Source organism: Rhinopithecus roxellana, chromosome 5, assembly GCF_007565055.1.
Source record: "Rhinopithecus roxellana isolate Shanxi Qingling chromosome 5, ASM756505v1, whole genome shotgun sequence".
NCBI lineage: Eukaryota > Metazoa > Chordata > Mammalia > Primates > Cercopithecidae > Rhinopithecus > Rhinopithecus roxellana.
The window spans coordinates 11,503,145-11,641,467 of NC_044553.1; the positions used below are offsets into that span (position 1 = coordinate 11,503,145).

At 41.0% G+C, this 138,323-nt stretch overlaps 2 protein-coding genes and 2 pseudogenes across 7 annotated transcripts; 2 read left to right on the top strand and 2 right to left on the bottom strand.

Moving 5' to 3' along the window:
- The first annotated feature begins 589 nt into the window (after positions 1-589).
- LGALS3 (galectin 3) lies at positions 590-17,685 on the top strand. Of its 3 annotated transcripts, none has more exons than XM_030929778.1 (6): positions 590-804; positions 9,427-9,448; positions 10,103-10,420; positions 12,635-12,723; positions 14,946-15,111; positions 17,387-17,678. In XM_030929778.1, the coding sequence occupies exons 2-6, from the start codon at positions 9,431-9,433 to the stop codon at positions 17,540-17,542; spliced, it is 747 nt and encodes a 248-aa protein (XP_030785638.1). In that variant the 5' UTR covers positions 590-804; positions 9,427-9,430; the 3' UTR covers positions 17,543-17,678. The 3 variants fall into 3 exon arrangements, with proteins under 3 accessions (XP_030785638.1, XP_030785639.1, XP_030785640.1); XM_030929779.1 differs by having other exon boundaries at positions 614-849; positions 17,387-17,685; XM_030929780.1 differs by lacking the exon at positions 590-804 and adding an exon at positions 889-1,021 and having other exon boundaries at positions 17,387-17,685.
- A 2,898-nt stretch (positions 17,686-20,583) lies between these two features.
- DLGAP5 (DLG associated protein 5) lies at positions 20,584-62,114 on the bottom strand. 3 transcript variants are annotated; one of them, XM_010372036.2, is made up of 20 exons: positions 61,899-62,050; positions 59,058-59,296; positions 53,749-53,942; positions 52,566-52,628; positions 51,418-51,502; positions 50,866-50,988; positions 49,846-49,919; positions 47,268-47,542; positions 46,121-46,248; positions 45,556-45,682; positions 42,053-42,138; positions 41,647-41,807; positions 35,273-35,377; positions 30,873-31,092; positions 27,381-27,570; positions 25,022-25,082; positions 24,133-24,379; positions 23,206-23,255; positions 21,045-21,135; positions 20,813-20,924 (listed from the first exon to the last, which is right to left on the bottom strand). In XM_010372036.2, the coding sequence occupies exons 2-20, from the start codon at positions 59,293-59,295 to the stop codon at positions 20,905-20,907; spliced, it is 2,538 nt and encodes an 845-aa protein (XP_010370338.1). In that variant the 5' UTR covers position 59,296; positions 61,899-62,050; the 3' UTR covers positions 20,813-20,904. The 3 variants fall into 3 exon arrangements, with proteins under 3 accessions (XP_010370336.1, XP_010370337.1, XP_010370338.1); XM_010372034.1 differs by lacking the exon at positions 21,045-21,135 and having other exon boundaries at positions 20,584-20,924; positions 61,899-62,114; XM_010372035.2 differs by lacking the exons at positions 21,045-21,135; positions 61,899-62,050 and having other exon boundaries at positions 20,584-20,924; positions 59,058-59,298.
- A 26,851-nt stretch (positions 62,115-88,965) lies between these two features.
- LOC104669142 lies at positions 88,966-89,609 on the top strand (annotated as a pseudogene). Its single transcript, XR_748945.2, has one exon. The product of XR_748945.2 is annotated as a 60S ribosomal protein L13a pseudogene (transcript).
- A 22,791-nt stretch (positions 89,610-112,400) lies between these two features.
- Positions 112,401-112,842, bottom strand: LOC104669179 (annotated as a pseudogene).
- Between the last annotated feature and the right edge of the window lie 25,481 nt (positions 112,843-138,323).

Consider the following 138,323-nt stretch of genomic DNA (forward strand, 5'->3'; position numbering starts at 1 on the left):
AAGTGGCGAGGGGTCTCTCTCCCGCCTCTTTTATTAGGGCACCGATCTCATTCATAAGGACCCTGCCCCTAGGACCTAATCACTTCCCAAGGCCTCCACCTCCTAATACATCACCATGAGCGTTAGGATTTCAACACAGGAACTTTGGCGGGATATAAACATTCAGACTATAGCTCCTTGAGAGTAAAAATGAGATAATAATACTTATCTGTTTCTTCCAACAAAAAGATAAGGTGAAGTTAAAAGGAGGGTATATATATAATGTGAATTTCCTGTGCAAAATGTGTTAAAGAGTTGTCTGATTAATGGCTTCATAAGGGAATTGCTTTGAGACTAGGCCTATTGATCTAGAATAAGTAGTCAATGTGTAGTCAGTTCCCTAGGGAATAGACATTGAAAAGGTTTGTGGTTTTGTATTCTATAAATAAAGCAACCTATTAATTGAATTCCCTTCAGTGAATTCTTCACTCAGGTGATTCTGGAGAGGGCGGGGGAGAGACGCGGCCGCAGCCCAGGCCCCCGGAGCGCCACGGAACCGAACGGTGGTGGCGGAGGGCGCGCTCCTCAGCCCGCTCTCTGCCCGTCGGGACCTTCCTGGTCGCCCCTGCGGCGGCGGCTCGGGGTGTCAGGCGGGCGCGGGGCTCGCCCAGCATGGTCCGGGGAGAGGCCGGGCTGGGCAGGGGCACCGCCCCGCCTCGGGAGAGGCGGGCCGGGCGGGGCTGGGAGTATTTGAGGCTCGGAGCCACCGCCCCGCCGGCGCCCGTACCTCCTCGCTAGCAGCCGTCCGGAGCCAGCCAACCAGCGGTGAGCGGCGCGGGGTGCTGGGGACGCGGCTCCGGCCGGGCAGGGGTGAGGGCGCCCGGGCCCTGGTTGGGGCGCGGCTCGGAGGGAGTTCGGCTCCCCGGGACCAGGCCGGGGCGCGCGCGGAGAGCCCCACAGCCTGTGCTCTGCCCTCCGGGTGCGGGGCGGCGGGCCCGGGGCGGTCGCCTTTGATTCTCGAGGGCGCTGGCGCTCGGGAAAGGTTGGTAGCGCCTTCCGAGACCCGTACACGTCCCCGGGGCGGCACGGGCCACCTTCTGCGGAGCCTCGGGGGCTTCACCGCCGTCGCACCTCCGCCGGCTGCGCTCTGCGGCCCCGGAGTAAGCCCCATGCGGTGAAGAGCCGTGGTCTGGTCACCCAGGTCCTGCCAGGTCCCGCTGCGAGGGGAGGCGGAAGGACTCGCTCAGCAAACCAGACGGCCGCTCCAGTTTCTCTAACTGGGGTTGGGGCCAGGTTACCCTTCCCCAGAGCTCGGCCGTGGGGGAGCGAAGGGACTTCTGAGGACTGCATAGGGCGCCTCTCGGGACCCACAACTTGGCTCGCCCGGCCCCTTTTGAGCATCAGCTGAGGCTGGACTTGGAGGAGATATCTCTGTGGGGCGCGAATGAGTTCTTCCACCAGGACCAGCTGCGGCCGGGCTGTAGCCGCTCTCTGGTTGTTGATCCCACAGAAACGGTGCTTGCCCCATGGCCTGAGTGGGCATGACCCGGCTTAGCAAAGACTGCAAACTCTAAGCTTTTCCGAATCAAATGCCCCTCCCTGCCCAGACTGTCTGTGCCGAGGAAGTGTTGGGTGTGGCAGAACGTTGGTCCTAGTGTGCAGAGCCGTAGCGGGGGACTCCCAAAACGTGTTTGAGGGTTTATTCTGAATTATTGGGTGCTCAAATAGAAACACTAAAACGATTGCCCTCTGAGAAGTAGGCGCTAAGGGCCAGGGAATCGGGGACGCATAGTGGAGGCTGGGACTTAGGCTTACAGTCTTACCCTTCGAGTTAGCCATGCCGATTCCAGAGACTGCGGAATGTTTGTAAAGTGACTCTGGGAGTTGGGTTGCTGCACAATGAGGACACCTGGACCTCAGTGACCCAGGCTGTTTCTAGGATTCTGGGAAAGGAATGGGAGAAGGCTCAGTTAATTCTGAAGAAAATGAGGCTGATACAATGAACCACTTGGGCACAGAGCTTGAGAAGAAAAAGCTTTCGTCAGCTTCCAAAGTTCTAATTTGTTTATCTCAAGGTTTTTCTTTTTTGTTTTTTTTTTGTTTTGTTTTGTTTTTTTTGTTTTTTTGAGATGCAGTTTCGCTCTTGTTGCCCAGGCTGGAGTACAATGGCACGATCTCGGCTCACCGCAACCTCCGCCTACCGGGTTCAAGCAATTCTCCTGCCTCAGCCTCCCGAGTAGCTGGGATTACAGGCATGCACCACCACACCCGGCTAATTTTGTATTTTTAGTGATGGTGGTGGTGGTGGTGGTGGGGTTGTCTCTCCATGTTGGTCAGGCTGGTCTCGAACTCCTGACCTCAGGTGACCCACCCGCCTCAGCCTCCTAAAGTGCTGGGATTACAGGTGTGGTGAGCCACTGCGCCTGGCCTACCTCAAGTTTATAAACATTTCGTGCTAGGAAATTGTGTGTTTCCGTGAAAGGTAAAGTTGAATAATGATCATTTACTTTTCTACAACAATAGTCTCCCTTTTAGACATTGACTCTCAATCCTTAGGGTAGGGTCTCTCATTCTAAGGATGATCATACCCCATCCTTGATCTTTGGGGGATTTAAGCAGCTTCCTAAATTCATATTTAGAGGTGACATTTAAAATCAGCACTTCGGGCCGGGCGCGGTGGCTCAAGCCTGTAATCCCAGCACTTTGGGAGGCCGAGACGGGCGGATCACGAGGTCAGGAGATCGAGACCATCCTGGCTAACACAGTGAAACCTGGTCTCTACTAAAAATACAAAAAACTAGCCAGGCGAGGTGGAGGGCGCCTGTAGTCCCAGCTACTCGGGAGCCTGAGGCAGGAGAATGGCGTGAACCCGGGAGGCAGAGCTTGCAGTGAGCTGAGATCCGGCCACTGTACTCCAGCCCGGGCGACAGAGCCAGACTCCGTCTCAAAAAAAAAAAAAATAAATAAAAAATAAAAAAATAAAAAAAAAAATCAGCACTTAGTCCAGATTCTGGGGAGAAGTTTGATGATGGTCCTTGAATATTTAGCACTTAGAAGTGCTAGGAGGATGCCTCACTAAGTTACGGAAGAAGCAGAAGAGGACGAGTACCGCCTGATGGATTGACCCTGAAAACTAGTTGTGTCCAAGTAGAATAGGTGTCTTGCTCTGTTAAGGGGTCTTTAATCTATGATAGTTCGCTGTGCTGCAAATATGCATAGGTGCTTTATAAAGACTTTCCACTTAGGTCAAGAGGCTAATGCTGGTCTCATGTATAATTTAGGTACCTTTTTACATAGAACCTTCATTAGCCAGACTCTAAACCTTAACTGCAGCCGAGACCTATGTTCATGTAGTATGCCTTCAGAATCTCGTGTTGACCTTAAATGCCAAGTGACTTATAAACTTATGTACTTGATACTTGCGGTAACTGATCTCAAACATAGCCCTTCTTTCCTGTGATCGTTTGGGACACAGGCTCCCACTCAAGGGTAGCTCCTTGTGTCTGGTGCCTGAACTGACCTTCTCATTAAATTCTGAGTGGGTAACTTGAGAGCCAGGCTAGGCAGTGCTTGCTGTATACTTCCAGTTCGCTATTGACTAAGTGTCATGTGTTCTCTTTTGACCCCTGTTCAGCTTTTCCATAGCGGGAAAAAATCAGTCACTAAGAAGCAGAAAGTAACTCTACCTTCCTTGATGCCAGGGAGCTATGATGATAAAGAAATCCTAGGAAAACACCAGTTCCCTTTATTCCAACTTTGCATCGCTGAATTTGTCTTTGGAAAATGGGCTTTCCTCAAGTCCTGCTCTGTGTTTCAGCAAGGACAGAAAGCAGACTGCCTCTTGTGTTACTTGAGGAGCAGTGTGGGCCAGTGCCTAGGGGCTCAGGAAATAGTCTTCTTCCGTTACGGCTTGCGTACAGGTCAGGGACCTTTATGAGCAGAAATTTCAGAAGTGTTCCTGGGAACCCAGACACCCGGACTGATTGCTGGGTGGGCCTAGAATAGCCTAGTGCGACGGATAGCTATTCTTTGTTAAAGGGAAAAGCTACCAGTTAACAACCCATTAAAATGGTCTGTATTCTAACTCATGTTTAAATTCCTTATTCCAAAGCTACACTGAACTGCTTACTTGTAGGTGTTTACAAATGTGGAGACCAGCTACTTTTCTCTACTTTTAGTTTATTTTTTAAGTGGTTTTTTTTTTTTTTTCCCCCTCTGACTCTTCAAAATTCTCTGATCCTGGAAACACCAGGATGGGGTTCACATATCTATAGTGTCTGTAGAGTGGGAGGATTTCTGACATTTGATTGTATGTCTCTCTCTCTGTAAACTACTCATCTGAAAAGAAAAAAGAAAAAAATTTTCAGGCAAGTAAGGATAATATTTATCTGAATAGATATATTTTTTGTTTTCCTGGAAGTTTTGAGGTTAATAATCTTGATTTCAAGTAATCTTGATTTCAAAAGAGCATCCGTTATAATGCTTTTCTTTTCTTTTTTTTTCTTGAGATGGAGCCTCGCACTGTCTTCCAGGCTGGAGTGCAGTGGTGTGATCTTGGCTCACTGCAAACTCTGCCTCCCGGGTTCAAGCAATTCTCCTGCCTCAGCCTCCCTAGTAGCTGGGATTACAGGTGCCTGCCACCATAGCCGGCTAATTCTTTGTATTTTTAGTAGAGCTGGGGTTTCACTATGTTGGCTAGGCTGGTCTCGAACTCCTGACCTCATGATCCTCCCGCCTTGGCCTCCCAAAGTGCTGGGATTACAGGCTTGAGCCACTGCATCCGGCCTATAATGCTTTTCGAAAAAGAAATCTCATGGTTGGAAGTTGACATAATCAAAACGGTGCATACCCAATTTTTGGAAAAGTACACTTTATTGGTTAAAATGTGGTTATAATTAGCAAAGTGACTACACAAAATGGCATTCTTGTATTAAATATTCAATATTATTTTGTGCTTGAATGAATCACCCAGTTAGTTTTCTGACCAAAACACAATCCTTTTTAAATTTTGTTTACAATTTCAGTGTGTTATGTAGTTACAGATGAGTTAGTCAGAGAATTAATTTCCCAATGAAGTAATTAACACTTTCAAAGGACTGTACTTTAAAATTTCAAAGTGTGATATTTCCTATTGGTGTAGAATGAGCCTAAATAAGGAGTAAAAAGACACGAGCCCTACTCCTTGATCTGCCAATGACAGATGACTTTGGGCCACCATATTCTCTCTCTGAGCCTCAGTTTCCTTATGGTGAGAACACAGGAGTCTCCCCCTTATTTTCAGGGGATGCATTCCAAGACCCGCTGTGGATGCCTCAAACCATGGATAGTACCAAACCCTATATATACTGTTTTTTTGATCTGATAACCAAGCCTGCTACTAAGTGACTTGTGGGTGGGTAGCATCTGCAGTGTGGATAGGCTGGACAAAGGGATGATTCATGTCCCAGGCTGGACAGCAAGATGGCAGGACAGTACAAGATTTCACCACAAAGATTGTCATTATAACTAAAATAGATAAGATATGTGAACATGCTTTATAAGCTGAAAAGCACCACACAAATGCCAGGTTTTGTTCTAGTGGCCTTGTCTAATATGTCGAGACAGAATCTATACTGCCCTCCGAGGTGGTGTTGAAACAGTGGAAATGCAGTGAGAGCTGCTTTGTTTCCCAAACTGGATTTGGTTAGATTGGAAAATAAACTAAACATGCTTGAGCGGAGGCTTTGAAAAGAATAAATATTAAATTGTGGAAATGCCTTCTTTATTTGACTTTCTGGTTGGAATCAGCCTTTAAACACATCTTAATTTGAATAGAGTTATGTTAGGACCCTTTATAAAGCAAATTCAGGCTAGTTTGAACAATTGAAACTACCTTTTTGGTTTTTGTGGAACCACGTGTGTACATTCATGTAGGGATACACTGCTAACTAGCTAGATTGGCGGTCCTCAACTAGCCATGATTTTGCTCCCAGGGGATATTGGCAATGTCTGAAGACATTTTTTTTTTCCTTTTTTTGGTAGAGACTGGGGTTTCGCTGTATTGCCCAGGCTGGTCTTGAACTCCTGGGCTCAAGCAGTATTCCCGCCTCAGCCTCCCAAATGACTGGGATTACAGGTGTAAGCCACCACACCCGGCCTGAAGACACTTGGTTGTCACAAGTTGGAGTGTGGTATGCTGGAGTTCTGGCAGCATATGTAATGAAGCCAGCAATGATGCTGAACATCCTACAGCGCACAGGACAGCACCCCACAGCAAAGCATCTGACCTGAAGTGTCGTGGTCCTGAGGTTTACAATAAGCTTCTGTGCAATGAGGACATTTAAAAGAAATCAAAATGTTGGTAACATTATTGCTGGGTCTTTGATATGTTGCCTTAGGCTGGAAGAAGTATGTGTAATTAAAGGAACTAAGCTTTCTGCCCACCTTGAAGTTCAAGATTGTTTCCTACTGGCATCCAAAATGAGGGAGACTTTCTTTTCCTGAATTAAAAATTTTCATTTATTTTCCTTTTCTGTAACAACTCTTCTCTCAAGTTCCCCCTCCTGTAGCAACAGTTTCTTATACAATAGTGTGGCAGCCTTTTGGGGAAGGAGGCACATGCAGAGGAGCTCACAACTTTTGCTTTAAAAAGCCAAGCACTACAGGATGTAAAAAGTAAATGAAAGATGCAGTAACCTCTGAGTCACCGTGACTTCCCTGTCAAGATGCCAGCAGTTCCCTAGGTTGGAAAATGGGCATGGTCATAACCTAACCGCTTCTGAATAGGTTTCAGAATGACCATGTTCAAAAAGAGATGTGTGCCTGGATGTGGTGGCTCATGCCTGTAATCCCAGCACGTTGGGAGGCTGAGGTGGGAAGATCACTTGAACCCAGGAGTTTGAGACCAGCCTAGGCAACATAGTGAGACCCCATGTCTACAAAAAAAAAAAATAACTTAGTTGGGTGTGGTGTTGTGTGCCTGTAGTCCTAGTTACTTGGGAGGCTGAGGTGGGAGGATCACATGAGCCTGGGAGGTGGAGGCTGCAGTGAGCCCTGATATCATGTCACTGCACTGCAGCCTGTGCAACAGAACAAGACCCTGTCTCAAAAAAAAAAAAAAAAAAAGCAAAAATATTTTAGTCAAAGGTAATGTCTGACTATAATAATAGCAGTATAGTACAGGATGAGCATCCGCAGAGCAGAAATCTGAAATGTTCCAAAATCCCAAACTTTTTGCATGCCTGCATGATGCTCAGAGGTAATGCTCTAAAGAAATGCTCACTGGAGGTGTTGGATTTTGGCTCGTCAGATTAGGGATGCCTAACTGGGTATATGGATATACTCCAAAATCTAAAAAAAAATGGAAATCAGAAACACTTCTGGTCCTATTTCAAATGAGGGATACTCAACCTGTATAAAATATCCAGTGTGTGTAAATGAAGCATGTTAAGCTCTAGGAGGAGCTCTGCCTGAGTTTTACCAAAAAAATGTAATATTTTGTGCTTTTTTTTTTTTTTTGAGACGAGGTCTCGCTTTGTCACCCAGGCTGGAGTGCAGTGGTGCAATCACATCTCAGTGCAGCCTTGACCTCCTAGGCTGAAATGATCCTCCCACCTCAGCCCCTCAAGTAGCTGGGACCACGGGCTGCACCACCACACCTGGCTAATTTTTGTATTTTTCATAGAGACAGGGTTTTGCCATATTGTCCAGGCTAGTCTTGAACTACTTGGGCTCAAGCAATCCGCCCACCTTAGCCTCCCAACGTGCTGGGATTACAGGTATGAGCCACGTCCAGCCAATATCTTGCATTTGAATCAAGTAGTGGACATTTATTGGATCCCTTGGGGCGATGTCATTTCTAAAAGTGATTGAGTAAATATCACAGGTGGGCAATCAAGAAGGATATTCTGGTTGTTTCAGGGTCTACGTAATTCAGGCCATGGCACAGGTGATCCTGAGCTTAGGAGGAACTCACCCATGCCTCAGGGGCCCAGCTGCCCTCCTCCCCTCACAGCTGGAGCACCTGCAACAGCTGTGAAGCATCTTGTGCTTTAGGAGCCTTGACGTGGGAAGGAACAGAAGAAAGCAGGATTGATGTCTCCTGACCACCCCCCTGTGGCAGCTTTGGGCAAGGCAAACCCTCTTTGGTAGCATCTTACACCCAAATATTTTTTTCCTTCATGTTGCCTGAATTTTTTTTACCTTAGTTTGTTGTACTGCCAAAGTTTTATTTGGAATAACAAGTACCTTTAAAAAAAGAAAGCACATACAAACTTCAGCTGCCCTTTGAGGCTTAGCTCCAACAGCACCTTTCCTTTCCTTCTTAGAAGTAAGCTTTCTGCGTCTGAATTCCTGCAGCACACATTCTGACCCACAGCATTCGTGACTTGTTATTTCACATTTCCATGGATGCATCTCATCTGCCTTGCTGGACTGTGGGCCCTTTGGCTTTCTTTTTTTAAATTCTTCATCTTTATGGGTACATAGCAGGTATATATATTTATGGGGTACATAAAGATGTTTTGACACAAGTATGCAGTGCATTATAATCACATCATGGACAATGGGGTATTCATATTCTCATTTATTTGTTACAAACAATCCAAGTATACTTTTATTTTCAAATGTACAATGAAATTATTGACTATAGTCACCCTGTTGTGCTGTCAAGTATCAGGCCTTATTCATTCATTATAACTATTTTTGTCACCCATTAACTATCCTCACCTCCCTCCCACCCACCCGCCCCCACTACCTTTCCCAGCCTCTGGTAACCATCCTTCTACTCTATATCTCTGTGGGCTCAATTGTTTTGAGTTTTAGATCCCATGGCCCCTTTGACCATGCAGATCATGGCCTATTCATCTTGGCACCTAGACAGGAGCCTGCACAGTGCCTGGCCAAGAGCAGGCATAAGTGTGTGCAAGTAGAGGAATAAATAACAGGGCAGCAACTATGTTTGGAGGTCATTGTCTTTCCTGTCTCAGTAGGAATCAATCACTGCTGATCTTCAAAAACCCAGAGGAGGGGATGGGGCAGTTAGTGGGGACAGAGGGCAGATGGGCAAGATGAACACATCAAACCCTTTATAAGGAGTAAGGAAGGAAGGTGAAGAACCAAAGAGAAACCATGACCGTTTACATTTTTCACTGGAAAAGGGACAGGACCTTTTCTTCCTCCCTGCCTCCTCCTCCCTCATGCATTGTAAGGCCTCTTGGTCTCAGGATTCAGAGCACAGGCTAGTGTGATGGAAGTTTAAACTTGTGAGTTATATTTAACTCACAATCTAGCTGGAAAGCATCCCTGCCCCTTGAAGAGATGTTTTGTGGTCCCACACTACTGACTTAGGCATAATGCTTAGAGATTGACCAGAACTGCACAATGAACTAGTGGTGAGGCTCAATTTAATGGAAATCGGTGAAAGCTTTCAGGATCAAATGATAACCTTTGTCTCTTTCTTTCTCTCAGGAAAATGGCAGACAATTTTTCGGTAAGTGTTTTATGCCTGTTTCTTACCCTCGATCAACTCCACATGGTTGAGGGTTGGGGGTTTTGTTTTTACCATGACTATCCCTTTTCACTCTCCCACTGAGTGGCTTCCCCTGGACTCATTTGTCCAATGAGGGCTTGTGAGCTAGAGCCTTGTTTTTCCAGCAGCAGATTTGGGAAGAAAGCCAGGCAGAGCGAGGCCTGGGACTCACTCACAGTAATCCTTTCACCAAAAGGCCCAGGGCGGAAGGGAGTGGACTCTGCTGGCAGGAGCTGAGAAATCCTCTGAGTAGCGGGAAGCGCAGTACAGTCTGGGCATTCTGATGTTTGTGATTGTTTTTCTCACAGTGATTAAAAAATATGTGCTGTAAATAGAAGAGCGCTAGCTCCTGACTTGGGCTAATTATGAAAATGCAGCCCTCCCTGATCTGAGATGCTGGGAGGCAAGAACAAAGTGAAAAAGCATATGTAACCCCAACGTCTAATTTTAGTCTTAGAAACTCAAAACTATTAACAAGTAGAAAAAGTATAATAACATGCATGTAATGCCTTTGCCATATTCCTCTCCTTCTTAGATCACATATTCCTATTTCCCTGAAAATTCTGCTTTTGAGAATGCTTTCTGTCCTGTAATTGTTTATGTCTTTCTTTACAGCTCCATGATGCCTTATCTGGGTCTGGAAACCCAAACCCTCAAGGATGGCCTGGCCCATGGGGGAACCAGCCTGCTGGGGCAGGGGGCTACCCAGGGGCCTCCTATTCTGGGGCCTACCCCAGGCAGGCACCCCCAGGGGTTTATCCTGGACAGGCACCTCCAGGCGCCTACCCTGGAGCACCTGGAGCTTATTCTGGAGCATCTGGAGTCTACCCAGGGCCACCCAGTGGCCCTGGGGCCTACCCATCTCCTGGACAGCCAAGTGCTCCCGGAGCCTACCCTGCCACTGGCCCCTATGGCGCCCCTGCTGGGCCACTGGTGAGATGGCATTTCTCCTTTCATGTACTTGGCATGCAAAGGGCTTCAGGGAGACCCTGAGCTTTAAACCTGCTGCTGACAGCCACTTCTCAAGGGCCAGCCGTGGGCGTATATTGGTAGAGTCGAAAAATTAAGTGTTCATATTGAGCTTACTGTGTGTGGTTAGTATAAACAGAAGGTAATGAATATTTTGAAGGCACCGATAAAGCTGTTTATGAATATAAACCAAAATTGTAGTAATGGAGAACATTTTGGTTATTAACACTTACTGAGTACATATCAATAATATGCATCTACATGGATGATCTAATTTAACCCCATTACCACCCTATAAGATACTGTTAATAACCCCATTTCACGCATGGGGAGATGGGGCAATACAGAAGTGATATAATTTGTCCAGGGTCATTGAGCAAACAGGTAGAGGAACCAGGGTAATCTGGTTTTGAAAAACCTTCTAATTTTGTGATCTAAGGGTTGAATTTTCTTTTTTTTTTTTTTTTGAGATGGAGGCTCGCTCTGTCGCCCAGGCTGGAGTGCAGTGGCCGGATCTCAGCTCACTGCAAGCTCCGCCTCCCGGGTTGATGCCATTCTCCTGCCTCAGCCTCCCGAGTAGCTGGGACTACAGGTGCCCGCCACCTCGCCCGGCTAGTTTTTTGTATTTTTTTTTTTAGTAGAGACGGGGTTTCACCATGTTAGCCAGGATGGTCTCGATCTCCTGACCTTGTGATCCGCCCGTCTCGGCCTCCCAAAGTGCTGGGATTACAGGCTTGAGCCACCGCGCCTGGCCTAAGGGTTGAATTTTCATGCAAATTAAAATATGTCTTAGCAAGTGAATTCTAAATGTAAAACATAACTCCGTGGGGGATCCAGATACATCTCAGCCACAGGATCCTTCCTTTCCAGATTTATAATCTAGTTAGATGATAAAACATATAATAAATATGAGGAAAGAGCTAAGTACCAGTGTGGGATTAGACAATTTCAGAACTGTGCAGAAGATGGCACAAGATAGCATTGTCTCCTTTTAGGTCGGTTTAGAGTAGAAAGACTTGGGGGAGTGGGTGGCATTGAGATGGGCCTGTACCAGAGATGGTTAGTCAGTTGCAGAGAGAGGGGGACATGAAGGCGGTGGAAAGTAACAGGCAGATGTAAGAGAGATGACAGAGGAAGAACCCCCAGAATCTACTGATTATGTCTTAGAAGTCATAGAGGACTTGGACTTTTCAAGGCTGAGCAATTAGAGCCATCAGCAAAGCTTTAGCCCAAACTGGGAACTCATGAAGGGGAACTGATGGGGGAGGGGGAGGGAAGACCATTCTAGTTCACACTTGTTGAATTTGAGGCACTAGCAGCAAATCCAGGTGGGAAGAAGTACAGGACTAATACACATCAGGACTAGAAAGAAAAGATTTGGATAGGCTGGCTGTGGTGGCTCATGCCTATAATCCCACCACTGTGGGAGGCTGAGGCAGGAGGATCACTTGAGTCCAAGAGGTCGGGGCTGCAGTGAGCTATGATCACACCACTGCACTCCATCCTCAACAACAGAGACCTGGATTTTTGAAACCTTGTCTCAAAAAATGAAAAGGTTGGGGTGATAGTTAAACCCAGAGGGAAGCCTTAAAAAGGGAAAGAAAAGAGGCCATAAATAAATAGAGCTTTGGGGATATTCACAGTACCTTGAATGTAGATGGTCAATAAACATTTGTGGAATGAACCTCAGTTTTAACAGTGTTCATTCTATAAATATTGAGTATCTGCCACGTGCAAAGCACTCTGCTGGAGCCATGTGAGTACAGACCATATGAGAACCCACAAGCCCAGTATGTGATATGCTGCTTGCCCCCCGGAAGCAGAATAACCACAGCGAAGCAACTTACATGACAGGGCCTTAAGAGTGATACAAAAATGTTAATGTTGATCACAAGATCTAGCTTAAGCCTTTCCAAAAAATAGCCAACATGAATGAGTAGACTGGGATGGCCATAGTAATGAGACTTACTGTGGCTTTCTTTTCAACTATTTGTACATGTAAGGAGCCTTATCTCTTTGGCCCCTGGGCAAAGTGGCCTGAGAGTCTGGACAGATGGCATATACTAGAGTTATGTGTTTTTCACACATATTAATAGTAGTGGAACTTCAGCAACATCGTTTTCTTTCCCTAAAGAAACATGACTCTTTATTGACACATATGTACTTGTTCATTCCCAGTCGGTGCCTTATAACCTGCCTTTGCCTGGAGGAGTGGTGCCTCGCATGCTGATAACAATTCTGGGCACGGTGAAGCCTAATGCAAACAGGTAAGGAGAGCAAAATTAACAAGCCTACCCTATTTGTAGATTGGTTTTTGAATAAAGAATGGCCTATTTTGATTTTTTTTTTCTTGCCCTTCTTAGGGTGCTATTTTGAATTTTAGTAAAATTTTAAAAAACTACATATTTAGAATCTTGGCTATACCATCATATAGGATTATCCCATAAATCCATACATATTCCCATATAATTTTGCTAAGCATCGGGGCACTCATAGTAAATGGTAACACACCTTATTCTATACTTTGATATGTATTATGTCAGCTAATCTCCATGGTTGAAGGCAGGATAAGGAATATTGCTCTCCCCTTTTTATAGACAAAACTGAGGCTCAGGTTCTACAGATGATCAGTGGCAGGCCTGGGAACCCGTCTTTTGAGTGGATACTATTTGCTTATGGGTTTGAAGAGATTCTGCAAGTTAAAAACTTCATCATAATAAATCAACCTTTGCTATTGGAAGTGGTTTGATTGATGAGGTGGGCTAGGATGGGGTGAAGCTTTATTTAGGAAAACACATGCTAATTATGGCTGTCCTGGGCCACTTGGCCCTCGTTGTCACTACTGGTTATGTAGTATTTACATATTATACAAAGAAGCTGGCCATGTCCTGAAACCATCCGGGATGCTTGTGCCTGAGGTTAGTGGAAGTGTCTCTAGGTCTTATGAACAGTACCTAACTGGTACAAATTCAAGCCATGTATACAGGTTTATGCAAGAATCCATAAACAGTCTCAGTGTCTGTCACCTTGCTCCACAGCCTGCCATCAAGAGATGGACTTCACTTCTGATCTGATAATTTCACATTGAAATGCTCATTCGCTCCACCTCAGCCAGCCTCCCGTTTCTGCAATGGTAGTCACTATCCTAAGCCAACCCATGTTTCCACACAGCCTAGACAATTTCTGTAAGCACAGAACTTCCCCATACAATAATGCCCGTCTCATAGCAAATTACAAAATATATATATCGTCTATGTCCTTATCTGTATTTCCTCCCAACATCACACAGAACCCAGAACACCTTATCCTGTGCACACAGCACTCATGATTTATTAAATATCTGCTCTCCTCCTCCCACAACCCCTAACGCACACTGTATACCCAGTGTGGTATCCTTGTCTTGTTAGAGTCATTTCACTGGAAAGTTTAGTTCTAATAATGCTAGAGATGTAGATTGAGACTGGCAGATCAAAACTAATTCTGGTTGAAATGGTTAATGGTAGCAAACTAAAAAAACTGTTGCTTAGTCCTGCAAATTCTATATGACGAACTGCATAGAAAAAAAAGTGCTTAAGGTGACAGAGATGACAACATTGTATATTTAGTCAAATACAAATTCTATTGCTGTTTTTTCCTTACAAATTTAATCACTGGAAGATCATTTGTGGTTGAATGTGACTGTTACTGGGTGAATCAAAATACAGAGAATCTTTCTTAGTTGGTCTCGAGTGCAGACCTGGCTTTAAAATAAGAATACCTACTGATGATTCTGGTGTTACTGCTCTATAGAGCACACTTTGAGAAACTCAGGGATGGGGTTAGTCAAAGAGGACTTGTGTTTGCATTAACATCCAGGGAGAAGGAACAGGGTCAAAAAGCTAAACTAGCAATTTCATTGGTTCCAGCTCACATCATAGAATGTTTACCACATTTACTATCATGACTTTACAACTTACTTAGCAACAAGATACTGAATATTAACTACCTTATCTCATTCTTGCTGTTTTAGAGGAACTAAGGCTTCTGGTTAATTACGAGGAAGCCAGGTATTTGATGGCTGTTAACTATATAGCTGGCTTGCCTTTACCAGGTATTGAAAGCAAACTGGAAGAGCAGGAAAGAGATAACCATTATCTATAGTAAGGGATAAAGTATCCTCAGAGTGGCTCTAAACCTCTAAGAAAACCTCGAAGGGTTTTCATGAGTCTGTAAAGGAGGCATTACAGATGAATGGAAATATGATCGAAGACAATGAGGCAAAAAAATTCAACATATATTGTCTTGCTTACCTTTAGATTTTATGATAGTACATAGAATATCAGGCGTAGGATACTTTCCAGTTTGAACCCATTCTGATTTGCTTTCTGTTCAGAAAAATTTCCTAGGTACTGTATTATGAAATTATTTGCTTTTTAGAAAATTATATTCTTTTCTTGGTGTAGATATACAGTTTTAATCATTTTAATAACTGGTCTTTGGTTTAAAACAGAATTGCTTTAGATTTCAAGAGAGGGAATGATGTTGCCTTCCACTTTAACCCACGCTTCAATGAGAACAACAGGAGAGTCATTGTTTGCAATACGAAGCTGGATAATAACTGGGGAAGGGAAGAAAGACAGTCAGTTTTCCCATTTGAAAGTGGGAAACCATTCAAAGTAAGTTATTGCTACTATTATATATTGATAATGTGCATTTCTCATGAGGAATCACTCTAAAACCACAAAGCACTTGAAGTGAGTTTTTATCACCTGTCCTAAGGTGCCTAACCAGCCTATCTTCTCGCTGCCCAGGGGACCAGGCTCAGCAGGCTGAGAACATGGCCAGGAGTGACACACTCTGCAGTTCTTTCAGGCACCTCACCAGCATCACTGCTGCCACCCCTCTGAGTTTAAGCCTTTCTAGAGATGAAAAGAATATAATCTTTAACAAAAAAGGCAAAAGTCTTTATGGTACAGTTGTACTGCAACTTTGTTGCTTAAAACAACACAGTTGGGCCGGGCGCTGTGGCTCACGCCTGTAATCCCAGCACTTTGGGAGGCTGAGGTGGGCGGATCACAAGGTCAGGAGATTGAGACCATCCCGGCTAACACGGTGACATCCCGTCTCTACTGAAAATACAAAAAATTAGCCGGGCGTGGTGGTGGGTACCTCTGGTCCCAGTTACTCGGGAGGCTGAGTCAGGAGAATGGCGCAAACCCGGGAGGCGGAGCTTGCAGTGAGCCGAGATCAGATCGCGCCATTGCACTCCAGCCTGGGTGACAGAGCGTCCGTTTCAAAAACAAAACAAAAAAAAAAGTTGGCATAGCGATCAAAACTAAATGTTTTTTATTCTAAAATTAAAGTTTTATGAAAAGTTTATAAATTTTAAAATTAACAAGGTTTCCTTTCCTTTACTCCTTCTCCCCTCCTCACAAAGGTTGCAATTTGATGAGTATCTTCAGTGTTTTCTGACATACAGCATGCTTTTTATTTGTAAGCACTGCTTCAACAAATATTAGGTCCACAGCATTGAGTTAGGGTTGACTATAGAGTGGTAAATAAAACAGCTGGACTGTAAACTCTTCAACAACAGGGACAAATAAGGACCACAGTCTACATTTGGTGGACATCTTTTCATATCAGAATATTGTTAACTGTTTTTTTCTTTTTTTGAGATGGAGTCTCGCTCTGTCGCCAGGCTAGAGTATAGTGGCACAATCTTAGCTCACGGCAACCTCCACCTCTCGGGTTCAAGTGATTCTCCTGACTCAGCCTCCCGAGTAGTTGTGACTATAGGCGTGTGCTACCATGCCCAGCTGACTTTTGTATTTTTAGTAGTGATGGAGTTTCACCATGTTGGCCAGGATGGTCTCGACTTCTTGACCTCGTGATCCACCCACCTCGGCTTCCCAAAGTGCTGGGATTACGGGCATGAGCCACCACGCCCGGCCAATAGTATTTCATTTTTAGATGTGATAATTTAACCAGTACCCTACTGATATAAATTTACAGAATGGAAACACTCCAACCTGAAAATGTTTTACTAAAATACTGTAATAACTATCCTTACAAATATTTTCTTCCTAGAAGCAAATCTTCTAGAAATCTTTGCTTTAAATATACATGTTTACAATTTAGATATTATCAAATTGCTGCCTCCAAAAAGATGTAGGAATGAACATCCACTAACTATTGGAAGAGTAGATTTCTCCTACCCTTGCCAAAACTGATTGTCATCAATCTTTATAACATTTGCCAAAAGAATCTTACTTTTATGTTTTTCTTTTAGGTGTTTTAGGCCATACCACAACTTTTGGTTGTTTTGAGACAGAGTCTCACACTGCCATTCAGTCTGGAGTACAGTGGCACGATCACAGCTCATTGCAGCCTGTCAACCTCCCAGGCTCAAACGATCCTCCCACTTGAGCCTCCTTAGTAGCCGAGACCACAGATGTATGCCACCCACGCCTGGCTAGTTTTTGTATTTTTTTTGTAGAGATGGGATTTTACCATGTTGCCTGGGCTGGTCTCAAACTCCTGGGCTCAAGAGATCTGCCCGTGCCTTTGCCTCCCCAAAGTGTTGGGATTACAGGCGTGAGCCACCACACCCAGGCTCTTTTAAGTTTTTATGCAGGCAAATCCTTAGCCTTCACCTTTATGGCTTATCGATCCTTGTAATTTGTTGCTTTTAAAAAAAATCTGAATAACTTGGAATTTTTGCTATAAAGTTACTTTCTCTGGATCCTAACTGGTCCCACGAATGATAAGGATAAAATGTTAGACATCCTGAGTTCAGGCCAGACTGGTTTGAAATTAATGGACTTTTTTTCCTTTCAGTTGACAAAAAATTGTTTCTATCATGCACATGAAACATGTATATATTGTGCAATGGCTAGATCCAGCTGACATATGCATTACCTCATGTAATAGTTTACGTATATGCCATTTCAGATACAAGTACTGGTTGAATCTGACCACTTCAAGGTTGCGGTAAATGATGCTCACTTGTTGCAGTACAATCATCGGGTTAAACAGCTCAATGAAATCAGCAAACTGGGAATTTCTGGTGACATAGACCTCACCAATGCTTCATACACCATGATATAATCTGAAAGGGGCAGATTAAAGAAAAAAAAATCTAAACCTTACATGTGTAAAGGCTTTGTGTTCACTGTGAGTGAAAATTTTTACATTCATCAATATCCTTGTAAGTCATCTACTTAATAAATATTATAGTGAATTACCTGTCTTAATACGTCATTTAATTGGAGTGGTTTATTCTCGATAATGCGCAATGGAAAAAATATGCAGCAATATTAATACTGCATTGAGGCCTCAAGGTTTCCTATACTTGTTAAAATCTTTTTCTTAAGGAGAGAAAGTAAATACTACCTCAAGATTCTCTCTTCCAGAATGTCATAAAAATCAGGAGATGTTTCAAGGAAATTATTCTCTCATTTTCTTAAGGAAATATGTTCAGGAAATAAGAATAGCATTAAGAAAAGGTTTACCTATAGATGACCTATGACCTATAGACAATTATTATTAGGATTCTGGTATATTTCTTGACTGCTTTTTAATCCTATTTCTCCTTCTAAACTATAGTTTGCTGCTTTCAAATCAGTAATTTGATACCAATAAAGGAACATCTCTCTGGTTTTTATGAAATCTCTTACAGAGAAAAAAGGTATCTTATATAGTCAGCTTTCAAAATTGTTCCCATCGTCAACATTCTTACCCATGCCTTTCTACCCTTATTAGCAGCAAGCCCAAAGATTAATAAAATTCCAAAACTAGGATGTGGCAAAACCACTTCATCTTACAGAAGACCAAATTTTTTCTTTTTGAGATAGTCTCGCTCTGTCACCCAGGCTGGAGTGCAGTGGCGTGATCTCGGCTCACTGCAGCCTCCTCCACCTCCTGGGTTCAAGCAATTCTCTGCCTCAGCCTCCTGAGTAGCTGGGATTACAGGTGCCCGCCACCATGCCCCACTAATTTTTTATTTTTAGTAGAGACGGGGTTTCACCATCTTGGCCAGGCTGATCTTGAACTCCTGACATCATGAGCCACCTGCCTTGGCCTCCCAAAGTGCTGGAATTACAGGTGCCTGCCACCATGCCCCGCTAATTTTTGTATTTTTAGTAGAGATGGGGTTTCACCATCTTGGCCAGGCTGATCTTGAACTCCTGACATCATGATCCACCTGCCTTGGCCTTCCAAAGTGCTGGGATTAGAGGCATGAGCCACCACACCAGGCCCAAAATATTTTATACAATACTACCTTTTCACATCTGTTAAATTAGTAATTGTCACAGGTTGGGTTTCCCAGGAAGCAGAGAGATTAGATCTCAAGAGGCTTGTGAGGGAGTGTACTTGCAATCAGTACATGTGGGGATGGGAAAGACATGATTGGGTTGAGGGAGAAGTTGAGCAGCAATAACTTAGACTACCCTAGGGGAGTTCTGAAGCTGGGATTCTTCTTCAGAGCTGCAAGGGGGCCAGGCCTTTTTATACCCCCACTTTGATCAGTCACTGACTATAGGACAGCTGGGAAAGAGAATGTGACCTGAGATAACATGGCTCTCTTCAGCTGACGCAGCACAGTCCTCACAAGGGATGTCAGCTGAGGGCTGCCTGCCAGCAGCACTTCCTGCAACTCAAGGAATAAGTCCTCTATTGCTAAAGAGGGATATGGGCAGCATATCATAGCATATTTCAAAAAATTCCTTACCCTAACATTTGGGTCTTGACTTCTACTCTTATTAAATAAATGGAAGAACATAGCTTTGGAGAAAAGAGAGAACTTGGTTTACACAAAATTACTTAAATCCTCTGAGCCTTGGTTCCTTTGTCTATCAAATGCACAGGTCTTATAGTTACTGTAACATTAAGTAAAATACTGTTTGCAAAGGAACTGTCAAATAGTAGGTCCTCAATAAATAGCAATTCCCATTCTATTTTGGTAGAAAAGAACTCTTTTTTTTTTTCCTCTGACAATACACTGCATTAAGAACTCTTGCTCTGTCCAAAACAGTTTTCTTTCATTTTATCTCTAAAAATTTTCCTAATACCTCATAATTCTAAACTCCAATAGCCAAGCACATTATCTAGTAGGGGACACTGATGGTTGCCTACCCAATATCCATTCCTTGTTTCCTAAGAGCCAAGGTTTTATTCAGGTGTGATCCCAGATTCAACAGGGAATTCTGATTCATTTAAGTCAATCCCCTGCTGGCTTACTGATCTGCAGATGGGGATGTGGCATTATTTGGTCTAATCGGGCCAAAGGGAAGGACATAACTCTAATTGCCAATAGCAGCCATCTTATGACCCCAAAAAGACCCAGCCGTAGAGGAGAAGCCGACATCAAGAATAACAGAATGAACTAGGAATAGAAAGTTGGACCTTGATGTGATCACTGAGCTATTGATTATAAAGTACCTGGAATCACTTTGATAACTTGTGAAATAATAAATTTCCTTACTGTTAAGCCAGTTTGAGTTCATTCCTTGTTTGGGTAATTCAAACAAGCCATGTAGGAAAAAGAAATATACATAAACTAGGGTTTTCTAATGGCCCAGGGCTATGAACAGTTGAAAGCTTTCTAAACAACTCAGTGATACACCTTATTAAAGATCACATTTACTGACATTGTCTTATTCTGATCTGCTTTATTTTTGAGAGCAAAATATTGTTGTGTCACATATTGCTTTGTATTAACTGTAAATCTTGGGTTTCTTTGTACCAGTCTTTTAAATGTTCATGTGACTGATATGTTATATGATTAATACGATTTTTTTCAAAAGTAAAAAGCATCTCCTCAATGTCTCTTGGGCATGCCAATGGGAAAATGAAAACAAAAAGGCAAGGACTTAATGGGTACCTCTAATGATTGAACTGTTTGAAACCGCAGCATGTCAAACTGACTTCGGAATCCAGAAAGCTCATCTAAAGAAACTCAGAATACTATGGAAAAATGTAATACCCAAAGCTGTTCAACGTAAACAAATTTAGGATTTCAAACTAAGAATAAAGTGTAAAAAGATGCAAATATTTCTGTCACAGGTTAATATTTCAATTAAACTAAAGAATGTTTATAAGCGCTAAGTATACTTAGCCTTAAGCTTATTCCCTTTAAACAAGAGAGGCAAGGCACAGTATATTTTTTATTCTGTGTTGAAAATGTACAAAATATCCCCACTTCCCTTGAGAAAGAGTATATCTAAAATACACTTTGATGAACAGAGTATTAAAACTTTATATGATACTATAGAAGTGAACACAAATACATTTTCTCCAAAATTTCAATAGTCTAAAGAATATATAAGCATTGATAATGTGAAGGAAAATGGATTTATTTTTAAATTCAAAATTCTCCTGGTTGTAGAGGTGAAAAAGTAATCAGGTTACCACCAAAAGAAATGTGTCTGGCATGCTCTTGATGTCTCCTCTCCAGCTGAGTAAATGGATTACTGCACTTTAGACCTGGCTGGAGAACAAATCCAGAAAGTCAGTAAAGTATCCATCATGAGTTTCACCAAGTAATTCTTCAACATTGCTATAGTAAATTAATTAATAACATAAATAAACCGGGTGCGGTGGTGCACACCTGTAGTCCCAGCTACTCGGGAGGCTGAGGTGGTAGGATCACTTGAACCCAGGACTTCAAGACCAGCCCGAGCAACATAGCAAGATCCCATCTCAAAAACAAACAAAAAGAAACATGTAAATATTTTCCCTATATAACAATAAAATTATAAACAACAATGATTATGCTACTTTCCAGCAGATCTTATTTCAAATGTATATTAGTTTTTTTAAATTGGAAAGGTATATTTAGAATATATGTATAAAAATGTGAATAATATGTAAATGGACTCAACCAGTGTATGCAGAATGAATAAAACTGAGGCCATATCTTAAACCACTTACATAGATTCCATAAATCCTAAACCATATAATAGCACTTAAGAGGCCTTTTACTACTGTGTGATCCTGCTGGGATCTTTTTACTCCCTCAAGCTCTGCTTCAAGTTCAAATTATGCTACTTGGGCAAGCAATAATTTGGGTCTAAAATAGACATCTAAATACTAATATTTACAGAAGTGAAAAAAATCAGACTAAATGATAAGGTATTAAGATCTATCAATGAGAAAACATAATTGTTATGTACTTTTAATCACATTACTAATATATTGAAATACTATGATTTGGTCATCTCTGGATTTATTTATAACAACATATATTCTCAGAATCAATCATTCAGAGTTTGATCTGGGAACAGGGTTAAATCAGGTTTACATAAGTTGGCCTTATGCTAAAAGCCCTGATCCTCTAGGTCTCAGCTTATGATTAAAGAAGGCTAAAATCAAGAAAGAATGGTATGTGGGTCACAGTAACACATTTCATTCTGCTCCTGAGACACAGGACAGCCCAGGGCCTGACCACAAAAAAGGCAGCTTTGAAAAATAATGAAAGCCAAGATATACAAGGGTCTTTAAGGAATTCATGGCTTATGGAAGCTAAGTATTTGCCAGGTTTCATGAAGTTAACAAAAACTGTGGTTGTTTGATCCTATATTTGCTTTATGAATGAATTTCTTATATTCTGAGATTAAAGAAGAATAAAACCAAGGCCATTTTCTGATCTACTGTAGTAGTTAGTCCTGGAAAATTCCAGGGTAAGGCTGTAAACCAGAGGTGTAAACCATAAGAATCACTGATGAAGAAAAAAAATGACAAATCCCTACTCCAGATCTTTGAAATAAAAATATCGGCCAGGCATGGTGGCTCACCTGAGGTCAGGAGTTCAAGACAAGCCTGGCCAACGTGGTGAAACCCCGCATCTCTACTAAAAAATACAAAAATTAGCCAGGCGTGGTAGCAGGCGCCTGTAATCCCAGCTACTCGGGAGGCTGAGGCAGAAGAATTGCTTGAATCCGGGAGGCAGAGGTTGTAGTGAGCCAAGATCACGCCATTGCACTCCAGCCTGGGTGCAAGAGTGAAACTCTGTCTCCAAACAACAAAACAAAACAAAACAAAAAAATGTCTGGGATGGGGCTGAAACCAATGCTATATACAAACAGCAGGAAAGAGAGCACTTTTAATTGGTGCCATAGTGCCAGTATCAAAGGTATGAATCGGACAGCTCTACTTAATGTGGAATTTACAGTTAATAAGGAATTAGATTCCTTAAGTTATATTTTTGGAATGCATTCATATTATACCCTGAATAAGAGATGAAATGTAAACATTGTATGCCTATGTGCATCTGTACCTATATATAAATTAACATGGGAGAGATAAGAGCTTTTACAGAATGCTTCACAAAGGGCTATTTGAACTAGATTTAGAGGCAAGAGGTCACCAGAAGTAAAAGCAGGGAAGTAGTCACTTAAAATAGCAGGACATAAACAACCGATGACGACTGAAGGTGGGATAGACATGATTTCCCCAGAAGGGCAGAAACTGCCTTATATTTTTCTTGAATCACCTAGAAATATATTCAGACATTGAAGTATCCAGTTTGTCAGAGCAAATTTGATAGAAAAACCACATAGAGAAACATATCTTCAGGGTTTAATATTAAAACATACTATATGTTAAAGTATATAAACACCAAATTTTTTCTTCATTCTGTGAAAAATAGTAAGCAAAACAATGACAAGATACACATTTTAAGCCTTGTACACAAATAGAAAAGCAATATTCATTTTATAAAACAAATCTAGAGTATAAAGGGACTTGTCAAATTAAGTAGGAAAACTTACCGAATCAAGAAGGTGGCATTCAGTAGTGAGACTTTTATTATCAAATAGTACTGAAAAACAAAAAAAAAAAATTAACTTTTTAAAGAATATTCTCACATTCGAGGGTCTTAGAAATGGATAAAACCTTGAAAAATATGAAAAGTTCCACATATCAAATGCTAAGACAAAAATATAGACCATTTTATGCTATACTTTTTGAAAGTAGTTAAATTTCTTGGTTAAATTCTTATCCTTAACTTTGGTATAAAAGGAGTCTTCTGTAAACAAATCTTATGCTTGTAATATTAAAAGTACCCAGAAGATGCTGATGAAGAACAGCTGGAAGACATTAAATGTCTGGCCAAGGTTATAACCTTTTGTTTTACCATAGGCCCCAGTTAGATCAGCTACAGAGTAACTGATGAAAATAGCAGGTGGAACTGGCACACATTATAACAAAACTATAGAAGCCATTTCCTATTGCAGAACCATCACAACAATATAGGTAGAACTAGGCAGTAGGGAAGAAAAATAGGATATTTTGAAGAAAGACTTGGGGATATGTGTTGAAAAGGAGAACTGAAAAAAAGCCCACCCTGACCAATGTGGTGAAACTCTGTCTCTACTAAAAATACAAAAATTAGCCAAGTGCAGTGTCACGTGGGGAGACTGAGGCAGGAGAACCGCTTCAACCTAGGAGGCAGAGGAGGCGGAGGTTACAGTGAGCTGAGATCACACGACTGCACTCCAGTCTGGGCGACAGACTGAGACTTTGTCTCAAAAAAAAAAAAGCTTGAGGGAATTTTTCTAATTCATGGTCTTCACTAACAGTGAAGGCTCCTAAATAGTTAGATCTAATGTAAAATAGACCTTATAGGATAATTTATACCTTAATCCAAGTTCATTTCTTTAATAAAGGCTCATTTAAATATATTTCAAATATCTCACCTGACTGAGAAATTTTAGTTTCCCCTTCTTCTAAGATGCTATTTTGTGAAGCTGTATCTTTTTCAGAGCTACTCATCAAAACATCCTGTGATGTAATCGAAGAATTCAGTTCCATTCCTTCCACAACATCTGAAATTCCTTCTTTTTTGTTAGTATTAATATCATCTGCTACTCCACCAGCAAGAAGAGGCAAACTCATTCTCTCCCTGGGTAAACAATCCACCTTCAAGTTTGTCTTATTTACATCCTAGAAGTAAAAATGGCATTAAATTTAATTATCAATTACTTGGAACAAATTTTAAAAGTCTTGTTGCTATTAAATGTAAGAAAAACAGAAGGATGACATCCTGGACACAGGCTTAAGAACATTATAAATCCTACTATCCTGCTTCTTCAACAATTAGTTCAGATAATACAGAAACAGTATGATTGAAGGCAAGTTTCTCAGCAAGTACCTATACTCTAGCTCAGGGACTGGCAAACATTTTCTGTAAAGGACCAAATAGTAAATATTTTAGGTTTGTGAGCCACAGGGTCTCTGTCATAAGTACTCAACTCTACCACTGTATTGCGAAAGCAGCCAGATAGAATACATAAACAAATATGTGGTTACTGCAATAAAATATGATTTGTAAAAATAGGGGCCAAAGTTTGCTGATTCCTGCTCCAGTTCACTGGTTCCATATTCATCCTGATATGAGTTGAAGAATACAAAATGACACTATGGTTTTAAACGACCCAAATGTCACTGAAACAAGAACCACCATTCTATATGACTGATTTAGATTTCCAATGGAAATTCTGGGGATGGTTTATGAAGTTACTTTCTATAATGATATAAACATATGACATACTGGGGGCTATCGAACCACACTGGAATTGTACTTACATGGTTTTCTTCAATTAAATCTGGTAATCCAGGACACTGAGCATCTTCCACTATGCTGTTCCTAAAGAAGAAAAAAAACAGCATTACACTCATAATTAAACATATTGTTATTGTTTCACTTGTGTTTTGAGTCCATCCTTTATGATGGCAATTAATTTAAGGAATGGATCAAACATGGAGCCTGGCGCAAGATCAGGCCTGATCCAGATAGATTAGTTTTGGACTACAGCTACTGTGGGATGGCCTTACAAACTAAATGTATTCTTCCGCAGAAAGCTCACAAGTCTGTTACCATGGTGGTCAGTCAGGCTCAGGTGGCTCTACCAGCAATACTCTGAATCTCAGCCAAATCTAGAGCTATATACTAAAGAAAAGTCAAAAGGAAGGTGACTTCTGGAGACAGAAGCAACAACTCAATTATTGTCTAGCTGGAGTTAGCTACATTTACTTGTTACTTGTTAATCCATGAGCTGGAGTAAAGGTACCTGCTAAGAAACTTGCCTTCAATCATACTATTTCTATAATTTTATCTGAACTAATTGTTCAAAAAGCAGAACAGGAGTTACAATGTTCTTAAGTCTGTTGCTTGTTAACAAGTAAATGTAGCTAACTCCAGCTAGACAATAATTGAGTTAGAATACAAGGTATTCTAATCCTGAAGTTACTAGCTTGTATCTTATTAGAAAGACCTGTCTTAGCCAGGCACCTTGGCTCATGCCTGTAATCCCAGCACTCTGGGAGGCCGTGGCAGGTGGATCATGAGGTCAGGAGATTGAGACCATCCTGGCTAACATGGTGAAACCCCGTCTCTACTAAAAATACAAAAAATTAGCTGAGCGTGGTGACACGTGCCTGTAGTCTCAGCTACTTGGGAGGCTGAGGCAGGAGAATCACTTGAACCTGGGAGGTGGAGGTTGCAGCGAGCCGAGATTGTGCCACTGCACTCCAACCTCGGCAACAGAGTGACACTCTGTCTCAAAAAAAAAAAAAAAAAAAATCGGGTCGGGCGCGGTGGCTCAAGCCTGTAATCCCAGCACTTTAGGAGGCCGAGACGGGCAGATCACAAGGTCAGGAGATCAAGACCATCCTGGCTAACACGGTGAAACCCCGTCTCTACTAAAAAATACAAAAAAAAAAAAAAAAAAACTAGCCGGGCGAGGTGGCGGGCACCTGTAGTCCCAGCTACTTGGGAGGCTGAGGCAGGAGAATGGTGTAAACCCGGGAGGCGGAGCTTGCAGTGAGCTGAGAACCGGCCACTGCACTCCAGCCTGGGCGACAGAGCGAGACTCCATCTCAAAAAAAAAAAAAAAAAAAAAAAAAAATCTATCTCCGTTTCTTCCAAGTTATTTTTTAAAAAAGATATGCTCTATTTTTCTAGTGTCCAGTTTTACTTTGCCTTTATTGCACAAAGTGGCTTATTTGTATGATGCCCTTTGAGGGCGTTTTGGGGAATCCAAAACCTTTTAAAAGAGCACTTATGACTCAAATGCAATTATGAAGCTTATTAGCAAACAATAGTAAACTACAAGATACACAAAGTAGGCTGGGCGTGGTGGCTCATGCCTGTAATTCCAGCACTTTGGGAGGCCAAGGCTGGCAGATCATGAGGTCAAGAGATCGACATCATCCTGGTCAACATGGTGAAACCCTGTCTCTACTAAAAATACAAAAATTAGCTGGGCATGGTGGCGCGTGCCTGTAGTCTTAGCTACTTGGGAGGCTGAGGCAGAAGAATCGCTTGAACCTGGGAGGCAGAGGTTGCAGTGAGCCGAGATTGTACCACTGCACTCCAGCCTAGGCAACAGAGTGACACGCAGCCTCCAAAAAACAAATAAAACCTAGAATCATATCTAGCCAATAATAATTGTTCAGTACACATTAACTCCCCTTTCTACATGCTCTGCCATCTGTCAAGACAACAATCTCAAGGTACTTTCTACAAAGGCTGGTAAAAAGTGTCTATTTCTCAACCACCTTGGGGAAGCATTAGCATTGCTGCTTTGTAGATGATGAAAGTGAAGCTAAAGAGAATTAATTATTTGCCCCAAAGTTGCATAGCTAGTAAGTCACAGAGCTCTTCCCAGCTCAGAACTGTTGAGCAGTACCTTTAGCACCAAAGGATACCATATTGCTTTTCTCCTTAGTGCCGCAGAATTTACCCATCTAAATTTGACCATTTAGTATCCTGAAATCTTAAGCTTTAGTTTTCTTATTTATAAAAAGGGAGTACTGCCTATATGTTGCAGAGTCATTATGAAATTTATTAACAATATATGTCTGGCACCTTTTACCATCTTAATCTGAAATGGTATTTAATATCAGCAACTGTTAAACTCTTATTAACATGTTAAAGAAATACCTGCTTTCAGGAATATTCAAAAACAAAGTCTTCTTCACATGTTCACTTTTAGTATTCTGAGGACCGGCACTTTCTGGTGACGTAGTTTGTCGTAGAAGGCCCATCTCATTTCTACTCTGAGATACAGCTTTGCTGACTGACTTAGGTGTTCTAAGTCTTTGAGAAAGGCCTTCAGAAGAGACAGAAATTCCTAGAAGATGAGAGAAATCACCTCAATACCAAATAGTTCTTTTACTTTTCATAACTAGGAATACACTGAAAATCCTATCAGCCTCTTTTTCCTGTCAAATAATGTCTGTTAAAGACAAATGCCTGGGACTTTCTGTTAAAGACAGTATTGAAATGCATATCAGATGCTGCTTCCTTTTGACATCCCACTACTTTTACATGAACAGAGATAATTTTGTTGTTGCTGTTGTTGAGACAGTCTCACTGTCACCCTGGATGGACAGGCTAGAGTGCAGTGGTGTGATCTCTCAGCTCACTACAACCTCTGCCTCCCAGCTTCAAGTGATTCTCCTGTCTCAGTCTCCCCAGTAGCTGGGACTACAGATGCATGCCACCATGACTGGCTAATTTTTGTATTTTTAGTAGAGATGAGGTTTCGCCATCTTGGCCAGGCTGGTTTCGAACTCCTGACCTCAGGTGATCCACCTGCCTCGGACTCCCAAAGTGCTGGGATTATAGGTGTGAGCCACTGTGCCGGGCCTGAACAGAGATAATTTTTTTTTGTTTTTGTTTTTTAGAGATAGAGTTTCATTCTTGTCACCCAGGCTGGAGTGCCATGGCACGATCTTGGCTCACTGCAACCTCCACCTCCTGGGTTCAAGCGATTCTCCTGTCTCTGCCTCCCAAGTAGCTGGGATTACAGGCACCCGCCACCATGCCTGGCTAATTTTTTGTATTTTTAGTAGAGATGAGGTTTCACCATGTTGGTCAGGCTCATCTCGAACTCCTGACCTCAGGTGATCCACCCGCCTCAGCCTCCCAAAGTACTGGGATTACAGGCGTGAGCCACCGTGCCTGGCCAGAGATAACCTTAAAAAGCATAACTCTACAAGGACAAAGGAAACTAAAGAAGAGCCAGCAACAGTAACAACATTTTGGAAGCTATAATGTAGATTGTTGAGTGGGACTTAGACTCAAGAAAACGAATTCTAAGCCACCAATCAAGAAAAATGAGAATCAATCCAATTTCTAGCACATAACTTCTCAAAAGAACTGGTGGCTCTAAGTACCTCTGCAAATGGAGATGAAAATGGAGCTAAACATAGAAGGTAATCGCTCAGATTCCTTTCCTCATTCTGCACAGCAGAGCAACTGTCATTACCCACCCCCATCACCAAAAACAGAAGGGTCTCTAGTTTAGAGGATACCAGATACAGTCGAGAGACAGGGTACTGCATGGAAAATAAGGGAAAGAAGTGAATATGTACATATAAAATGTTGAGACACTTAGCTTTCTTCCCCCACATGGCTCCTGAAAGACTGGCAGCCAGAATGACACCTTCCAGGAAGCAGACGGAAAGCATCTTCTCTGGGGAATCTGAGTAGACTATGAGAAAAGTCTTAAATGCAGTGATGTGTAAGTTCCCAGCATAATGGCCCCGCTAACAGTAGGGCCCCCACAGTAAAGGTCCTACCCATGTGCAGAGAGTTTCCAGTCAGCTTCTTAGTGCCCTATTCTTAACCATGTGCAGGCAGTGAGAGATCACCAGATTCCTGAGGAAAGCCTCTAATACAAGAGACAGAAACCAAAAACAACTAGACGAAAGTACCCTGAAACAAACACTGTCTATAGTGGATGAAGAAAACATAAAAGCTATCATTAATATCCTTGGAAAGATAAAACAATGCACTTATGAAACAAGTGCAGAATGCTATAAAATGAACATTTGGAGAGTAAGAAAGGGCTCTTGGGAATTAAAAACATAATAGCCAGCATGAAAACTGAGGAAATCTCCAGGAAGTAGAAGAAACAGTAAGTACATGAAAGAAAGATTAAAAAGTCTACCAGAAGAAAAATGTGTTTTCAAAAAAGATCAAAGCTTGTCAAGAGAGATGGTGGTAAACAACAAAAGACTCCAGTAAGAATTGAAAGTAGTTGCTTCTAGGGACTGGCAAATGGAATGAAAAGGGCTTCCTCAGGGACTACTGTTTTGTAATTAGCCTCATATAAACTATGTGTTCTGTAACAATTTTAAAAGACCAATTTTTGCATAAACTTTAATCTCCCTATCTATAAGGACTGAGTTGAGTATGCGAAAGAACAGAATGATGAGCTCATGGCTGTAAAAACCACAAAGATCCTTGACAAGTAGTAGAATGGGGCCACGTTATTAGCAGCAGTGAGAGATTCCTGGGTATCTAGGGAGTATAGCTGCTTAAGGAAACAAACAAAAGTGCAACAGATTTGATACCTAAACCAACAAGAAAGTTATAATATACTTGAGGATCACTGTAAATATCAGATAGCAGGTATTAGAGAACAATTTAGGTTTATTTTGAAAAAACTTCCTGGTGGACATCTATGGCTTGTAAATAATTTCAATTGAGATAAATTCAATTCAAGAAAAACAGTCTGTATTTCCTGAAGTATTAAAAACTGCTTTTACTGGAACGTTTTTAAATTAGAAAATTAGTACATTTACTGCCTTTCAAAAAGATTTGAGCAAAAGTTTTAACACAAATGCAAATAAAACCAAACCCACTTTGCATAAACTTCCTTTTATTTTTTAGAGATAGAGTCTTGCTCTGTCACTGAGGCTAGAGTGCAGGGGCACAATCATAGCTCGCTGTAACCTTGAACTCCTGGGCTCAAGTGATCCTCCTGCCCCCGCCTCCCGAGTATGTGGGACTACAGGCATGTACCGCCAGGCTTGGTTAATTTTTTATTTTTTTGTAGAGAGGGGCTCTCACTAAATTGCCCAGGCTGGTCTCAAACTCTTAGCTTCAAATGATCCCCCTGCCTTGGTCTCTCAAAGTACTGGGATTATAGGCATGAACCAACACACACAGCACATAAGCTTCATTTTAAAGCACAGCTAGAGAAGTGTGATAGCTGGATGCTCAAGTTTCTTTTGCATTTTAAACTCTAACCAAACTTCTAACTGACCTGAAGAAAATCACTTTACTTCTTCATGCTTCTGTCACTTCTCTTACCTCTTGGGATCCTGTGACCTTTCCCATAGACTGTAGGGTTACATGGTAATTACATTACAGATGTGAAATTACTTAGAAAGTAGAAAAGCAATCTTAGAAGACATATCGCACTTAAACTAATCTGATCATACCCATCAAAATGTGATTTACATGTATTTGTGAGTGAGCATAGTCTATTTTCTAAAAATCACAGAAAAACTTACGTCTCTTAATGTAAAAACTATTTCTCACCTTACACAAGCCCCCATCTATCCCAAATATTTCTCTTAAGTAGTCTCAGGAAAACAACAACAACAACAACAACAACAACAACAAACAAAAACAACTAACCTGAGAATGATTTAATAGGACTTTCAACTCTGAAAAATCCAGCATCAAATACTATTTTATCAACTTCCTTTGGTATCACAGAGGCTGCTATTTCAGCTTGTTCTTCCTGCTTAATTCTCTCTCTCATTGCATTTTTTATGGCAGCTAGGCGATTTCTCGCTGCAATTCTTCCAGCATCATCCTGTTTTGGTTTACTCGCTATACCTGAGACAACTTTTTTCTGCAAAGAGAAACTGACATATATTAAAGCTGCCCATTACCATCTTATAAGAAAAACACACAACAAACACAAACACAAATTATCACTTAAAAATTTAATTTTTAAAAATAAAGTATACATAAAATATTTCACATTCAGCATGTATTTATCAAGTTCCTAGTATGTGCTAAAAGGGTGAAAAGGTAAAGGACACAGTGGCTGCCCTCAAGGAGTTTGCAGCTTAGTGGAAGATCTGGGAAGTAAAGTAAGAAGGATAAATGTCCCATTAGAAATAAATGTAGGGGCATCCTTCAGATTATAACCATGACACCCCCCTCCAAAAAAAAAAAAAGAAAAAAAAAAAGTAAAGAAAGAAAAAAAGTAAAACATTAAAAGAAAATAAATAAGGATGACACCTAAACCAATCTTCAGACATCAGGAAAGGTTGTAGGAAGTAGCACCTATGCTGAAACCACATTTCATCAAACTAAAAGATGGGATGAGGCAAGGGCTAGAGAGATGTTTCCAAAGCCAGAAATGAAAGAAAGCAAAGTGGAGTTAAACAATACCTAGATTATAAAATCACCTGCATGTAAGTTTTAAGAAAATCACATTTACACAAAGGACAAAGAAATAGAGAGTTATTAGTGATTTTTAAGCAGAAGATTAACATTATCAAGTTGGTGTTTTAGAAAGATCACTCAGACTAAGGAGTAAGAGATGAAAAAAGTGGATAGATTCAACAGATATTTGAAAGGTAGAATTGAGAGGACTTACTCATCTATTGGATGTCTGTGGGGCGGAGATGGTGAAATAAAGAAAGCAAAGGACCAAAAGAGATACTGAGACTTCTATCTTGAACACCTGGTGGGATGGTAACAGTATTATGAGACAGGGCAACATTGGTGTGTGTGGAGATGCTGTCAGTTTGGGATATATTGATTTTTAAGGTATATTGAGTCATGATATATAGAATTAGAGCCTAGTAAGTGTGGTCTGCAATACAGACTTGGGAATCATCACAGGTTGGGTAAGATTGCACAGAAAAATTATGGAAGGAAAGAAGAGAGTAGAGGTAGGATTTCTAAGTATCAAAAACATTTAAGGGATAAATGGAAAATGAATATGCAAACATGACTGAAGAATAGACAAAGAAGTAGAAAGGAAATATAATTTCAAAAACAAGGAAGTAGGTCAGGTGCGGCGACTCATGCCTGTAATCCCAGCACTCTGGGAGGCTGAGGCGGGTGGATCACTTGAGGACAGGAGTTCCAGACCAGCATGGCCAACATAGAGAAACACCAGCTCCACTAAAAATATAAAAAATTAGCTGGGTATGGTGGAACATGCCTGTAGTCCCAGCTACTCAGGAGGCTGAGATGGGAGATCGCTTGAACCTGGGAGGCGAAGGTTACAGTGAACCAAGATTGTGCCACAGCACTCCAGCCTGAGCCACAGAGCTAGACTCCGTCTCAAAAAATAAAATACAAAAATAAAAATACAAGAAAAAAAAATTAGCTGGGCATGGTGGCACCCACCTGTAATCCCAGCTACTTAGGAGGCTGAGACATGAGAATAGCTTGAACCTGGGAGGCAGAGGTTGCAGTAAGCCGAGATGGCACTACTGTACTCCAGCCTGGGCAACACAGCAGGACTATCTCAAAAAAGTAGACCATATTTAATACTGCAGAAAGGTTAGCTTTATTTATTTATTTATTTTATTTTTTGAGACAGAGTCTTGATCTGTCGCCCAGGCTGATGTGCAGTGGCATGATCTCGGTTCACTGTAACCTCTGCCTCCTGGGTTCAAGTGATTCTCCTACCTCAGCCTCCTGAGTAGCTGGGATTATTGGCGCCTGCCACCATGCCTGGCTAATTTTTTATTTTTAGTAGAGACAGGGTTTCACCATGTTGGCCAGGCTAATCTCGAACTAACCTCAGGTGATCTGCCTCCCTCAGCCTCCCAAAGTGCTGGGATTACAGGCTTGAGCCACCACGACTGGCCTAGAAAGGTTAGATTTTAAAAGTGCCTAATAACTTAAGCAACTAGTGGATTAATAATTTAGATAACTACTCTAAAGTTATAGAGGGGGTAAAACTGAATTGCAATGAGTTGGAGAAATAAAGGAACAAAAATAATTGAGTATAGACAACATTTTAGGATGCTCGTCAGTGACTGGGAAGAAAGAGAAAAATGGGGGTGTACAAGCAATTAAAGGGAGAAGCAGACACCACAGGTTTCTTTGTTTTAATGTAAATAATGATAAGACACTTAAACATGTTTAAAAACTGATGAAAAAAAGGGGGAAGGGAAAACAAGACTAACTGATGGAATGAGGGATTAATAAATAAGAGGTAGTAGGGAGTGGTATCCAAGTATAGTATAAAAGATTAGCTTTACTTTGTTTGATTATCTTAACAGTAGCCTATAAAATAAAGTAGGAGAGAGACACCTGGTGATTACAGGCAGAATTACAAATCTCTCTAGGACACAAGCCATGATCTGCATCACTGATGATATTATTATTTCCAGGACTAAATCCTTAATAAGAAATACCCACAGTTGGCCGGGCGTGGTGGCTCAAGCCTGTAATCCCAGCACTTTGGGAGGCCGAGACGGGTGGATCACGAGGTCAGGAGATCGAGACCATCCTGGCTAACACGGTGAAACCCCGTCTCTACTAAAAAATACAAAAAAAACTAGCCGGGCGAGGTGGTGGGCGCCTGTAGTCCCAGCTACTCCGGAGGCTGAGGCAGGAGAATAACGTGAACCCGGGAGGCGGAGCTTGCAGTGAGCTGAGATCCGGCCACTGCACTCCAGCCTGGGCGACAGGGCGAGACTCCGTTTCAAAAAAAAAAAAAAAGAAATACCCACAGTAGCTTTAATAATGAAGTAGCATCCTTCACTATACTTTTGAAATCCATTCAATCAATTTAGTTACTGTCCTCAGGGTCCTTGTGAGACTTTATTAGTAAAAAAAAAATTTTTTTTGAGACGGAGTTTTGCTCGTTGCCCAGGCCGGAGTGCAATGGTGTGATCTCAGCCCACCACAACCTCCGCCTCCCAGGGTCAAGCAATTCTCCTGCCTCAGCCTCCTGAGTTGCTGGGATTACAGGCATGCACCACCTCGCCCAGCTAATTTTTGTATTTTTGGTAGAGACAGGGTTTCTCCGTGATGGTCAGGCTGGTCTTGAACTCCAAACCTCAGGTGATCTGCCTGCCTCAGCTGCCCAAAGTGCTGGGATTACAGATGTGAGCCACTGCGCCTGGCCTAGTAAAATATTTTTTAAGGCCGAGCACAGTGGCTCATGCCTGTAATCCCAGCACTTTGGAGGCTGAGGCAGGAGAATCACTTGAACTCAGGAGGTAGAGGTTGTGGTGAACCAAGGTCATGCCACTGCACTCCAGCCTGTGCAACAAGAGCGAAACTCTGTCTCGAAAAAAAAAAAAAAAAGTTTAAAAATAAAGTTTAAAAAAAAAAAAAACACTTTAACAAGTTAAACTCCTAAGTTAGGATTCAAGAGAGTTTTTATTTGGATTACATAGTATAATAAAATACCAATCTAGACAAGCTGAGTTTATAACTACAGGCATTTTTCTCATATCATAAAGAAAAACTGAATGCTTAGTTTGAAAAGTGTCCACCCAAACCAAAAACTTTGAATTCAAAAACATTACTAGAAAGATAATTACTAGAAACAAATAAGAACAAAATCTATGTTAACAAAGCAACAAGGATAACAGCTTCCATTTCATATAACTGTTGTAAGGATTAAGTTAATATATATAAAGTACTTGGAATAATATTTGGCACATAGTAAGCATTATATAAATTACCTACTACTATTAAAACAAAATGTGTAAGTACAGTTTAACGAATAAAACCAACACTCATATATCCACTATGTGGTAACTCAGAAGCCCTCCGGGTACCCCAATTCAATCACAGTCCCTCCTTCTCTCTAGACATAACTATCCTAAATTTTATGTCGATCGATTTGCTTGCTCTTTCTTCAAAGGCAATCAATACACTGTAAGCAATATACAGACTTAACTTTGTAAAATGATGAGAAATCTGAAGCTAAATGTTTTTAAAACTTAAAAACAACAAATAGAAGAATCTATATTAGAAATCTGGATGTATGTAGAACAGTTCCTTAACTAGAAAAAAAAATTTGGATATAAAACCCACAAACTTACCCTAAAGACATTTTTGTTCATATTATTATTCATATTATTATTGACTTGCCACCCAGATTCCTCAAGTTTGATCAGATTGTTGAATTTGTGGATTACATCTTCTATCTGTTAATAAATAAAGCACAAATTTAACAGATTAATGATAGCCATATTAAAGTTATAAACTAATGAGTTGAAGACTAAAAAATAATTAAAAATGGCGATTCAGAAATGATGAGTTATTAAAACTGGACTGAGTCATTCTCAATTTAGTGTTCAAATCAATAATTTTTATAGTAAAGTTTTTCATTATCTTTCGTCTTACAAACCTCCAAAATCTACATAAAGAATATCATATACGAATAACTCTCCTAGATTTTTTACTAAAATGCTAAAATGGTAGAAAATACATCCTAAATGTTTTTGTTTCTTAAATTACACAATGTGAACACAATCCAATTTCTTTTTATTTATCCATTCCTCCACTGAAGGACATCTTGGTTGCTTCCATGTTTTGGCAATTATGAATAAAGCTGCTATACTGCTAAAAACATCCGTGTGCAGGTTTTTATATGGACATAAGTTTTCAACTCATTTGGAGTGCAATTGCTGGATCGTATGGTAGGAGTATGTTTAGTTTTGCAAGTGACTGCCAAACTGTCTTCTAAAGTGGATATAACATTTTGCATTCCCATAGGCAATGAATGGAAAGTTCGTATTGCTCCATACCCTCCCCAGCATTTGCTGTTGGCAGTGTTTTGAATTTTCACTGTTCCCTAGTAGGTATGTGGTAGTATCTGTTGTTTTGATTTGTAGTTCCCTAATGACATATGATGTTGAGCATCTTTTCATATGCGTATTTGCCATCTGTATATCTTCTATGGTGAGTTAACAGTTCAGGTCTTTTGCCCATTTTTAATTGAGTTGTTCATTTCCTTATTCCTGGGTTTTAAGAGCTCTTTGTATCTTTTGAATAATAGTCTTAACAGATACATCTTTTGCAAATATTTTCTCCCAATCTGTGCCATTTCTCATTTTCTTGACATAATCTCATTTTAAAAGATACAAGTATATTTAATAGGATGGAAATATAATCTCCATCTTTCTGATACTTCCAGTCTCCTACAAAGAGTTAGTTACTGTCAACAGTTTGGTAACCATGCTTTGAGTTTCCACGTTATGCACTTATACACACACATCCTCTCAGCTTTGCTCTCCCTTAAAAATATGTAAATATCTGTAGGCACTGTGGCACATGCATATAATCCAAGCTACTTGGGAGGCTGAGGTAGGGGGATTGCTTGAACCCAAAAGGTCAAGACTAGCCTGGGCAACAAGTGAGACCCCATCTCAAAGGAAAAAAAAAGTAAATGTCAAAATGACTCAGATTTACACTCATGACCCACTGATTTTCAACAAAGATGCCAATACAATTCAATGGGGAAAATACAGTCTTTTCAACAAGCAGCGCTTGGAAAATTGGTTATCCACAAGCAAAAAGATGAATTTAGACTCACAATCTCATACCATATACAAAAACTAACCAAATGGATCATAGACTGAACTGTAAGTACTAAAATCATAAGACTGTTAGAAGAAAACACAGGAGAAAATCTTTATGACTTGTGGTTAGGTAAGAGTTCTTAGACATGGTGTCAAAATCACAACATAAAAGAAAAAAAAAATCTGGCCGGATGCAGTGGCACACCCCTGTAATCCCAGCACTTTGGGAGGCCAAGGCGGGTGGATCAGTTGAGGTCAAGAGTTCAAGACCAGTTCGGCCAACATGGTGAAATCCCATCTCTATAAAAAATACAAAAATTAGCTGGGCATGGTGGCATGTGCCTGTTTTCCCAGCTACCTGGGAGGCTGAGGCATAAGAATTGCTTGAACCTGGAAGGCAGAGGCTGCAGTGAGATGAGATCACACCACTGCACTCTAGTCTGGGTGACAGAGTAAGACTCCATCTCAAAAAAAAAAAAAAAGAAAAGAAAAAATTTGGCCGGGCGCGGTGGCTCAAGCCTGTAATCCCAGCACTTTGGGAGGCCGAGACGGGCGGATCACGAGGTCAGGAGATCGAGACCATCCTGGCTAATACGGTGAAACCCTGTCTCTACTTAAAAATACAAAAAACTAGCCGGGCGACGAGGCGGGCGCCTGTAGTCCCAGCTACTTGGGAGGCTGAGGCAGGAGAATGGCGTAAACCCGGGAGGCGGAGCTTGCAGTGAGCTGAGATCCGGCCACTGCACTCCAGCCTGGGTGGCAGAGCAAGACTCCGTCTCAAAAAAAAAAAAAAAAAAAGAAAAAATTTGAAAAATTTAACTTTAACAAAAATAAAAATGGCACTTCAAAAGATACCATTAAGAGGATTAAAAGTCGAGCTATAAACTCAAAGAATATTTGCAAATAATATTTCTCATAAGGGACTTGTATCCAGAATATATAAAGAACACTTAAAACTCAATAATAAAGACAATCAAATTTAAAGATGGGTGCAAAAGATTTACACAGACATTTCGGTAGAAAATACATGAATGGTGAATAAGCTCACGAAAAGATACTTAATATCATTACTCATTAGAGAAATTCAAATCAAAACTACAATGAGGTCAGGCATGGTGACACCTGTAATCCGAGCACTTTGGGAGGCGGAGGAGGGTGGATTGCTTGAGCTCAGGAGAAAGACCTGGGCACCTGGGTAACATGGTGAGACACTACCTCTACAAAAAAATACAAAAATTAGCCAATCATGGTGGCACATGCCTGCAGTCTCAGCTACTTGGGAGGCTGAAGCAGGAGGGCTGTTTGAGCCCAGGAATTGGAGGTTGCAGTGAGGCGAGATTGTGCCAATGCACTCCTGCCTAGGTGACAGAGCGAGACCGACTCAAACAAACAAACAAAAAACAAAAAACCCTACAATGAGATACCTCATACCCACTAGGATGGCTATGTAACAGTGCCCCCTTATCTTCAAGGAATCTGTTCTGAGGGATGCCTGAAATGCAGATAGTACTGAACCCTATATATACTATGTTTTTTTCTATACATACATACCTATGATAAAGGTTCATTTCTAAATTAGGCATAGAGATTAGCAATGATAATCAACAATAAAATAGAACAATTATAATAATATTCTGTAATAAGTTATGTGAATGTGGTCTCTCCTCCCTGCTAAATATCTTATTGTACTATACCTCAGGTAACTAAAACCACAGAAAGCAAGACTGCTGATAAGAGGGGACTACTATAATAAAAAAGACTGACAATAACAAGTATTAGTGAGGATGTAGAAAAACAGAACACTCATACATTGTTGGTGGGACTGAAAATGGTATAATCACTCTGGAAAATAGTTTGGGCAGTTTCTTAAAAAGTTAAACATAAATTTACAATATGACCTAGCAATATCTAGGTATCTGCCCAAGAGAAATTTAAAAAGATATGTCCACACTAAGATTTGTGTGGAAATATTCAGATTCTTAATAATCACCAAAAAGTGGAAGCAATCTAAATGTCCATCAACTGGTGAATAGTGACATATCCATACAATGGAATATTACTCAGCAATAAAAAGGCATGAAGAACACAGGGCAAGCTACAATATGGATAAAACTCAAAAACAAGTGAAAGAAGCCAGATGCAAAAGACCACATAATGTATGATTCTATTTATATGAAATATCCCAAAAAAGGCAAATCTACAGAGATAGTAAGTAGATTAGTGGTTGCCTGGGTCTAGGAATAGAAATGGGGATTGACTGCAAACAGGCAGGAGGGATCTTTTTATACTGATGAAAATGTTCTGACTGGGTGTGGTGGCTCACATCTGTAATCCCAGCACTTTGGGAGGCCAAGGCGGGTGGATCACTTGAGGTCAGGAGTTCAAGACCAGCATGACCAACATGGTGAAACCCCGTCTCTACCAAAAATACAAAATTAGCCAGGCGCAGTGGCACATTACTGTAATCCCAACTACTTGGGAGACTGAGGCAGGAGAATCGTTTGAACCTGGGAGGCGGAGGTTGCAGTAAACTGAGATCGCACCATTGCGCTCCAGTCTGGGCAACAAGAGTGAAACTCCATCTCAGAAAAAAAAAAAAAATGTTCTACATTTGGATTGTGGTGATGGTTGCACAACTCTGTAAATTTACTAAAAATGATTGAACTGTACATTTCAAATGAATAAATTTTATATGTAAATTATACCTCAATATAGTTCCTTTGTGTTAAAAAAAAAAAAAAAAGAAAAAAGTGCCCCAATGGCCAACTTGAAGTGGCTCCCACTAAGCCAAAGCTGGGAAATGAGCATTGATCAAGATAATGACTATAGGCTGGGCGTGGTGGCTCACACCTGTAATCCCAGCACTTTGAAGGCCGAGGCGGGCAGATCACTTGAAGTCAGGAGTTTGAGACAAGCCTGACCAACACGGTGAACCCCATCTCTACTAAAAATACAAAAATTAGCCCAGCGTGGTGGTGGACACCTGTAATCCCAGTTACTCGGGAGGCTAAGGCAGGAGAATCGCTTGAACCTGGGAGGCAGAGGTGACAGTAAGCCAAGATCACGCCACTGCTCTCCAGCCCGCGTGACAAAGCAAGACTCCATCTCACAAAAAAAAAAACTATAAACAATGAAAACACATCATACTTTTAAATCCACAACTAATAATGATACAAAAATCGCCACAGAATCAAATAATCAGAATTGAAGGGTGCTAGTGAACTAACTATTATGAAAACTGGTAAATATATAAAAACTGGTTATAAAGTAATGCTTAATTATGACTACATAAACACTATTCATGTCTGGGCCATACAGTTGCTGAGATTCCGTTTCTTTCCTCACAACGTTTTCTTTAATGTTTTGCCTTTTGTTTGCTCAGGGTTTTCATTTGTTTTTTTTGAGACAGGGTCTTGCTCTTTCTGAGAATGGAGCCCACTCTCCTCTTTTCTTGGGTAACTCCCTCATCTTTGTGAGGGACATTCTCAGTTTCCTGAGAAAGGGTACATGGAAGGAGGTGAACTTTGAGATCTTGTGTGTCTGAAAAGTGCCTTTCCACCCTCATACTTGATTGGTTCAGTACAGAACTCCAGGCTGGAAGTTAATTTCCCTCAGAATTTTCAGAGTATTGTTCTAGCTCATAATATTGGTGTTGAGAGATCAATGCTACTCTAACCCTTGATGCTTTGTATAAAATTTGTTTTATTTCCCTGGATGCTTTAGCCTACCCTCTTTATCCCAAGAGTTATATAACGGTATTTAATGATGTAAGTTGCTGTGGGTCTACTGATTCTCAGTGCTAAACACTCAACGGGCTCCTTCATTGTTCACTTGCTCCCCAGTTTTTTTTTTTTCTGTTCTCTTTTTCTGGAATTCCTATAATTTGGCTATATTTCCTGGACTGGTCCATGTAATTTGCTTATCTAAGCTCTTCTGTCTTATAGCTTGTACTACAGGCATGTGCAACCATACCTGGCTAAATTTATTTTCTGTAGAGACGGGCTCTCATTATGTTGCGCAGGTTGGTCGTGAACTCCTGGGCTCAAGTGATCCTCCCACCTCAGCCTCCCAAAATACTAGGATTACAGGCTTGAGCCACTGTGCCTGGCTGAGATTTCCTTAACTTCATATTCTACCTATTGTATCTTACATTTCTGTTCTCTAACAGGTATTTTTACTTGACAGATGAAATGTCTGGTCTCTTTGAGAATATGAATACTTGCATTTAAAAGTCCATCCAAATAGCTCTCTTCCTAGATGTTTGCTTTGGCCTTTTTCTTTTAGCTTTGAAGCTTGTTTCGATGTCTATTGTTGACTGTTGGTTCTTGAAATGCTATTTTATATACTTATTTCTAAAATAAGTTCAAAAAGCTAGAGTCATCTTCCCCCATACCTTTATGGATCTTCCTGGTAATTTCTTTTATCACAGCACTTTCTACATTAGAATTATATTTTGTATCTTGGTCACTAATTAAATTACAAACTCCTCTGGGACAGGGAATGAACTCTTATCAACTCCTAATACAATACTCCTAATACAATAACAGATTAATACAATATGGGCACACAACAGGAACTCAGTAACTGCTAGCTGAACTCAACTACCAAAGGCCAGTGGACTCATTTCTCACAGGTGGAATCATTAGACTATTCAAGAGTTGAAAATAATTTCAGTTTTCAACCTATATAGAAAGTATCCTGAGAATATATGGGAGAAGAGTACATCAGTCATAAAATTTAGATGTTTTACAGTTTATAAAGGTGCTTTATAACATCTCATTTAATATTACAGGTAGCTAAGTAGCTACTATTACCCCATTTCACTCCTGCTACTTAAAAAAAAAAAAAAAAGAAGTCCAAAGTTAATATATTTAAAATATTGAACCACATACCTGAAAACTAACCATATCCCAAAATCCATCCAGATCTGTACAGGTAGTCTCCTTTACACCTCGTTTATATTCACAATCACCAACCAGTCCTTCAAACTGTTTGAACCTTTCCTTCATAAGGAGTCTTGTTTGACCAACTGCTGTGCGAATAAGATCTTTAGCTGAAGGAAATAAGAGGTTTTTTAAAATTAAAAGACAAAACAGAACATTCATTGCAAGTCAGCCCACTGTAAGACTTCACTCCAAACATCCTGTTTATTGTAGACATCAGGTTAAAAAAGAAAAATTCTTGCTATTTTGAATAATAATGAAACTATAAAGTTAGGCAATCCTCTATTTTTATGTTTCAGATAAACGTAACCATAGTAAAAGAAAGCAAACACAAAAAATATAAATGTTGCCTCACCATCATCTGGAATGTCCAATTCAAGCTTCCTGTCCCACTCATGGCAATGTGAAGTTAATTTCTCAGTTTCTGATTGGAGGATATTTCTAAAATTATGACATACATTTCAGTTCTACAAGTGGTTTTTACACTACTATCTAAGTATTAGCATAACATCATGATACATAATATTAGGAAGTTATAATAGGGAGCCATGATATTTTCCCATAGTTGATACTGAATATTTATAAACTGTGATATATTAAAATCCATAAATACAAGTTGATACCTTGTGTATGTACATCCTTTTACACCTAAAACTTATGTGGATGGAAAATACCAAGAACCTACTTTTTAAGCTAACATTTCTAGTTTGTTCTGTTCTTTTTCAGAGGCTGATCAAAGTGAGACATTTCTAAATGTGCATTAGATTATCTGCATTGTCTATGAAACTAAAGCCAACTCAACTGTCAAGAGTAAATTAAAGCTAAAACTGTTAATTCCAGGATTACAGTGATAGGGCCTCACAGATCCTAATTATTAGGCTTTGCTTGCTTAAAGGCAGTGGTTCTCAATTGGGTCAATTTTGCCCCACTCTAGGGAACATTTGGTGGTGTTTGGAAATATTTTTTTATTGTCATGACTGGAGAAGTGCTACTGGCCAGGGATGCTACAAAACAGCCTATGATGTATAGGATATATACCCACAACAAGTATACAATCTAAAATGTCAATAGGGCCAAGGTTGAGAAACCCAGGCCTAAAAGAAGTTTAATTTGTGTCTATGTAAAAAGTATCCAAGCATGTAGAGAGAAACTGGAACCCTTGTAAGCTGTTGGTGGGAATGTTAAATGGCAAAGCCACTACAGAAAACAGTATGGCAGCTCCTCAAAAAATTAAAAATAGACTTACCATATGACCCAGCAATTCTACTTCTGGATATACACCAAAAGAATTTAGAGCAGGGTCTCAAAGGGATATTTGTACACCCATGTTCATAGCTGTTCACAACAGTTAAAATATAGAAGCAACCCAAGTGTCCATCGATAGACAAATGGATAAGCAAAATGTGTTATATACATACAATGAAATATTATTCGGCCTTAAAAAGGAAAGTCTGACACATGCTACAATGAATGCACCTCAAGGATATTATGCTAAATGAAGTAAGCCAGTAACAAAAAGATAAATACTACATAATTCTACTTAAATAAGATACTTAGCTGAGTCAAAATCATAGAGACAGAAAGTAGAATGGTATTTACCAGGGGCTGGGAGGGAATGGCTGAAGAATGGGGAGTTACTGTTTAGTAGGTACAGAGTTTCAGGCACCTACCACCACTCCCAGCTAATTTTTGTATTTTTAGTAGAGATGGGGTTTCACCATGTTGGCCAGACTGGTCTTGAACTCCTGACCTCAGGTGATCTGCCCATCTCAGCCTCCCAAAGTGCTGAATTATAGGTGGGAGCCACCGTACCTGGCAGGTTTTGTTTCTTAAAAAAAAAAAAAAAAAAAAAAAAAAAAAAATTATGGCCAGGCTCAGTGGCTCATGCCTGTAATTCCAGCCAGCACTTTGTGAGGCAGAGGCAGAGGCAGGCAGATCACTTGAGCCTAGGAGTTCCAGATCAGCCTGGGAAACATGGTGAAAACCAATCTCTACTTAAAAAAATTTAGCCAGGCATGGTGGTACCCTTCTGTTATTAAAAAAAAAATTTAAGTTTAAAAGATAAATGAAAATCACCTAACATCAGTTTCTCTCCACTATATCAAGGTTATAAATATTTTAGTTTGGGTTTTAAATGTCTAGATATTAATACAAAATTCTTACGCTAGAAACAGACATAGTCCCAGCTCCTCAGGAAGCTGAGGTGGGAGGTTGGGAGGTCAAGGTTGCAGTGAGCCAAGATCGAGACACTGCACTCCAGATTTGGTGAAAGTGAGACCCTGTCTCAAAAAAAAACAAAAACAAAAAATTTGAGTTGTTTATATTCAATGACACAACATGACGATTAATGAGGAAGCAGAGGGTCGGGCATGGTGGCTCTTGCCTGTAATCCCAGCACTTTGGGAGGCTGAGGCAGGTGGATCACGAGGTCAGGAATTCGAGACCAGCCTGACCAACATGGTGAAACCCTGTCTCTACTAAAAATACAAACATCAGCCAGGTGTGGTGACACGCGCCTGTAATCCCGGCTACTCAGGAGGCTGAGGCAGGAGAACTGCTTGAACCCAGGAGGCAGAGGTTGCACACAGCCAAGATCAAGCCATTGCACTCCAGCCTGGGCGACAGAGTGAGACTCCGTCTCAAAAAAAAAAAAAAAAAAAAAGACATAGCAAAAATGATTTAGCCCTCACATTGTCTAGTTAGGTAGACTGCTAAATATTTCAATAACTCAGTGGAACGACAATGGATTAGCTACCTCTAAAATCCCTTATAATTCTAAGACCTAGTGCTCTGAAAAAGAAATTAAGCCAGACATAGTGGCTCATGCCTGTAATCCTAACAGTATGGGAGGCCGAGGCAAAAGGATCACTTGAGCCTGCGAGTTTGAGACCAGCTTGGGCAGTATCGTAAGACCCTGTCCTACAAAAACAAAAAACAAAAAAAAAACACAAAAAACCACCAAAATTAGCCACCCACTGGTAGGAGGATGACTTGAGCTCAGGACAGAGAAGCTGCAGTGAGCTGAGATCACGTCACTGTACTCCAGCCTGGGCAACAGAGTGTGACCATTTCAAAACAAAAAAAGAAATGAAGTCACTCAAAAAAAAATTCATAATAGAACAAATGAATAGTAAAACTACAGCAAGATACTTCTCATCTATTTTGATTTGCAAACAGAATAGTGTATATATTGTATGATATTGCACTCCAGCCTGGCAACAGAGTGAGACTCCATCTCAACAATTTTTTTTTTTGAGATGGAGTCTCACTCTGTTGCCAGGCTGGAGTGCAATGTGCTATCTCGCCTCACTGCAACCTCCACCTCCCAGGTTCACGCCATTCTCCTGCCTCAGCCTCCCCAGTAGCTGCAACTACAGGTGTGTGCCATTATAGTTTTAGTAGAGACGGGGTTTCACCATGTTGGTCAGGATGGTCTCGATCTCTTGACCTTTGATCCTCCCGCCTCGGCCTCCCAAAGTGCTGGGATTACAGGTGTGAGCCACCGCGCCCAGCCTATTGTACTTTTTAAAAAAGAAAAAAATGTGTATGCCTATATTTGTCTACATAAGCATTAACTATCCATGGAAGTATTCACAACAAATGAGTAACACTTGCCTTCATGAAATGTTCAGACTATGCGGTTGGGTCACAGTGCTGAGGAGACTTCTCACTTGTACCTTTTCCTACCCTTTGAATTAGGAACCACATGAACGTACAAAAGAAATAACTAAAATTTAAACGTGAAAATCACCTAATATCAGTTTCCCTGTACTATATTAAGGTTAAAAATTTTTAGTTTTGGTTTTAAATGTCTAGATATTAATACAACATTCTTACACTAGAAACACACAGACATACCTGAAATATAGCACATCATGGTGGGGCTGAGTTATTTGACCTTCATTTCTTTCAAGTGGTGGGACTTCTTTGATCGGAAGGCCATTTGAATTTTTAGTAGTAGCTTCATTTTTGTTTAAAACATGTTCTATAAATTAAAGAAAATCTTACATGTAAATTTCAAAGCAACAATTCCTAAAATGACAGCCCCTAAAAAGACATTTTAAATATCCTTCAATTCTTTTCAATGTTTAAAATTTTATTTCTGCCTCAATCACTTAATTCACATTTCCTCTAAAGTAGCTCTCAATATTTTTTTATTTAAATTTACATGTATTTCCCCTCTTCTGTCTGTATTCTTCATTCCAATGATCTCTTCAGGTATCTTTACCCATGCTTTCCTGTCTTTTCTGACCCTGAGTTCATATCCCCAAATGATATGGTGAAAAAGAGCTCCAAACAAATCTGACAAGTAATAATCCAGAAAAGTAAAAATTTAATTACTATACCTGAAAGCAAAATATTTTTTGTATTATTGATAAATAACATTATTCTAAAAAATGAATAAATTAATTAAATACTATACCTTCATGCCAAACTGTTAGAGGACCCAAAGGACATTGCAATTTATTTGAATCTTGCTGTATTGTCTTGGTAGAGTAAGTTTTACATTTTTGTGCCAAAATTTCTTTTGTTGCTTCTTGAGACTCATCACTAAAAACAATAGCAAAAATGTACTTCATGAAACATGAACTCCATATATCTAATATAAAGGGTTTCAAAATTGTGTCAGATCTAGGCTAAAATAGAAATGTTTCTATTTTTAAAAATGTGTATTCCGGAGGGGAGAAAATGTAAACACCTATAGTGTGAATGTCCATCTTTAGTAATTAATTGTAATGAGATTCAAAGATTTTGAAGATTTCTTAACGGAACATAAACACTTAATAGTCTTAGATGATGCTAAGCAGTTTTTAGTATATTTGCTGCCAGCCAGTCTTTGCAAAATGATCTTGCCTTTTCTTTTAAAGGTTCCAACTGATTTTTCCATTGTTTTGCAAATTAATCATTTTTGTCTTCAGAGGCAGTTTTTCTAAATACTAAGCCAGAAGAAAATGAGGAAAAAGTCGTATCTGAGTTAAATTAGTATGGCAATTTTCTTCTTTTGAAAAATGTATTTGTGTTATAATTAAGTCACTTATTAAAAACAAAAAACCCCAAACCGTATAGTGAAAATAACAATGCATAAGAAATATAAAAACTGTCAATTACATTATTGTACCTTCTGAAGAATTTTTTTTAAAGAAAAAATTTCATGATTCCTAATTAACATAGTTCACTAATAACTTTTTAAGAGCATAGACCAAATATAAGAAAGGCATTTATGGCTGGGCACGGTGGCTCACGCCTGTAATCCCAGCACTTTGGGAGGCCAAGGTGGGCGGATCACGAGGTCCGGTGATCGAGATCATCCTGGCTAACACGGTGAGACCCGTCTCTACTGAAAATAAAAAAAATTAGCCAGGCCTAGTGGCAGGCGCCTGTAGTCCCAGCTACTCGGGAGGCTGAGGCAGGAGAACAGCATAAACCCGGGAGGCGGAGCTTGCAGTGAGCAGAGATCGCGCCACTCCAGCCTGGGTGACAGAGCGAGATTCCGTCTCAAAAAGAAAAAAAAACAAAGGCATTTATTACCCATCTTATCAAGGGACTTATCATTAAGATCATATTCTTACACTTCTGTTTTTAAAGGAGTCCAGGTGTAACTGGGTGTCAAAAAAGCATTAGCACTTCCGGGAGTCATAGGTGTTACTTGATAGGTCTTCAGACCATCCAGTGGCTGAAACATAAAATCTTTAGGTGCAAAGGAATTCTTCCCTTTTATTTTTGCAATATTCATCTCAGGTAAGTTTTCCACTTTTGATAAGGCTCCATCTGGATCCATTCCACTTGTTGCACTAGTTTGTGAATTCAAAGTGTTTTCTTCACTATCAACTTTACAAGAAATACCCTAGGATGTGAGTTAACAAAGTAGAGTAAGATTTCTCTCTTCTGAGGATATATTCAACCAATTTTTATAGGTCTGAAAATATGACAACAGAAATATATGTCCTATGTACATAATTTGAGAGATAAAAACAGATACAATTAAATGTATACATGGAATCAGAAGACCAGTTACGCTAAACCCATTGCTATTACCTGGGAATATAATCAATTATAATCAATTTTTTTTTTTTTTTTTTTTTTTGAGAGGGAGTCTCCCTCTGTCGCCCAGGCTAGAGTGCAATGGTGCGATCTCTGCTCACTGCAAGCTCCGCCTCCTGGGTTCACACCATTCTCCTGCCTCAGCTTCCCAGAGTAGGTAGGACTATAGGCGCCTGCCACCATGCCTGGCTAATTTTTTGTGTTTTTAGTAGAGACGGGGTTTCACTGTGTTAGCCAGGATGGTCTCGATCTCCTGACCTCATGATCCGCCCACCTCAGCCTCCCAAAGTGCTGGGATTACAGGCGTGAGTCACCGCGCCCAGCCCAAATCAATTCTTATTAAAAGACTAACTAATACGTTTTAGGTATTACAAGAAATTGCAAGATAATGGAAAATTAATATGGAAAAACTTATTTAACAAATATGTACCTTTTTACTTAAATTATGTTGATAATCATGGCCGGCACGGAGGCTCACGCCTGTAACCCCAGCACTATGAGAGGCCAAGGCGGGTGGATCACGAGGTTAGGAGATCGAGACCATCCTGGCTAATACAGTGAAACCCCGTCTCTACTAAAAATACAAAAAATTAGTGGCAGGAGCCTGTATTCCCAGCTACTTGGGAGGCTGAGGAAGTAGAATGTTGTGAACCCAAGAGGTGGAGTTTGCAGTGAGCCAAGATCGTGCCACTGCACTCCAGCCTGGGTGACAGAGCAAGATTCTGTCTCCAAAAAAAAAAAAAATTATGTTGATATTTACAATGGTTTAAAATCAGAAATCTAACATTATGGAATGACTATTAAGGACCAAATCCTTAACTTAAATAACCTCAGATTATAAATAGTCTTATCACAACAGCAATACTTTCAAAGTGACACAGAAGATTAACCATATAAAATACAAAGCATATTTACTATTTCAAGTCAATGTGTTACTTGGTATTTAAATAATTTCTAGAGGTTTCTAGGTTTCTGATTTTTAATAAGATATGAACTCAAACCCAGGTATTTCAACCTGGACAAGAGTTTAAGTGGTAACACTGTTGAAGCCAGCATGGCAGTCAAAGCAAAAACTAGTGATAATCCTTAAGGGTTAATCTCAAGGGAGGACCTATAAGGTCCAGCTGCTTTATCTGTGAAGATTCACTGTATATTTCCTTTCTCGATCTGTGTTTGATTTTTAATAAGAATCTAGCCAGGTTACTTAATCTTTGATACCTTTTTTAAATTAAGAAATTATTCTGGCCAGGTGCAGTGGCTCACGCCTGTAATCCCAGAACTTTGGGAGGCCGAGGCAGGTGGATCACCTGAGGTCAGGAGTTCAAGACCAGCCTGGCCAACATGGTGAAACCTCATATCTACTAAAAATACAAAAATCAGATGGGTGTGGTGGCGCGTGCCTGTAATCCCAACTACTCGAGAGGCTGAGGCAGGAGAATCACCTGAACCTGGGAAGTGGAAGGTGCAGTGAGCCAAGATCGCGCCATTGCACTTGAGCCTGGACGACAGAGTGAGACTCTGTTTCAAAAAAAACAAAAACCAGAAATAAATTATACCATAGATTGTAAGCCAAGGGGTTGGGTCCTCAAATGGGGCATCTTTTTTGAAGACCTTATTAGAAACCATGCTAGATGCAGGCAGAAATTTTAGTTTATTTAATTCTTACAACTACTCTATGCAGGTATTCCATGTTAGGAATAAGAAAACCACCTCATAAACTACATAACTTGCCCAGGGTTATGCAGCTAATTGGAAGCAGAGAGAGTATTCAAACCCAGGCCTAAATGAATCCAAAGTCAATGCATTTCACCCCACTTCACCCTATGTCTTGGCTAATTCCCACATACAAGTTTCTCTCAGCTGTGTTTTTATTATTTTTCTCCATCTTCTAACCAAATTATGCTTTCTCTACCTATAAAGCTCTGAAAATAAGATACCTGAAAAACAACAAGAGTAAATCCTCTTGATGCTTTCTTATGGTTCAGAAGTTTTAACACACATGTAGGTTAACCTCTTGAAGCAGTTCTTTATGTTTAATTTCAACTTTATGAAAGCAGCAATGAAATTTTCAAAGCATCTAGAAGTAAAAATATGTTTATTCTCTACCTTGTCAGGTTTTGTTCCTACATTTTTGGCAGGTCTTCCTTTATTACTTGGCACCTTTCTTTCTGGTTCGTTTTCTAAAACAATAAAATATTTATTTTACTAGTTAGAAATGCTACATTAAAATACTAGGTAACTTGGGAAAGGAAAAGAAGCAACAGTGGGAATATATGTCTTGAAGGATTTTTATGATTAAAAGCCATATTATAAAAGGGGTTATGGAATTTCCTGCCAAATACAAACCATCTGTTTTCAAAACCAGAGTGTTTTATCTTTTTCCTCTGAATACCAAATACAGATTGAGTATCCCTTATCCAAAATGCTTGGGACCAGTGATATTTTAGATTCCAGATTTTGGAATATTTACATTATACTTACAGGTTCAGCATACCTGACACAAAAATCTGAAATGCTCCAGTGAGCATTTCCTTTGAGCACATGACCTTTGAATGTCATGTTGGTGCTCAGGATTTTGGATGTTTTGATTAGGGTTGCTCAGCCTGTACATATTTATTACAGACAATTAGAAAAATACAGAAAACTACAAACAACAACGACAAATCACCCAGGATTCCATTACTCAACTGTCACTTTGGGGTATGGTTTTCCAGTCCTATGTCCACATATTCACATACTGCTTTTTAGAATTGCGATCCTACTGTTCAGAGTTTGACATGCTCTTCTTTGCCCACATAATATATCATGAACCACGTCATTAAGTGTTCTTTAATAATATCGTTCTTAATGGCTACATTGTATTGCACCAAATAAATGAACTGTGATTTATTCGGACCATTACTTTTTCACTTTGAAACACTGCTTATATCAATTAAGTTCTTCAATATTTGGGCACCCACTGTGTGCTAACCAGATGTCAGGGCACAGAATCTATTTTCAGGTATTAGAATTTCCCATTTCCTTCTCTCCTACTCAAAGAAGTACTTGTTGATTTTTGAAATGGAACACAAAAACCTCAAGGACCAAACATTCTAGTTCAGTCACTGATCAAGGAATAGTTCTTACCATTAGCGGCTCTTGTGACTGGCTTTCTTGCTGTGGTAGATGAGACTGTTCTGGGAACCTGCTTTGCCGCTTGAGTAGCTGATCGAGTCATTCTCAATGACATGGGCATTACAGGCTGCACGACTGTGGGGGAAAAAAAATAACCAAATCGAATGTCCCTTGTAGTTATTACATTATGGCTGTGAAGCCAGGCATGGTAGTGCATGCCTGTAGTCCCAGCTACTCAGGAGGCAGGAGGATCACTTCAGCCCAGCAGTTCGAAACCAGCCTGGGTAACATAGTGAAACCCCATCTCTACAAAAAATATAAAAATTAGCTGGGCATGGTGGCAAACCTGTAGTTCCAGCTACTCAGGAAGCTGAGATGGGAGGATCACTTGAGCCCAGGAGGTAGAGGCTCCAGTGAGCTATTATTGCGCCACTGCACTCCAACCTTGGCGACAAAGCAAGACTCTGTCGCAAACAAACAAATTCCAGTTGACCTTCTGGACACTTAAAAAAATTATGGCCATGGTAGCCTCAGAGGATTTATAGTAATTGCTAATATTCCTACCTTTTTTCTCTTTGTCTGACACTTTCTTTTCAGAAGTTTGTCTTTGACCAGGTCGAATTGCTCGAACATCATTCTCATTATCAATCTATTTAAGAGATTAGGTGCTACGTGATTCAACTGCATAATGAATCAAACCATCATATTTTTAATCTGTAAATTGATTCCTCATCTGAAATCTGATCACTGTAAATAACCCAACAACAAAAAACTACTCCAAATAAAATGAGAAAGAAAAGCTTTCCATTAAGCTTCCAAAAAAGGTTACATCCTTTTTCAGAATCACAGAACTTAGAAAATGCGAATAACCCAAGCTTTTAAAAACAGCTAACTATAACTTGCCTTCTGAAGGTCCTTAAACACTCCTAGACATGCTTTCACTTCAAGACCTTCTAATTTTGCCTAGGAAATGCTTCTCCTGGATAAAAAGCTCTTTCCCATGGTCTCTCCTCCACTTCCATAATGACTTCACTCAAAAGGCTTTCATCTCAGGGAGGCCTTCCTTAACTGCCCAATCAAAATTCTACCCCACATCTACTTCTAGTACACCCCATCTCCCCATTTTTTAAAAAAATCTCTTCCATAACACTTATCATCTTCTGACATATTATGTATTTATTTTTTCTTAAAGCCTTACATGTAAGTTCCACAAAGGGAATTTAGTTTATTATATCCAAAAGCCTACAACACCAGGAACATCATAGCAATGCAAAATATATATGCATATGTGGAACTTAGCTTCCTCACCTGATGAAGAAGTATACTATTTCCCTTCTTGCCCACTTCTCTTTGTTTTAGTAACCCTCCTAATATCTCTATTACAGTATTTTGAAGACCCATAAGTTTATAACACCTACCCTGTGTGCTTTCCTCCCCATCTGCATTTCATGCAGTAACTTGGAATGCATAATAGGAGCCCAGTAAACAAGAGTGTGACACAAAGTTTGCCATGGATCTCATAAGGAATGTTGGAGCAAATATTTTAAGTGAAATTGCTCTACGTCACCATACCAAGAACAGTGACTTTGGTACCTGTTAACTCTAGTAAATTAATCATTATGTTTGAATCTGACACTAGATTGAAAATGAATTTACTTACTAAAAAAGTACACTTCATCATTTTAGTAACAATTATCTGCTATCAACTATACCTTAGTCTGCTCCATTTGGTCTTTGGCCTTTGACCTTGTAATCCGTACAGAAGATGGAATAGCCTTAGAATAGTCAAAAGAAGATAAAGTTAAAAAAAAAAAAATGAACTGGTAAAGGTTTACTTCCATAACTTATTACAAAATAAAGTTCCCATTTTAAAGTTAAATTTTATCCTTAATCTCTTATAGCAAAAAGATACTTAAATTCCTTTTTCTGGTTCTAGCTTGATTTAAATTAAGTTAGTAACTTCAAAATTTACTCATATTTCTCCGTGAGAAAGAAATTTCAAACCATATTTTCCAGGTATTGGAATCGTCATTAATATGAGCTTCTATCCTCTCTTTTAGTTCTCCTGCCTCTCTGACCAGTCCTCAGCCTGGTACTGGACTTCTGCCTACCTAAAGGTGCTCTCTAGAGCCCACTTTTTCATAATTTTATATATCCTTATTGGAATGGTCTCATTTAGTCCTACAGCTTAAACACCCATCCATAGTCCCAATATTATATCCTAAATCAACATCTTAACACCGATTTCCATTCTGCTTTCCAAATTTTTGCTAATATCTAGGTGGCCCACACAAGTTTAAGATTTTTTAAAAGGTTATTAACATGCACCCACTTAAGCCTGTTCCTTTTCTTATCTCTTTTAGCAGCAGAGCTTCTCTCTGCTTTTTCAATTTCCTTTACCCCTCACCATCTACTTGGCCACCAGTCCTGTCAAATGCCTTTATTTAGATGTCTTACACCTATTTTTTCCTTTTAAAACCCACTGCCCCTTTCCATCTATTCTATTACAATAGTCTCACAATTGGTCTCCCTATCTATAAATGTTTCCCTTTCTAGACCAAAATGTTTAGGGCTATTTTCCTGAATTATTGACAATGGCACTACCCTCATTTAAAAACTTCTCCTGATTCTGCATAACCTACAGGATAAACACCAAATCCTTTGCATAACATTGTTCAGCCTGGTTCTACCCATTTTCCTAGTTTTATCCTATCTCAGCTTACCTACAGCTATCTTAACGGACCTGATTTTCATTCTTGTGAGCTACTATTATGTCATTCCCACCTTCTACCAACCAGTTAATAAAGAGACTAAGGGAAAGGGGTTAGTCACTTAATGTCTTGAAGAAAATTCCAAATAAAAAACTATTCCTTTATATTAAGACACTAAATTTACCTTTTTTGGCTCAGCTTTCACAGCATTCTGGTTTGATAAAAGAAAACAAGGCATATCAGGTCTATAACGACCCACTTTAAATATTCCTCGTTTAGCTTTCTCTCTCTGCTCTTTCAATTTTTGAAGCTGCTTTTCTTCTTTGTATTTTTGGAGCATCTGTTTTCGTTGATCACCTAGAATAGTTTTCATTGCCCCTAGGCAGAAAAAAACCCAAACCACACAGTATATAAAACATTTCAGATGAAAAGTTACGCAAACGTTTAAACAATTATTTTTGTGTCATTTCAACTGCTGCTAAAAAAATGCTTTCAGGCCGGGCGCAGTGGCTCACACCTGTAATCCCAGCACTTTGGGAGGCCAAGGAGGGCGGATCACCTGAGGTCAGGAGATTGAGACCAGCCTGGTCAACGTGGTGAAACCCCATCTCTACTAAAAATGCAGAAATTAACTGGGCGTGGTGGCGGGCACCTGAAATCCCAGCTACTCGGGAGGTTGAGGTAGGAGAATTGCTCGAACACAGGAGATGGAGGTTGCAGTGAGCCGAGATCGTGCCATTGCACTCTAACCTAGGCAACAGAGCAAGACTCCGTCTCAAAAAAAAAAAAAAAAAAAAAATTGCTTTCAATAAGCCAGGCACAGTGACACACCTGTAGTCCCATCTACTGGGGAGGCTGAGGCGGAAGGATCATTTGAGGCCAAGAGTTCAAGTTCAACTTGAATAACACAGCAAGACCTCTCCGCACAAATGGAAATGCTTTTAATATTTCTTGTTAATTCTTTAGCACTCTAACCACAAGTTTTTTCAGCTCCTAGTCTTTTAAAATTTGTATTCATTTTCCCTTCATGTGTTCAAATATTAACTGCTTGCTATACTTCACTTTTAAATTAACTAACATGTATGATAGCCAGCATCCAAGCTGCCCTCTACTGATCCTCACTTCCTGGTAGTCTTGCCCTGTGTCATCCCCTCTCACACTGAATAGGGCTGACTTGTGTGACCAAGACAGTATCACAGGAATAATGGAATATGACTTCTAAAACCAGGTAGTGTTTGCCTTGCTCTCTCCTGAAGAGTTGCTTGCTCTGGGAGAAGCCAGGTGCCATGTGGGGCCTTAAGAAGACTCAAGTAGTCCTATGGAGGTGTCCACATGACAAAGAACTACGGCCTCCTGCCAAAAGCCAGCATCAACTTGCTGTTCATGTGAGTCAGTCATCTTGGAGGCAGATCCTCCAGTCTCAGTTAAGGCTTCAGATATATCTCTGGATGACATCTTGGCTGTTACCTTCAGAATCACCCAGCTCAGCCATACCCAAGTTCCTGACCCACAGAAATTGTATGAAATAATCAATGTTTATTGTTTTAAGCTGCTAAGTTTTGGGATAACTAATACAATTATAGGTGCTATTTATTATAACAGATGTACTCCATTCCTTCTCACCTATTCAAGGACATTCTTCCAGCAACTTATCCTCTTACTCATCTATTTTTTCCTCTATCGAATTGTTGCCATTTTGAAGTTACAAACATGCAGTAATTTCTCCCAACCTACATCCTCATCTAGCACTTATTTCTCTAGTGCCATTTAAGAGAGTTACCTGTATCTCTACTGTCAACACTTTTATTTATTTGAGACAGAGTCTCGCACTATCGCCTGGGCTGGAATGCAGCGGCATGATCTCGGCTCACTGCATCCTCGGCCTCCCAGGTTCAAGCGATTCTCCTGCCTCAGCCTCCCGAGTAGCTGGGATTACAGGTGCCCACCACCATGCCCAGCTAATTTTTTGTATTTTTAGTAGAGACAGGGTTTCACCATTTTGGCCAGGCTGGTCTTGAACTCCTGACCTCGTGATTCACCCACCTCAGCCTCCCAAAGTGCTGGGATTACAGGCGTGAGCCACCGCGCCTGGCCTGTTTTGAGACAGTCTCACTCTGTCATCCAGGCTGGAGTGCAGTGGCGCAATCTTGGCTCACTGCAACCTCCACCTCCTGGGTTCAAGCAATTCTCCTGCCTCAGCCTCCCCAGCAGCTAGGATTACAGGCATGCGCCACTGCGTCTGGCTAATTTTTGTATTTTGAGTAGAGATGGGGGTTTCATCATGTTGGCCAGGCTGGTCTTGAACTCCTGACCTCAGGTGATTCACCCACCTTGGCCTCCCAAAGTGCTGGAATTACAGGTGTGAGCCACCATGCCCAGCCTATTTCCAACACTCTTTATATTCCCTCTCTTAATTTTTCAAAATTATGAACAACTTCTAATATACACACAAACAGAATTCTGATGAACCCCATATACCTATTACCCAGATTCAGTATTTATGAACATTTTGCTGCAGTTGTTTAAAACAAATTATGCTTAGAAGATTTCATCTCTAAATACTTGAGTATGTACTTCTAAAAAATAAAGACATTTCCGGCCAGGCGCGGTAGCTCACACCTGTAATCCTAGCACTTTGGGAGACCGAGGTGGGTGGATCACCTGAGGTTGGGAGTTTAAGACCAGCCTGACCAACATGGAGAAACCTTGTCTCTACTAAAACTACAAAATTAGCCAGGCGTGATGGTGCATGACTGTAATCCCAGCTACTCGGGAAGGCTGAGGCAGGAGAATCACTTGAAACCGGGAGGCAGAGGTTGCGGTGAGCTGAGATCACGCCGTTGCACTCCAGCCTGGGCAAGAAGAGCAAAACTCCATCTCAAAAAATAAAACAAGTAAAAAAATAAAATGAAGACATTTCCTTTCACAGCCACAATATCATCATCACACTTAACAAAATCAGCAGTAATTCCTTGTTATCTGTTACAGGGTCCAGATTTAAACTTCTCTATTTGTTTCAAAGAGGTCTTTTAAACCATCTATTTATTTAAATCAAGAACCAAGTAAGATCAACGCATTTTATTTGGATGTCTTTTTAAATCTCTTCATCTAAAACAGATTTGTCTGACGAAACAGATTTTGTCTTACTGACAAAAGGTAGTCAATTTTCCTACTGAATGTCCTTGCAAGCTATATTTGTTTATTTACTCATTCCTCTAGGCCCCATGTTTTCTATAGACTACAAATTATATCTAAAGGTTTGATTATACTCACCCATTCCAATCTGACTTTCACTCCCTGAATCTCACTCCACCAAAACTATTCAAGATCACCAGTGACCTCCACAGTGGTGAAGTCCAGATTCTTACCTCTATTATACTTGATCTAACAAGCAGTACTGACTAACATAGTTAATCAGTCTCTCCTTGATATGCACTCTTCTATTCGGTTTCTAGGATAGCACGTTCTTCTGGTTATCCTCTTACATTACTTTGCACTGCTCCTTGGTTCTTTACTAGTTGTCCCTTGTCTTTTTTTTTTTTTTTTGAGACAGAGGCTTGCTCCGTCACCAGGCTGGAATTCAGTGGCATGATCTCGGCTCACTGCAACCTCCACCTCCGGGTTCAGGTGATTCTCCTGCCTCAGCCTCCTGAGTAGCTGGGATTACAGGCACGTGTCACCACACCCAGCTGATTTTTGTATTTTCAGTAGAGATGAGGTTTCAACATGTTGGTCAGGCTGGTCTCGAACTCCTGACCTCATGATCCACCCACCTCAGCATCCCAAAGTTCTGGGATTACAGGCATGAGCCACTGCACCCGACCTGATCCTTTTTTTCTTTTCTTTTTTTTTAGGGAACAGGATCTCCATGTGTTGCCCAGGCCAGAGTGCAGTGGCCTTTCACAGGCACCATCATAGCACACTAAAGCTTCAAACTCCTGAGCTCAAGATTTCCTGCCTCAGTTTCTGGAGTAGCTAGGGCTACAGGCCTGACTCCAAAGTGATCCTTTTAAAATATAAATCAGATTATATAAACACCCATTAATGGCCTCTCGTTTCAGAGTAAAAGTCAATGTCTTTATAATGATGGTCCTTAGGATTCTATGCAATCTATCTCCCTTGCTCATTCTTCTATACCCAGTTACCTACTTGCATTCACTAAAACATATCAGGCACACTCCTACCTCTAAGCCTTTGCAAATGGGAAATAAAGGATATTTTAATAGCATACTGACATAGTTAGACTTTTATTTGAAATATTTTTGGTTAAGAAATGGAGCATTATGGCCGGGCGCGGTGGCTCAAGCCTGTAATCCCAGCACTTTGGGAGGCCGAGACGGGCGGATCACGAGGTCAGGAGATCGAGACCATCCTGGCTAACACGGTGAAACCCCGTCTCTACTAAAAATACAAAAATTAGCCGGGCGAGGTGGCAGGCGCCTGTAGTCCCAGCTACTCGGGAGGCTGAGGCAGGAGAATGGCGTAAACCTGGGAGGCGGAGCTTGCAGTGAGCTGAGATCAGGCCACTGCACTCCAGCCCGGGCGACAGAGCGAGACTCCGCCTCAAAAAAAAAAAAAAAAAAAAAGAAATGGAGCATTTGAGAGGACAAGAGTAAAGGCAAGGAGATGACTTAGGAGGTAACACTACCACCCTTTCTCAAATAAAAAATGTTTGGTTCTTTCTGCCATTCCCCATTTATCCTAGCATTATTTCAATGCCATCTGGCTCCTAATGCCTGTTATATGAACACAACAACTAGGAGTAGGGTGACTCCTGACTAAAACACAAGTCATTTCTCAGTTCCCTTTCTCTTCTCTGTAGCATCCTTTGCCTTATAAGATGCTCTATTTTTACCTTTTTCTGAGATTATTCCTTTCTTCTTTAGTTGGTTCCCTCCATCCTAATGGTCCCAATCCTTCTGGGCAAACTGCAAGGATGGATTCTTTGCTCTTCTTAGTAACGTTTCCATTGACAAAGTACTCTCATTTCATGGATTCTTTAATTATTCTATTTTTACATTGCTTATCAGTTTATCTTATCAACACTTACCCTACCTAAGCTCCATAAGAACTTTAGGATTTCTATTAGGCAATATAGATAAAGTGTTATAATACTCCATAGGTAAATAGCTTTGCCTTAAAGACAGTAGTTAGTTGTAGAAAACAGGTTAAGGGGCCAGGCGTGGTGGTTCATGCCTGTAATCCCTAAGCTTTGGGAGGCTGAGGCAAGAGAATTCCTTGAGCCCAGGAATTTGAGGTTACAGTGAGTATACCACTGCATTCCTGCCCGGGTGACAGTGAGACCCTGTCTCTTGTAATTAAAAAAAAAAAAAAAGAAAGAAAAGAAAAAAAGGAAAAAGACCAAAAAAGAAAAGTTATTTATAGAATGATATTTCAAAATTCTTCTGGCCAGGGTTTTTTACTCACACAGGCATTAAACCAACTATTATTCACTCTTCAAAGTACTTAAAATAACAACAGACCTTTACTTACTTGGCTTAACGACGGCCTTTTCTGGAATAAGTTCTTGAGAAGTCTCATCTAATTCAACAAGAATTCTACCTTCCAAGGTTGGAATGTTTACATCTTTCAAACCAAAGTGTCTATTTCGTTCATATTCCTTATGTCTGTTTTCTTTCTGAGACAGTGATTTCCTATGAGCAATTTTAGTTCTAATCATTTCAGTACTTAAATCCTTCCTGTGCCGACTGGCAAAATGTGATGAAGACATCCTGTCAAGGAAAAGGACAAAACCCAACTTACATGAATTTTCATTATTTAAAAAATTAAGATTATAGTTCATCTCCTGTCCCACTTCAGGGCCTTCTGAAATAAAAATATAAAATGTGCAATGAAAGAAATATGTAACACTGAAAAGTGGGAAGAAGATTATCAGGGCATAAGAAGCTACCTGTTTGGGGGTTTTAAATAGGAACTTGCTTGACCAATGAAGAGAAAGCCAGGAAGCTATAGTCCAGAATAAAAGAGGCTCTGGGCTTACAGAACACTGCAAAAAGAAAAGCGTGAACTAAAGATGAAAATAGGTTAAGTGGGCCGGGCGCGGTGGCTCAAGCCTGTAATCCCAGCACTTTGGGAGGCCGAGACGGGCGGATCACGAGGTCAGGAGATCGAGACCATCCTGGCTAACACGGTGAAACCCCGTCTCTACTAAATGCAAAAAAAAAAAAAAAACTAGCCGGGCGAGGTGGCAGGCGCCTGTAGTCCCAGCTACTGGGGAGGCTGAGGCAGGAGAATGGCGTAAACCCGGGAGGCGGAGCTTGCAGTGAGCTGAGATCCGGCCACTGCACTCCAGACCGGGCGACAGAGCAAGACTCCGTCTCAAAAAAAAAAAAAAAAAAAAAAAAAAAAAGAAAATAGGTTAAGTGAAGGACCATGTACAGAATAGTTTTCTTACCCATGATGACGAATGCAGGTAGTCTAACATTTCTTCTAAAGCCAAAAAAAAAAAAAGCAAAAACAAAAACAAACAAAAACCCCACACCAGGTACCTATTAGTCATGTAGAGATAATCAATAGGCAGCCAGATACAGATAGAGTTAGATAGAGAGGCACAGGGCAAAGTATGTGGGAAGGAACAAGGAGCTTCCATGCTCTCTCAGGTAGCACCACCGTTTAGGAACCTTCATGTGTTCACCTAAAAGCTCTCCAAACACAGGTGTGTTTTTTTGGTTTTTATGGCAGCTTCATTACATAAGCATGAGTGATTAAATCATTGGCCACTGGTGATCAAGTCAACCTTCAGCTCCTCTCCCCTCCCCAGAGGTTGTGAGGTGGGGCTGAAAATCCCAACTCTCTAATCCTGCCTTGGTCTGTCTAGTGACCAGCCCCAATCCAGAAGCTACTGAGAGGCATCCAGCTATCAGTCAATCATTAGCATACAAAAAGATACCACTTTGAAGACTCCAAGGATTTTAGTAGTTTACCAGAAAACAGAACAAGACCAAATATATAGTTCACAATAACCCTATCAGTTTGCTCCATTATTTTCATCCATACAAGAAATCATACAGTTTAGGCTGGCAGGGTGGCTTAGGCCTATAATGCTACCACTTTGGGAGGCCAAGGCAGGAGGATTGCTTGAGTCCAGGAGTTTGAGACCAGCCTGGGCAACATAACACGACTCTGTCTCTATAAATTTTAAGAAAGAAAAGCCATACACACATACACACATGCACGAAATCATATAGTTTACTTGGCACATGCCTTTTTCTTGGAAAGATCTTTGAGAATGTATTCAAGCAAAACAAAAGAGGTCAATAAAGACATGTCAGTGGGTCCAACTGGGGAGAACAAAGAAAACTGGAAAGTTTGAGGGGGTCACCTGTGTAGCTGGTATAGAGAACTACCAAGTCAAACTGGAGAAAGGATACTGATTCTCAGACGTCTTGGCAGTTAAAAAACAAAAAACAAAAAAAAGGTAAGGGGGAGGCTCTGTGATAGGCACACTATGGTATACTCTTCAACAAGAATTAACTAAATCCACTAGAAAACTCCAGATAATAGGAAAATTGGCACAAGTAATGCAATAAATTGTTACATGATTCTAAGCAATCGACAAAATATAAAAAATGAGAATCTGACCTGCACGCTAATAACATTCTCCTCCAAGACTCAAGGAAAGTGACAATGGACTGTGCTTTTCATAAAGAACTATTTTCTACTATTTATCTCCTGCAGTATTAATTCGCTGAAGATTGAAGAAAAATTAAGACTTATGTATTAAATACTGGACAGCACTATCCACAGCAAGAGAAAGAGCGAGCAAGGACAACATTAAAGGTATAATTATCAGAATAACCCTGAAAGGTAGTTATTATCGCTCTTATACAGATGAGGTCAATTAACTGCTCACATTAGCATATCTAAAAGGTAGTGAAGCTGAGATCCCAAGCCAGGCAGCCTGACTCTTCACACACACCTAAATTTTGTTTGGCTGAGTGGCGTTTCCTCCAGCTTGAAAGTCTAGAATGCGTTAATCTTGCTTGACTAAAGGTTCTCAACCGGGCGTTTTTAGTTGCCATGTGACCTGGGAAGAGCTACGGAAATTAATGTCGGAGCTAGTGAAGAACAGTTTCACCCCAAAGGCCAATTACGCCCCCGTGGTGAAACACTGACTTCTACAGAGGTCACGGCAAATATACGGACTCTTCTAAAGGTTCGCGTTATCAGCTTCAGTAAGGGCAGGTAACACGCTCCTAAAAGAGGCTGTCTCTGACTGGCTCCGACGCTCGCAGTCCCCGGTCCTCAGACCCTTCTAGACCTTCAACGGAAGCGGGCCAGCGTTCTCCGTCCAGCTCTCCAGCACCCACCTACCTGAGGCACCTTCTAGCGTGAAACCTCAACCAAACAAAAAGTAAACAACACTCGTTCTGGACGACCACCGCCGACTCCGAAGCAGGAACGTTCACAACCCGAGCCTCCACGAAATTCAAACTTGCCGCACGGAGCTGCTGATTGGAGGGGCTTTAACCAACACTTCCGGGGAAGATCCCGCCCCTTCCACTCAACGAGGCTTGCGATTGGTTTGCTCCTTGCGACATTTGAATTGATTGAAAGGTGAAGGGACTGTTCAAAAGATGGGTGTGAGAGGGAAAATAGGCGGGACCGCGACGCGGGATGAGAAGGGGTGGAGCAGTGGGGGCGCTCACGTCAGGTGAAGGGCGGGAGTGGGCGGCGGAGGCCAGGGGGTGATGCTGGGCCCCTGGCGAAACTGGGCTGCGGGAAATCTACCCCAGAACTCGCGGGGCTTTTTTTGTTTTTGTTTTTGTTTTTTGAGACAAGGTATCAGTCTGTGGCTCAGGCTGGAGTGCAGTGGGCACCGACCACTGCTCACTGCTGCCTTGACCTACTGGGTTCAAACCATCCTCCCACCTCAGCCTCCAGAGTAGCTGGGACTATAAGCGCGCACTACCACGCCTGGCTAACTTTAAAAAAATTCTGTAGAGACAGGGCTTCACTACCTTGCCCAAACTGGATTCAGGGCTTTTTAATATCTTTGTTTAGTCACAGAACCCAGCAGACCTTCTTGGACTGTTTTCTTTACGTTTTAAAGAAAAGGCTTACCCCAATTATCAAAAACTTACATCGTTTAGTGTTACTTTTCAACGTCGCCAGCCCCTCTCCCCTTTTTTTTCATTTCTAGTTTGTTTTTTGTTGAGGCAAAGTTTTCGTACGGTGAAAATAGTAGTTTTTTGCCAGGCGTGGTGGCTCACGCCTGCAATCCCAGCACTTTGAGAGGCCGAGGCGGGCGGATCACAAGGTCAGGAGATCAAGACTATTCTAGCTAACACGGTGAAACCCCGTCTCTACTAAAAATACAAAAAATTAGCCGGGCGTGGTGGCGGGCGCCTGTAGTCCCAGCTACTCGGGAGGCTGAGGCAAGAGAATGGCGTGACCCTGGGAGGCGGAGCCTGCAGTGAGCGGAGATCGAACCAGGGCACTGCAGCCTGGGCGACAGAGCGAGACTCCGTCTCAAATAAATAAATAAATAAATAATAATAGTTTTTTCCCCCCAGTGGACAATTTGATGAGTTTTGGTAAATGTACACAGCTGTGTAACTACCACCCCATCAGGACGTAGAGCATTTCCATCACTCAGAAGAGTGGCCTGTTTCTTTCCAGTCTATCTCCCACCGCATCAGCAACCACTCCTCTTATTTCTGACACTATAAAAATGAAGGTGACAGGTACTCTGTTGGGTCTGCGTGAACCAGAAGTTAGTAGTGTTTGTTATTGAGAGGCACTCCATTGAAAACTTTATGCATTCGCCAGTTGATGGATATGTATTGCTTTCAATTTTTGGCTATTATAAGCAAAGTTGCTATAACCATTCTTGTACAAGTCCTTGTGGGCATGTTTTATTTCCCTTGAGGAAATACAGGAGTATTCCACAGGAGTGGAATTTCTGGGTCGTTCTGGGTATGTTTAACTTAAATTTTTTTTTTAGAAGCAGGGTCTCTCTGTCCCCCAGGCTACAGAGCAGTGGCACAATCATAGTTCACTGCAGCCTTGGCCTCTTGAATAGCTGCAACTATAAGCGGGTGCTGTCACCCTTGACTATAGATATGTCTAACTTTATAAGGAATTGCCAAGCAGTTTTCCAAAGTGGTTGTACCATTTTACAATTCCCACCAGTCATGTATAAGAGTTCCACTTGTTTCACATGTTTTCCAGCATGTGGGGTTGTCAGTCTTTAATGTTCACCCTTCTGATCAGGCACTGTGGCTCACGCTTGTAATCCCAGCACTTTGGGAGGTCGAGGCGGGTGGATCACAAGGTCAAGAGATCAAGACCAGCCTGGCCACTATGGTGAAACCCCGTCTCTGCTAAAAATACAAAAATTAGCTGGGCATGGTGGCACACACCTGTAGTCCCAGCTACTCAGGAGGCTGAGGCAGGAGAATCGGTTGAATCCAGGAGGCGGAGGTTGCAGTGAGCTGAGATCTCACCATTCCACTCTAGCCTGGCCTGGGTGACGGAGCAAGACTCAGTCTCAAAAAAAAAAAAAAAAAAAGAGGCTGAGAATGGTGGCTTATAATTTCAGCACTTTGGGAGACCAAGATGGGAGGAGAATCACTTGAGATCACTTGAGGCCAGGAGTTCAAGTCCAGCACTGGCAACATAGCAAGACCCTATCTCTACCAAATAATAATAATAATAATAAAATATTAGCTGGGCATGGTGGCACACATCTCTAGACTCACTACTTGGGAGGCTGAAGTGGGAACATCACTGGAGCCCAGGAGTTTGAGGTTACAGTGAGCTGTGATGGCACTACTGTACCCTAGCCTGGACAAAAAAGTGGGACCCTGTCTCAAACAACAACAACAACAACAAAAGAAAATACAGCAACAACAACAACAAACAGAAACAAAACTATTCTGCTATTAAGAAACTCGGATGCATTCTTCAGCATGTCAGTTATATTTTTTGACCCTAGAATTTCTGCTGCTTTTAAATTATTTCAGCTTCTTTGTTAAATTTATCTGATAGAATTCCGAATTCCTTGTCTGTGTTATATTGAATTTCTTTGAGTTTCCTCAAAACAGCTGCTTTGAATTCTCTGCCTGAAAGTTCATATAACTATGAATTTTCATAGATATATGAAATAGGATAGAAAGTTCATATATCTGTGTTTCTCCAGGGTTGGTCCCTGGTTCCTTATTTAGTTCATTTTGTGAGATCATGTTTCCTGGATGGTGTTAATGCTTGTAGATGTTCATTGGTGTCTGGGCATTGAAAAATTAAGTATTTATTGTAGTGTTCACAATCTGGGCTTGCTTTTGGCTGTCCTTCTTGGGAAGGCTTTCAGGGTATTTGAAGGGACTTGTGCCCCAAGCCTAATAATGCTGTGGTTTTTTCAGACTTGTAGAGGTACCACCTTGATGGTCTTGGAAAAGATCTGGAAGAATTCTCTGAATTACAGGCAGAGACTCTTGTTCTTTTCACTTACTTGCTCCGAAATAAATGGAATCTCTCTCTCTGCTGAGCCAGTTGTAACTGAGGGTGGTGGCCCACTGTGGCCACCACCACTGGGACTGTGCTGGATCAGACATTAAGCCAGCACCTATCATGAGTTTCTGTAGGCCCCGGGTGTTCCCAGAGCTGGGCTGTCTGGGAGCTAGGGATTGGAGTCAGAAATCTTAGCAATTTACCTGACGTTCTATTCTTTTTTTTTTTTTTTTTTTTTTTGAGATGGAGTGTCACTCTGCCGCCCAGGCTGGAGTGCAATGGCACAATCTTGGCTCACTGCAACCTCTGCCTCCTGGATTCAAGTGATTCTCCTGCCTCAGTCTCCCGAGTAGCTAGGATTACAGGTGTCCACCACCACAGCCAGCTAATTTTTGTATTTTTAGTAGACACGGGGTTTCACTATGTTGGACAGGCTGGTCTTGAACTCCTGACCTCGTGATCCACCCACTTTGGCCTCCCATAGTGCTGGGATTACAGGCTTGAGCCACTGTGCCCGGCCTACCTGATGTTCTATTTTTCTGTGGCTAAGCTGACATTCAAACCATAATACAAAGCCCTTTCAACTCTTTCCTTCCCTTTCCACAGGCAGAGGAGCCTCTCCTATAGCCACCACCACCACCTGTTCATGAGGGTTTCTGCCAGGCCACGGCTGATGTTCACATAAAGTTCAAGCATTCTTCTGTCAGCTTGTGGTGAATGCTGCCAGGCCTAGAACTCACCCTTCAGGGCAATGGGCTTCCCTCTGGCCCAGGGAAGATCCAGAAATGCTGTCAAGAGCCTTAGCCTGGACCCGAGGACTCCCCCAAGAACCCTCTTGGTGCTCTACCCCTCTGTGGCTGAACTGGTACCTAAGGTGCAAGACAAAGCCCCCTTTACGTTTCCCTCTGCTTTTCTCAAATAGGAGTCTTTCACTGTAGCCACCACAGCTGGGAATGTGCTGGGTCACCCCTGAAGCCAGCATATCTCAGAGCCCAAGGCCCACAGCATACTCCCTGTTATCGCTGCTCTTCAGGGCCCAAGGACTGATGAATCCTGCCAGGACTGAGTCCTTCCTTTCAAGGCAGTGGGTTCCCTGTTGGCTCAAGATGTGTTTAGAAATGTTGTCTAGGAGCTAGGGCCTGGGATGGGAGCCTCATCACCCTGCTTAATGTCCTATCGTACTGTGGCTGAGCTGGTGGATCCCAGATGCAAGACAAAGTCCTCTTTACTCTTCACTCTCCTCTACTTAAGCAGAAGGAAAGAGTCACTTTTGTTGCAGAGAGCTGCACTGCCTGGGGTTTGGGGAGGTGTGGCACAAGCACTCCCTTAGTTGTGCCAGCTGGTGTCACTCTAGGTCACTTACCATGCTAGTTCACTGGCTGTAAGGCAAGCCTAGCACTAGGAGTTGCCAAGGACTTGCAGTCCTTGTGTGCTAGACTGCCTTTCAGGTTTACCTAGGACCCCAGAGCACTTCAGTCCGCTGTGGTGTGCCTTGCTGAGAAACTCAAGTTCCAATTGCTAGGTTATTCCCCTCTGGCTAGGGCTGGTGCAAATGCTCCCTCCATACGTGGGTGCTGGCTGAACCCAGCATAGCTTTACGCTGCTGTGGCAAGGCAGCGTTGTAATATAATGAGAAGTCCATGGGTCACTGCGCCCTCCCTCGCCAAAGTGCACAGATTCTGTCTCCACACCATATGGCCACTGGTGAAGGATGGGGGAGGGATGGTGTCAGCAATTCAAGACTGTTTCTCCTGTCTTCCTCAATGCCTCTTTTGGAAATATGAAGTCAAAACCAGGTACCATGATTGTTCACCTGATTTGTGGTGCTGTGTGCAGATAGTCATTAAAATTTGGTGTTCCAGTAGGAGATGAATGGTGTAGGCTTCTATTTCGCCTTCTTACTTCCTTTCCCCTCATTACTTATTTATTTAATCATTTGCCTATTTCAGGATGGAGTCTTAGAATATTTATTTTATACTTTGGGTTATACTCCCATACTGCTTTATTTTATTGCTCAAATTGTTCCAGCTACAGCCATTGGCACCTCTTTCCGTTTGTTCCTCTCTCACTTTGACATATTCCCATCATTGTACAGGTATTTTTTTGTCTCTGTTTATTTGTTTTAGCACTTTCTTACTCTTTGATACCACAAGATGCTCATAACTCATCTTTTATATGTTTTCCTGCCACAGTACTAAAATCAGCATTTTTCCAAGTAGCATTAATTTGTATTTTATTTACTTGTATTTTTAAAATTAGAGAACCTGTGAAACTTAGATAAGTGGTTAAATCATTTAAATCATTCTATGGAGCTTAATTCAACATGCATTGAGCCCTACTACATACCAAGTGCTGTATTTAAGCACAATTGAAGAAGATACAGTTCCTGCCCTCACACAGTTCTAATGGTGAAGTTGTAAGCAATTTTTTTGTTTCAAGTCCAGAGGAGCCATGATAACCCCATTCACTGTTAATCAACTCTGTTACCTGAGCAGTCGCGTGATCAGCCAACTAGCAACTGCTTGTTGAATGCCTAATATTAATGACAAACATAAAATTAGTGACATTTTAATGAACACTGATAACCTCTGAACAATGTACAATTTTCAATCTTTCAAATCTTAACAGTCTTTTATACTGTATACTAAACATTTAAAAAATGAGTACAGTTTCATTAGGATGTCAGTGAATTGTATCCTCCATAAAAATCCCCAAATAATTATTCCCAGAAGAGGATTCTACTGCTGTCTGGAATGGTGGCAGTATTCACAAGTCATTTATTTATTTATATTTTATTTATTTATTGTTTGAGACAGAGTCTTGCTCTGTCACCCAGGCTGGAGTGTAGTGGCATGATCTCGGCTCACTGCAACCTCCCCCTCCTGGGTTCAAGTGATTCTCCTGCCTCAGCCTCCAGAGTAGCTGGGACTACAGGTGCACACCACCAAGCCTGGCAAGTAACTTGCCTTAAAGTAACCTACTCAAGATCACACAAGGAAAGTAGACAAATAAAAAATATTTGATTAATTCTTAGATCCAGAGAGTATAATTTTATCATTTTTATTTTCCTCTTCTTATGGTTACATATTTTCCTAGTTTTTCCATATGCACCTAATATGTTTTGCAGTTATAGCATTGTTTAACAACACAACATCCAAGTTTTATTTTAGAGACAGGGTCTTGCTCCATAGCCCAGGCTGCAATGCAGTGATGTGATCATAGCTTGCTGCAGCCTCAATCTCCTGGGCTTAACCGATCATGCTGCCTTAACCTCCCCTGTTACATGTATTATTTGCTGTATTCTTGCAGTTAAGTAAGCTAGAGAAAGAAAATGTTATTAAGAAAATATATTTAGTATTCATTAAGTGGAAGTGGATCATCGTAAAGATCTTCATCCTTTTCATCTTCACATTGAGTAGGCTGAAAAGGAGGGGTTGGTCTCGCTGTTCAGGGGTGCCAAAGCAGAAGACAATCCATGTATAAGGAGATGGGGCAGTTCAAACCCATGTTATCTGAGGGTCGGCTGTTATTTAAATTTAAATATAAAACTGGTATCTGTTTTAAATTCAGTTATTGGAAAACTCTTGAGTATGTTGGAACAACTGGAGTATGTAAATCTGCATTTCCAACTGTAAATTCACTTTTTCTTTTTTTCTTTTTTTTTCTGAGACGGGGTCTCCCTCTGTCGCCCAGGCTGGAGTGCAGTGGTACGATCTCAGCTCACTGCAAGCTCCGCCTCCCAGGTTCATGCTGTTCTCCCGCTTCAGCCTCTCCTGCTTCAACAGGCACCTGTAACTGGGACTACAGGTTCCTGCCTCTCCTGCTTCAGCAGGCACCTGTAGCTGGGACTACAGGTGCCTGCCACCAAGCCCGGCCCTTAAATTCACTTTTTCAACTGCAAATTTTCTAAATACAAAGCAAGTATTTCCAGTGAAAATCTAAAGCCCAAATTGATATCTACTATACTGGATTTATTTTTTTTCTTTTTCTTTCTTTTTTTCTTTTTTTAGAAACAAAGTCATGCTAAACAAAGTCAGCCCAGGCTGGTCTCGAACTCCTAGCCTCGATCCTCCTGCTTCAGCTTCCCAAAGTGCTGGGATTACAAGCATGAGCCACTGTGCCCAGCTATATACTGGATATCTGAGACTTGGTACAAAAAAAAAGAGAAAGTAATTTAATATTTTCATATTGATTTTAGGTTGAATATTGTGAATATATTGAGTTAAAATGTATTACTAAAATTAGTTTCACCTGTTTCTATTTACTTTTTAATGTGACTATTAGAAACATGTAAATTACGTGGATAGTTCACATTACATTTCTATTGGAAAACATCATAATTTATGAGAAACTTTGCTGTTTGAAATTATATCAATGAGAATGGAATGTCTCACTCCTACTTGAAAGATCTGAGCCATGTGTGTCACTTTGACATAGAAGAGCTGCCTCAGTTTCCAACCCAGAGCTTCAGATAAAAGATTTTTAAATTGTAGTTTCCAAGGAAACCGGTAATCAGACTAGCATGTTCCTAACAGAACCTTAAAAAGAAAATGTTTCTAATGAGAGGCAGCCAAGGCCATGTAAACAGTGTTTCTTCTTATGCTATACAGCCCCTCTCCTTTTGAGTGATTACTGCTCTTTTACCAGTGACACCCCCAGTTCTGCTTTGTTCCTGTCAGCTCCAGAACAAAGATTATTGAGAACTCTCAATTGCTAAACTGCCCCTGCTTCATGACAGCACCATTCCAGAGCTGATCCCTGCTTCTCCCGGTCCCTCCTCAGAATCATTCGGCATAAGCCCAAACTCTGTGATAAGCCTTTCCCAAGTCTCTCTTGCCCAGAAACCCCAGGACAGCAAATAAACAAACCAAACATTAACTACAAGTGTGTTCCTGGTGGTGTTCGTCTGATGGGTTCTATTGCAAACATAGAAAATGGTCTAAAACTGGTACTTGTCTTGAAATCTTCAAGTTGGAGCCAAAAGTATAACCGAGTACCCCCATTTGCTAAGAGATACAGAATGAGTTATTTTTTAATTATTTTTTCTCTTTCCTTCTTTTTCCCTGTGCCCCACTTCCTACATAGCTCTTTATAAATGTAATTACAGTTTTTTACCTCCCCTGCACCAGATGCTCCCTACAGGGCAAGGTCATCTAATTATGTCCTTAGAAGCTTCAGAGCAGAACTCTCCCACCAGGAGATTTTCCCTCAAGAGACAACAGTCAATCTACAATCCAAAGTATGCCTACTATGAAACTCTCTCCCACCTGGAGAGTTTCAGCCATTTTTACAACCTAGTTCTGCCCACAAAAGGCACCAGCTCTACTGCCCATAGATAAGGCACCAAATCAAGTTATGCAGGTTCCCATCTCCGTTTTCCTCTCTGCATGCCATTCATGCCAAGTCCCCCTTTAAAAGTGCCTGCTTTCGGCTGGGCGCAGTGGCTCAAGCCTGTAATCCCAGCATTTTGGCAGGCCAAGGCAGGCAAATCACCTGAGGTCAGGAGTTCAAGACCAGCCTGACTAATATGGTGAAACCCCGTCTGTACTAAAAATACAATAACTTGCCGGGCGTGGTGGTAGGCGCCTGTAGTCCCAGCTACTCGGGAGGCGGAGACAGAAGTGCTTGAAGCCGGCTATTGCATTCCAGCCTTGGCGACAAAAGCGAGACTCCTTCTCAAAAAAAAAAAAAAAAAAAAAAAGTGCCTGCTTTCTGCTCCACAAGCAAATTGGTACCTTTAAAAGCAAGAGCCTGTGCTTCTTTCACTAAGCTAGCTTTGGAACAAAAGTCACTTTCTTTATACCAGGCCTCACTTTTAATTGTACTCTGCAAGTGGTGAGTGACTGAATCTGTCTTTTGGTTACAAAAGGAGCAAAAGGAATCATTCACTCATTCAAGAAACACTAATAACATAAAGGTTGAGAGTGGAGTTTAAGTTTGTCCACCCTGAGCTGCTCAAATCCTGTTCTCAAACTTCATCTGTAAGGTGCAGATCATATCAACATCTACTTTGTGAGATTGTTGTGAAAATTAGTGTGGAGAGGGTGTGGGCTTGGGCCCCACAGACTGGTTCAAATACCAATCTTGCCACTTTTTAATCTATGTGGCCTTGGGCAGGTAACTTAATCTTTCCTGAGCTTTGGTTTCCTCATCTGGAAAATAAAGATTTTCAACAACAACAGTAACAACAATGTCCTTGAATTGTTACCAACAGAAACTCTGTGTTGTATTGTGAGTTAACAGGAGAGTAGGAAAATAAATAAATAAATAAAGAAGACGAAAGAAATAAAGAAAAAGAAAAGAAACCATATGCATTTTTAATTAAAATGTTGAAAAATAAAGAGAAGTTTTGCTGTCAACAATTAGTAAGAATGGCCGGGCATGGTGGTGCATCCCTGTAATCCCAGCACTTTGGGAGGCCAAGGCAGGAGGATCACTTGAGCTCAGGGGTTCAAGACCAGCCTGGACAACATGGCAAAATGCCATCTAAACACATACAGGCGCGTGCGCGCGCACACACACACACACACACACACTTAGTATGAATGAAAAATTTTAATGTTAGCTGATCACAACTATAAACTGGTGGAGTCTATCTAGAAAACAAAAGATGTTTCCACCAGGCATGGCGGCTCATGCCTATAATCCCAGCACTTTGGGAGCTCAAGGCGGCAGACTGCTTGAGCCAAGAGTTCAAGACCAGTCTGGGCAACATGGCGAAACTTCGTCTCTACAAAAAAAAAAAAATGCAAAAAACTTAGTCAGTCTTTTCAGCGTGCATCTATAGTCCCAGCTGCTCAGGAGGCTGAGGTGGGAGGATGGCTTGAGCCCAGGAAGTTGAGGGTGCAGAGAGCCATGATTACACCACTGCACCCCAGCCTGGGTGACAGAGTGAGATCCTGTCTCAAAAAAAAAAAACAAAAAAGATGTTTCCTGATCAGTACCACTTGTTTAAAGCATGGATAAGATTTGACTTAATTCACAACATTGTGAGAAATTGGTTTGGATCAGCTTTTCCCCCCTACATGTTCATTTTGAGATTTTAACAAAGTGGAACTCTTCCAAACTTTTCTTTATTCATCCACTTATTGCTGCTTTCTTCCACCAATCATCAAAGGCTGTTAATAATTCTTCCCTTAGGAACCATCTGAGAAAGCATAGCAGAAATGCAATAAATATACTGATTGATATTTTTATTATGTAGATGTGTTACATAAAGTGACATATTTTTATGATGCTGTAAACTCATAACATGATTGAAAACACTTCTTAATTGAAAATCTCTAAAATTTAAGCACACACCTCCTAAAACACCTCTGAAAATATGTAAGCACAAAGTTGTTAAATGGCAATTATTTAAAAGTTATGTGCACATGTTGACAAAGCCTGACATTTACCATGTGGTGTGACAAGACTGTGTGAACCTTTCTTGCATTTTAATTTCTACTTTGTGTTTTAATAATGGTTTTTGTACAATAAATAATAGCTTAAAATGACTACAAATAGCTGAATCTAATTATAAGTCCCTGATGAACAAATTAAATATTACATTTTCCAGTTATTAAAAATATATATTTTTAAATTCTTTTCTTTTCTTTTTTTTTTTTTTTGAGACAGAGTCTCGCTCTGTCACCCAGGCTGGAGTGCAGTGGCACGATCTTGGCGATCTCGGCTCACTGCAACCACCACCTTCCAGGTTCAAGCGATTCTCTTCTCTCAGCCTCCCAAGAAGCTGGGATTATAGGTGCTTGCCACCACACCCAGCTGATTTTTGTATCTTTAGTAGAGACGGGGTTTCGCCATATTGGCCAAGCTGGTCTCAAACCCCTGACCTCAGGTGATCCGCCTGCCTCAGCCTCCCAAAATGCTGGGATTACAGGCGTGAGCCACCGCGCCTGGCAAATTATTTTTTTTAACAACTGTCCAATTTGTTGTTTTAAACATATTACATATTACAAATCAATCAGTCTCTTTTTGTTAGCTATTTAAAATTTTCCTATTACAAATAATCCTCTAATTAACATATTTTAAAATGTTGATTTTTGTTCAGGCTTCTTTTTTATATCACTAAAATATTTCCTCATTTTAAAGTCTTTATAACAAGGGAGGGAAGTAGTGTAATTTTTTTAAAAACCTATTTTTAGGCTGGGCATGGTGGCTTACCCCTATAATCCCAGCACTTTGGGAGGCCAAGGTGGGAAGATTGCTTGAGTCTTGGAGTTCGAGACTAGCCTGGGCAACATGGCAAAATCTTCTCTCTACAAAAAATACAAAAATTAGCAAGACATGGTGGCATGTACCTGTAGTCCCAGCTACTCAGGAGGCTGAGGTGGGAGGATCACTTGAGCCAGGAAGTTGAGGCTGCAGTGAGCTGTGATTAAGCCACTGCACTCCAGCCTGAGTGATGGGAGTGAGACCCTGTCTCAAAAAACAAAAAACAAAAACCAATTTTTTAAAACTGAAAGAAGCAAAAATACCTGTCAATGCAAAATGTATACATTAGAAAGTGAATCCCCACTTCCCACCTCATCACTACCATCTCCACCTAATGGTGATCCCTTTCAGGGTGTCCAAGTTTCCAATCATTTTTCAAGAGGGAATCCCAGATGGGCAATTATTGAGTAATAAGGAATCAGATAATTTAGAAATTATAAACACATTAAAGAAAATCATTGATAACAAAATAGAAAAAAATCAAACTGTATATATATTGATATAAAATAAGAAAAATGGCTGGGCATGGTGGCTCATGCCTGTAATCCCAGCACTTTGGGAGGCTGAGGTGGGAGGATCACTTGAGGTCAGGAGTTCAAGACCATCCTGGCCAACATGGTGAAAACCCATCTCTACAAAAAACACAAAAAGTAGGTGTGTTGGCACACACCTGTAATCCCAGCTATTCCAGAGGCTGAGGCAGGCCAATCACTTGAACCCAGGAGGCAGAGATTGCAGTAAGCTGAGATCATGCCACTGCACTCCAGCCTGGGCAATGGAGTGAGACTCTGTCTCAAAAAAAAAAAAAAAAAAAGAGGGAAACATTTGCAGAAAAGAAAGACAAAAAAGAACACCAACGGAGTGGGTAAATGAGAGAGCGCAGTTAATATTCCAGACGGAAGTTTAGTATCTAATAAAGATAACTGATGACACATTTCTTTGGAACATAACTAGTATTCAATGGATAAGTAAATATTTTACAAGGGAGAAGAATGAGAGCTAGGGATGAAATTTATCCTGCCATGAGTCTGCTAGGCCTGTGTGGTTAATGATTATCGTATCTTATATATTCTTTTATTCAAGATTTATGATTTATGCAAATTTGCTACATAAAGTTCAGATTACATGTAATATACATGGATAGAGATTACATATAGGAACTGTGATTTCTTTTAGCAAAATGTTGGAATATATTATTATTATTATTTTCAAGACAAGGTCTCACTCTGTCATCCGGGCTGAGTGCAGTGGTGAAATCATAACTCACTGCAGCCTCAAACCTCTGGGCTCAAGTGATCCTCCCACCTCAGCCTCCTGAGTAGTGGAGACTATAGGCAAGTGCCACCACTCCTGGCTAATTAAAAAAAAAAAAATCTATAGAGATGGGGTCTCACTATGTTGCCCAGACTGGTCTCAAACTCCTGGGCTCAAGTGATCTTCCCACCTTGACATCCAAAACTGCTGGGATTATAGGTGTGAACCACTGTGCCCAGCCTGGAATATATTCCTAAAAATAGTTTTACTAGATCAAATGACATGATTATTTTTGTGATTCTGATAATGAAAGGTTTGAATAATTTCCTTTTCTGAAAAAATTCATGCATGTTACTATTGCTTCTTCAGGCCAAGTACAGTGGCTCATACTTGTAATCACAGAATCTTGGGAGGCTGAGGCAGGAGGATCACTTGAGCCCAGGAGTTCAAGACCAGCCTGGGCAATGTTGTGAGACCCCATTGCTATGAAAATTAAAATTTAGCCAGGTGTGGTGGTGGGAGAATCACTTGAGCCCAGGAGATGGAGGCTGCAGTGATCCAGCACGAATGACAGAGTGAGACCCTGTCTCAAAAAAAAAAAAAAAAAAGAAGTGACATAACAATATATATATTGCTTTGTCACTATTTTTTGTTACTGTTTCCTTCTAGTTATTTTCCAAGTGTTTCTTCTTGGGTAAATTACTTGTTCATCTGTATAAAGCTAAGGATTTGTTTAAAATATGAACATTTTAGCAGATGCTTATAATATGGAAAGGAATGTAATAGCAAATTTTAAAATTGTAAAATTAAGACAAGTCAGACCCTTAAAGAGTTAAAGTCGTTTTATTCAGAAGCCTTACTGAGGATTACAACCTGGGAGAGTTTCCTAGAGAATGTCTGTCATACTTCTCCAATACAGCACTTCAGTTCAGTTTTTAGACAAGCAGTGAAGATACAGTGTAAAAAAAATTGCAGTAAAGCTTGAGTGCAAGAGTACCTTTGGTTCCAGTTTGCAGGGGCATAATCTTGCAACACCTTGGCAGGCTTTGTCTTATGTGTCAGAAAAGGCAAGGTCCAAGGTCATTTATCTTTGAAGGAGTGTAGTATCTCAGGTGAGAGACTGGGGAGCTATGTGCTCTATCCTGTTTATCATCTTTAAGGCATTCTTTGGAGAGCTGCAAAATTATGCTGGCAAGCAAACATGGCTTCTTATGTTTGCTACTCTGTTTCACAAAAGCCAAAATCTAGTGCCCACGGGCATGTTTTAACATGAAATCTTTATTAACTATATCTTATAAATATTTATGAGGTAGTGTGTTGGAAAGGAGGTAGTGTTACTTATTTTTAAATAAACTAATTTTTGTTAGAAAAGGATTACATTTGCATAATATAAGGATAAAAACTCAAAGTGAAAAATAAAATCTTCCTCCTCTACTCAACCATGTCCTCCCCAATCCTGAATTCACTTCCCAGCAATCACCCCTGTTAAGTTTCTGCTTTTAGTTTAACCATACTTATCTACTTCAAGTTTTATCAAGTTTACACAAAATCTATTGATTTTCTACTATGAAAGATTAAGAATTTATCATGACCTACCTACCCCTCCACCTCTGGACTTATTTATAGTTTATATTTTTCTTCTTCTTCTTTTTTTTTTTTTCAGAGACAGGTCTAGCTTTGTCACCCAGGCTGAAGTGCAGTGGCACAATCATGGCTCACTGCTGCCTCAAACTCCTGGGCTCAAGTGATCCTTCCAACTCAGCCTCCTAAGTAGCTGGGACTACAGGTGTGTACCACCACACCCAGCTAATTTGTAATTTTTTTGTTAAGACAGAGTCTTACTATGTTGCCTGGGCTGGTCTCGAACTCCTGGTCCCAGCAATCCTGCCTCAGCCTCCTGAAGCACTGGGATTACAGGTGTGAGCCACTGTGTGTCGCTTTATTCACTTTAAACAATGTGTTTAAATGTTGCTTTATTCACTTTAAACAATGTATTTAAATGTTTAATTCTTCATTTATCAAATTTAACGTGGATTGAATAACCACAATGAAAGATAAGAATACTATCCTTCTTTCTACTTCTCTTCCATCTGCTTCTCAATTTTTCTTAGTTATATTAACATGTGTCTGAATAATATTTATGATATTTGTATTTCTCCCTTTCCATTTCTCCACTGAAGCAAGTAACAGCCTCTGAATTTTATCATATCAGGGAGGTATGGGACACAGATGAAAGCAGAATTAGTCTGTACAATTTTTCCTGGATTTTGTTTTCTGTAAAACTAAATTCACTGAGGAGTGCAGGATTGAATGGAGGCAGCGTGGTGACTGGGAGATACAGGAGGTGGGGAGAAGCTTCTCCCTAGAGATTCCATAAGGATGGGTGGTGGTGAAAAGGTATGCAGGATTCAAACATTGCTCCATGGTGGAGCTCCAAGGAGGAGGCTCAGAAGGGTTAGATGTGTCAGATATCTGGGGAAGGAAGGACCCTAGCACAGGGTTCCCAAGCTTAGCTAAGACTCTCATGTCTCACATAGGGCCCCAAAAGTCCCAAAAGAGCAGACACTTGCAGCATGGGAAACAATCATTCATCAAGGCTCTGTTACCTGGGTATAGAGATCACTCATGATGGGAGGGTCTCCCTTTTCTCTGATGCTTTTGTAACTGTGTGCCATTGACCAGACCAAGGGAGGGCAGAGTAACCCCAGAAATGTCTGTAATTACATTTCCCATCAAGCAGGACCTATGAGGGAGGTATGGGGAGAAAGAGGATATTTCCTAGATGCAGAAATTAAGTTGAAGTATAAAAAATAAGGTGATATTTCTTGCATACTTGAATTTGTTGAGATTTTTCATGCGATTCTTTAATATAATTATTAAATATACTGTGATTTGGGTATTGTTATACCTGAAATTGAAAATCAATAGATAGCACTTATGATAATAAATAAATATTGTGATTGGACTAAGCTAGAAGGAAACTTAATCTTATGACGTTAAAACTTTGCTGCTGAGGCCGGGCGCGGTGGCTCAAGCCTGTAATCCCAGCACTTTGGGAGGCCGAGACGGGCGGATCACGAGGTCAGGAGATCGAGACCATCCTGGCTAATACGGTGAAACCCCGTCTCTACTAAAAAATACAAAAAACTAGCCGGGCGACGAGGCGGGCGCCTGTAGTCCCAGCTACTCGGGAGGCTGAGACAGGAGAATGGCGTGAACCCAGGAGGTGGAGCTTGCAGTGAGCTGAGAGCCGGCCACTGCACTCCAGCCTGGGCGGCAGAGCAAGACTCCGTCTCAAAAAAAAAAAAAAAAAAAAAAAAAAAAAAAAAAAAAAAAACTTTGCTGCTGAAATCTTTCCTTCATTTGTTTCTGGTTCTACTTAGCTGCCACCATAATTGCATAACCTGACACCTTAGATTCTTTCTTTTGCGCTGAAGAACTTCCTCAAGTCATGCTTTTTCATATAGGGAGCTTGAATGATAATTTCTTTTACTTCCCAAATGTCTTTGTTTGTCCTCATGCTTAGTTAATAATATTGCTGACTTCCAAAAATTTTTTCCTTAGACCTTTGAAGATATTACTTTTTTTTTTTTCCTATATTCTCACTTACTTTTTGCCCACTGCTGTAACATTGATTAAGGGGGGTTAATTGAAGTCTACCTCTAGGGTATTTCTAGTTCTCCTTGTAACTCCTACAGTTTTTGTTTTGAGTGTTGATGCTATGTTATTTGGTGTATAGATGTTACAACTTCATTATGACTATCTAGTTTAATGCTTTTTTCTTTTCTTTTCTTTCTTTCTTTCTTTTATTTATTTATTTATTTTTTGAGCTAGAGTCTCCCTCTGTTGCCCAGGCTGGAGTGCAGTGGTGGAATCTCAGCTCACTGCAACCTCGCCTCCTGGATTCAAGCAATTATCGTGCCTCAGCCTCCTGAGTAGCTGGGACTACAGGCCCACACCACCACACCTGGCTAATTTCTTGTATTTTTAGTAGAGACAGGGTTTCACCATGTTGGCCAAGCTAGTCTTGAATTCCTGACCTCAGGTGATCTGCCTGCCTTGGCCTCCCAAAGTGCTGGGATTACGGGTGTGAGCCACTGTGCCTGGCATCTAGTTTAATTCTTTTTTTTTTTTGGCCCAGATTCTGCAATTATTCCAAGTCTGGCTTTCATTTTTCTCTCAGGCCCCAATTCTCTCACCAGGAAGCATCTTTCATGAACTGATGGTTGATCCACAGCCCATTCCTCTCTTTGAATTTGCTGATGCTGAACCTGGAGCTTATCTGAGGCTTTCTTGAAAAGAACCTGGCTTGTCTTTGGTGTTCTGAGATGCAATTTTCTCTCTGTTGATTTTTCTGGAAATTCAAACCTATCTGTGTTTTGCTTTCCACATAGTTATCAACATTTCTGATATATTGATGATACTCTAATTGTTTTCCACTGTTATGTGTCTGTGCTTTAAAAAAAAAAAAAAACTGTCTTGGTTACTTAATGTGATTTTTAACCCTTAAAAAAGTGGAGATGTATACGTTCATTAACAATGCTGTGAAAGCATTTTCTTTCTCCTGAGGAACTTTCTCCTGAGGAAAAGTGAATTTCTTATCAGAATATCTGACTGGTCCTGTAATTTAAATTAAAAGAAAATTTTGGAGAAACAGCAAAACAAACAAGCAAAAACTGTCTTGAAGTTGCTGTGGGAGGTATAGAATTAATCATGTGCATATAGTCTATTGCAGCTTGACCTAGAACCTTTCCTATGAGAGATTCTTAATAATAAGCTCTGCATCTATAAGAATAAGACTTCATTTAGTGGCCCATCCATTTATTTCTTCCTTCTCTGGGTCTTCAACATGCATCGTATGTGCACACTAAATCATTTAATCATTTTTACACTTTTCCTTAATATTCATTAAACTGGCTGGGCGTAGTGGCTCACATCTGTAATCTTAGCACTTTGGGAGGCTGAGGCAGATGGATTACGAGGTCAGGAGATCAAGACCATCCTGGCTAACATGGTGAAACCCTGTCTCTACTAAAAAAAAAAATACAAAAAATTGGCCAGGCGTGGTAGTGGGCGCCTGTAGTCCCAGCTACTCGGAAGGCTGAGGCAGGAGAATCTCTTGAACTGGGGAGGCAGACGTTGCAGTGAGCCGCCAAGATCACGCCATTGCACTCCAGCCTATGTGAAAGAGCGAGACTCCATCTCAAAGAAAAAAAAAAAAAAAAAAAAAAAAATATATATATATATATATATTCATTAAGCTATCAATGCTTGGGGTCTCTTTTTTCCCTATCCTGAAAATGTAAAATACTGGAAAGACCTATTTAAATAATGTGTCCCTAATGAGCATTAAAAAATTTCAGTGTACAATTTAAGATATACTGTTATTGTTATGTAGCTGTTATAGGCCACCATAATTCTAAAGGGAATTACAGTAATTTATAGTCGGGATACAGTTTATAATAAAAATATATCAGTAAGTTCGAAGATTTGAATAAACTAGTTGCATGTAATTTTCCCCTCCCTCCCTCCCTCCCTCCCTTCTTTCTTTCTTTCTTTCTTTCTTGCTTTCTTGCTTGCTTTCTTTCTCTTTCTTTCCTTCCTTCAAGTTGGGGTTTCACCATGTTGTCCAGGCTGATCTTGAACTCCTGAGCTCAGGCAGTCCACTCACCTTGGCCTCCCAAAGTGATGGGACTACAGGCGTGAGCCAGCCCATCTGGCCTATTCTCATACTTTCTATACATTACCAGCCTCAAGACATTTTACAGCTAGTGGCTGATAATACTTGAAATATCTGCCAACCTAAAATGCAAGGAAAATTAACATAGGCTGTTGTATAGTAGACCATGATATATAAATGGAGACGCAAACCCAGTGCTGAAGCTGTGTCTAAAACAGAATAATAAGATACTCCTGGATTTCTGAAGCTATTTAACTATCCCATTCTCTTCACAAAGCAAAAAGGAAAATAACACTGACAGATGGTAGCCAGTGCTACAAAAGACAACAATACTGTCTATTCTAAACACATAAAAAGTAGTGATTTCACATTTTAAAAACACCAAGAACAGTTTTCTCCATTGCTTTTGACCAACTCCTTCTTAAGGTCCTCCTTCAAAGGACCCCCCTTGTCTGCCCTTCAGGGTGATACCCAAATTCCAGCTCATGGAAGGGCAGTAGTAATCTGGACTCCATCTTCCTCTTAAGCTTTATTTCCTAGTAGTTACTCTCCTGTTAGCCACGTTCTAACCACATTGAGCTGCTTTCTCTCTGCTTGTGGACAAGTCGTGTTTCCATTCCCCATACCTTTGTCATTATGTTCCTTCTGCTTGAAGAGTCATTCCTCACTCTTACTGCCTTACACGCACTTATTCTTTTTTCAAGACTGAATCCAAATAATGTCTTTTTGGGGAAAGTCTTACACAAAGAATCAACATTGACCTTTCTAGTGTTTATGAAATATGTTGTGCCTTTATTACCATTGGATTGTACCATATTTCAGAGATTAAAGTTGGCCTGCTGGGCCTGAACACCATGACTTTTACCAAAATCCAGTGTTTAAATAAAATTCATATTGATGCAGGATTTTTTACTCCTTAGCTCAGCTAGATCCAAGTTATTGTCTCATGACCAGGAAAAATTAGGCACGGGAACATCAAATAGTGAGTGGAATAGAATTTATTAAGCGAAAAGGAGAGCTCTCAGCAAAAAGGGGTCCTGAAAGCAGGTTGCTGGTTGTCTTCCTTCACAGTTGAGTACAGTTGCTTCTATATCTGCTGATGGGGCTGGGTTCCCTATTTACATAGGGCGCCAATTCCTGGTGGCTCCACCCCGTCTTTCCAGTGCGCACGCTGGTCCTTAGTCTGAGCTACTCCACATTGATTTATTTCCTTTCTACGGATGTGTTGAGGGATGGAATTTTTCATTGCAGGCTGTGGGGAAAAGAAAGATCAGACTATGTGGCCGGGCGTGGTGGCTCACGCCTGTAATCCCAGCACTTTGGGAGGCCGAGATGGGAGGATCACAAGGTCAGGAGACCGAGGCCATCCTGGCTAACACGGTGAAACCCCGTCTCTACTAAAAATACAAAAAATTAGCCGGGTGCAGTGGCGGGCGCCTGTAGTCCCAGCTACATGGGAGGCTGAGGCAGGAGAATGGTGTGAACCCGGGAGGCAGAGCTTGCAGTGAGCCAAGATCACGCCACTGCACTCCAGCCTGGGCCACAGAGCCAGACTCCATCTCAAAAAAAAAAAAAAGAAAGATCAGACTGTTACTATGTCTATATAGAAAGTAGACATAAGAGACTCCATTTTGTTCTGTGTTTGAGATGCTGTTAATCTGTGACCCTACCCCCAACCTTGTCCTTGCAAGAGATATGTGCTGTGGTGACTCAAGGTTTAAAGGATTTTGGGCTGTGCAGGGTGTGCTTTGTTAAAGAAGTGCCTGAAGGCAGCTTGCTGGTTAAAAGTCGCCACCATTCTCTTAATCTCAAGTACCCAGGGACAGTACACTGCCAAAGGTCGCAGGGACCTCTGCCTAGGAAAGTTAGGTATTGTCCAAGGTTTCTCCCCATGTGATAGTCTGAAATATGGCCTTGTGGGAAGGGAAAGACCTAATCCTCCCCCAGCCTGACACCCGTGAAGGGTCTGTGCTGAGGAGGACTATTATTAGAGAAAAGAAGGCTTCTTGGCAGTTGAGATAGAGAAAAGCATCCCTGCCCGTCCCTGGGCAATGGAACATCTTGGTGTAAAACCCGATTGTATATTCTGTTTACTGAGAAAGGAGAAAACCGCCTTAGGGTGAAAGGTGGGACTTCCTAGCGCAATGCTGCTCTTTATGCACTAAAAAGGTTTATGGAGATGTTTACATATGCATATCAAGGCACAGCACTTTTCCTTAAACTTATGTCACAGAGATCTTTATTCAATGTGTTACTGCTGACCTTCTCCCTACATGATCCTATTATCCTGCCCCTTCCCTTTTTCTAAGATGGTAAAGATAATGATCAATAAATACTGAGGGGACTCAGAGACCGGTGCTGGCATTGGTCCTCTGTATGCTGAGCACCGGTTCCCTGGGCCCACTTTTTCTTTCTCTATACTTTGTCTCTGTGTCTCATTTATTTTCTCAAGTCTCTCGTTCCACCTAAACGAGAAATGCCCACAGGTGTGGAGGGGCAGGTCACCCCTTCAGCGGGCATGTTTAAGCAAGCCCCCTGTGCACAATGACCTTGGCAGGTCGGGGGTTCTCCAGGGACCCTCCCTATCTGCCTAGGAGAGTTCTCTGCCTCCTGCTTATATCAGTATTCTCTTGTCAATGCCAGGCTGCAATCTTTTTTTCTTTATACGCTAAATATACAAGTAGAAAATTATATGATCAATTTAACTGTGAACATGTAATGTCATTATGTACATGATCTTAAATTATCCTTTTGGAAGATAAGTCTTTTTCTTTTTTAGTGGAAATATTAGGTCCTCTGTTTTCATTGTTAACCACATCAGAATCTGTATTATTACTTTTTATTTTGGAAATCTATTGCAGTACAGCAGGCTTACCATATGGTGGCACCCAAAAGCCCAGAAACCAACATCGTGCGGCCCAGTATTAGACATGTATTCAAAAATGTGGGCAGTCAGCTTTCTAGTAGGTAGCAACAGGAAATAAAGAGTCGTAAGACAGTCATCTTAAAAGGGTGCTGGAAATGTTCTACATTTTGATCTGGGTGGTGATTGCATAGGCATATATGTAAAAATTCATAAAGCTATATTCTTAAGATTTGTTCATTTTATTCTTTGTATGTTGCACAACAACAAAAAATTTAGGCCAGGTGCAATGGTTCACACCTGCAATCCCAGCAATTTGGGAGGCCAAGGTGGGCGGATCACTTGAGTCAGGAGTTTGAGACCAGCCTGGCCAACATGGTGAAACCCCGTCTCCACTAAAAATACAAAAATCAGCCAGGTGTGGTGGCGCCTGCCTGTAATCCCAGCTAGTTGGTAGGCTGAGGCACTAGAATCGCTTCAACCCGGGAGGTGGAGGTTGCAGTGAGCCGAGATCCTGCCACTGCAGTCCAGCCTGGGCAACAGAGCAAGACTCTGTCTCAAAAAAAAAAAAAAAAAAAAAAAAAAATTAAATGACTATAAATGAGAACCATTTTATATAAGCCATCTTAAATATTTCCCTATTATTGAAAACAATAACAATAAATCTTAGAGAGTACTAAATATTAGCAATTTTCCTGCATAGTGTGAAACTATTTTATGATAGTTATTTTATTATTTTATTTTTTCTTTTATTATTCCCATTTTACACATGATATAGTTATTTGGGCTTATTTCTATACATTTAAAACATTTAAAAAATTGTCAGTTTAAGTTAAAACTGTACCATCAGCAGCACAACAGTACAATGGATGAATAAATTATGGGCACAATCACGTATTGGAACAATATACAAAAGAAGAATTAAAGAACCACAGCTGTATGCATTGACATGGATAAACTCCCAGGCACGGTGGCCCATGCATGTAATCCCAACACTTTGGGTGGCTGACATGGGAGGATTGCTTGAGCCTGGGAGTTCAAGACCACCCTGGGCAACCTAGTGAGACCCTGTCTCTAAAAGAAAAAAAATTAGCCAGATGTGGTGGCATGTGCCTGTGGTTCCAGCTACTCTGCAGGTTGAGATGGTAGGATCACTTAAGCCTGGGAGGTTGAGGCTGCAGTAAACGGTAATCATACCGCAGTACTCCACGTCTCAAAAAAAAAAAAAAAAAAAAGGATACATTTTATAAACACAGTGAAAGAAACAAGTCACAAAGATCACTTACATAGAAACTTTTGTATAAAGTTCAAAAACAGTCAAAATAAACTATGTTGTTTATGGATGTATACATAGGTGGCAAACCTAAGAAACATCAGACAGAATGATTATCATAAAAGTCAGGATAGTGGTTACCCGTTGAGGGGAAGGAGAAGGATGCCACCCGAGGAGAGGAACACAGATAGCTTCGAAGGTACTGGCATAGTCCTACTATTACTATATTTCTGACTGGGTGCAGTGGCTTATGCCTGTAATCCCAGCACTTTGGGAGGCCAAGGCAGGTGAATCACGGGGTCAGGAGTTCGAGAACAGCCTGCCCAATATGGTGAAACCCCGTCTCTACTAAAAATACAAAAATTAGCTGGGCATGGCGGTGCATGCCTGTACTCCCAACTAGTCGGGAGGTGGAAGCGGAAGACTCACTTGAACCCAGGAGGTGGAGGTTGCAGTGAGCTGAGATCGTGCCATTACACTCCAGCCTGGGTGACAGAGTGAGACTCTGTCTCAAAAAAATAAATAAAAAATAAAATAAAAGTGTATATATATTTCTTAACCTGAGTGGTGGTTACACATGGTCTTACTTTATGAAAGAGGCAGATCTAAAAGTAAAATTCCAACAATCAGGTATTTTGTAGTCCAGAAAGTCCATGGTTTTACCCTTTAGCAAACTAAAAATTGTCACTGTGAGAGGTGAAGCCAGCTGGCCTTCTGGGTTGGGTGGGGACTTGGAGAACTTTTCTGTCTAGCTAAAGGATTGTAAATGCACCAATCAGCACGCTGTAAAAACGCACCAATCAGCACTCTGTGTCTAGCTAAAGTTTGTAAAGGCACCAATCAGCACTCTGCAAAAATGGACAAATCAGCACTCTGTAAAATGGACCAATCAGCAGGATGTGGGTGGGGCCAAATAAGGGAATAAAAGCGGGCCACCTGAGCCGGAAGCGGCAACCCACTGGGGTCACCTTCTATGCTGTGGAAGCTCTGTTCTTTTGCCCTCATAATAAATCTTGATGCTGCTCACTTTTTGGGTCTGCACTACCTTTATGAGCCATAACACTCACTGCAAATGTCTGCGGCTTCACTCCTGGAATCAGCAAGACCACGAACCTACCAGAAGGAAGAAACTCCAGACACATCTGAACATCTGAAGGAACAAACTCCGGACACACCATCTTTAAGAACTGTAACACTCACTGCGAGGGTCCGTGGCTTCCTTCTTGAAGTCAGTGAGACTGAGAACCCACTGGAAGGAACCAATTCCGGACACAACAGGCCCTTAGAATTATGTGTAAGGTTGCCAGATTTAGCACATAAAAATACAGAACTACAGCTCATAAATATTCAGGGCTGTGAGTTGAATGTTAACTTCAGATAAATAACAAGTTTCTAGTATAAGCATATCCCCATGCAATATCTGAGACATACTTATGATAAAAAACAAATCATTGTTTATCTGAAATTCACATGTACCTGGGCATCCTGTATTTTATCTGGTGACACTATTTATATGGCAAGTTGCACAAGCAGAAGCAGTTCACAGTGGCCCAGTGTAAGGAGTACCCAGAGGAGGCTGAAGGAAAGGGAAGAGGAGGAAGAAGAAAAATCTTAAAGTAAATTAGCCTGACCCTAAGTTCCTGTTTGAATAACGGTGTAAATGAATTTGCTGACGAGACGTGGCAGCTCATGCCTGTAATCCCAGCACTTTGGGAGGCCAAGGCAGGTAGATCACCTGAGGTCGTGAGTTCGAGACCAGCCTGACCAACATGGAGAAACCCTATCTCTACTAAAAATACAAAATTAGCAGGGTGTGGTGGTGCATGCCTGTAATCCCAGCTACTTGGGAGGCTGAGGCAGGAGAATTGCTTGAACTTAGGGGGCAGAGGTTGCAGTAAGCTGAGATTGTGCCATTGCACTCCAGCCTGGGCAAAAGAGTGAAACTCTGTCTCAAAAAAAAAAAAAAAAAAAAATAATTACTGAGTTCAACCATTATTGCAATAGTTTATGGGAATGAATCTCCATAATACATTGAATAATTTCTATCAACAAAAAGCAAATGTTTAAAAGAGCCATCAGTGTTTCTCCTTAAAAAAATATCTCTCACTGCATCAGCTTCTCTTCTATTTACTTTGGATGAAGATAGTATAGATGATAGTCTTGACAATACTCTTCTATAACTATTTTTTTTTCTAATTTGTAGCCAATGCTTAGAAGTGAAGTTGCAAGGTACGTTGTTTTGTTTTTCTTCTACTAATACATGTATTCTCCTGACCATGTACCAGGAACTGACTTAGGCCCAAAGGACAGGACAATGTATGATACTGACACAGTCCCTTCCTATGGAGCTCAGATTCTAGGCCTTAGAAGACTGTAACGTGTGTGTGTGTGTGTGTGTGTGTGTGTGTGTGTGTGTGATGCACTTGGTAAAGCATTATCTAGCAACAGTGAATATCTGTTGTTTGTTGCATAGCATCCCACCTTATTTTGGGAAACCATCCGGATCCCATTCTGTTACTTGGTTTGGGTGAAATTGACCCCAAATCAGTCACTACCATTGATGATGATTGATTCAAGAATGGTCATACAATCCAGTAAGAACTGACGAACACCTGGGAGCCCATAGAGACTTTTGGAAAAGAGAGGCATTCATTCTTGCCTTTGAGCTTTGCAAGATGGTAAAGCTTGGTAACAGTTGCCATGTAGCTAACTTGAGTGGAGTCATCCAAATAACCATGGCTGTCAGATACTCCCAGAGAGAACCATTCATATGTGCAAAGGATGAACTTAACACCCAGAAGAAGCATCCTAGTGACACACTGGGCAGCCCTGATTCAAGAGGAACCTGAAACTACTCACAGATTTCCTTTAAATTGAGCCAATAAATAATTCATTTCTTAGGGCAGTTTCAGTTTTCTGTCATTTGCAGCATAAAGATCTGGTGTATTAAAAGTCTAGGAGGAAATAAAAGATTTCTTTCCTATTCTCAACCTTCAGGATCATCTCCTAGAGATGATCACTGTTTCTTACAGACATATGTTTGCAAACATGTATCTAATGTATGCCTTTTAATGCAAATAGGATTGTATTAAATATATAGTTCCACCACTTGCTTTTTTAAAACTTATGTTGTATTATGGGCATCTTCCTTTGTCAACATATAGATCTACTACTTTTTCTTCATAGTTGCATAAAATTCTATAAATTAGATGTACCGTCGTCAATTTAATCTCTTCCGTTGATAGAAATTTAGTTTTTCCTCAATTTTTTACTTTGACAAACATTACCTTTGTACATATATCTTTGTGCATTTGTGCAGCTATAAAAGGAAAAAAATTCCTAAAAGTGAAAGTGCTCAAAGAGAATGTGCACTTAAAATTTTCAGCTTCCAGAATTATTACAGCAGTTTACACTCTTTTCAGAAACATGAAGCTATGTTTCCTCAGCACTGATAAAACTGATAAACTTTAGAAAAGTTTGCCAGTACGATAATGAAAAGCAGTATTGTTTTCTTGATTTGCATTTGTTTAGTGAGTGCATATATATATATACACACACACACACACGCAGACATACATGGAGAGACACATACATATTTAGGCTATTTTACAACTTCATTAACTTTTAATGTAAATTTTTTATTCATATCTTTAGCTGGTTTTTCTATTGGGTCATTTATCTTTTCCTTATTGATTTGTCTTTACATATTAAGAAAATAGATTCTTTTCTCATACATGTTTTGAATACTCTTCAGTTTTGTTGTTTGTCCTTTTGGTAATTTATTTCTGAATTTCTTTTTCTATTAAATGTTCCAAGTAGAGAGAAAACAGGAGAGGATTATATAATGAGCACTCATACAGCCACCACCTAGTTTTAACATGTTGTCATTTTGTAATATTTGCTTCAGCCTTTTTTTTAAAAAGAAAAAATGTTACAGATAAAACTGAAGTTCTTTCATACCCTCTCCAATTCCATTCCTTTCCACCCCTCACCAGAATAACTAGCATTCTGAAGGAAATGTGCCTGTGTTTTTGGAGACCCTTTATACCTCTCAAACCCCCATCACATGAACCAAATATTTAAATATTTTCCTTTGTCTTTCAGGAAAAAAAAAAAAAAAAAAAGAAAATGTTAAAAAGACAGAAATAGGCCGGGCGCGGTGGCTCAAGCCTGTAATCCCAGCACTTTGGGAGGCCGAGATGGGCGGATCATGAGGTCAGGAGATCGAGACCATCCTGGCTAACACGGTGAAACCCCGTCTCTACTAAAAAAAAAATACAAAAAACTAGCCGGGCGTGGTGGCGGGCGCCTGTAGTCCCAGCTACTCGGGAGGCTGAGGCAGGAGAATGGCGTGAACCCGGGAGGCGGAGCTTGCAGTGAGCTGAGATCCGGCCACTGCACTCCAGCCTGGGCGACAGAGCAAGACTCCATCTCAAAAAAAAAAAAAAAAAAAAAAAAAAAAAAAAAAAAAAAAGACAGAAATAACAATTGGGGCCAGGCGCAGTGGCTTACACCTGTAATCCCAGCAGTTTGGGAGGCCAAGGTGGGAGGATCACCTAAGGTCAGGAGTTCAAGACCAGCCTGACCAACATGGTGAAACCCTATCTTTACTAAAAAAATACAAAAATTCTTTCCCAGGTGGCTGCCGAAGATGGTAGAGGTGCAGGTCCTGGTGCTCGATGGTCGAGGCCATCTCCTGGGCCACCTGGCGGCCATCGTGGCTAAACAGGTACTGCTGGGCCGGAAGGTGGTGGTGGTACGCTGCGAAGGCATCAACATTTCTGGCAATTTCTACAGAAACAAGTTGAAGTACCTGGCTTTCTCTGCAAGCGGATGAACACCAACCCTTCCCGAGGCCTCTACCACTTCCGAGCCCCCAGCCGCATCTTGTGGCGGACCGAGCGAGGCATGCTGCTGCCTCACAAGACCAAGCGAGGCCAGGCTGCCCTGGACCGCCTCAAGGTGTTTAACGGCATCCCACCGCCCTACGACAAGAAAAAGCGGATGGTGGTTCCTGCTGCCCTCAAGGTCATGCGTCTGAAGCCTACAAGAAAGTTTGCCTATCTGGGGCGCCTGGCTAACGAGGCTGGCTGGAAGTACCAGGCAGTGACAGCCATCCTGGAGGAGAAGAGGAAAGAGAAAGTCAAGACCCACTACCGGAAGAAGAAACAGCTCATGAGGCTATGGAAACAGGCCGAGAAGAACGTGGAGAAGAAGATTGACAAATACACACAGGTCCTCAAGATCCACGGACTCCTGGTCTGAGCCCAATAAAGACTGTTAACTCCTTGTGCGTGGCCTGCCCTTCCTACATCGTCGCCCTGGAATGTGCGGGACCCAGGGGCAGCAGTAGTCCAGGTGCCACAGGCGGCCGGGGACATAGGAAGCTGGGAGCAAGGAAAGGGTCTTAGTCACTGCCTCCTGAGGTTGCTTGAAAGCAGAGAATTGTGCAGCTGTCATTTTTCTATGACCAATAGGAAGAGCAACCAGTTACTGTTAGCAAAAGGGAGCCAGAAGACGGGCTGGAGGGCCCTACCTTGTGAGTAGGGCATCTGTTGGATTTTCCACCTGGTCATATACTCTGCAGCTGTTAGAATGTGCAAGCACTTGGGAACAGCATGAGCTTGCTGTTATACACAGGGTATTTCTAGAAGCAGAAATAGACTGGGAAGATGCGCAACCAAGGGGTTACAGGCATCGCCCGAGCTCCTCACCTGTATTTTCTAATGAGAAATAAATTGCTTTTAAAGAAAAACAACAACAACAACAACAACAAAAATTAGCCAGGCGTGGTGGCGGGCACCTGTAATCCCAGCTGCTCGGGAGACTAAGACAGAGAGAATGGCTTGAACCTAGGAGGTGGAGGTTGCGGTGAGCCAAGATCGTGCCACTGCACTCCAGTCTTGGTGACAGAGTGAGACTTCATTGCAAGAAAAAAAAGAAAAAGAAAGAAAGAAAGAACAAATGGATTGTTAACAGTTGTTCTTCAGTAAGTTACAACAAGATCTTCAAGCATCTTTCTAAGAGAGATTAATTTCACAGTATTGCAATAGTAACACTTGCATAGTTCCCATGAGAAGCTATTCTCAAACTGTGCTAGCCTCTTGATAGATGTTGCTAATAAACAACAGAGAAGGATCTGCCCATCAGACTTGGCTCAAATGAGATCATTGAGTTATGATCAGATGGCATCATTATAATTTATTTCAGTCTCAGGAGAGATTTTTTTTAAGGTCATAATATCTGTTTCTGTCCACTTTGAAGCACGTATTAGTTGGCATCAAAGCCCTCCATGTCTGCTTCTGCAAAAGGTCATGGTTGAGGGAGTTGGGGGTGTTCAGGCTTGCTTGGACATATGAAAAATGAAGAAACTTCATAAGCACTGTGATGAAACCAATGTGGTCATGTCTGAACATTTTTGAAGAATGAATTTTAAAACAGTTTTAAAAAACCCACAAACCTTTTGAATGGTCTCCAGTTATTTGGTATACTGAAACTTCTACCTCATTGCTTTATTTTCTATTAAAGTTTTATTTGTTTGTTTGTTTGTTTGTTTTTAGAGCTAGGGTCTCACCCTGATGCCCAGGCTGATCTCAAACTCCTAGGCTCAAGCAATCCTCCTCCCAAAGTGCTTGGATTACAGGCATGAGCCACCATGCCCAGCTGCTTTTTTTTTTTTTTTTTTTTAAGGACCCAAATTAGGCCTAGCCTAAACAAGTGAGTCACCTCCAATTTTGATGAGTACCTTAAGCATTATAGGAAGGGTCTTTTTTTTTTTTTTTTTTTTTTTTTTTTTGAGGCGGAGTCTTGCTCTGTCGCCCAGGCTGGAGTGCAGTGGCCGGATCTCAGCTCACTGCAAGCTCCGCCTGCCGGGTTCCCGCCATTCTCCTGCCTCAGCCTCCCAAGTAGCTGGGACTACAGGCGCCCGCCTCGTCACCCGGCTAGTTTTTTGTATTTTTAGTAGAGACGGGGTTTCACTGTGTTCGCCAGGATGGTCTCGATCTCCTGACCTTGTGATCCGCCCGTCTCGGCCTCCCAAAGTGCTGGGATTACAGGCTTGAGCCACCGCGCCCGGCAGGAAGGGTCTTTAAAAAGATTTTGGAAAGTGCCTTTTATGAAAAAAACTAAGAATGGATTTCAAAATTTTTTGGCACCAAAGGAAACTCACATTATCTTGTCATAACATGTCTGAACAGAATCTAGTTTGAGACACTAAGAAGAATAAGGCATCAGTTTGAAAAGAGCCCCTCTTGGAGCAACATAAATTCTGCTAAAATTGAAGCAAAAGCCAACATCATATTTATGGTGCAGCTTGAGTGAAAGAATGATTAAATCACTGATGCTTTATGAAAAGTTTATGGGGACAATGTGCCAAAGAAATCAGCAGTTTACACATGGATAGTTCATTTTAAGAAAGGACAAGATGGTGTTGAATATGAAGCTTGCAGTGGCAGACCATCCACATCAATTTGCAAGGAAAACATTTTACTTTAAGAGCACCAGTGATGAACAACAGAAACAAAAACCAACACCACAGACATCTCAATTGGTTCAGTATACACAATGCTGACTGAAAAATTAAAGTTGAGCAGTCTTTCCACCTGATGGGTGCCCATACAATTGCTCCCGGATCAGCTGCAGACAAGAGCAGAGCTTTCAGTGGAGATTTTAAGTAAATGGGATCAAGATCCTGATGCCTTTCTTTGAAGAATTGTAACAGGAGATGAAACATGGCTTTAGCAGTATGATCCTGAAAACAAAGCACAATCAAAACAATGGATACCAAGAGGTGGAAGTAGGCCAGTCAAAGCAAAAGTGAACTGGTCAAGAGCAAAGGTCACGGTAACAGTTTGGGGGAATACTTAAGGCATTTTGCTGGTTGAGTTTCTGCTGACCGTGAGAGTATTTTGAGAAAGTTAGCAATGCTTTAGCAGAAAAATGGCTGGGAAACTTCACCAGAGAGTCTTTCTCTGCCATGACAATGCTTCTGCTCATTCCTCTTTCAAACAAGGCAATCTTGTCACTGTTTCCATGGGAAACCATTAGACATCCACTTCACAGTCCTCACTTGGCTCTTTCTGACTTTTTTTGTTTCCTAATCTTAAAAAATATCTTTAATGGGCTGCCATTTTTCTTCAGTTAATAATGTGAAAAAAGACTGCACACATTTCCAGAATGCTCAGTTCTTTAGGGATGGACTAAATGACTAGTATTATTTCTTACAAAACTGTTTAGAACTTGATGGAACTTACGTTGAGAAATAAACTTTATATTTTTTATTTTTATATTTTAATTCCATTGTTTTCATGAACTATTTCAAATCCTCCAATACTTCTGTGGTTTTATACTTCTTCCACAGAGCCATGTTTTTTAAATTTTGAATTATTTATTACTTGAGACAAAGTCTTGCTCTGTCCACCCAAGCTGGAGTGCAGTGGCACCATCATGACTCACTGCAGCCTCGACTTCCCAGGCTCAAGGGATCCTCCCACCTCAGCCTCCCAAGTAGCTGGGATGACAGATGCACACCACCACACCCAGCTAATTATTTTTATTTTTGTAGATATGGAGTCTCACCATGTTGCCTAGGCTGGTCTCAAATGTCTAGGCTCAAGTGATCCTCCTGCTTCGACTTCCCAAAGTGCTGGGGTTCCAGGTGTGAGTCATGATGGCTGACCCTAACATTTTTAAATAATATATTTTTGTAAAATGTTAACATTTATATAAATTGCATCTACTTTGCCTATCATTCTGGAATTCACCATTGTTATTCAACATGACCTCAAAACTTATTTATGATGATACATGTAGATGGAGTTTATTTATTTTAAATAATGAACAGTATTACATTTTATGAATTTATCTTTCTATTCTAAAATTAATAAACATTTAGATTATTTCTCCTTTTTTTCACTAGTAAAAACAATGCTGCTTTGAACATACCTCCTTATGCAAATGTCTGATTTCTCTAGGTTATCTATTTACAAATGAAACTGATGGGTTATAAGGTTTGCACACCTCTTTACTGGATATTGCCAAATTGCTCTTCAAAACAGTTACATCAGGCCTGGCACAGTGGCTCATGCCTGTAATCCCAGGACTTTGAAAGGTCAGGGTGGGCAGATCACTTGAGGTCAGGAGTTGGAGACCAGCCTGGCCAACGTGGTGAAAACCTGTCTCTACTAAAAATAAAAAAATCAGCCGGGCATGATGTTGTGCGCCTGTGATCCCAGCTACTCGGGAGGCTGAGGCACGAGAGTTGCTTGAACCCGGGAGACAGAGGTTGGAGATCACAACAGCCTGGCTGACAGAAGGAAACTCCGTCTCAAAAAAAAAAAAAAAAAGACTACATTGTATAATTCCTACTCAGTCAGCAGTGAAGATTACTGTTTACTCACATCCTTTCTGCCTCTGGTATTTTTGTTTTGAGGTTGTGTTTTTGATAGTAGTATAATTTATCAAACTTTGCTTTATGACTCCTAACCTGTGTGTGTTGTGGAGGGGAGGTGTGTGTGTGTGTGTGTGTGTGTGTGGTCATATTTAGAGATTATTTTTGTCTTGTTTAGTTTTGGTAGCATATTTACTAATGGCATTTGGTAGCCAGCTACTAATGGCTATTCCAGTTTAAGTTGCAAGTACAGTTTGTTTCACAATGATGAAATGAAAAGAGAATAGCGCTAATAGCCCAGAAATCTGGTAATCCTACACAGGATTTTATTTATATTGTACTTTGCCTGCCAAGTATTAAGAGGGGCCAAAAGCTAAATCAAATTAAATTCAGAAAACAATGTTTGGGAAACTGCACTAAATACTATATGTAACAGCCAGACATTTTTCATTGACAGTTTTTGCTCATTGCACAGAACTGGGTTATCTAATGCAGCATTAATTATTGTATCAGGTCCAGGGTACACGGTTAATCTGGTAGGTCCAAAACTATTGTTTCTTTCCCCCATCTTCCTCCTCCTCCTTTTGAAATAATGTTGACTTTTTCTTCCTTATCAGGTCAGTCTTAAAGTCTCAGGAAAATCTTAGATGTAACATAGTTCAGGCTAAAAATGTTTGCAGCGTAAGCTTATCCAAGGCATTAAACTCTGTCATGCCGTCCAGCTAAAAACAAACTAAAACTCCAACCTGTAGGATACCCAGATGTGACATCTGCTGAGCCATCCTGTATTTAAGAAAAACAATAAATTACAGAGTGAGGCAGGAATGTAGCAGGTGTGGTAAATCAGGAATGGCTTCTTGACATAAACTGATGATGTGCTTCTGAAACAAAGAGGTGTTTTATCTTACACATTCAACCCTTTTTGTAAAAGATATTTCGTAACAGTGTAAGATCTAACAGTAGTTTTCTATACTATTCCTGACTGTGAGGGTAAGGATTACTTTACTTCGTCATGTATATATACCTAAATGGAGAATTTTTGCCTTGAGTATTTCCCCAATTTATGTGTGAATTTTTTTCTTCTTCTTTTTTCTTTTTAGAAAAAAGAAGAAGAAAAAAATTTGTCCTGCATAGGAATAGTGATTTTGTTTTTCAGTTTTCACAATTTTTAGAAGATTGGAAAATCTTTAAACCCTTTTGGCCAGACCTCAGTTTTTAAATAAAATGCATTTAAAGAAAACACATAAGTCTTCACTCAAGACACATGGAAAGACATTCCTAGTTGATGAAGCCTTCTCAGACCCTTATAATAAAGTATTCATATCCTATTCTTTCCAAGGAAACTCCAGGGCACTCTTGGTTGCAACTTGTGCTGCAACATCTCTCATTTGTGTTTTGTTCTTTAATTATTGGCACTCAGTGTTCCAGAAATCGGTGTGTGCCATTTAGCCTCTACCTGACTCCCTGATCCCTGATTCCTGCCTTCCGCCAACTTCGGCTCTCAGGTGAAATGGATAAACTCAGGTGTGAAGCAGGAAATGACCACTGATCTTGATGATGGAGATGTCAGATTTAAAGCAGCTGCTTGGGAAGCAGACATTTGTGCTAGACAAGAAAGCTAAGGTTCTTCAAGGCCATTACTATCTTGGCCTAGAAATAACATTCTACAGGACACTTGGTTTGTTTCAGGATTGACTTCACAAGCTTTTTTTCTTACTATTTTTGTCTCGTCACTAATGGTCCATTGTTTTTTGTCTCTTTTATTATATTCTGACATAGAACTAGTCAAAGCTTTGCAAATCTTTTCAGAGGATATGAAGCTACGTGTAATTTTTCATTCAATTGCTGAGTTTGACTATTATAATAGGATATCACCTGTAAGTAGTGATACCTAAGACCAAAGATCTAGATACAAAGAGTAATAATTGGTATATTAATATACCTTGTTTGCATTTCCTACAAGATATTTAGTGGTAAATTTATTAGCTTAAGAAAAACACTACATTGTATTATAATTGTCAAGGAGTGAAAATCTTTGCTAAAAGCATTGGCAAAGTTATGCTTTGCAAAATCTTTTATGTATGAAATGTAAACATACATCATATCACAATAGGCATAGGCCTTTTAGGAAATCATAAGTGATCTAAGGACAAAAAATATTTATTTATTTAATTAATTAATGTATTTATTTATTTAGAGATGGGGTCTTCCTCTGTTGCCCAGGCTGGAGTGTAGTGGTACAATCACAGCTCACTGCAGCCTTGACCTCTCAGGTTCAAGCAATCCTCCCACCTCAGCATCCTAAGTAGCTGGGACTACAGGCACACACCAGCACACCTGGCTAATTAAAAAAAAAAAAAAAAAGAATTGTAGATATGAGGTCTCACTATGTTGCCTAGGCTGGTCTCAAATTCCTGGGCTCAAGTAATTCTTCTGTCTTGGCCTTTTAAAGTGCTGGGATTCCAGGTGTGAGCCACTGCATCTGGCCAAAAGTCATTTAATTTTACCATAGATGTATTAACAAGATTCAAGTATTAGTTAATTATTCATCCCTCTTTCAGATGTTATCCTGGTAAAAAAAATTTTCTCAGCACCTATTGACTGTATTTTGAAGGAAAAGGAAGATAATAAAAGCTTTTAGTCCTGCAAAGAGCAATTTCAGTCAATGAATTTAATAACGTAAATTATTTTTACTATCGTCTTTGATGGTATATGGAAAAAACTTAATAGATCCTCTCTTTTCACATCTGGAACTTATAAATCAATCCGCGTTAGTAGCATGCTTTCTCCATGCTTGATGATAACTCACAGCAGCTGGGGGTTGGTATTAATCTCTTCCTAATTAGAGAAGCACATGCCACAAATTCATCATTCTGCATGAGAGCAAAGGTGTTAAATCCATTCCTCTGGTTCTTCTCACCTTATTCTCATGAAGCAATCCATAATGACTTTACTGTGCATCATACAAAGTACGGGTTGACAGAAGAATGAGAGTTTGAGGTGGAGAGCCTGGATTTGAATCCAGCCTCTAACTAGCTGTGTGATCCTAGCCATGTAACTTAATCTCTCTGAGCCTTGGATTATTAGTCTGCACATAGTTATTCTAGTTACCTCACAAGACAGTGGTGATGATTAAATGATGTAATGCATGGGAAAAGCATCACTCAAATGCCTTTGGAAAAAAACTTTTAATTATTGAAAATTTCAATTCTTAGGTCAAGAGAAAATTATTTTGTACCATCATGTGCCCATCACCCAGCCTCAACAATCATCCATTCATGGCCAATCCTATTACATCTATACTCCACCCAGTTTCCCTTCCTTCCTCAAAAGGAATATAAAATAAATTCCAGACATCATGTCATTTCCCTGCTTAAATATTTTAGTATGTGTTTCTAAAAGGTAGTCTTTTTTTAGGCATAACTATAAAACCATTATCACACTTTAAAAATTCAACAAATATCTACTAAGTGTCTATTTCCCTAATTGTGTCATAAAAAAAGTTTTAATAATTATTTTACTTCCAGCCTGGGCAACATATGAGACCCAGTCTCCACAGATTTTTTTTTTTTTTTTAATTCGCCACAGATGAGGCACTGTGGCTCATGCCTGTAATCCCAGCAACTTGGGAGGCCAAGGCAGGAAGATCGCTTGAGCTCAGGAGTTTGAAATCAGCCTGGGTAATATAGCGAGACCTCATCTCTACTAATAAACAATTTTAAAAAATTAGCCAAGGGTGGTGGCATGCACCTGTAGTCCCAGCTACTCAGGAGACTGAGGTGGGAGAATTGCTCAAGCCCAGGAGGTTGAGGCTGCAGTGAGCTGTGATCACGCCACTGCACTCTAGCCTGGGTGAGAGAGCAAGATCCTGTCTCAAAAAATAAATAAATCAATCAATAAAAATTATCTGGGCATGGCGGTGTGTTCCTGTAGTCCCAGCTACTCTGAAGGCTGAGGCAGGAAGATCACTTGAGCGTAGGAGTTGAGACTGCAGTGAGCTATGATTACACCACTGCATTCCAGCCTGGGCAACAGAGCCAGACCCTGCCTCAAAAAAAAAAAAAAAAAAAAAAAAAAGAAAAAAGAAAAGAAAATAAAAACATTATTTTGTGTGACTCAGGATTTAAATAAGGTCTACATGGAGCTTTTGGCTGATCTGTCTTTTTAGTTTAATCTGTAACTGCACTGTCCAACATTGTAGCCACTAGCCACCTGTAACTATTTAAATTCAAACATTAATTAAAATTAAATCAAATTAAATATTCCATTTCTCAGTTGCAGTAGCCATGTTTCCAGTGCCAAATAGCCACATGGATAGTACAGATACAGAACATCTCTATCATTGTAGAAAGCACTGTAGGACAGTGCTAATCTACAAGTCTCTCCCTTCTTCTATTTTATTCCTTTCAATTTAATTATTGAAAAAAACCAAGTCATTTGTCTTATAGAATTTCCAACATTCTGGATTTTACTGATTGAGTCCTGTGGTGTCATTAAACATGTTCTTCTGCCCCATGCATTTTCTATAAACTGGTGGTTAGAGTTAGAGACTAAAAAGCTTTACCCTTTTTGTGATCTCGAGTTCAACCATGTGATCTTGAGCGTGTAACTTGGAGTATCAGTTCTCTCATATGTAAAATGGGAATAATAGCATACCGATTTGTTGTAAAAACCAAATTATATAATTGATACAAGTGCTTAGCTTTGCACATAGATTCAGTATATATTAGTTATCATTTGCATCATTATAATTGTTATTAGGCAGTGATTCTTAAATCCCAGTTCAATTATATTTTCTGGATACATAAAAAAATTAAGTTTTCTGGAAACTCTAATTCAGTAGGTTTGTGGCCCCCCCAAAATCTACCTACCAGCTGAGGTAGCATGAGTTGTAGCTACTCAGGAGGCTGAGGTAGGAGGATGGCTTGAACCTAGGAGTTGAAACCCAGCTTGGGTAACACAGAGAGAATCTCTTAAAAAAAAAAAATTCTCAGATGATTCTAAGGCATTTGTGGGTTTGGAAATTGATGGCTTTGTGATGTATAAACTTGACTAGACTGAACTACAGTCCCCAGAAGTCCCTTTCTAGTATATTTCCCATTTGAGTGAATGGCAACAGATCTCTTGCAAAAGTTGGAAGATGAAAGGGAGGCAGCAGATGTTTTGTCCTATTATAGTATACACATACTTTGTTTCAGTTATTCAATCAAACATAATCTGAGTGCTATCATGAAGGGATTTTGCAGTTGTAGTTAAAGTCCCTAATTAGTTGACTTTAAGTTGATAAAAGGGAGATTATCCAGGGTGGTTAATTCAATCAGTTAGAAGGCCTTTAAAATAGGGCTCTTCCCAGGCCAGGGCTTGCTAGTGAATTCTGTCAAATACTTAAAGAAGAACCAATTCTTCACAAATTCTTCCAAAATGTAAAAGAGGAGAAAACACTTCCCAAATTATTTTATAAGGTCGGATGCCAAAATCAAAGACAGTACAAGAAAAAAAGCTAAACACTAATATCTGTTTTGAATATAGATGCAACAATTCTCAATAAAATATTAGCAAACTGGATCCAGCAGCATATAAAAAAGGATTATACACCATGACCAACTAAAATATATCCCAGGAATGCACGGCTGGTTTAACACCTGAAATCAATTAATGTAATAAACTATATAGTAGAATAAGGGACAAAAACCACATGATCATTTCAATAGATGAAGAAAAAGTATTTGACAAAATTCAGCAACTCTTCATAATAAAATAAATCAACAAATAAGGAATAGAAGGAAACTTCCTCAACCTAATAAAAGGCATTTATGAAAAACCATGTCAGGTGCAGTGGCTCATGCCTATAATCACAGCACTTTGGGAGGCTGAGGTGGGCAGATCACGAGGTCAAGAGATCAAGACCATCCTGGCCAACATGGTGAAACCCTGTCTCTACTAAAAAAAAAAAAAAAAAAATACAAAATTAGCTGGGTGTAGTGGTGCACACTTGTAGTCCCAGCTACTTGGGGGGCTGAGGCAGGAGAATTGCTTGAATCTGGGATGCGGAGTTTGCAAGTGAGCCAAGATCGTGCCACTGAACTCTAGCCTGGTGACAGAGTGAGACTCAGTCTAAAAAAAAAAAAAAAAAAAAAGAAAAGAAAGAAAAACCAACAGCTAACATCATACTTAGTGGTAAAAGGTTGAATGTTTTCTTCCTAAGATTAGGAACAAGACAAAAATGTCTTGTCTCACCACTTCTAATCAACATTTTACTGGAGGTTATAGCCAGGGCAATTGGACAAGAACATTAAATAAAAGACATCCAGATTGAGTAGAAACAAGTAAAAATTGGCCAGGCGTGGTGGCTCATGCCTGTAATCCCAGCACTTTGGGAGATTCAGGCAGGCAGATCACCTGAGGTCAGGAGTTCAAGACCAGCCTGGCCAACATGGCGAAACCCTATCTCTACTAAAATTACAAAAGTTAGCTGGGCATGGTGTTGTGCACCTGTAATCCTAGCTACTTGGGAGGCTGAGGCAGGAGAATTGCTTGAGCCTGGGAGGCGGAGGTTGCAGTGAGCTGAGATCGTGCTATTGCACTCCAGCCTGGGCGACAAGAGCGAGAGTCTGTCTAAAAAAAAAAAAAAAAAAAAAAAAAATTCTAGCTGCCTTTGTTACAGAAATTAACAAGCTAGTCCTAAAACTTACATGAAAATGCAAGGGACCCAGAATAATCAAAACAATCTTTAAAAAGAATAGAGTTGGAGAACTTACACTTCCTGATTGCAATACTTACTACAAAGCTATAGTAATAAAGATATTGTGGTGCTGACAGAAGACAGAAATATACATCAATGGAATAGAATTGAGAGTCCAGAAATAAACCCTCTTACATTTATGGTCAACTGATTTTCAATAAGGATGCCAAGATAATTAACGAGGGAAAGAATAGTCTTTCCAACACATGTGATTGAGACAACTGGATATTCACATATAAAAGAATGAAGTTAAACCTTCAATCTCACATTGTACACAAAAATTATTTCTAAGGGGATTATGGATCTGAATATAAAAACTAAACCTATAAAACACGTAGAAGAAAACATAGGAGTAAATCTTCTTGATCTAGAATTAGGGAATGATTTGTTAAATATGACACTAACAACCAAAGTGACAAAAGAAAAATATATCTATATAAATTGGACTTCACCAAAATTTAAAACGTTTGTGCTTCAAAGAATATCATCCAGACAGTGAAAAGACAGCTTACTAAATGGGAGAAAATATTTGCAAATTATGTAGTTGATAAGGGACTTGTATTTAAAATATATAAATAACTCTTACAATTCAACAATAAAAAGACAACTGCATTTGCAAAATGAACAAAGGATTTGAATAGACATTTTCCAAAAAAGATATATGAATGGGCAGTTAGCACATGAAAAAGTGTTCAACATCATTAGTCATTAGGGAAATGCAAATCAAAACCACAACGGGATACTGTTTCACATCCATTAGGATGGCTAAAAATAGTTTTTTAAATATACAATAACAAGCCAGGCATGGTGGCTTACACCTGTAATCCTAGCACTTTGGGAGGTTGAGGCATGTGGATCACTTGAGGTCAAGAGTTCGAGACCAACGTGGCCAACATGGTGAAACCCCATTTCTACTAAAAATATTTTTAAAATTAGCCAGGTGTGGTGGCAATCACGTGTAATCTCAGTTACTCGAGAGGCTGAGGCAGGAGAATTGCTTGAACCCAAGAGGCGGAGGTTGCAGTGAGCCAAGATTGAGCCACTACACTCTGGCCTGGGCAACAGCGAGAGACTCCATCTCAAAAATAAAATAAAAATAAAATAAAATAAACAGTAACAAGTGTTGATGAAGATGTGAAGAAACTGGAATCCTTATTAGTTGCTGGTGGGAATGTAAAACAGTGTTGCTATTTCGGAAAACAGGTTGGCACTTCCTCAAAAATTAAACATAGAGTTACCATATGACCCAGCAATTCCACTCCTAGGTATACACCCAAGAGACATGAAAATATATGTTCACACAAAAATCTTTACACAAAAGTTCAGAGCAGCATTATTTATAATAGTCCAGAAGTGAAAACAACTGAAATAATGAATAAATACCATTTTAAATGTGATATATTTACACAATAGAATATTCAACAATGAAAAGGAATGAAGCACTGATACATGCTACATCATAGATGAACCTTGAAAACATTTTGCTAAGTAAAAGAAGTCAGATGCAAAAGACCACATATTCTATGAGTTCATTTATATGAGTTGTCCAGAACAGGCAAATCTACAGAGACAGAAAGTAGTTGTCTATGGCTGGTGGTGTGGGGGTTGGAGGATGCTGATAGGAAATGGGGAGTATATGCTAATAGATACAGGATTTTTTCCTGGGGTGATGAAAATGTTCTAAAATTGATTGTCATGATGCACAACTTTTGTAATATACTGTCATCAACTGAATACTTTAAATAGGTGCATTATATGGTATGTGAATTTTATCCCAATAAAGCTGTTATTTAAAAAGCAGGGAGGGAAGGGTTACATCTCCCTGAACTCAGAGACTCCAAACAGCAGCTGGGCTTGCAATTGCACTGCCTTCCTCCTGGATCTTCCTTCCTGACTGACTGTGGACAACAGGCTTTAGCCTGTTCCCATCGGGTTCCAGCCTGCTCATGATCTTCCCTTGCTGACTGCCCGCTCTGTGGATTTCAGGCTTGCTTAGCCAGCCCCCAACTGTGTAAGCCAATTCCTTGTAACAAACAAGCTTGTTCTGCCTACTGGTTGAAACCCGTTATGGAAACCAGTGGTCAAGAGTTTCTCTAAATATTTATCTCAAGAATCTGGGGTAGTTGTCTGATTGAGGATTTAGGGGTCATGGATTCTGCCAAATATCAAATCACCATTCACTTTTAGAATGATTGTTGACAAGGCTTTGGTCAGAGGGAATAGCAGTAGTTGGGACTGGAAAAGCAGCCTCCAGTGAAATCATATTGATTCTTTCTTCATCCAAGGCGAAGAGCTCTCTCTCTTCTTGACCATGAGCTTAATTTTCAAGCTCAATGGGTAAAGCGAACAAAAAGCTGAGTATTTTGGGAGGCCAGAGAACATTTATTGCCTAACTTGATGTTTCCCCTGCTGTGGAGAATCACGCATTATTTTAACACCCTTGGTTCTATGCACGCTCTCACTCCTCTCACACACCGTAATTGATTAATGAGTTTGCAGAAGATAGTGGGATGGCACAGCCTAGCTACATCCTCTTTCTCTGGGAACTGAGCTTTCTGCAGGGAGCTCACACTTTCCTTTGTTCTTCCATTCTATAAATTGTACTTATACAGTAACTCCTCTCATAACATTGTTGATAAGTTCTTGGAAACTGACTTTAAGCGAAATGATACATAATGAAACCAGTTTTACCATGGGCTAATTGATATAACAAGAGTTAAGTTTCTATGGCATATTTCTATCACAAAACATCACCAAACTTCTAAATAAAGATCCAAACACTTCTAACATTAAACATTAAAATAAATATGAGGTTACCATATATTAAAGATTAATAAAGATAAACAAGGTAATTATTTACCCAATTTTTGATGAATCAGTGAGTGATGGCAGTCATTGTTGTGGAGGTGAAATCTAGGAATAAATGTTTACAAAGTGAAAATTTTAAGGAGCACCTACTACCACCACAAAGGTCAAAAACATTATGCCAGGCACGATGGCTCATGACAGTAACCCCAGCACTTTGGGAGGCTGAGGCGAGTGGATCACCTGAGTCCAGGAGTTCAACACCAGCCTGGTTAACATGGAGAAACTTCATCCTACTAAAAACACAAAAATCAGCCAGGTGCGGTGGCGCGCGCCTGTGATCCCAGCTACTTGAGTGGCTGAGGCATGAGAATCGCTTGAACTCAGGAGGCAGAGGTTGCAGTGAGCTGAGATCACTCTGCTATACTCCAGCCTGCCTCAAAATAAATAAATAACAGATATGGTGGGCTTGCCAAGTGCTTTTATATGGTATTATTCTCAGGCATTTGTATGATTGCATGACAATCATACAAATTTGCAGACTTTACAGATTTTTACTTGACAATTATTTGTGTCATTCCTTTTCCAACTGTCTTGTTCCAGTTCAGGGTAATGAGTGGCTGGAACCTCTCCCAGTAGCTCAGGGCACCAGGCAGAAACCCACCCTGGCCAGGATGCCATCCAATCGCAGGGCACGCTCACACACACCCACACTCACTGAGATTGGGACCATGTAGCATGCCAATGAACTTCACACTTACATCTTTGGGATGCAGGAGAAAACCCATGCAGATGTGGGGAGAACACACAAACTCCACACAGAGAGTGGCCCCACTAGGAATTGATTTTTTTCATAATCAACCTTATAACAAAATGATACTGAATGAAAGGACATTATTCAAGGACCTGCTGTACTTGACCCCATGGGAAGAGGGGAAGGTTAGGCCAGAAATATCTGAACCTACACAGGCAAGACTGTCTTGTAAGTGTGAAGTTGTTTTAAGAAGTCGATCTGCCTACAGGTAAATGTCATATTATCTGTTCAAGTCTTTATTAATAATGAAGACGATATGTGGCTTCCACTCAATCCCTAATGTCTTAGACTTTATTTTTTGTTATCTGTTCAAGTCTTTATTAATAATGAAGACGATATGTGGCTTCCACTCAATCCCTAATGTCTTAGACTTTATTTTTTTTGCAAGGGGTCGGGGCAGGGTGGGTGGCAGAACAGAGTCTTGCAGCTAGAGTGCAGTGGTGTGACCATAGCTAATGGCAACCTCAAACTCCTGGGCTCAAGTGATCCTCCTGCCTCAGCCTCCCAAGTAGCTGGGACTACATGTGCACACCACCATGCCTGGCTAATTTTTAAATTAGTAAATTTTTGGTAGTGATGGGGTCTCACTAGGTTGCCCAGGATGCTCTTGAGCTCCTGGCCTCAAGCGATCCTTCCACCTCAGCCTCCCCAAGTTTTGAGATTATAGGCATGAAACACTGCATCCAGGCTAGATTTTATCTCATACTTTATCATTTGATTCAGAATTTGAAAGGGATGGTAGTTATTGGCCCCCACAAAGACTTCAGCATGAGACAGTAGAAGAAGCAATTTACAAAAAAGTTTTGGACATGTGCAGTAGTAATGCCCAAAGTAATAATTAAATTCTTAGACTTTTTTAAGAGTCAGAAGGTATCCTGGAGATAACCTAGCAGCTAGATTCTAACCCATAGAGGTTAAGTAATGTGTCCAAAGCTACCCAGCCTTCTAGTGACATATCAGAACTACAATCCAAATTTTCTTTTGGTCCACTGCACTTTCCACCATGCCCTGCTGCTTCCTTAATATGCTGAGATTTTTAAAATATCACATTATGCTATTTTGTTCTCATTTTATCTGTTTCCCTGAGTATCAGACTTTTGTCATTGTTATAAACAAAGGAATAAATGCACTTCAGGTTAAATAATTTTCCCATGGCAATAGGGCTTATCAGAGGTAGCACTGGAAATGAAATATAGTACTCTAATTTTAGTCCAAGGTTGTACTCATGAGATTTATTTTTTCTGTCAAAATGCCAACCTAAAATAAATAGAAGAGTGGGACACCATGGAAGTGGAGTTGCTGTGGTGGAGGCTGTGGTTCATATATTAATTCAGCCAACGATCTCTGGTTCCTTTTCTGCCATGATGTCACAGTATGTTGTGGGATTAAAATTTCCTCCAAAAGAATAGAAGGAAATAAGTAGAATGGGGTGTCACTACCTAACTCCCAAAGCCTGTGATCTTAATTAACTCTAACATTGACTGCCTCCCCAGATCTATAAGGTGTAAAGGTAAACTTTCAGACAGTGCAATAAAAGTTTGAGCAAATTTCTAGAAGCAGTTTACTTATACATTATTCATCAGAGTAATATAATTTAGCACTTGTATATTATAGGTTTCTTTAAATAACCGTCCCTGCAGTTTTATTGCTGGAAATGCAGTGAAAGATACACATTAGGCTGCAATTAGGACAGCATGGAGAATTACTTAACAGACTGGCAATCTGTTAACGACGCCAGTACTCCGAGTTTCTACAAAATCTACTACTGAATTTCATTTGATTTCTGACCAAAGGTCTTTAATCTTACCTGCTTTCCATGCTGAGAATTAAATCATTCATTCATTCACAAAATAGTTTTAAGCTACTACGAATCAGGCACTGTTTTAGGCATTGGGAATAGGGTAATAAGTAGAACAAAGTTTCTGACCTGATTGAACAGAATATGTTACAAAATAATAAGCACAATAGAACCCCTTATTTGTGCTGTTACAGATAGGCATACATCCTGTTTAATAAAGATATTACACTTGTGTCCTTAAAAAAGGAAAAACTATGGTCAAATAAATTTGGGAAATAATGCAATTATAGTCCCTTTTTAATGCTTCAAAATACACATTAGCTTATTAAAGACCTTAAGATATTACACAATAAAGAAATCTGTTTGACTTATTTGACTACCTAAACTTCATTTTTCTCTTTTGGAATAGTTCTTCTTCTTCTTCTTCTTCTTCTTCTTCTTCTTCTTCTTCTTCTTCTTCTTCTTCTTCTTCTTCTTCTTCTTCTTCTTCTTCTTCTTTCTTCTTCCTCTTCCTCTTCCTCTTCCTCTTCCTCTTCTTCTTCAACAGAGTTTTGCTCTGTCACCCAGGCTGGAGTGCAGTGGTGCAATCTCGGCTCGCCGCAACCTCTGCCTCCCAGGTTCAAACAATTCTCTGCCACAGCCTCCTGAGTAGCTGGGACTACAGACGCTCGCCACCACGCCTGGCTAATTTTTGTATTTTTAGTAGAGACGGGTTTCACCATGTTGGCCAGGCTGTTCCTGAACTCCTGACCTTGTGATCCACCTGCCTCGGCCTCCCAAAATGCTGGGATTACAGGCGTGAGCCACCATGCCCAGCCGGAATAGTGCTTCTTAACTTCCTGTGAATGAATGTTTCAAGAAGTCATTTTTAGAAATACTAAGCTGTAAGAACTTATTATTATACATGAGATAAGGAGCTAATATCCAAAATATACAAGGACCCGAGACTATTCAATAACAAGAAATCAAGTAACCCTATTAAAAATGGGCAAAGGGCTTGAATAGCTATTTCTCAAAAGAAGACATACGAATGGCCAATAGCTGTATGAAGACATGTTTAACATCTCTAATTACCAGAGCAATGCAAATGAAAACCACAACGAGATGTCACCTCACACCTGTTAGATTGTATATTATTGAAAAGATGAAAGATAGCAAGTGTTGGTGAGGATGTGCAGTAAAAGGAAACTTGTACACTATTGGTGGGAATGTAAATTACTACAGCCATTTTGGAAAACAGTATAGAGGTTCCTCAAAAAAACAAAAATAGAATTACCATAAAATCCAGCAATCCCACTATGGGGCGTATGCACAAAGGGAATGAAATGAGTATGCTGAAAGAATACCTATACTCCCACGTCCATTGCAGCAGTATGCATGTTAGCCAAGATATAGAAACAATCTAAACGTTCATCAACAGATGAATGGGTTTTTAAAATTTGATGTATATACACATTGGAGTACTATTCAGCCTTTAAAAAAATAGGGAATTCTATCATTTGTGACAACAAGGATGAACCTAGTGGATATTATGTTAAGTGAAATAAGCCAGGCATGGAGAGACAAATACAGTATGATCCACTTATATGTGGAATCTAAAAAAGCCAGACTTCTAGAAGTAGAGAGTAACATGGTGGTTACCACAGCCTTGGGTACAGGGTTGGGGGTGGCGGTGAACCAGAGAGGAGAGATAATTTGTCAATGGGTGCGAAGTTACAGCTAGATAGGAGGAGTAAGTCCTGGTGTTCTACTGCACGGCAAGGTGACTATAGCTAATAATAATGTATTGTACATTTCAAACGAGCTAAAAAGAGAGGGTTTTTAATGTTCTCACCACAGAGAAACAATAACTATCTGAGATGGTGGATATGCTAATTACTCTGATGTGATCATGCCACAATTTATACATGAATTGAAATGTCACTTTGGGGCCAGGCACGGTAGCTCATGCCTGTAATCCCAGCACTTTGGGAGGCTGAGGCAGGCGGATCATGAGGCCAGCCTGATCAACATGGTGAAACCCCATCTCTACTAAAAATACAAAGATTAGCCTGGAATGGTGGCACATGCCTGTAATCCCAGCTACTCAGGAGGCTGAGGCAAGAGAATCGCTTGAACCTGGGAGGCGGAGGTTGCAGTGAACCAAGATTAGGCCATGGCACTCCAGCCTGGGTGACAGAGCGAACCTCCTGCTGAGGCATGAGAATCACTTGAACCTGGGAGATTGAGGCTGCAGTGAGTTGAGATGGTGCCACGGCACTCCAGCCTGGGTGACAAAGCGAGACTCAAAAAAAAAAAAAAAAAAAAAAGAGAATATCACTTTGTGTTCCATAAATATGTACAATTATTATTTGTCAATTAAAAATAAAATAAATTAAAACCAATGACCAAAAACCAAACCCTGGAATTTTGGAATCAGCCATTTCTCCAAGAAACCCTGGTTTCTTCTAATGGGAAATGACATTTCAAGACCATGGTGGAGTGACTGTTTCTAAGTCTTTTCAGTGGAAAGAACTACATATAGTAGGTATAATGTCTTATGAGTTGTGAACTTCAAAAATCTGAGACAGTTCACAGTTAATTTGGAAAGCGTATTTTGCCAAGGCTGAGGACCCGCACCTGTGACACAGCCTCAGGAGTCCTGATGACATGGGCCCAAGGTGGTAGGGGCACAGCTTGCTTTTGTACTTTTTTTTTTTTTTGAGACTCACTCTGTCATCTAGGCTGGAGTGCGGTGGTGCCATCTCAGCTTACTGAAACCTCCGCTTCCTGGGTTCAAATGATTCTCCTCCCTCAGCCTCCTAAGTAGCTGGGATTACAGGTGTGCACCACCACACCTGGCTAATTTTTGTACTTTTAGTAGAGACAGGGTTTTGCCATGTTGGCCAGGCTGATCTTGAACTCTTGACCTCAAGTGATCCTTCTGCCTCGGCCTCCCAAAGTGCTGGGATTACAGGCTTGAGCCACCGTGCCTGGCCTGGTTTTGTATGTTGTAGGGAGACATGAGACATCAACATGTGTAAGATGTACATTTGTTCAGTCTGGAAAGGTGGGATGGACAACTTGAGGCAAAAGCAGGACAACTCGAAGCAGGGAGGAGCCTTCCAAGTCATAGGTAGATAAGATTTAAATGGCTGCATTCTTTTGAGCTTCTGATTAGCCTCTCCGAATGAGGCAATCAGATATGCATTTATCTCAGGGAGCAGAGGGGTGACTTTGAATAGAAGGGGAGGCTGATTTGCCCTAAGCAGTTCCCAGCTTGAGTGATTTTGGGGCCCAGAGATTTATTTCCTTTCCAGAGTTTATGCTAACATTTCCATTTTAAATTATAACTACAAGGTTTTTAGTTAACTTCTATATTACATCTGTATCTCCTTTCCTCCACGCCAAGAACCCTAGTTCTCAAGGTAACAGGGGATGATAGAATTTAAAAATTTCATGACTTTCGTTTACTTTTTCCCACATCAAACCAGCAGTCTCAGAATAATAGTAGTAGTAATTTTAGAATAACAACATGTTACTACTGACAATTAATATTCATAATACAATCACCGCCTACTACTGAAAATGGTAAACAATTTTGCATGTTATCCCCATTCTTACCCCAGTTTTAAATTGTTGTATCATAGCTACCCTGTCAGATCATATAACGTTTATATTCTATCATCTGCCTTCCTTTTAAATTGTATTTTGTCTTAGTTCTACAGGCAACTTCCTCTTTTCATCTACTACTTCTCTTAAGGCATTTTGTGTCTGTGTGTGTGAGTGTGTTTCCCTTTTTTCTTCTAGTTTATTTATGTATTTATTTATTTATTTTTTGAGGCAGAGTCTCACTCTGTAGCCCAGGCTGGAGTGCAGTGGCGCGACCTTGGCTTACGGCAAGCTCCACCTCCCGGGTTCAGGCCATTCTCCTGCCTCAGCCTCCCGAGTAGCTGGGACTATAGATGCCTGCCACCATGCCCAGCTAATTTTTTTGTATTTTTAGTAGAAATGGGGTTTCACCATGTTAGCCAGGATGGTCTCGATCTCCTGACCTCATGATCCACCCGCCTTGGCCCCCCAAAGTGCTGGGATTACAGGCGTGAGCCACTGCGCCCAGCCTTTTCTTCTAGTTTAGTGTGAATTATTACCATAATTTTTTTTTCTTTTTCCTTTTCTTAGAGATGGGGTTTCCCTATGTTGCCCAGGTTGGTCTCGAACTGCTGGGCTCAAGCAATCCTTCTGGTTCAGCCCCGCGAGAAACTGGAACCACAGGTGTGCACTACCACACCCAACTAATTTTTTGTAAAGACGGGGTTTTGCCGTGTTGCCCAGGCTGTCTGGAACTCCTGGGCTCAAGTGATCCACCCACTTTGGCCTCCCAAAGTGCTGGGGTTACAGACATGAGCCATATGAGTCATTCTGTCTGGCCACATTATAGTGGGTTTTATTTATTTGGGGTTTTTTTTTTCCCCCACATTATAGTTTTGATCTGCTTCTTGAGTATGTCTTTATGATGTACTTTTATTTTTTGTAGGAATGTTATTCTGCCCCTTATTTTCTCTTTTTTTCTTTTAGTAAATTTGGAATTTGACCTTAGTATTTTTCTATTGTTCATTCTTAAGTAAAATTAGTTTCTCTGAACTTTTAAATCGTGGCTAGGTTCAGATAGATTTTGCTAACATCACTGAGGTACTTCTTTGCTTTTGTGTAAAGTTTTAAATTATATAGCTGTCTGCAGTTTTGAGATTTCCTGGCTCTGCTCTCCTTATTTACTTTTTATCTGGATCTCCTTTTTTTTTTTGAGATGGAGTTTCACTCTTGTTGCCCAGGCTGGAGTGCGATGGCACGATCTCGGCTCACTGCAACCTCCGCCTTCAGGGTTCAAGCAATTCTCCTGCCTCAGTCTCCCGAGTAGCTGGGATTACAGGCATGCACCACCATACCCGGCTAATTTTATATTTTTAGTAGAGACGGGGTTTCCCCATGTTGGTTAGGCTGGTCTCGAACTCCCGACCTCAGGTGATCCACCCACTTCAGCCTCCCAAAGTGCTGGGATTACAGGTGTGAGCCACCGTGCCCGGCCTGGATCTCCTTTTTATGTGTTGTCTCTATCTTGATCAATTTTGATCACACACCCAGCAGTTTCTTTCCAAGCTGTGTCCTGGAAGTGAGATTTGGACAGACAGTATTGGAAATTCAGAGGGGCTAGAATGTCTAGAATGTCCCCCCAACTTTAGGTCTTACTGGGTTTCCTTGTGCTCATCTGCAATTAAAATGGGCAAAACCCCTTCCAGTTTCAGTTGCCACTCATGGATTGATCCATTGTGCTTTCCAGTGAATGCCTGTTGCTCTTTGGAATCTCCTGTTCTCAGTCTATCAAATGTCCCATGGGCTCCCTTTCCTATCTCTTACACACACTCCGCCATCATGCAGGTCTTGTGCTTCATGGTGATGTGTCCCCATATGCTTGTATTCTGTGGTTTGTGGGAATGCCTTGCCATCTTCTTTTGCTGGAAATGTGATCTAGGAGTTTTAATTTTGTTGTCTAGTTTCTCTGTTTATATGTAGGGGTTTGAGAAGATCCAAAACCATGCTCTCACTGTCATGTTTCTAGAAGCCCTATAACTTTCAGGGAACTGAAATTTAATATATTTTATATGATATATTATGCTTTTAAAAAATAATTCTTCTAAAGTAATTTCAATCTTACACAAAATTGCAAGAATAATTTGGAGACTTCTCTGTATCCTTTACTTAGATTCGCTAATCAATTGTTAACATTTTACCACATTATCTTTTTCTCTCTCATTTTGTATATAAAACATATAAAAGTCCAGTAAAATCATTATAATCAATAAATTAAAATTGATACAATACTAATTTCTAAGCTGCAGACTGCATTCAAATTTCACTGATTGTCTCCATAATGTGCTTTATAATCACCCTTTCCTTTCTGACCCAGGAACCAATAGAAGATCATGTGTTGAATTTAATTGCTATGTCTCTTTAACCTCCTTCAACTTGGAGATTCCTCAGTTTTTCCATGTCTTTCATGTCGACAGTTTAAAAGAGAACAGGCAATTAATTTGTAGACTGTCCTTACACTTGAGTTTGCCTTAAGTTTCTCATAGTTAGATTCAGGTTATTTGTTGGTAGTGGGTTTTTGTGGAGACGTACCACAGAAGTGATGCTATGTTCTTCTCAATGCGGCATCAGAAGGCAACAATGTAATTTGTTCTATTTCTATCAGTGTTGACTTTTATCACTTGGTTAAGATGGTGTCTGCCGAATTTCTTCACTGTAAAATTAATTAATAAGTATTTTGTACTTACTAGGTTAAAAGTTATTAATAAGTATTTTGTGGAGAGCTAATTTTTTTTTTTTTTAAGTTCAAACTCATTTCCCTTTTATTAAAGTCCAAGTTACCATTACATGGCTTGGTACTTAATAAAGGAAAACTTGTTCAAATAAGGAAATATGCTATCAGTATTTCCAGGTAACTGTTTACACTCAAGTAGCAGTATCAATAAATCCTTGGGAAGCCATGGAGTTTACATTTTGTCAAGGCCCAGTTCCTCCGGAGTGGAGATTCCGAGTTCATTTAAAGTTGATCTAAGTTCCTGGATGACATAGGGGTAGATTTCCTTATGAGGTCCTGCTTTGTCCTCAACGCCCTCTAGGATGCGAACTGCACTAGCAAAATCATTTAACCGTCTGCATGCCCACAAAGCAACATCAATGATTTTGGGCTCTGGAACCAGATCATAGCTAACAAGTGTGTTGTTCATCCCTTTACGCCATTCCCAGGCATCTGTATCTGGCTTGTTGAAGTATGTTACCCAGCGAGCATCAAACTCCTCATCTGTCTCAGTGACCCATGGGAATAGCAGTGAACTGACTGGATAGCCGCGGCGGGGCCGGGGTTGGGGCAGAATGCAGGAGGCCTCGAGGGCCGGCCTGGGCGGTTGCGGCCACCGCGCAGCGGCGGAGAGCGGCGCCAGCATGACGGCGACGGTGGCGCGCAGGCTGAGGATGGAGAGAAACGGTGTGAGTTCGCGGGTTGCTCCGCATTTGGTGGGGGCCGGCGAGAGCTACTTTTATGTTATGTAAATATCGTGTTCTTCATCACATTCCCCAGTCCCCACTCCCCCACTGGCTTTAGCATCCATTATTGGTTTTTTCCTAAATCAATTATTACTATAATGGTTGACAAATGGTGCTATTCTAATCCCATTATTCTTTCTACATTTATTAGTTGGCTTTCTATTATAAGGTAAAGTTTTCCTTGGCCTAGCACAGTGGCTCATGCCTGTAATTCCAGCATTTTGGGAGGCAAAGGCAGGTGCACTTGAGGCCAGGAGTTCGAAACTAGCCTGGTCAACATAGTGAGACCTCATCTCTACAAAAGAAAAACAAACAAAAAAAAAAATCAAAAGATTAGCCAGGCATGGTGGTGCATACCTGTAGCATCACTTACAGGGGAGGCTGAGAAATGAGAATCACTTGAGCTCAGGAGTTCGAGGTTGCAGTGAGCCATGCTTGTGCCACTGCACTCCAGCCTGGGTGACAGCATGAGACTGTCTCTTAAAAAAAAAAAAAAAAAAAAAAAGCTTTTCCTTTTCCTTGTTTATCTGTTTTATTCAATGGATAATCTGTTGCTATCATTTATTTTGATATTCAAATTGTTCCAGATTTAGCTAATGGAAGCCCTTCAAAATAGGACTTCTTCTTCTAACATGTCCTCGTCATTCTTTGATTGCTTTCCTACTTTCGTGACAAACAAGATGTTCCAGGAACATTTTGTACTGTCCTTGTTCCAGTCCTAAAATCAACCATTTCTTCAAGGATTTCTGGATTCTGTTAGTGGAGAATGGTATTCAGAAGCCTCCATCTGGGTGCTGGGTGTGATCATTGCTACTAGGAGATCACTGCTTCCAGGTTTAGTTTTCTCCCTTTCTGAACTGTTAATTCCCTTTTGTGACAGAGAAAAACCCAGCTCTCATCTCAATATGCTCACTTAATTCATCTACCTGTATGTAACCAATCTCCTGACCTTATGGCTGCCTTGCAGACCAAGATATTACCTTGCAGTGAGGCCATTGTGTAGTAGAAATGAGGCTAGCCCCTTTGCTCTTCCCACTATAACTTGTAAATGCACTACACAAAGCCAGTGAGATCCTTTTCCAAACTAATTCCTATTCTTTATGCAAAAGAGAGTACGTGTAAAATTTGGGACTCCATTTATTTAGTTTATTATAATTTTGTGAAATTAATTTTGCTATAAAAATGAATGTATAAATATTATAATATTAGAATCAAAATTTATTTTTAATCTGTAGTTTCTGGCTTTGTGTTCATGAGTTTGTTATGATACAATGAGAATATTTGCTCAACTGCTTTTTGGATACACAATTTAACAAATGAGACCTGACCAGCAGGGGAAAAAATAGTGAGAATTTAAAAAAATTAACTACAAGTTCAATATGTTTTTAAAAAGTGATTTTAAAAGATAACAAGTCTCATATCACTTTTAATCAATGTTTTCTAAAATATTTACTACATCATTGTAAGCTTTGTTATCACTAATAATAACTGTGATCTGTCTGAGTATCATTGCTTACAAAGTACCTAACAAATATTATCTCAATCTTTTCCCAGCTCTGTAGAGTAGATGATGTTATCTCCATTTTACAGACAGATCATATACTTATTGAGGCTGTGCAACTTGTTAAAATTGCCCAACTGTTAGGTGGCAGAAACGGTATATAAACAGAGTTATTTTAACTTACCATTCATTCTTCCCTTTTTATTATTTCATTCCTCTGAATTGGGAATTGTCTTTTTTTCTTTCTTTCTTTTTTTTTTTTTTTTTTTTTTGAGATGGAGTCTGGCTCTGCCGGGCTGGAGTGCAGTGGTGAGATCTCGGCTCACTGCAAGCTCCACCCCCCAGGTTCATGCCATTCTCCTGCCTCAGCCTCCCGAGTAGCTGGGACTACAGGCGCCTGCCACCATGCCCAGCTAATTTTTTTGTATTTTTTTAGTAGAGACGGGGTTTCACTGTGTTAGCCAGGATGGTCTTTATCTCCTGACCTTGTGATCCGCCCGCCTCGGTCTCCCAAAGTGCTGGGATTACAGGTATGAGCCACCGCGCCCGGTCCGAATTGGGAATTTTCTCTCATCTTGCCTGTCCTGTTTGACAGATTATAAATGAATAACTACTCTCCCATGTAATTTACTAATTTTGTCACCTAGGCTTAGATCAATCAACTCTAATAGGTTCATTTATTCAAGTTGCCGAAAGTGCCTGTTGTCCCCCAGTATTTATTTCCCCTGCGTTGCACAGTAATAGAATGCTTAGCCAGACAAATGGTCTCCCAAGAGATCTCACCTAAGTTTCCCGAGTAAAAAAGTTCATTTCCGGCTGGGAACAGTGGCTCACACCTGTAATCCCAGCACTTTGGGAGGCCGAGGTAGGCAAATCACTTGAAGTCAGGAGTTCAAGAACAGCCTGGCCAACATGGTGAAACCCTGTCTCCACCAAAAATACAAAAATTAGCCAGATGGTAGTGGTGTACACCTGTAATACCAGCTACTTGGGAGGCTGAGGCAGGAGAATCACTTGAACCTAGGAGACAGAGGTTGCAGTAAGCTGAAATCACACCACCGTACTCCAGCCTGGGTGACAGAATGAGACTCCGTCTCAAAAAAAAAAAAAAAAAAAAAAAGAAAGAAAGAAAGAAAGAAAAGAAAAGAAAAGAAAAAAGAAAAAAGTTCATTGCCTAGCCTACTTGTTAGGTGAGTATGGCCATGTGATAAGGGTAGTGATGCTAACAGCTCCTAGGAACCTTCCTTCAAATGTGCCCCTGTACTCCTTTTTTGTCACTTCCTCCATCCTGCTTCCTGGAGCAGAAATCCTGCCTTGTATAATGAGAATTAGGGCTCTACCCCAGGAATGTCATCAGGGTGGTGAGCTAGAAGGAGACTCCTGGGTCCAAATAACTTTATGGGGCAGAGCGACCATATCTATCCGGACTGCAAAATTCCAGACTTCAGAAAACTCAAAAGCCACTCGATGTTTTTGTATAACAGCATGTCGCTTTGTCACCCAGGCTATTCACAGGCACAATCTTAGAACTTTGCAGCCTCCACCTCCCAAGAGATCTCACCTAAGCCTCCCAAGCAGCTGGAACCACAAGTGCAGGCCACCATGCCCAGCTAAGCCACTGATATTTTGACTTGGCCAATCACAACCTAATATATACATTCAGTATATCTGCAGATCCTACCTAACCAGTCCCAAAGTTGAGTGAGACTGACCATTCACCCCACATCCAGAGGTAGGCACTGATTGCTTTACGGCCCCTCAGGGTGATTTCAATGTAGGGCATAGGGCCATAGTGGTTGGTTCAGTAATGAGTGCCTAAGTCAGTCAGCTTACAGCCTTCCCCTGGCCCCAGTGGCTTGTTCCCTAAGACACAAATCAGGGGAGGTTTGGGAGAGGTGCCCTCTCTTAGGGAAGCATGTAGCCCGGGTGTAAACACGGAGGCACATAGCTTTAGAGAAATCAGGCTGAGGATGTGACTGGCTGGTGGAGGAAGGTAGACATAAAAGAATTGTGGATGTTTTCCTTCAGATTCGACCAACCCTAAAACCTGCCTGACTTGTGGTCTTTTCAGAGAATGAGCCAACAATCATCCAGTTATATTGTTTAAGCTAATTTGAATTGAGTTTTCTGTTCATTGTATCCAAGGTCATATAACTGATATACCTTCCAGTGTCTTCAGGATTACATCAATGTTTAATAATGTAGATTGACATTTTTAGGGTAGTGTCTTTTGATATTTTTTTGACCAGTTTGAACACAACTGTAATGGATTCCTATTTTATTCAGTATGTGATCACCTTTTGCTATCGTGTGTGTGTGTGTGTGTGTGTGTGTGTGTGTGGTCTCACTCTGTCACCCAGGCTGGAGTGCAGTGGTGCAATCATGGCTCACTGCAGTCTTGACCTCCTAGACTCAAGGGCCCATCTCAGCCTCCCAAGTAGCTGGGACTATAGGCATGTGCCACTATGTCTGGCTAATTTTTTAAATAATTTTTTGTAGAGACGGGGTCTCACTGTGTGGTCTAGGCTGGTCTTGAACTCCTGGGCTCAGGTGATCCCCCTGCCTTGGCCTCCCAAAGTGCTGGAATTTACAGGTGTGAGCCACCACACCCAGTCTTATTTTTTTCATGTTCAAATTGTCCCAATGTAACACAACTTTTTTCACACAGTTTGTCCCATTGTTTTATTCTCTGATTTTATTTTTCAAATCTTGAAGGATGGTTTTGTAAAGGCTGCAATGGATGTGTTAAAATTCGAATGTGAAGCTTACCCTTTCTGGAAAATCACTCCTTGGTTTTCTTATGCTGTCTCATTTCTCTACTGCCTCATTTCTCTACCTTTTCCTTTGCCCATTTTTCAAATTGTTTCTGTACTGAATCCCTTCACAAATCTGTTTTCTTCTCCAGTTCCTGAAAAGTGCTAGTTTTTTGGTTTTGTTTTTTACATCTTATTTTTAAAATTCATTTTAAAAAATCTTGTATATTCTTCCAATGAAAAAATTATTTATTTAATTGACAAATTAAAATTGTATATATTTATGGTGTACATTGTGATGTTTTGAAATATGTATACATTGTGGAATGGCTAAATTGGGCCAATTAATACATGCATTACCTCATGCACATCATTCTCTTGTGGTAAGAACTCTGAAAATCTACTTTCTTAGCGATATTCAATTATGGAATACAGTATGATTAATTATAGTCACTGTGCTCTACAGTAGATTCCCCAAACGTTTTCACCTTGCAATTCAAAGTTTGTGTCCTCTGACCAACATCTCCCCATTTCCCTCCCCAGCTCTGGCAATCATCAGTCTACACTCTTGCTTCTCAGTGTTCCAATTTTTTAGAATACACATATGAATGAGATCATGTGGTATTTCTTTTTGTGCCTGGCTTATTTCACTTAATATATATAATGTCCTCCAGGTAAATCCATGCTATTGCAAATGACAAAGCTTAGTTCTTGACCCACAGATTTAATGTGAAGTCTTTCTCAGAGGTGTCACTTACTCATAACTTCAGATAATCACCTTTGCAATTGTCTCCAATCCTCACTGTGTTTCAGGCCTCCATTTCCAACTCCACTAGGAGGCACGGTAGCCATCTAAAGGCAGTATACCTCAAACTGAAGTCTTTCATCCTAAACTATTAATAGCTGTCTGCAAGTTTTTCTATTCTTACCAAGCATGCCTTTCTCTCAGTCTCTCAATTTTAAAACTTTGAGGTCATTCTTATCTTCTACTTTTCCTTTTCTACCACATTTAGCCCATAAGCAAAGTGTAGTTTCTTCTATAAAGTTTTCAAGGACCACTACTAGGGCATAGCCCTTCACAATCTCACATCTGAATAAGTGTGTTTATTTTTTAACTTGTCATTTTCTCTACCCTTACAACTCAATTTATATGTGAATTATGAAAAACTGCCCTGCTTTAAAGACTCCTCAAAACTCTTATCCTAGCACTTAAGGCCCCCAAATTGGTTCTTTACTTAGCTCTCCAAACCCATCTCCCCCTACTTGTTTACATCAACTGGACAAAGTGGTGTACCAATTTCTTCCCAAATGCTACATTTGCCCATCTTCTTTTTTTTTTTTTTTTTTTTTTTTTTGCGACAGAGTCTCACTCTGTCGCCCAGGCTGGAGTGCAGTGGCCGGATCTCAGCTCACTGCAAGCTCCGCCTCCTAGGTTACTCCATTCTCCTGCCTCAGCCTCCTGAGTAGCTGGGACTACAGGCACCTGCCACCTCGCCTGGCTAGTTTTTTGTATTTTTTAGTAGAGACGGGGTTTCACCGTGTTAGCCAGGATGGTCTTGATCTCCTGACCTCGTGATCCGCCCGTCTCGGCCTCCCAAAGTGCTGGGACTACAGGCTTGAGCCACCGCGCCCGGCCATTTGCCCATCTTCTTTGCTCCATCATTCTGAAATGCCCTCTGTCTTCTTACACGTTTAATCTTATCTCTTTTTCAGTTATTATTTTTTGAGACAGGGTCTCATGTCTTGCTCTGTCGCCCAGGCTGGAGTGCAGTGGTGTGATCTCAGCTCACTATAACCTCTGCCTCCCAGGCTCAAGCCGTCTTTCCTCCTCAGCCTCTTGAGTAGGCTGGGACAATAGGACTGTGCCTTGCTAATTTTCATGCCTGGCTAATTTTTGTATTTTTTGTAGAAATGGAATTTCACCATGTTGCTCAGGCTGGTCTCAAACTCCTGAACTCAAGTGATCTGCCCATCCCAGCCTCCCAAAGTGCTGGAATTATAGGTGTGAACCACCACACCCAGCCTAATTTTATCTCTTTTTCAAAGCTCAGCTCAAGTCTGTTTCTTTGTTTTCCCTTTGGCTTTTTGTTTTCTTTTTTGAGACAGAGTCTCTCTGCCACGCCCAGGCTGGAGTGCAATGGCGTGATCTGGCTCACTGCAACATCTGCTTCCCGGGTTCAAGCGATTCTCCTGCCTCAGCCTCCCAAATAGCTGGGATTACAGGTGCATGCCACCATGCCCAACTAATTTTCTTATTTTTAGTAGAGGCAGCATTTCACCACATTGGCAAGGCTGATCTCGAACTCCTGACCTTGTGATCCGCCTGCCTCAGCCTTCCAAAGTGCTGGGATTATAGGCATGAGCCACTGCACCCAGCCTCAAAGAAAGAGTTCCTAAGGTGCTAAGATGGAGGTCCAATCTCCACTTTTTCCCTTTCTCTTTCTAGAGTCAACCTAATTGAAGACACCCAGCCGTCTAGCACACCTTCCAGCAAATGCAGGAAACACCTTCAGGATGTTTAATCTTACCTGTTAAAACAGTCTGATTATTTTATAGACACCACAACCTGAGGGAAGACCACCAAGAAGGCCTCTTTTTTCTCCTTCTACCTTGAGCTTCCAGTATTGGAAACCCCAACCCCATCTGGAAAAACCAGACCGGGTCCAAAGACTGACAGTCAACACCTGGAGCAGTGGGTCCCTGGAGTCAAGAGAAAGAGAGATTAAAGAGAGAGAGAGAGACTACAGGAGAGGAGGCTTCTCTGTGAAGGGGATGGGAGAAGGAGAGGCTGAGACCTGGCCCCAGTGAGAGAATCTGGGGGAGTGGAAACTGCTAGAAGAAACAGAGGAATCTCCGTATCTCCAGTGCTAGAAGCAAAAGGCTGTTTTGTACATTCTTTCAGACTGTGTGAACTTGCCCTCCTTGGTAAGATCAGGTAGTAAGACTACTTGGGGACAAGTACGGAACTATTCCCTCCTTTTTGGAATATGAATAGTGTATCAGTCAGGGTGCTGGCTAGAAATAGATGACACATTTAATGGATTTCACTGAAGAATTTAATAAAGGGACTATTTTCAGAGGGGTGGGCAGGATTGAGGGACCCATCAAAGGCTAGTAAAGCACCCAGGGATTAATGACAGCTAAAATCTATTACCACCGCAGGCCTGAAGAGACAAGGGAAAGGTGCAGTGTCACCATAGACTGGGCAGCCAAAGCTGTGGAAAACAGAACCTGGCAGTAGCTGTGGCCATAGATGGTGGTAGGAAACCAATTCCTCTTTCCCTCATCCCATTACCAGGAGAGTGCTTCTCTTTGGCCATTCCCAATAAGAAGCCACAGAATAAGGGAGGACAGTGCATGCAGTCCTTAGAAATCATCCTTGTAAGATACAGAGGAGGGCGGAGGAAAGGCAGATTATGGATCTGTGGTGAGAGGATAAACCCAGCATATGTAATGCACTACAGTTATAACAGTGATTGTTCCCTACTCTGAATCTCATAGCACTTACTGCTAAAACCCTCATTTCAATTTTCAATGACCATCTCCTGTGTGCTTCCCAAAAGTACTAGATGCTTGGGCATGATACACAAATTAACCACACATGGCCCCTTTAGGAACTCAAATCTGGTGGGCCACATTTGGACACAGAATTTGCTGCTTTATATTGTGTTTTGTCTTTTCTATGGGTGCGGTGGATTGGATTTTTATAGATGAAAAGAGCAGAGATGTTTTCAAGTCTGATGTGATGGGAGCTCTACATCAGGCTCCACACAAAATTAGAATCTCAGTCCAGATACTGTGGCAAATGTACTGACACCGTAACAGGTTTTGTAACTATCGCATCTGACTCAGATGACGGTGTCGCTCTGCTTCCTACTTTTGTCTGACTCCCATTCTTGTAACCTGACTTTCTCTGCCTGCTCACTGCTGACCCTCTTTGTATGTCTCGCTTTCAGATTCCCTGAAAGAGGATAAAATTGGGCCAGTTTATCCTTCTCTGTTCCTACTGGGCAGAGCGCTTCTACAAGCCATCTTCAGTGGCAATGCTTTGCTTTATGTCCAGTCTATAGATGAGCAGCTTTGTCTTGAGTAGCCAGATCACATGAGACAAATATGGCAACTGTCATGAACATCTGTCATTCGCAGCTGCCCGAAATCTTCCAAATAGTCTCTCCTCGTTATCACAGTTCCTTAGTAGAAATCCTGCCTTCTCAATATGGAACCCCAAACTCCCTTTCCAAGATTTCCTTTTTGTCAGGGTGCATAGGAGTGACATAGATTCTGCTAACTAGATTCAAGCATTTGTTTCAAGATGGAGTTACATAGGGAAGGAGGGAGAGTACAGGGCCTGCATTTTGCAGGTGCAGATCCTGGCAAAGATGGTGTGGTTCTGGAGCTGGTGAAGTGAACCACAGAAACAAAAGAAGCAATGGACATTCACATCTGCACTTACTCTATATCCCAGTTCTAGATAACTTTTTGTTTCCCTGAGGATGAGGACTTCATGGAGAGAAAAGGCTGTCAAAATAGTTGCTGACATCCTGCAGCCAGAGAAAATGTTTCAAAATACAGATTGGATCATTACCCTCCAAAGGTTTTCTTGTGCCTCTGCTATAGCCAAGGGAAGACAAGAGTGAGCTCTCCTATTGTTCTAGGAAGAGGATGAGAGACAGGTAAGGCAGGTCCCAGTGCATAGCTAGGGCCAGCCTACATCAACTGACTCCCAGCTGACCCAGAGATACATTGAGCTTGCCCTGCCCAGCCCACATCAGCTGACCCCCTGCTGATCCCAAAACACATGAGCAAGTCCAGCTGAGATTAGAAGAGCTGCCCAGTTTAGCCCAGATCAGCTGACCCCCAGGTAACCTTGGGACATATGAGTAAGGCCAGCTGAGGTCAGCAAACCTACTCATCCCTCCCCAGTTAAAATCAACCAATCCCCAGCTGAGCCACAGTTTCATTGTTAAGATAGAGCTACTCATTGAACTGGACCAGTCCTGGCTCCAGGACTGGAGACTGTGGCACTTTTCAGGTGCTACATTGAAAAGATACTCAGGTGGCCCAATACTCTTGCCTTTGTGAGAGAGAGGAGATCCCTCCAGCACTCAATACCCCCTCAGATTATTATTTTGAATAGTAGCAACCTGAAGGGCTTCTGTGTCATCAAACATTTCACTACCACGTGCAGGAATCATGCAAGAATAATTATTTCCTTGATCACAGTTGGACTCCACATTCTAGAAACATGAAGACTTTGAAAGTACCACTTGCTTCCTCCTTTTTTTTTTTTTTTTTTTTTTTTTGAGATGGGGTCTTGCTCTGTCGCCCAGGTTGGAGTGCAGTGGGGAGATCTTGGCTCACTGCAACCTCCGCCTCCTGGGTTCAAGCAATTCTCCTGCCTCAGTCTCCTGAATAGCTGGGATTACAGGCATGCACCACCACGCCCAGCTAATTTTTTTTTGTATTTTTAGTAGAGATGGGGTTTCACCATATTGGCCAGGCTGGTCTCAAACTCCTGACCTTGTGATGCGCCCTCCTCGGCCTCCCAAAGTGCTGGGATTATAGGCGTGAGCCACCGCGCCCGGCCTCGTCCTTAGCTTTTTAATGTTAAAAGCAGTAAAGTAAGTTGAAGCTATTTGTATGACTCCTCCAGTAAATTGCCCCATTCACATTCAAAGGCTAGACAAAAATCAAGGAGGGAGCTGAGAATGGAGAGTTTTCTTTGACCTTTGTGCAGAATAAAGCCCTCATGGCCTTGGAATGAAATATGAACTCAGGGAAGGAAAAGCTTTTGGCCAGCATTTTATGGGCTTCTCTCCCCTGCTTCCACTGAGGTCTGTGCCTGTTGCCAGCTGCTAGTTTGGTTCTAGGTGCAATGCTTGCTGGTGCTCTCTGCATCTGATGTGGCTGGCAGTGTCCTGGCAACCTGAGGGATTCAGAGTGATGATGATGATGCTCTGTGTCACACTTGTCCTAGGGATACTGTACCAGGTGGTGGCGGCATAACCAGGTACCTCATCCCAGGCCCACATCCTCATGGATTGCTGTGGAAAATGGTGGTATTCATAGTTATATTTCTAATTATTAAAAGTCTACTTTATGCAAGTAGAGACAAATGACTGGCCACTTTTGCCCTTCTGGAGAAAGACATTAAATATTTTACAATCTTAACCTCATTCAGAAGAATTTTAAAAAGGCTACTATGGCTGGGCGCGTTAGCTCCCAGGTGGCTCACACCTGTAATCCCAGCACGTTGGGAGGCTGAGGTGGGCGGGTCACCTGAGGTCAGGAGTTCGAGACCAGCCTGGCCAGCATGGTGAAACCTCATCTCTACTAAAAATACAAAAATTAGCCAGGCATGGTGGTGGGTGCCTGTAATTTCTCCTACTTGGGAGACTGAGACAGGAGAATTGCTTGAACCCGGGAGGTGGAGGTTGCAGTGAGTCAAGATTGTACCACTGCACTCCAGCCTGGGCGATGGAGACTGTCTAAAAAAAAAAAAAAAAAAGGAAAGAAAAGGCTAAATACTGTATGATTTCAAGTATATGACATTCTAGAAAATGCAAAATTATAGAGATGGTAAAAAGATGAGTGGTTACCAGGGACTGGGGGAAGGGGTGTGAATAGTCAGGGCACAGAGGAATTTTAGGGCAGTGAGACTATTCTGTACAATACTGCAATGGTGGATACATTGCATTAAACATTTTTCAAAACCCAGAGAATATATAACACCAAGAGTGAGACCTAATGTAAACTATGGACCTTGGGTGATAATGATGTATCAGTGTAGGTTCATCAGTTGTAACAAATGTATCACCGTAGTGTGGGATCTTGATAGTGATCGAGGTTGTGCATATGTGGGAATGGGGATATATGGGAACTCTCTGTGCTTTCTGCTTAATTTTGCTGTGAACCTAAACACTGCACTAAAAAATAAGGTCATTATTTTCTTTTAACCTGAAACTTGCAAGTGCAGTACGGAACCTTTTTTTTCAGACAGAGTCTCTCTCTGTTGCCCAGGCTGGAGTGCAGTTGCCCGATCTCTGCTCACTGCAACCTCTGCCTCCTGGGTTCAAGCGATTTTCCTGCCTCAGCCTCCTGAGTAGCTGGGACTACAGGCACGTGCCGCCATACCCGGCTAATTTGTATTTTTAGTAGAGATGGGGTTTTACTGTGTTAGCCAGGATGGTCTTGATCTTCTGACCTTGTGATTCCCCCGCCTTGGCCTCCCAAAGTGTTGAGACTACAGGCGTGAGCCATTGCGCCCGGCCAGACACCTTTTTTAAAAGAATATTGGCTGGGTGCAGTGGCTCATGCCTGTAATCCCAGCACTTTGGGAGGCTGAGACAGGCGGATCGCTTGAGGTCAGGAGTACAAGACCAGCCTGGCCAACATGGTGAAACCTCGTCTCTACTAAAAATACAAAAATTAGCTGGGTATGGTGGCACACACCTGTAATCCCAGCTACTCGGGAGGCTGAGACAGGAGAATCCCTTGAGCCTGGGAGGCGGAAGTTTCAGTGAGCCGAGATTGCATCACTGCACTCCAGCCTGGGTGACAGAGCAAGACTCTGTCTCAAAAACAAATCAAACGAAAAACCAAAAAACATTATCTTAAACTGTTTGGGAGTAATCACTATTTGTGATGCCCTATCACCCACCCTCAAATATTTTCAGGGGTTTACGTAGAACACTCTCTTATTTAGTCACACAAAAAATCAGGGAATTAACATTGGTAATTAGTGGTATCTAATCCTGAAACCTCATTAAATTTCATCAGTGGTCCTAGTAATAAGGCAAAATAAAGAATCCACTTCAAGAAAAAATAAATAAATAAAGGAATTGAGAGACCTTGAATAATTTTAACAGAAGTCACATTTGAGAACAAATGATCAAAAACAGAAAAACTGGAGGCCATTAATAAAGAGCTGGAAATTTTCAACTCGTTTCTTGGGTTTAAAATAAAGAGTTTGAGAAAAGGACTGATAGAAGAGAAATCTGAACATTTAAAACAAGTTGAGGTATGATTGACTCAAAAGAAAGATTCAGTCTTTAGAAGATGCATCAAAACACATACAACTTTAAGTAGCTGCAACCAAAACAGCTTGCAAAATACATGACAAGAATGAAAACAAATTCAGAAGCACTAAAAGATGCTTTGGATGAAAATTCTGGTTTTCAAGAAAACATAAAGGGCTGGACGTGGTGGTGTCCATTGTTAACAGTGTAATCCCATAATCCCAGCACTTTGGGAGGCTGAGGCGGGAGGATCACTTCAGCCCAGAAGTTTGAGACCAACCTGGCCAACACAGCGAAACCCCATCTGTACCGAAAAAAAAAAAAAAAAAAAAAAAAAAAAATTAGCCAGGCCTGGTGGTGCACGCCTGTAATCCCAGCTACTTGGGAGGCTGAGGCAGAAGAATGACTTAAACCTGGGAGGCGGAGGTTGCAGTGAGCCAAGATTGCACGACTGCACTCCAGCCTGGGCGACAGAGCTGGACTCTGTCTCAAAACGAAACAAAAAAAGGAAGCACAAAGTGAAAAGTGGAATGGGAGAGTAAGTTACCTTATCTAACAGAAAAAAAGTTAGAAACTCTAAATTGCACATGGGACAAGGCTTTTTGTTTGTGTTTGAGACACGGTCTTGCTCTGTTGCACAGGCTCGAGTGCAATGGCACAATCTTAGCTCACTGCAGCCTTGACTTCCCCAGTTCAAGTGATCCTCCCACTTAAGCCTCCCAAGTAGCTGGGACTACAGCTGTGTACCAACCCCCCAGCTCATTTTTAAATTTTTTGTAGTGACAGGGTCTCCCTATGTTGCCCAGGCTGGTGTACGAACTCCTGGGCTCAAGTGATCCTCCTGCCTCAGCCTCCCAAAGTGCTGGGATTACAGGCATGAGCCACTGCTCCCAGCCACAAGGGACAAGCTCTAAATGATAAAAAGCAAGCCTCTGGGTGAACATGTGCTAAAAGTGGGAGATTAGGCTGCCATTCTTGAAGAAGCGAGCCTAGATGATGGGAACTTACATTTGGATATAATGAAGATAAACCAAAAGGAGCTTGAATAAATGGATTGGTACGGATAAGTTAATCACTTACAACCTCTTGAAGAAAAAGAAACTAAATGTACACTAACTGAAAGAAGGTAAATTCATTGACACACTTAAAGATCATCTTAAAAGTCTCCAAATGAGTACTGGTCATTGCAGGAAAAAACAAACAAACAAAAACCAACAACAACAACAAAACAGGAAGGGAGAGGCCAAAGCTTTGGCAGAAACGAAGTTCTTTCAGAATTGCATCAAGGAAAAAGATGACTTTTCACTGAAAAAACCATTCAGAGAAAGTTTGCCCTATAAATACAGAGAAGAATCTTTTGAAAGCAGATGTAAAGATCAGTCATGCATGTAAAGAGCTGAACACCTATAAAATAGAAACCAAATTTTTTCAGAAAAATTCAAAAGAAAAGCTGGCTATTATCAAAGCTATCTCATTACCTATAAAAGAAAGGCTTATGATAATGAGCTGGGAGCTGTGTTGGTTGAGAGAAACCCTGATAATTTAAGAGGAGAAAATGCATGCATTCGGATGTCTGGAAAAGAATCCTTATATTCCAAATGGAATATTTGGCAGAGGCCCAAGAGGATCACTAGGGAATCCTCTGGATGACCAGATCCTCAGGGAAAAAGGAGCATTCAACTGTACTGTCATGGAGATCCAGGGCTCCGCATCTTGTGTGAATCATATGCTGCCTTCATTGGGTCAGGATCCCAGAGAAAGGCTCCCTTCATCAGGAGGCCAACTCCATCTCAACGTGGATCTTCTACAGGAGCAAGAGAGACCTTGTCTTGGTGTCCTTCACACTAACAGATACTTGGGATCTTCTTTTGGCTCATCTTCCTACCTGACCCAGGAGCCGCTGGTTCCAGTTGATTCTTCTCTTATCTTCCTGTCGGGGGTGAGATGTTATAGAGGGGACAGAAAAGCCCCAGGACATACTATGTTGCCTTTCCATCCCTTACTGTAACTTCATCATCAAAAGCTCCTAACTGTGTTGTGGTGGAGCTAGCACTCAGGTGCTAGTGAGAGCAGATTATACGCATCTCTTCCCACCTTCACATTAGTAGCTTGAAATTGGCCACGATGGGAATATTTACACCATGAAATAGGCAAACGTGATAGAAATCAAGCTTCCCTGCATAGCCCACCCCCCTCCCCAAGACCAGCACTTTGGCCAGCACTCCCTGTCCCTTTGGCAGTAATTCTTCCTTATTCATCAAAATCACGCATGCCTGGGCTCCTCCTCCCAGAGATTCTAATTCAGTTGCTCTGGGGCTGTCACTATGCATCGTACTTTTCCAAAGCTCCGTAGGTGATTCTAAAGTGCAGCTAAGGCTGTAAACCACTGCCTGTAAATGCTTTCAAGGAGCCTTTGATCTGTTTGTTGTAGAAGAGGCCTTTAGATGTTACCTTCACATTTCTTTAAGGAAAAACAAATCTACCTTGAGTTCTAAGTTGCCATCTACTCCCCTGAGGTAAGTAAAGACCAGCATGGGAAAAGGTTGTAGAATGCCTTGCACAGAACCCAGGGTGTTCTCAGCTAGCAAAAGCCCTCTGAATGTACTTTGCTGTTACTAGCTCTCCTTCTCATCAGGTACCTAATATTATCCCAGAATGATTTCTTTATGTTGGGTGGAGCTTTTGACATAGGTCTCTGGCACTAACTCCTTTAAAATAAGTGCTGCCTTTTCTTTTTTTCAACAAGACTTTTATACTTTTTAGGCAAAAGTAAAAGGTTTTAATAATTATTCAGCTTTTTGTTTAGAGCCTGCTGAGGTTTCATTAGCCCCAACAATGTATTTGCAATTTATTTTGCATGAAGCATATGGATCAAGAATTTGGGCATGTGATGCAGTGTGACCACAGACTTTGCTGCATCTCCATAAAGACAAGGCTGGGATCCTGTACATTTCTCCTTATGTATTTCTTGGCTCCCTGGGCCCTCCACTGTGCTTGGTCATTGAATGGTACTGTTTTGTAACAGGTCAGCCACGAATCTCTTTGTTTTGTGTACACACTCTGAGAAGGATACGGGCAGGAGTCAGGGAAATAATGGGTAGAAGAGGGCAGTTCCCTGGCAAAGGCCCCACCCCCAAGCCTGGAAACCCATGGCCTTAAATGAAAACAGGCACTCCTCTTTTCGTGCCCAAATGTTGCCTTTTGGCCTGCCACGCCCCCCATCCTGTCCCCATATAAACCCCAAACCCCAGGCTCCATGGGCAGATGAACAGAAGAGCAGAGGAATAAAAGAGTGACGTGGCACGGAAGAAAAGGAGAGAAGAGAAGAAGCATTTAAACATCGAGAGAGTTTGGCTGGGGATGGTTGGATAGGAGATAAGCCGCGGGATGGCTGAACTCCAGGGGAAGATCATCTTCCCACTCCATCCTCCTTCCAGCTCTCCATTCGTTCTGCTGAGAGCCACTTCCATCTGGCAGTAAAATACCCTGCATTTACCATCCCTCAATTTGTCCGTGTGACCTGATTATTCCTGGATGCCAGACAAGAACCCGGGTACCAAGAAGGCATTGAGCTGGTTAACACTTAAGCTGTCTGTGGATGGCCGAGTTAAAAGAGCACTGTAACATGCCCACTGGGGCTTCAGGAGTTGCAGGCACCCATCCCTAGATGCTACCATGGGGCTGGAGCCCAAAAGTGCTCACCCCAGCTCCTGCACCTGCCTGTCTGCATGCTCCCCCTCTCATAAGGAGCCACACCCCTGTCGCACATCCCATGAGGGAGGTCACGGAACTCCCCTTTCAAGAGTATGGAACCAACTAGAAAAGAAACTGATAGGAGGATGATTTAGGGGTGAAAGGAGAACTTTGATATCTATCTCATTGCCATTTCCGTGTGTGCTCTTCACAGCATTACAGAAGCATTTGCCTGCCCCTAGACTTCAAATTCCACGTGTCTTATAAATGCCTAGGATCTGTTATTGTCTTCTCAGTGGAAAAATAGAGCAGTCATGCCCATAAATAGTGGTAGAAATAATAGCTTCACTTTTTCCACTTAACAAAGAATTATGTTTTATATAGTAAGGCTTTTAAATGTTTAGCTAATAGTGTCTATGTTTCACAAATGCTTTGGGATAAGAACAGAAAATAAGAATTAATCTAAGGTTTTTTTGTTTCATGTCAATATTACCTAGAGGTAATTAATAAATTTATTGGTTTTCTTCTCAAAGGTATTCACATCACAACTTCTTCTAAATTTTTCAAGTGAAAAATCTGCATTTACTTACTTTTATGAGATATATCTAAGATGCAAAAAAGGTCAGAGTAATTTTACAAACATCCACAGATTTACCATTTTTGTTCACATATTTTCTTTCTTAAATATGATGTTATGGATAAAATTAAAGTTCTTTTGTGCTCCATTCCAATTCTTTCCCCCTTCCTTTCTCCCCAGGGGTAACTATTATTCTGAAGTTGTTTTGGGTATTTTTCACTCATGTCTTTAAGCTTTTATTGCAATTGTAGCTGTCCATAAGCAATATCAAGTATTATTGTGTGTGTGTGATTTGTATGTTTTTAAGATTTGTATAAATGGTAGCATATTGTGTATGTTGTTTTGCAATTTGCTTTTATCACATGAACACAATGTTTTCTGGCCCTTTCTCTATTTTTTACCTCAATGAATAGGGGAAAATAATATATAGGAAAAAAATAGTTCGCATTCTCTTGAGTATTTGAAAACAGCTTTTAAAAAAGAATTAGGTACTTGTAAGTCCAGCTCTGGATTTAGATTTTACTGACAGTTCCATAAGACTGACAGAGAATCAAATAAAAGGGTACTTGGACTGGACTAAAATGTTGTCAGGTTTTTACTTTGATCTCTATTGCTAAAAAAAAAAAAAATTGTCAGATTCAGTTGTCACTTAGATGAATATTAAATTGTGTTTTTATTTATTTATTTATTTTGAAACAGGGTCTCCCTCTGTCACCTAGGCTAAAGTGCAGTGGCATGAACATGGCTCACTGCAGCCTCAGCCTTCTGGGCTCAAGTGATCCTCCCACCTCAGCCTCCCAAGTGGCTGGGAACACAGGTGCATGACATCATGCCTGGCTAATTTTTTTTTTTTTTTTTTGAGACAGAATCTCATTCTGTCACCCAGGCTGCAGTGCAGGGGTGTGATCACAGCTCACTGTAGCCTTGGCCTCCCAGGCTCAAGTGACCCACCCACTTCAGCCTCTCTAGTAGCTGAGACTACAGGCACGTACCACTATGCCTGGCTAAGTTTTGAATTTTTTTGTAGAGATGGGGTTTCACTATGTTGCCCAGGCTGGTCTGCAACTCCTGGGCTCAGGAAGTCCTCTCCCTCAGCCTTCCAAGTAGCTCAGACTACCGGCTGTGCTAACATGCCACACTACTTTAAAAAACTTTTTTGTAGGCTGGGCGCGGTGGCTCATGCCTGTAATCCCAGCACTTTGGGAGGGCCGAGGTGGGCAAATCATGAGGTCAGGAGATCAAGACCGTCCTGGCTAACATGGTGAAACTCTGTCTCTACTAAAAATACAGAACATTAGCCAGGAGAATGGTGTGAACTTGGGAGGCGGAGCTTGCAGTGAGCCGAGATCGCACCACTGCACTCCAGCCTGGGCGACAGAGCGAGACTCTGTCTCAAAAAAAAACATTTTTTTTTTTTTTTTTTTAGAGATAGGATCTTGCTATGTTTCCCAGACTGGTCTCAAATTCCTGGTCTACAGTGATCTTCCTGCCTTGGCCTTCTAAAGCATTGGGATTACAGGCATGAGCCACTGTGCCTGGCCTCAGATTCATAGAATTTATCTTTGACAACAATGTGCAAATTTTAGTCTCATCCACGATAATAAGGTTCAATCTGCCAACATTTGAAATCAAACTCCCTGAAAAGAACATGTAAGTTATCTAACCCTTGAAAAGGCACCAAGAAAAATGTCAGCCTTTGGAAAGGCCAATAAGATTCACTCCAGCACATTCAGTGTAATGAAGACTAGTTAACGATTCAGGAAAGGATCCCAAAGCTATGGCCTTTAGGGAGGGTCATACTCTTTAATTTTGTTCCATTTATGTAATATTGACAAATGTGGCAATTTAAATATCACTGCACTTAATGAAGAAGTATTTTTATCTCTGACTAGTGTGATGTAGTAAATGAAATTGTTCTCATTGATTATTTATCCACTCACTGATTCAATCAATCAGTAGTGTATGCCCTTAAAGAGCTCATGTAGGGAAAGGGGTAGCTCTATGCATAAATTACATTAAAATGTTTTGAATGAAATAGCAAACATGGAAACAAAGTATACCACATGATCATAGATCTTGGGAATAACTAATTTGTTTAGAGAGGTAGGGAAGAAGTCATGGGGAATGACATTGCAGTAAGTGGATAGGAACATGTTGATGTGGATCACAGTGCTTGTGTCTTCTCTGGGCGGCTTGACAGCCACCCAGGAGAAGCACAAGGGTGCAATTAAAAGAGGCAATGAATACCAGCTTTACTCATTTTATACTTTGTATAGGCTCTTGAAAGAAGGATGGCTCAGCCAATAATTTTGGAACTTGAAAAACTCCATGTTTCTTTTTTTTTCTGTGATGTTCCAATAGGGCTTTTATTTATCAGAACACAATTTCCTCCTTAAAGCAGGAAATTAAGAATTAGATGTGCCGGCTGGCCACAGTGGCTCATGCCTATAATCCCAATACTTTGGGGGGCCGAGGCGGGGAGATCACAAGGTCAAGGGGTTTGAGACCAGCCTGGTCAACATAGTGAAAGCCCGTCTCTACTAAAAATACAAAAATTAGCCAGGCATGGTGGTGTGTGCCTGTAGTCCCAGCTGCTTGGGAGGCTGAGGCAGGAGAATCGCTTGAACCCGGGGGGTGGAGGTTGTGGTGAGCCGAGATTATGCCACTGCACTCCAGCCTGGGCAACAGAGCGAGACTCTGTCTCAAAAAAAAACCAAAAATGACAACAACAACAAACGGATTTGGATGTGCCAACACACAGAATCACACAGATGTGAAAACATATTTAGGGTATTTTTTAGAAGGATTTAATGAACTTAAAAATGGAGCTAGTGACCACACTGTTTTTTTAGAAACAGGGTCTCAATCTGTCACCCAAGCTTGAGTGCGGTGGCACAATTGTAGCTCACTGCAGCTCCGAACTCCTGGGTACAAGCAATCCTCCAACCTCAGCCTCCCAAGTATCTGGGTCTTGCCCAGCTAACTTTTTCTATTTTTTGTAGAGACGGGATCTCCTTATGTTGCCCAGGCTGGTCTTGAACTCCTGGGCTCAAGCAGTCCTTCCTCCTAGACCTCCCGGGCATAAGTGTCAGTGCTCAGCCATTACCACACATATTAGCGTTTTTCAGAGTACAGAACTCTAGAGTTTTGCCAGTACTGAAAAATGTAAAAAAGAAAATGCATGCATCCATGCAAAAGCAGCCCCTGAGTAGCAAGGAATGGAGGAAAGAGTTGAGAAAGGGAGAGGATTCAGATCTACACTCGACATACAGAGACCAGGGGGATATCATGTGCAGATCAACAGGAGTCTTCTTGGCTAGTGATGACTATAGATGTCAAGCCTATTGGAAAGAAAGTCAAAATATATGGGAGATATGGTAGGGACAGAGGCAGGAGAGAGAAAGAAATACAGAAAGCTAGAAAAGTGCAGCAATAGTAAAAGTAACAGATGGCAAAAACCACAGGAGCAATGGGGCATTAAGGAGCATAAAATCTGGGTGTGAAAATGTCAGCTCCAAGATAAGCAAACCAGAATAGATCTGAACCAGGAGGAGCAATGAGATGCTCACAACTTCAGTAATTTTATAAGGTCGTCCTTATGCTACTTTGAAGGTACACTTTGGCTTTGCTGAGAGGAAGGACATCAAGAGAAAGGACAAAAAGGCTCAACTGACTTTAGTGATACATGTAGGCATTACTGTTTAGAGTGAGTCTTGCTGAAGGAACACAAAAATACATATAGCTCAGCAGTCTTAAGAAGGGCCAAGGTGTGAGTTGCTGTGAAAGGTCAGTGGGATTCTCTGTCGGTGACAGTGAACTGTAATACAGTGGCATGATCGAGCCTATATAATGGTACATTTAAAAAAAAGCCAAATTGGCTGGGCACGGTGGCTCACGTCTGTAATCCTAGCACTTTTGGGAGGCAGAGGCGGGTGGATCACGAGGTCAGGAGTTCAAGACCAGCCTGGCCAAGATGGTGAAACCCCATCTTTATTAAAACTACAAAAATTAGCCAGATGTGGTGGCAGGCACCTGTAATCCTAGCTACTTGGGAGGCTGAGGCAGGAGAATCGCTTGAACCTGGGCAGCAGAGGTTGCAGTGAGCCAAGATCATGCTGCTGCACTCCAACCTGGGTGACAGACAAAAAAAGAAAAAAAAAAAAAGCCAAATCACCATATACTTTTCCAAGGAAAGTATCTGATGGCACCCGTATTCAGGTTCAATACTAATTAACAAAACAAATGCTTTTTTTTTTTTTTTTTTTGGTAAGGAAATGTTGATATCCAAGCCCTGTGCTTTTTGAAAAGTTGTCTTTGATATTTCAAAGTAAGACTTGGCAATAAAAGCATAGTTATGCCTGGTAAGAAAATGTCAGCAAACCCTAAAACTGCAGAATAAGTTGCTGGGTTTTTTTTGTTGTTGTTCAAAGAACTCAATGCTGAGCAAAATCTATCCCCAGGACCATTTTTAGCAGGCTGATGTAACTAGGTTATTTTAACCAGGCAGCTCCTCCTTTGCTGTAGCAGGTGCCTGTGAATTAGGTGTGCTAGAAGAATAAGGACAGGCTGGCTGGTCTCATGCTAATGCTGCAGGCTCCCCCAAATTAAATTTCAATGACTGGAAAATGTCATTTTCTTGAAGATTTCAAAATGTCACGAGTGCCTACTCATTTACTTAAATAACACAGTCTTATGCATTAATAGATAGACTGTTTCCCCCACTGATTTTATCAACTTCTGGTATCATTAGTTTAGGATCATTCTGGAAGCACAGCAAAGCAAAATTATTTTATCGCTGGACAACTATAGAGCTTGACCCCAAAGGAGGTTAGTGTCTTTCCTCCCATATTTTATTTTCTCTTCCACATATCAAATAAAAATATAAAATGTATATCAGGATGTTTTCAGCTATAATATTTTTTAAAGCCCTATACATGACTTAAATAGCAATGAAATTTATTATATAACAAGAAGTCTCAAGGATTGGTTAAATCAGAGGTGCACTGCTGTCCTCAGCCTCAGGTAACTTCCATCCTTCCTCTTTGCCATCGTCCTGTTTCTTCAGCTAACTCCTCTCATGGTTCCAGGATGACAGCCATAGTTCTAGATACCACATTGCAGACACAATGGCATCTAGCAGCAGATAAGAGACGGTTTATTGCATGTTTCTCTTTTTCTCATTGTGGGTACATATGATTTTATTTAGGAAAGTAATGCATTTCAACAGAAAATGAATGTCTCTTTTTAGGAATAAGAGAGGATTTTTTTCAGAAGTATCTCAGCCAACTTTCCATCGCATTTTATTGGCTAGAATTACCTCACACTCCCATAAGACTATTATGTGAGTTGAATCAGTCACTGACAGGGAGATTAGGATGACACTGATTACCCTAGAGCAGGTTCTCTCCACCTTGGCACTGCTGACATTTTTGGTGGGATAACTCTTTGTCGTAGAAGCTGTTCTGTGCATTATAGGATATTGAGCAGTAGCAGCCCTGGTCTCTCCCTTCTAGATGCAGATCGTGCTTCCTCTCAAGTACTGACAACTGGAAATGTCTCCAGACATTGCTGATGTCCTCTGGGAGGCAAAATCTATCACTCCGTGAGAACCATTAGCTGAGGTCCATCATTATTCACACAATGGTTCTGGGCCCACCTCCCCAGAAGCACAGATAGGGTAGCAGATCAGGATTCTATTAACAAGCAAGAAAAGGGGAAATTGCTGTTCAGTAGGCAGCCAGAGGGCAGTGACTCCCACACCCACACCATTTTCTTTCTTGCTATTTTCAACGAACAGACCAGGGGCTTATTAAAAATATAAAATATTTTAACATTATTTGACATTACCTAATGAATACTAGTCGTTATCTAAATGCCAACTGGCTAGTGCAAATATCCTATAATCAATGGGTGATCTTGGTAATTAAATCACAGGTAATTTGTGTTGAAGCATCAAAATCATGACTGGCTGGTTGGCTAGGTTTTGTAGGGTTCAGAGGTTTCTACTTTTGGTCGCATATTTGCAGCAATGACTTAGATTTTGTCTTTATTCAGGTCCTATTTTTAATATACAAGTCTCTCTACTCATGTTACTTTTTTTTTTTTTTTTTTTTTTTTTTTTTGAGACGGAGTCTCGCTCTGTTGCCCAGGCTGGAGTGCAGTGGCCGGCTCTCAGCTCACTGCAAGCTCCGCCTCCCAGGTTCACGCCATTCTCCTGTCTCAGCCTCCCGAGTAGCTGGGACTACAGGCGCCCGCCTCGTCGCCCGGCTAGTTTTTTGTATTTTTTAGTAGAGACGGGGTTTCACCGTATTAGCCAGGATGGTCTCGATCTCCTGACCTCGTGATCCGCCCGTCTCGGCCTCCCAAAGTGCTGGGATTACAGGCTTGAGCCACCGCGCCCGGCCTCATGTTACTTTTATTAGTCATCCATTGTAACATTTGTGGCCTGGATTAAATATTTTAGTAAAAGAAAGTATAAATATTTTTATTAATTCAACAGATACTCATTGGGTGCCTATTATGTGCCAGGTAGGAGGCACTGTAAAGGAAAACAAGGCTGAAATACTACACTGGATGGTCAGGGAAGGCTCTCCGAGGGGATGACATTTTAGCTGAGACAAGTTGGGAGAATAAAGAGAGTTGATAAAAGGAACATGTCTGATTATGCTGGGCCACAGTAAAGGGTTCTGATTTTATTCTAAGAGCGGGGAGAAGAATCAAAGGGCTTGAAGATTGTGTGTGTGTGTGTGTGTGTGTGTGTGTGTGTATGATGAGCTACTTCCCTTTGCCTGCTATATTTTTGTAGTTGGAATGCAGCTGGGTTTAATTCCTTCTGTGCTCTAATAATTAGTGGGATATGCAAACCTGCGTTCTCCTTTTGTGTTTTTTTTTTTTTTGCATTCTATTTCTTAAGGCAATGTTACTCTTTTGGCTTCTAGTCTCCTATGCACAGCTCTTCCATCTCCTGATTCTTTAAAAGAAACCTCCAGGTTCAAGCTCCAGGGTCTATGGCCTTATCTGGATCATGTCTTTTTTTAAATTTTATTTATTTATTTATTTTTTTGAGACAGGGTCTTGCTCTGTCACCCAGGCTGGAGTGCAATGGCGTGATCTTGGCTCACTGCAAACTCCGCCTCCCGGGTTCAAGTGATTCTCCTGCCTCAGCCTCCCTAGTAGCTGGGATTACAGGCACCCACCACCACGCCCAGCTAATTTTTGTATTTTTAGTAGAGATGCGGGGGTTTTCACCATGTTGGCCAGGCTGGTCTGGAACTACTGACCTCAAGTGATCCACCCGCCTTGACCTCCCAGAGTGCTGGGATTACAAGGGTGAGCCACCGTGCCTGGCCTGGATCATGTCTTTTAATCTTACACCATTGGCTGTGGAGAGAACACTGCCTGGGGAACATCCCACTTTCCTAAGGAGCAAGGTTCCCTCATTTTCTTCCATCTCCCTTTCAAAAACTTCTTCCATCTTTCATAACTGCAAGGGTTAAATGATTCTAAATATAGATCACTGTTGTCCTTGCAGAAAATCATTCTAGCATTTAAACATAAATTATTCTACCGTTGTAGAATCCCAAAAGCCAGATTCAAGTACCTGGTGTGCAGTCAGCCGAACACAGATACGTCAGCCTTAGGAGCAGAGAAGGCCTATTCAATTTGGCCAAAGTGTGAGGGTAGGAGAGTCAAACTCTCAAATCCAGCCTGCCTTTGAACATAACTGAGTGTTTTTATGAGAAAGGTAGCTATGTGGAAGGTGAGATCCTTAGGCCAATCAAACTTCTGAATGCCATCAAGGAGGTCTGAATGACCTGTGAATAATTTTTCTTTGAAAGAAAAACAAGTTCATTAATCTCGTGGGCAGCCCTGAGGGTTAGGATATGAAGTAAATCAATTATTAGTGACTACCCTCTACCGAAATGACTATGTGCGAACAATCACGCATGGGGGAAGAAAAGAACAAAGAAAAAAGGAAAACAAGTTTTAAATCAAGTTTAGTCTAAAGCTGCCTCCTTACATATTTTAAGTTCAGCCTAAAAATTTATCCATGAGTAGTAAACTGAAACCTAACTGAATGTGCAAACAGACTAACCTACCTCTTAGTACTAAACCCTTTGGCTGGTACCAGCCTCCGGGGTTTTGGCCAGTAGGTGGCCAAGTATTCAAACTGTGTTCAAATAAGGCAAATGCTGAGCTGTATCCAATCTGGCTGTTTCTGTACCTCACTTCCGTTTTCTGTATGTCACTTTCCATTTTCTGTCCATAAATCTTATTCCACCATGTGGCTGTGCTGGAGTCTCTCTGAGCCTACTCTGACTCAGGAGGCTCCTTGACTCGTGAATCTTTCTTTGGTCAGTTAAACTCTGTTAAATTTAACTTGTCTAAAGTTTTTCTTTTATGACAAGTAAGACAAATACCTTATGATGTGGTTGTTTTTTTAAAAAATAATATAGGCTTGGCCAGGCATGGTGGCTCACGCCTGTAATTCCAGAACTTTGGGAGGCCGAGGGGGTCGAATCAGCTGAGGTCAGGAGTTTGAGACCAGCCTGGTCAACATGGTGAAACACCATCTCTACTAAAAACACAAAAATTTGCTGAGTGTGCTGGTGTATCCTTATAATCCCAGCTACTCGGGAGGTTGAGGCACGAGAATCACTTGAACCTGGAAGGCAGAGGTTGCAGCGAGCTGAGATTGCGCCACTGTACTGGGTGACAAGAGCGAGACTCCATCTAAAATATATATATATATTTTAAATGTAGGGACATCAGGAATGCAGATTGTTTCTTGTGCCTAGAATTCTAGTAAAAATTCAAACATTAAGGTG

What these genes read in the sequence shown, in the direction of transcription:
- LGALS3 (XM_030929778.1), top strand. An exon ending in GTGAAGCCTAATGCAAACAG is followed by an intron (nt 12,724 to 14,945) that starts GTAAGGAGAGCA and finishes GGTTTAAAACAG; the next exon opens with AATTGCTTTAGATTTCAAGA. An exon ending in AAAGTGGGAAACCATTCAAA is followed by an intron (nt 15,112 to 17,386) that starts GTAAGTTATTGC and finishes ATGCCATTTCAG; the next exon opens with ATACAAGTACTGGTTGAATC.
- DLGAP5 (XM_010372034.1), bottom strand. Translation starts at nt 59,295, where the DNA reads ATGTCTTCATCACATTTTGCCAGTCGGCACAGGAAGGATTTAAGTACT. An exon ending in AGTCACAAGAGCCGCTAATG is followed by an intron (nt 49,920 to 50,865) that starts GTAAGAACTATT and finishes TTATTGTTTTAG; the next exon opens with AAAACGAACCAGAAAGAAAG. An exon ending in ACTCCTTTAAAAACAGAAGT is followed by an intron (nt 46,249 to 47,267) that starts GTAAGAATATGA and finishes TATTGTTTTTAG; the next exon opens with TGATGAGTCTCAAGAAGCAA.